The sequence below is a fragment of the Bufo bufo genome, chromosome 5 (genome assembly GCF_905171765.1).
Source record: "Bufo bufo chromosome 5, aBufBuf1.1, whole genome shotgun sequence".
In the NCBI taxonomy this organism is placed as follows: Eukaryota; Metazoa; Chordata; class Amphibia; order Anura; family Bufonidae; genus Bufo; species Bufo bufo.
In genome coordinates, this window is record NC_053393.1 from 96,568,399 (window position 1) to 96,690,294 (window position 121,896).

The 121,896-nt window shown below is 45.2% G+C and overlaps 1 protein-coding gene across 3 annotated transcripts; it reads left to right on the forward strand.

The window, feature by feature from the left end:
- The first annotated feature begins 21,746 nt into the window (after positions 1–21,746).
- Positions 21,747–114,035, forward strand: TPD52 (tumor protein D52). 3 transcript variants are annotated; one of them, XM_040432186.1, is made up of 7 exons: positions 41,134–41,156; positions 53,158–53,159; positions 94,898–95,004; positions 100,023–100,171; positions 103,656–103,757; positions 111,639–111,687; positions 113,506–114,035. In XM_040432186.1, exons 1-7 carry the CDS (start codon positions 41,149–41,151, stop codon positions 113,617–113,619), a joined length of 531 nt encoding a protein of 176 aa, XP_040288120.1. In that variant the 5' UTR covers positions 41,134–41,148; the 3' UTR covers positions 113,620–114,035. The 3 variants fall into 3 exon arrangements, with proteins under 3 accessions (XP_040288119.1, XP_040288120.1, XP_040288118.1); XM_040432185.1 differs by lacking the exons at positions 41,134–41,156; positions 53,158–53,159 and adding an exon at positions 21,747–21,854; XM_040432184.1 differs by lacking the exons at positions 41,134–41,156; positions 53,158–53,159 and adding an exon at positions 89,259–89,530.
- Positions 114,036–121,896: the final 7,861 nt, after the last annotated feature.

The window sequence follows — 121,896 nt, forward strand, 5'->3', positions numbered from 1 at the left end:
TGCGGACATCTGAATGGAGCTTTACAGGGGGTTGATCAATGACAGGGGGGTAATCAATGACAGGGGGGTGATCAGGGAGTCTATATGGGGTGATCACCACAGTCATTGATCATGCCCCTGTAAGGCTTCATTCAGACGTCCGGATGCGTTTTGCGGATCCGATCCATCTATCAGTGCATCCGTAAAAATCATGCGGACATCTGAATGGAGCTTTACAGGGGGTTGATCAATGACAGGGGTGTAATCAATGACAGGGGGGTGATCAGGGAGTCTATATGGGGTGATCAGGGGCTAATAAGGGGTTAATAAGTGACGGGGGGGGGGTGTAGTGTAGTGTAGTGGTGCTTGGTGCTACATATTACTGAGCTGCCTGTGTCCTCTGGTGGTCGATCCAAACAAAGGGGACCACCAGAGGACCAGGTAGCAGGTATATTAGACGCTGTTATCAAAACAGCGTCTAATATACCTGTTAGGGGTTAAAAAAAACACATCTCCAGCCTGCCAGCGAACGATCGCCGCTGGCAGGCTGGAGATCAACTCTCTTACCTTCCGTTCCTGTGAGCGCGCGCGCCTGTGTGCGCGCGTTCACAGGAAATCCCGGCTCACGCGAGATGACGCGTATATGCGTCGCTGAGCGCAGGGCTGCCACCTCCGGAACGCGAATCTGCGTACAGCGGTCCGGAGGTGGTTAATGGAGATACAGGATTCTCCCCTTGATAACTCATTTGTCAAGTGGAGAAGGGATGTTGAAAATCTAGAAGATACGCATATTAAAGAATTTAGTCATACATGGAGATCCACAGTAGTAAGTGCAAGAGATCAATTGATTCAAGCTAAGTGGCTCCATAGGATATACTATACCCCTGAGAGATTATTCAAAATGGGTAAACTACCAGGCCCTCAGTGTACACGGTGTGGATGTGAGAAGGGCTCCCTAATACATATGATTTGGCAGTGTCCGGTCATTTATGGTTTCTGGGAAGAGGCTCATGCTTACATTAATGAGAAATTGGGATTCCCCAATGTCTGCACTGCACTGACGAGTCTGCTGGGGATAGCCAACGAGGTTGTTCCCACCAAGTTCGGTAGGAAATTATATAGAATACTCTTGTTCTATGCTAGGAAAACCATCCTCCTGAATTGGAAACCCCCTAAGAGTCCTACTGTGCAACAATGGATACAATTGGTTAATACTGACCTTGAGTTATATAAGTTTAAAATTATTTGTTTTTTATTTACCTTTTTTAAGTGAATTAACCCCTTTCTGCGGGCTGACATTTCATTTTAAAGCCAGCAGGTGGCGCTCTTACATAAGAAAAAGCGCTCCCTGCCGGCTTATAACTTCCTCAATGTAATACACACTTGTAGCAGAGTGCTACAAGAGTGTATTACTGCCTGACCGCTCCAGTTGGTCAAGGCACACCTGCCTGTGACAGCAGATGTCTAATGACAGAGCGGTCATGGCCCGTGCCGCCGGCAGATCGCGATGTAACCCGATGCCTTTATACGTCGGGTTACAGATAAGAGCCTACCTGTCACCGCCGGCCCTGGGAGAGATCTTAGAAGTTCAAATAGATGGAAGACTCAGGAGTCTATCTGACAGATCTCTCTTGTTTTCATTGTTGCTGACAGGTTTCCTCCCCTTCGCAGATGCTGCTCATTATCAGTCAGGTGGCTCTTTATATGTTCCGCCTCTCACTTGCTTCCTTGAGGCTGATAGTTCTTCTGTGGAGTGCTCTGCTTGTGTGGTGATTCTCCTGTTCCAGTTACATCTCAGGCTAAGTCCTTTCCCTTTTTTTGTTGTGTATGCCCTGATTAGGCCTCAGGGAGACACTGGCTCCTTCAGTTTGGAAGGAGCCGTTTGCCTCTTTCCCTGTTCCCTAAGCTGAGGGTTTGGTGCAGTGTTTCAGCAGTCTCAGGTTCCTGTGCATTTCTACCATTGAGATTTGCACATGTTAGCAGCTTAGGGTGAGTATCAGGGAATGCTAGGAGGTGAAGTCTGTTGTTGTTTTGTTGTGGTTCCCTTTGGTTGTCTTTCCTTCCCGGTAATTCCCGTGACACTACCACTGCGACGTATAAAGTCATGCAGCGGTAGGAAAGTGGTTGTGCAGCCAATACATATTGATGACCTTTCCGCAGCATAGGTCATAAATATCTGAACAGTGGGGTTCCGACTCCCGACACCCCTGTCAATCAGCTGTTTCAAGAGGAGGTGGCGTTCCTCTTCAAGATTACACTGCACATTGTCTCAGAAGTCTCGGCGGCACATTCTAATTACACAAGATTGTTCCATTCAGTTGAATGGAACAAGCATTTTTAATTACACTGCACCAACACTGCTAGCGAGACGACACGCAGTGTAATGAAGAGGAAGCAGTGCTCGTACGGGTTTTAAAAGTGGTTAGCTATGTTAATGAATTTGACTAAAATTAATCACTGGGACTTTAAAAAACCCATAGCATTTCTAGACAAAATGAGGTTTAAAGATACCCCAAATGTAACAAACAACATTTCATACATTTGTTGCAAAGTACTCCAGCGCAGACTCAAGCAAAACTGGCTTCAAATATTCTCCTCATGATAAAGTTTGTTGTGACATGATTATAACAGAACAGAGAAGATACAACACAGATTATAAATGAGGCCACAGGACAGTATGACATCATCACAACAGAGCACAGTCAATACAACACAGCTCAAAAATGAGGACACAGGATAGTAGGACATCATCACAATAGAACATAGCCATTGCAACACAGCTTGTAAATGAGGGCACAGGACAGTATGACATTATCACAACCAAACAGTCAATACAAGACATTTTATAAATGAGGACATGGGGCAGTATGACATCATCACAATAGAACATATCCAATACAACACAGCTTGTAAATGAGGGCACAGGATAGAATGACGTTATCACAACAGAACACAGCCAATATAACAGTTATAAATTAGGAGGAGGCAGCTCAGAAGCACAAAAAGAAATGGCACGCTGCACTAAAAATTATTTTATTAGAAATAAATAAAATATATCATTCAGCTACACGTTGCATCAGCCTGAAAAAATGACATACAGGTCGATCAATAAATATGATACTTGACACCAGAAATATATAAAGCAATTAAAGATATACATAATAATCAGAACAAACTAAGATATTCTAATTAGACACAGCAGTAACCACTGTACGGGTGGGTATAGGAATCAGTGTAGGTATTACTAGAAGTACCGGCTACTTGATGCTGCACAGGAGGGGGAGTATTAGGGTTCTTAGGCCCCTGATGATGGCGTCTATTAGAATTAATAATCATTATAGCGCCCCCTGTTCAATTCATGGTGGCTTTTCCCACAGTTTTCCTCCAGTTTCCTTTAGTGAAACTATTTGTTAGTTGTGATTAATTCCACTTTTCAGTGATACTTTGTATCGTGCCCGCTTGACGTCAACTACGTCGAGCTCACGAGACGCGGTATTGTCCCTGGTTACCAGAGGAGCGGGTAAGGCCAGGTTGGTACAGTTTACACACACACCTCCTGTCCACGCGGGCACAGAGAGGCAACAAGCTGAGAGAGCCTTTTCACTGCCGCAGTGAAAACAGCGCTGTCTCAGCCCGGGAAATCTGCCATCAGCTTCTCGTTTGATATAAGCCCGGTCCGCTAACGGGATTATATAGGGTGAGAAAACAACCCGCGGTAGCTTATAACTAGGCCAAAACACGGACGTGGGGATTCGTGATCGAGATACAAGATAATACAAGATAAAATTATATATTTAATCGCCATAAGGGCATACTAGATTTAACACAATATACACAGAGAATATATACAGTGGTCTGAGGTTACAGATACAGATTATATGGGTACAACAGGGTTAAGCAGTGTAAAAGTCAGTTACCGGGTAGATGAAAGTTCCTTTTGGTAGTGAGGTGTTCTCTGCTGCAGTTCACATGAAGGGCCGTGATCTCAGCTAGTTCCTGGGTCCCTCTAAACACATTACACAATGTGACCCTTCTTCAGAGAAAGACACGCCCACTTGCTGGCACAAGCCTTTTAACCTGTAGCCAGCCCCTCCCCTCCCGGTCTCAGGGAGGGGTCCACTCCCCCTATTCTGGTCTGGCAGCAAATGACCCACAAAACCCTTTAGGGTTCATAGCTCCCAGACCAGAGGGTCACAGGGAGATGGTTCTGGGACCAACGGACCTGCCTGGGTTCCGGCTACAAGTAGAGTCCAAACCTGGTACCGTTATGTGGTTTCTATGGGGAGATATGGATATCCCCCTTCCCTGACCTCGCCCCATTAAACAAAGACCATGGGCACATACATCGTGGCCACCGGGACACAAATATGTATCCGGTTTGCGCCTGTGATGGCCAGGCGATTCATAATTCCTTATGAAAGGTAGGTGCCAACATGTCTGGGAGGTATCATTGATCCTGGGCAAGGGCTGATACCTCCTGCTTGGGGATTTCCTGCAGGATTTAGCTTGGCTCCAAACTGGTTGACCGAGGTGTGACCTTCTCCACCTGGGGCCTCCTTGAACCCTGGGGCTTTCTTCCTTGCCAGCTGACACTCAGATGGCTGGGGGGTGGGAACTTATTTTGCATGTACACTGATAAACATGCCAAGAGGTGAATCAAATGACAATCAGGGCTGGGGCTTTGAAGCAGTGCCCTCCTGTGGAGTTCACTACCTCTGCTATCTGTCAGCAAATGGGGGTGTGAGGACATGGCTGACAGTAAATATTAATCCATATTCCTCACAATGCCTTTTTTATTCATTACTCTCCACAGTTATCCTGTGATCTTTTGATGTTTTTACTTCTGGTTGCCCTGATGTTTAGGTGACAGCACTGTAGCACTTGTGTTCCATTGCTACTGTATTATATCACTTTGTCTAATCTTATTGGCTTGTACATTTATCCAGCCCTTTTCTATCATTACCTGGTCGTCCAATCCTTTGATGTTCCAGTTTTCTAGGTAACTTCACTATGTCACTTTAGTTTCTGTTTACTTGTCTCTTAGCATCCCAACTACGTCACTTTCTCTCTCCTCCATGCCTTAATAATCTGGTATATCACTTATTCACCTTTACTGCTTTTTATATATTTTTTTCTCTTTTAGGCCCCTTTCACGCTTTTAGGCCCCTATCTTCATACAGCAGGATCTGCGCTGACGTCACCGCGCTCACAACGTGGTGAGCGCGATGACATCAGCGAAGGTCTTTTTGCAGGTCCTTCAAGAAGAACAAAGAAGAGGAACCCAGCTGCGCGATCAAGTGGATGAGGTGAGTGATGTTTTTATTATTTTTTAACCCTCAATTGACATTATACTTAGCATTCTGTATTAAGAATGCTATTATTTTCTCTTATAACCATGTTATAAGGGAAAATAATAAAATCTACAGTCTACAGAACACCTAACCCAAACCCGAACTTCAGTGAAGAAGTCCGGGTTCGGGTCTGGGTACCACATTCAGTTTTTTCTCACGCGCGTGCAAAACGCATTGCACTTGCGTGGAAAAAAACTGAACAACGAAACGCAATCGCAGTCAAAACTGACTGAAATTGCGTGCCTACTCGCACGATTTTCCCTGAACACACCTGCATCGCATCTGGCCCTCACCCGCGACGCCCGTGTGAAGGGGGCCTTAATGTCTGATAAACCTTTATGCTTTATTATATTCTTGTTATGGAGTATCTTAGTTTATCATTATTATGTAGATCTTTAATTGTTTTATATATTTTGCGGTGTCACGTATCTTACAACACAGCTTGATTAATGTGGCGGACCACGACCGAAATGCGTAGCTGATTGATATATGCATCCACTGAAATGTGGTATTTCTCCTGTCCGGAAGTGACATTGCTTTCTACTAGTGTTGTGCCTAGCCTGCAAAACAATATTTGGCAATCACCTGTGGGTTATCTGGTGACCATCTGGGATATTACACTAGGGTGCGTGTCCCTTTTCTATTTTGTAAATTACAACAATTGACAGTATGACATCATCGCAACAGAACACGAACAATATGACACATTTTATAAATGAGGACATGAGACAGTATGATATCTTCACAAGAGAACACGGCCAATACAATACAGCTTATAAATGAGGACAGAGGACAATATGACATCATTACAATATAACATAGCCAATACAACACAGCTTATAAATGAAGACGCATGGAACTATGACATCATCACAACAGAACACAGCCAGTATGACACATTTAATAAATGAGGACACAGGATAGTATGACATCATCACAATAGAACATATCTAATACAACACAGCTTATAAATGAGGACACAGGATAGTATGACATCATCACAATTAAACACAGCCAATACTTCACAGCTTATAAGTGTGGACACAAAATAGTATGACATCATCACAATAGAAAAGTCCCAAAGCCACTCCAGTAGGGGGTGGTGTAAAAAACTGGAGTAGCATTTTCAGACAAAAGTGTTTAAAGATGCTCTAAATTTAACAAGCAACGTGATTCCCCCTGCGCCACCAGAAGATGCGCTTAATCTATGATAAAGCGCATGTGTCATCATACATTAGGCGCATCCTTCAGCAGTCCATGTGCCTAAAGGTGCATTCACACGACCGTATAAATGGATCTGCATGGGCGAGGACCCATTCATTTCAATCCGTTCCGCGGCCCCGCAAAAAATATGGAGCTTGTCCTATTCTTGTCCACGGTTGCGGACAAGAATAGGCATTCTCTACATAGCGCAGGCCATGTGCGGTTCGTAAAATGCGGAACGCACACGGCCGGTATCCGTGTTTTGTGGATTTGCAATTTGCGGACCGCAAAACACTTACGGTCGTGTGAATGCACCCTTATCGAAATCTACGCCAGTTCATAGCTGCCATAGATCGCATTCATCATTTATGCCACAAAACTGACATAAATGATAATTAATGTGCCAGGTCTGATGGCCCCAACCACACTCCTCCCCACCGCACACCCTTTTTTATAAAGTTGTAGAGTGGCATAGAAACGTCACTTGTACCTGGATTTAGGTGCAATGGCTTTTAAAAAGGGCAAAACTAGGGTTTGCTACATTTTACGCCATGGGGCATGATAAATTCTCCCTAATTACCGTACTTCAAATATTACCCTCATGATAACTCCTCCCCTTTTTTCTTTATATTGTAAGGGATCGTCTTTTTAATCGAGGTCATTCTCACAGACTTCTTCCAGACAAAGGCTTTAGTGTCCATACAGTGCATTTATTTGGCAGCAGTGATGGCCTGTTCGCATTGTTCGCCCGCGAACATATGCGGGCTGCCATCTTTTTTCACAAGTCCGGCGAGGCACAGGTAAGCCCTTACCTGTGCCTGTGCGCGAGTCGGTCTGAAAACAAGTGTGGTCAGCGGGAGCAGGCAGTTCCGAGAACAGCCACCGGGGGCCTTCATCGGGCTGTTCTCGGAACTGCCTGCTCCCGCTGACCGCATTTGTTTTCAGACCGGCATCACGCACAGGCAAAGGTAAGGGCTTACCTGTGCCTCGCCGGACTTGTGAAAAAAAAAGATGGCAGCCCGCATGTGTTCGCGGGCGAACAATGCGAACTGGCCATCGCTATTTGGCAGTCTTCATGCACAAACAGCAACCAAAACATAAATCAAAACAAATCCTCAGCCGTCTGGGCACTGACTAAACTGTATAGTCCCTCTCTAGCAGGATCCAGGTCTACCACCCAGCTCCCCAAAACACTGCAGTGCTTACCCCACACAGGGTCAGAGGGTCCCAGCTCCCACAGGCTGAGAGCCCCACCCAAGTCCAGCAACAGGATTAAATAGCATCCCTGGACATTGCCTGTTCCCAGTGAAAGCCCGCCCTGGACTAGCTGGAGCCAGCTAAGCTAAGTAGCTTGGTGTCCACCAACTAGCTTAGTGGCCACCTATATCTAGGGCCTTTACTCCACCAAGGCCAAACAACACCCCCTTTCCATGCTTTGCCAGGACTTTTCTGTTCTCACCCAGGCTCCTCTGGGATTGCATGTCATTATACAAACCCAGTGAGCTGCTGGAGAATCCATTAATGGTTCTGTATGGCAGTCACCTGGCTCTGGACATATCATTAGTTGAACTAAAAAGGGCCACATTCCAATTCTACACAGGGGCCCTTTTCTGTGACTATGTGCCACTTCAAACCACCACTGTAGGGTGGCCAGACGTCTGGTTTTTGCAGCGACCGGGTCCGCAGGGGCAACACGTGAGGCACGTTGGGCCGATGGGGGGTAGTAGTTGATTTACTCACGGTTACCGAAGCCTCCCTGGACCGGCGTGCAGTAATGGGAAGGACAGCACCAGTTCCTTCGGGGCACACTCTGTTTGTCCAGGGAATCCCGCCAAATGGTGGTCGAGGTGCCCTGGTGGTATGGCTTTAAGGTGCCTTGGAGGCAGGGTCCCTGGTGTTCGTGACGCCAGCACCGTTAGGTGCAAAAGAAAAGTAATAAACTGATTCCAGACCTTGTATGAAGTTCAAAAGCAGGTTTACCTTCATTAAACATTTCTCCAAACGATTTACAGACTTTATCTTGGTTCCAGCAGGCGTTAGCATAAACTCTGGCAGGCAAACACATTTGGCTCTGCTACATCTGTTGCTCTCTCGCTCTGCTGTGTTGACAGGATAGCTGTATAGTTTAGCTTTCTCTGGATGCTGCATCTTATCCTGGTGTGGTCGGTCTCTAGATTAGGCCAGCAGAGCTTAGCATGCTCTAGGTGACTTAGGCGAACCCGTCCAACAGGGACGTGCACCTGCTTCCTCCCTTGGCAGGGGGGAACTCTCAACTCCTTCGTCTCCTCCTCTCCTTAGAGAGGGAATTTAGAATGGAAACCAGGTACCACCTCTGGTGAACCAGGTACATTACAGTATTACAGTTTCAAGAAATACATATGAACATTGTGACGGACTTGGAACAAATGCATAGGTTGACTTTATATTAGACCATAGGAGACAGTAGCGGGTTGCGGAAGTGGTAATGGCACTGCGGGTCATTACATTATAGGCCAGACAGTCCAGTTTTCTTGCTCCCTGTCCTCTGTCCGGCATAACATGGTTGATAAAAAAATAATGGCTGCACACACATATAAACAATAGAGCTGAGAAATGGGGATCATTCTAAATTCAAGTGGTATTATACCTACTATAAATGGATCAATGGAAGCTCTTAGCGCACATTTTAATCAAACTTGTGTCGGGCCCATCTACCAGGCGTCAAGGTGGCTTCTGCAGATGGGTCCCTAACACTAATATACCGCCCCTCTTAGACTTACCTAAGTCTATATTTTCAGGGCAGTGTAGGAACCAACTACATTTGTACTTTGCTCAGAAGCCCCAGGCTTTTTTTTGTAGTACTCTGTCCGGCATAAGGCCTGGATGGATGCAGGGATGTCCTCCTTTTCAGTAGCTCACACTCACCTGATGGTCTTCCCGTACTTTTTTTGTTCAATTTTTTTGCGGTGCGGACGGATCACGGACCCATTCAAGTTGAATGTGTCCCGATCCGTCCCGGTCGCCGCACGGACATTACACGTGCATTGGGGACAGCAATTTGCAGTCCCAAATGCATGGAACGGACGCACAACGGCCTTAAGCTAGGTTCATATCACATTTTCCCCATCCGTTTAACGCATACAAAACACATGTACGTTAAACGGATGCCTCAGACTGATGCCATACAGTGGCATCCATTCTGCATAGAGTTCCATTGTAAAAAAATAAAATAAAATACATACTTTTTTACCATTGAAAAAAAACAACTTATACTTCTTTTTTACCAGATTCTCCAGGATACAAGAACGTGGTGTGTTGCGTTTTTATTTTTTAACGTATACATCAAACGGAGGCATAAAACATGATGTGAACCCTCCCTGCTTCCTGGAGCCGGCTCCCCGCTCCCTCTCCTGCAGGCCTGCCATGCTCTGCTGAGCTCCAACAATGTCAACATCCAATTTGACATTGCGGCCGCAAATCACTGGTCACGGCGGTGTCCAGCTCTTTGTATGTCATGACAAATGATACAGCAGTGAACACTGGAAAAAAAAAGTGCCAAAATTGCTGCTATTTGTTATCAAATCAAAAAGTGTTATATACCCCAAAATGATACCAATGAAAACTATAAGGTGTCCCGCACACATTGAGCCCTCACACAGCTCCATAGAACGAAAAAGAAAAAACAGTAATGGGTCTTGGGATGCGGCAATGCAAAAACATTTTCTTCTTTTTATAAAAAGTTTTATTGTGCAAAGTAGTAAAACATAAAAAAACATATCTAATTAGTATCGCTGTAATCATACTGATTTATTTATGCAGAAAAATGAACATTATAAAATTTATAACATAAAAATTCTGTGGCAGTATCGCTGTTTTTTCCTATCCCCCTCCCAGAAAGAATTAATAAAAGTTAATCAGAAAGTTCTGTGTACCCCAAAGTGACACCATTAAAAACGACAACTCGTCCCACAAAAAACAAGCCTCATACGGCTACATCGACGCAAATAAAATAAAAATAAAAGTTATATTCTTTGGAAGGCGACAATGAAAGGGGTGGAAGCTTGGGAGGGAATTCGGGGGGTAAGGCTAAGAAATGGAAATAATAATTTGGATGTTTTTACTTTGTATGGTAATACCATTGTTTAAAAATTACAAATAAAATGTATGTACATCGGCTGAAGCCACTGCTTTCATTGAGGCTGGGTTACCACCTAAGGGCTCATGCACACGACCATATGTATTTTGCGGTCCGCAAAAAACATCTGCAAAAAATACACATGACATCCGTGTGCATTCCGTATTTTGCGGAACGGAACAGCTGGCCACTAATAGAACAGGACTATCCTTGTCCGTAATGCGGACAATAATAGGACATGTTCTATTTTTTTGCGGAACGGAAATACAGACATACGGAAACAGAATGCACACAGAGTAACTTCCATTTTTTTTGCGGACCCATTGAAGTGAATGGTTCCGCATACGGTCCTCAAAAAAACGGAACGGAGACGGAAAGAAAATACGTTTGTGTACATGAGCCCTAATATGTATGGGGTCCTCCCGGCTCTCTCCAGACATCAAATGTCGGAGAAGATAAGGATTGGACTATTGGATTTCAACATGCCGATCCTTTTGTTCTCAGGGAGGTAAGCCGTCAGAGGTGCCTGGCAGCGGCTGCTCCCCTCTCTGGCCCTTGTATTGTCTAGTAGATTGCATTTAAAGGATTGAGCAACTGAATTTCATAGCTCACAATTACTGGTGAATTATGGGGGATACACTATAATAAGGAGGATGTGCAGTACCGCAGAACAGGGGATATCTGCAAATGGTTTGTTATTTAATGTTATGTATCATATTGTTATGTCCTGTATTATACCCAGCATAGCTGTGTATAGATGTCACAGCCAGGGTTTGTAAGAGGAAGGAAGCAGTAACCTACGCTCCTTCTCCTTAGGCCTCTTGCACACGAATGTTTTTCTTTTCCGTTTCCGTTCCGTTTTTTGCGTTCCGTATACGGACCGTATACGGAATCATTAATTTTAATGGATCCGCAAAAAAATGGAAGGTACTCCGTATGCCTTCCGTTTCCGTATTTCCGTTCAAAGATAAAACATGTCCTATTATAGTCCGCATAACGGACAAGGATAGTACTGTTCTATCAGGGGCCAGCTGTTCCGTAAAAAACGGAATGCACACGGATGTCATCCGTATTTTTCGCGGATCCATTTTTTGCGGACCGCAAAATACTGAAAAAGCCATACGGTCGTGTGCAAGAGGCTTCTCTGTGAGAGCTACAGAAAGAGAGAAAGATAAAGGAGAACATGGAATCTGCATGGCCAAGCATAGGAGTCAGCAAGGTAACCTGCTACCACCGCCATTTAGACTATGCTGTTGTGGGGGGACATAGTTAACACCCCCATCACACTTGGACACGTCCTGGCTAGACGTGCCTACAAAGCGCTGTATCCAGCACTGGATACTACGGTCATTATTGCCCACCATAGATTCTACTGACAGAGACTGTAGAAAGATAGTGTATAGAGGAGGCCATGACTTCCATCCTTGCCTCAATTCATAAATCAGTATCTGAGAAGTACTGTACTGGTGTCGTACAACTGTGTTTTTGCAATTGTTGGATGTACTACAACTCCCATTTTGCACTACAGTAAAAAGAGACTTTTATTCTGTTAAAGGGGTTGTCTCATCTTGCCGATACTAAGGCGAAATGGGAGACATTAGCGACACCGGCACCGCCACCCCTCGCAGGGAAACAGCAGAGCACTCCGGCGCTCGCTGTTTTAGTAGCCTCCATTGTGTGGCATGAGAGCTACATAAACAGCACAGCACCGAGGTAAGGAAACCGTGGAGCTTGCTGTGCCGGTTCAGTAGTTCTCATGCTATGGGAGCACCAGAGCGCTCCACTGTTTCCCGGCCGGGACTGTGTCTTATCTCGCCTTAATAACGGTAAAATGTGGCCTGGTTACTGCCTCCTACACTGTATGTTTCCCATTACACATTATATGCCCTTTCTTGCATCTGTCCCAATACCTACCATCAAGGGCAACCCAGCTACCATGAGGCGGGAGCTCCAGAACTAGGCTGTGCCCTGGGGAGAGAAAGGGTGTGCCCAGGGGTCAAATCCTGGGAAAAAAAAGTGTGGGAACTCACCCAAGATCCACTGCAAAATCCCCCCCCCCCCAAAAGAAAAATATATATTTAGCTGAAAATTCAGTGCAACATTTTTGTAAAGTGCCAGTTTACACAAACAACTGCAAAATTAACATGAAATAAACAAATATATATAGGGACCCGCACCTATCAGACAATGGGGGCATATCCTAGCGATATGCCCCCATTGTCTGAAATGGGAAAACCCCTTTAAAACACAATACATGTCGAATTGCACTTAGCGAAAAAAAAAAAAAAGCACAGAAAATCTAGCATGCTGTAATTTGTGTCGCTGCGGACTGAGCCAAATGTACACATTGTGATCAAAACAAAACAAAAACTCCCCTTATATATAATTTACTTACAGTTCTGAAGACTCAGGGGTGCTGGCTGGTTTTGCCTCAGGGGTGCTGGCTGGTTTTGCCTCAGGGGTGCTGGTTGGCTTAGCCTCAGGGGTGCTGACAGGCTTGGCCTCAGGGGTGCCCACAGGCTTGGCCTCAGGGGTGCCGACAGGCTTGGCCTCAGAGGTGCTGACAGGCTTGGCCTCAGGGGTGCTGACAGGCTTGGCCTCAGGGGTGCTGACAGGCTTGGCCGAGCAGAAGGAGTGTGGGACTGTGAGGCCTTTTTTCTCCAAGCTGCTCCGGATCAGTGCTCTAGGCAGCTGGACTCAGGGCTGGAAGTGGGCACCACACAATAAGAAAAAAATATTTTTCATTACACCTCAGGTCAGACCACCAATCAGACTCCCAATGTTAATAAGACCCCAATAAGACCTCAGATCAGAACCCAATATGAATGACCCCCAATCAGACCTCAGATAAGAGCCCCATGCCTCATAGCAGCCCCCAAGTGCCTCTACATTAGCCCCTAGTGCCTCTACATTAGCCCCCAGTGCCTCATATCAGCCCCCCAGTGCCTCATATCAGCCCCTAGTGCCTCTTATCAGCCCCCAGTACCTCTCATCAGCCCCCCCAGTACCTCTCATCAGCCCCCAAGTACCTCTCATCACCCCCAGTACCTCTCATCAGCCCCCAGTACCTCTCATCAGCCCCCAGTACCTCTCATCAGCCCCCAGTACCTCTCATCAGCCCCCCAGTGCCTCTATATCAGCCCCCAGCAGATCTCATCAGCCCCAGTGCCTCTATATTAGCCCCCAGTGCCTCTCATCAGTCCCCAGTACCTCTCATCAGCCCCCCAGTGCCTCTCAGCCCCCAGTGCCTCTCATCAGCCCCCCAGTGCCTCTATATCAGCCCCCAGCAGATCTCATCAGCCCCCAGTGCCTCTATATTAGCCCCTAGTGCCTCTCATCAGTCCCCAGTACCTCTCATCAGCCCCCCAGTGCCTCTATATCAGCCCCCAGTGCCTCTACATTAGCCCCCAGTGCCTCTCACTCATCAGCCCCCAGTACCTCTGATCAGCCCCCCAGTGCCTCTATATCAGCCCCCAGCAGATCTCATCAGCCCCAGGGCCTCTAATCAGCCCCCAGTGCCTCTAATCTGCTCCTAGTGCATCTAATCAGCCCCCAGTCCTCTATATCAGCCCCCAGAGCCTCTCCATTAGCCGCCCAGTGCCTCTTACCAGCCCCCAGGGCACTATTCACTAGCGCCCAGTGCTGCCCCATCCACCAGCCCCTAGTGCCCCCTCCACCAGCCTCCAGTCAGTGCCTCTTCATTCAGCCTATAGTATAAAATATGAAAAAAAAAAACACTTACACTTACCTCTCCTGCTCCTGGACGCAGACGCTCCTCTTCTACTGCTGTAGGCTGCGCACGGAGTGACGTCACAGAGCGACTCACTCGGCTCCTGTGCGCAGCCCTCACAGCCGACAGCCGAGGACCAGGAAGGCGGCGGTGAGTACAAAGCCTTCACCGCTTCCTCCTGGTCCTTTTGCCCTGAAAGGGAACGGCGTTCCTGCCATGAAAAAAGTGCAGGAACTCCGTTCCCACGCGTTCCCCCTCGACTCGACCCCTGGGTGTGCCCTCCTTTACTGCATGGCCCTTGGAAGCAATGGTTCCAGGAAAGCCACAATGCTTAATTATAACAGCCAGAGTCACTACCACTCCCATCTTCTGCTCCAGTTCCTCCTGGTCTCACTGCAGATTCTCTAAAATTGGAGATCCAGGGGCCCATATACTGTCCTTGCATGGGAGCCCTGTGTCCATCCTTGTAATCCGACATTTTTTCACATGGTCTTTCGCACAGATACACAGAAACTGAACAGGGCTATAGACCACGAGACCAGATGGATGGCAAAACAGTGTTCTTTTGGTATCTGCCAGGCTGATATGGGTTGGTATACCTATAAGAGATGTTCTATATAGGATACTGAGCCATATGCGTCAAGCATTGTGCAGTACCCCAGTCCCAGGGGTATCTGCAATGGTTCATTGCAATGTTTGTCATGTTATTTAATGTTTGCACTGTGCACCAGCAGGTAAGATATGGTTGGCTTCAGGGATGGGGCTAACCACCCCATTTCTCCTTTGGTAAGAGTTGGCTGGTCCTACTTGCTACCAGGAGAGGGGACTCTTAGCTAGGACTGTGAGGTGTGAGGAATCACGTCCAATTGCTCCTGCTCCAAGGGCCTGAGAGACCAGGGAACCTACTCATCAGTGAGACCACTACTCTATAGAGACTGTGAAGGCAAAACTACAGATATTCTGAAAAGCAACAGAGTTACAGTCAGCAGAGTGACCAGCTACTACACCTATACAGACCCTGCAGCAGGTGAGGGGCTACAGCTCAGATACCCATCACCTTAGATCACATCCTGGCCAAGCACACTCATAAAAGCCTGCATTTAGAGATGAGCGAATCGAAGCTGACGAAGTGGAATTCGATCTGAATTTCAGGAAAAATTTCATTTGCACCGAATCCGAATTTACTCACGCTTCGTGGTAACGAATCGCATTTTTTCCAAAAAGTGCTGCTGCCCGTGTGAGGACATGGAGCAAGGAACTCTGGGAAGGCGGGATCACCCAAAATGGCATGCATGCAGCCAAACAGCAGCCAGTCAGCCCTGTGATGTCACAACTGTATAAATATGGCAGCCATCTTGGATTCTGCCATTTTCCAGTGTACTTCGTGCAGGGAGAGACGTCAGCAGGCGCTAGGTACAGTGCTAGAAAAAACTTAATTGTGCTAAAAAACGATTTAGGCTACTTTCACACTAGCGTCGGGGCTCCGCTTGTGAGCTCCGTTTGAAGGGTCTCACAAGCGGCCACGAACGCATCCGTCCAGCCCTAATGCATTCTGAGTGGACGCGGATCCGCTCAGAATGCCTCAGTCTGGCTCCGCTTGGCCTCCGCTCCGCTCAGCAGGCGGACACCCGAACGCAGCTTGCAGCGTTCGGGTGTCCGCCTGGCCGTGCGGAAGCAAACGGATCCGTCCAGACTTACAATGTAAGTCAATGGGGACGGATCCGTTTGAATTTGACACTATATGGCTCAATTTTCAAACGGATCCGTCCCCCATTGACTTTCAATGTAAATTCTGGATGGATCCGTCTGAAGCTACTTTCACACTTAGAATTTTTTCTACAATATAATGCAGATGGATCCGTTCTGAACGGATCCCAAGTCTGCATTATATGAGCGGATCCGTCTGGGCAGACATCAGACGGACCCGCTCTGAACGGTAGTGTGAAAGTAGCCTTACAAGTGCAGGGAAAGATTATTCAAGGTTTAGGGAAAGGATAGGGAGGAATCATTCCACAGCATTTCTGTTGAACAGGGTTCAGTACGGGAGGCTATAGCCTGAGTAATAGGAACAATCCTATTACACCTTGCTGCACTGACTGCAGATCCAAATTGCCATTATACAGCTCTGTAATTCCAGCAAACCGTTCTTGTTATCGGGTGTTACAGCCATTAACAGGGTTTATTACAAGGAAATATTTATATGTCTCATTTGCCCCTGTGCGGTGCAGTTATATACAGTATGTTCTAAAAGGGCTTATTAGTCGTGTGGTGAAGAGAGCGAAAATTACAGCCCTTTTTGGCGTGTATTAGTGGCAAATGTAAAATATATTTGCCGTTCAGCGGTGCAGTTATATGTTCTAAAGGCGGATGCTCAACAGACAGGATCCGTTTTTTGTGGGTTATTGTTCTGACGGATCAGAGGAAGGGCAAAATAGTCAGTGACGTCAACACAAACTTACTGCTGACACCCTCTCCACTCTGTCAGGGGGCTCTACTTGTATAAGCGTTTAATAGAACAGGTTCTGTAGACATCTATGTGGAGTCAGCTGACGACGGTGTAAAAGGAGTGCGCTTCTTCTTGACGATAACATCGACCTGTAAGGCTGAGTTCATACTCGAGTTATTTGGTCAGTTTTGGCGCCATAACTGCCCAAATAAGTGAAGTATGCAGTGATTCTAATAGTGACGCCTGTCATCTGCATGTCATACGGACTCACAGTATTATTTCACTACCACAGCAGACTCCCTATGCGTGTTACTGCAAGGCACATTGTTTTACCCTACTATAAAGGCTCTCTGCATTTTTTTACCCGATTCACCGCGAATAAATTTGGATCAAACCAAATTTTTTCAGAAAATTCTGCAAACCGGCCGAATCGAATTTTTGAAAAATTCGCTCATCTCTAACTGCATTGCACAGTGGACACCTACAGCCACAAGTGCCATCTTACAGCTGCTAGCCAGAAGTTCAGGAGAAAGACATCAGCAAGACAGCATACCACAGGTGCCATCATCTGCTCATTTGCCACCCATCATACCTTATCATCTGGGGAGAGAGCTTGCACTGTGTACAAACTACTGCTGGACAGGGGCGGACTGACACCTCTTGGGGCCCCCGGGCAATAGGAGATTATGGGGCCCCTGTGTCTCCGCCCAGCTTCAAGCCACGCCCACACACAGCCCCAACCACATATTTGGCCGCGTCGGCTCCAGGCTCATGTGGGCCCTTGGGCGATAAAGTCTCAGTGGGCCCCCCTATACAGTGCTAACTCTCTGAGTACAGATAATATAGTAGATATCACCTGCAGTCCTATGTAACAACACAGATAACACACTGATGGCTGAGTACAGATAATATAGTAGATGTCCCCTGCAGTCCTATGTAACAGCACAGATAACACACTGATGGCTGAGTACAGAAAATATAGTAGTGTTACCTGCAGTCCTATGTAACAGCACAGATAACACACTGATGGCTGAGTACAGAAAATGTAGTAGTGTTACCTGCAGTCCTATGTAACAGCACAGATAACACACTGATGGCTGAGTACAGAAAATGTAGTAGTGTTACCTGCAGTCCTATTTTAAACCACAAATAACACAAGTTCTTTTTTTTTCTTGGCGCTATACAGATACATTTCATTGAATAACTCAGGGGCTATGCTAAATTTTTATTACATGCAATTACAAAAGTATTCAGATCCAGGTGCTGGTTTGAAAACTGTAGACTATTTTTTGTGGGACAACGCCTTTAAGTATGAAAACATGACAGCTAACATTCGGCTATACCCTAAGGGTACTTTCACACTAGCGGTTTTCTTTTCCGGTGTTAAGCACAGGAGCTCAATTCCAGAAAAAAACTGATCAGTTTTATTCCAATGCATTCTGAATGGAGAGCAGTCCGTTCAGGGTGCACGAGTTCAGTCCCTTTTACATTTTTTGGACGGAGAAAACACCGCAGCATGCTGCAGTTTTATCTCCGGCCAAAAATACTGAACACTTGCCGGAACGCCCAGTCCGGCATTAATTTACATTGAAGTGTATTAGGCCTCTTTCACACGGGCGTTGCGGGAAAAGGTCCGGGTGCGTTGCGGGAACATGCGCGATTTTTCTGCGCGAGTGCAAAACATTGTAATGCATTTTGCACTCGCGTGAGAAAAATTGCGCATTTTTGGTACCCAAACCCGAACTTCTTCACAGAAGTTCGGGCTTGGGATCGGTGTTCTGTAGATTGTATTATTTTCCCTTATAACATCGTTATAAGGGAAAATAATAGCATTCTGAATACAGAATGCATAGTACAATAGCGCTGGAGGGGTTAAAAAAATATAAAAAATAATTAAACTCACCTTAGTCCACTTGATCACGCAGCCCGGCATCTCCTTCTGTCTCCTTTGCTGAACAGGACCTGTGGTAACGTCACTCCGGTCATCACATGGTCCATCACATGATCCATCACCATGGTAAAAGATCATGTGATGACCGGAGTGACGTCATCAAAGGTCCTTTTCCTGCACACAGCTAAGATGAAGACAGAAGAGATGCCGGGCTGCGCGAGCAAGTGGATTAAGTGTTTCCCAACCAGTGTGCCTCCAGCTGTTGCAAAACTACAACTCCCAGCATGCCCGGACAGCCTTTGGCTGTGTGGGCATGCTGGGAGTTGTAGTTTTGCAACAGCTGGAGGCACACTGGATGAGAAACATTTTTTTTTAACCCCTCCAGTGCTATTGTACTATGCATTCTGTATTCAGAATGCTATTATTTTCCCTTATAACCATGTTATAAGGGAAAATAATAATGATCGGGTCTCCATCCCGATCGTCTCCTAGCAACCATGCGTGAAAATCGCACCGCATCCGCACTTGCTTGCGGATGCTTGAGATTTTCATGCAGCCCCATTCACTTCTATTGGGCCTGCGTTGCGTGAAAAATGCACAAAATAGAGCTTGCTGCGATTTTCACGCAACGCACAAGTGATGCGTGAAAATCACCGCTCATGTGAACAGCCCCATAGAAATGAATGGGTCGGTATTCAGTGCGGGTGCAATGCATTCAACTCACGCATCGCATCCGCGCGGAATACTCGCCCGTGTGAAAGGGGCCTTAGAGCCGGCTTTTCGGTCTGCGCATGCGCAGACCTTTAAAAAGGCACAATTTTTTTTTTTAAATTAAAATAACACTAGTTCTGTTAATGTAGTAGTGTTACCTGCAGTCCTATGAAGTGATGGCCAGTTCGCATTGTTCGCCTACGAATACATGCGGGCCGCCATCTTTTTTCACAAGTCCGGCGATGCACAGGTAAGCCCTTACCTGTGCCTGTGCGCGAGCCGGTCTGAAATCAAATGCGGTCACCGGGAGCAGGCAGTTCCGAGAACAGCCGCCGGGGGCCTTCATTGGACTGTTCTCGGAACTGCCTGCTCCCGCTGACCGCATTTGTTTCAGACCGGTTCGCGGCACAGGTAAAGGCTTACCTGTGCCTCGCCGGACTTGTGAGAAAAGATGGCAGCCCGCATGTGTTCGCGGGCGAACAATGCGAACTGGCCATCACTGGTCCTATGTAAAAACACAGATAACACTAGTGTAGATCATGTGGTAGTGTTACCTACGTCCTTAGTGTGCCTCCCTGTGTCTCTCCCACGGACTTCATGCTGGCGGCGCTGCCTCCTCTTCCATCTTCTTCTTCTTGCCCCGCACAGAATGTCCTGATGCAGCTGCGTCAAGACATAGGAACACTGTGGGCATGGTGATGGTGACAGACACAGAGAGAGACACACAGGGACAGACACACAGCTAAGCCTCACCACACTCCAGCCAGGCTCCTCTCAGTGCAGGAACACACAGGGTCACTAGTGTTGTTGTGGGGGGAAGGGGGGGGGGCAGAGTTACTAGTGGGGTGACAGGAGGAGGGGGGAGCAGAGTCACCAGTGGGGTGACAGGAGGAGTGGAAAGCAGGGTCACTAGTGGGGTGACAGCAGGAGGGGGAGCAGGGTCACTAGTGGGGTGACAGGAGGAGGGGGGAGCAGGGTCACTAGTGGGGTGACAGGAGGAGGGGGGAGCAGGGTCACTAGTGGGGTGACAGGAGGAGTGGAAAGCAGGGTCACTAGTGGGGTGACAGGAGGAGGGGGGAGCAGGGTTACTAGTGGGGTGACAGCAGGAGGGGGAGCAGGGTCACTAGTGGGGTGACAGGAGGAGGGGGGAGCAGGGTCACTAGTGGGGTGACAGGAGGAGGGGGGAGCAGAGTCACCAGTGGGGTGACAGGAGGAGTGGAAAGCAGGGTCACTAGTGGGGTGACAGCAGGAGGGGGAGCAGGGTCACTAGTGGGGTGACAGGAGGAGGGGGGAGCAGGGTCACTAGTGGGGTGACAGGAGGAGTGGAAAGCAGGGTCACTAGTGGGGTGGCAGCAGGAGGGGGAGCAGGGTCACTAGTGGGGTGACAGGAGGAGGGGGGAGCAGGGTCACTAGTGGGGTGACAGGAGGAGGGGGGAGCAGGGTCACTAGTGGGAGGGCAGGGTCACTAGTGGGGTGACAGGAGGAGGGGGGAGCAGGGTCACTAGTGGGGTGACAGGAGGAGGGGGGAGCAGGGTCACTAGTGGGAGGGCAGGGTTACTAGTGGGGTGACAGGAGGAGGGGGAGCAGGGTCACTAGGCACTGGGCATCGCTGCGGCAGCCATAGCAAGTGAAGTGGCGAGGTGATCAAGTCATCTCGCCACTTGGCGCCTGCACTAATCATTAACTGTCCATGCTTGAGTGCCCGAATGGTCAGTCCGCCCCTGCTGCTGGATGTACTACAACTCCTATTTTGCACTTAGTAAAGAGAGACTTGTATTCTTCTATTTCTGGCCTGATTCCTTAGGCTACTTTCACACTAGCGGCAGGACGGATCCGCACGGCGAAAGGCTGCCGGACTAAAAAGTACTGCATGTCTGACTTTTTAGTCCGGGGGCCTCTCGCCGTGCACTGCCGTGCTGCGCCGGAGCTCCGCCCCATCCCCATTATGGTCAATAGGGACGGAGCGGCGGTCCAACGAGATAGCGGCAGGACGGATACGGCAGGACTGCCGCTAGAGCGAAAGTACCCTTACACCACCGATCCCCAGGGAGCAATGGCCTGAGGGAGTACAACACAGGACACATTGTCTCATCAGGGGCCACGACCACTCCCATCCTCTGCACTGGCTCCTCAGCGTCTGTAATATATGAATGCAGCCATTTCCATGACCATGTTGTGGAGGAGCGGCACCACCGGGGGCACAGCTGGGAGGCTTCTGTCGCTTCAGCTGTTTTAGTAAAGTTGACAAAAAAAAAAATGGAAGTGAGCGAGGGAGGCCGTCATCATGGCTGAGCTGCCCGGGACGGGGGCGGGGAGGAGGTGGGGATGTCAGGCCGGCAGTGGGCGGCAGAGCAGTCAGAGCCGGGCTGTGTGGGGTTGTTGCTGCTGTAGTACCAGTCAGCCAGCAGTCATGGAGCGTGCGGAGCAAGGTAAGTGCTCGGGGAAGGAAAGGGTTAAAAGGACAATACGGGACGTCCACTGTCCGTACAGTCTGCTGGCTTCTGAGGTCTGGTACCTACCTGCAGCTCTGCACTGGTTACCGACATATAATAACAGTGCCTCATCTGCCCACCCTGGGGGTGTTAACTACTTATATGCTGTAATGCAGATGCCGCTGGTAGATGATGGCACAATGTACACAAGTGTCTACGTGTAACTTGCCGCACTAGTCTGTCCAGATTTGTGGTTTTTCATTTTTTTTTTTGCTTGTGTGTTGAAGCAAAGTTAGTTTCTCCCTGACAAACCCTGAGCATTCTCTGCTGCAGACATACGGATCGGTGCCTGCGTGTTTCCTCCCCCTTTATTTTTTAACCCTTTAACCCATTGCACCTGTCTCCTCCTCCTCTCCCCCTTCCCTTGTGATGTGGCTCCCCTTCTCTGCTGACAGCTGTGGGCACAGACAGGGCTGCCTCTGGGGGAATGCAGTGCCTGGCCTAGAGCCATGGAGGGCGCCGCCTGCAGGATTTTAGGGGTTATGGGATTTTTCAGATCCAGGACGTTTTAGGGATTGCGCGTTTGTAGAGAACCTGTCAGATGTGGAGTGCGGTGATAGATATTGGAAGGTTTGGTCCTCTGGATTTATTATCTTGCACTTTGGCGTTCAGTTCCTAAAAGACACTTAGGGTACGTATGATATTGCCAGGGGTCTGACGCAGTTTCAGTTTTTGCAGGTGAATCACAATAAGGGTCCATTCACATGTCCGCAAGTGTTTTGCAGTCCGCAAATCTGGGACACTGGCCATTTTGCGGAACGCACATGGTCGGCGCTGTGATGGAAATGCCTATTCTTGTCCGTGGCTGCGGACAAGAATAGGACATGCTTTATCTTTTTTGCCGGGCCGCGGAACGGAACTACGGATGCGGACCGCACACGCGGAACGGGTGCGGACTCACTCATGTGGACGTGTGAATGGAGCCTAAAGGGATTGTCCCGTTTCGGGAGGAAAGCAGACAACATATAGGGCATCCAGCTACAATAAAGAAGTGATCATTACTTACCTGGCCGTGGCTCCGGTTCTGCCGGCCAAGCTCTGCTCACCTGGCTGCAGGAGTGATGTCGCGTCAACAACACATGACCGCTACAGCCAATCACTAGCCTCGTTGGGTGCTCTGAAAAGGGCAGAGATTGGCTGCACTGGTCATGTATTTTTGATGTGACGTCAGTGCTGTCGTCAGGTTAGCCTGCGTTCACATCACCATTAGGCCTCATGCACACGACCGTTGTTCTGGTCCGCATCCGAGCCGCAGTTTTTGCAGCTCGGGTGAGGACCCATTCAATTCAATGGGGCCGCAAAAGATGCGGACACTACTCCGTGGCCCTGCAAAAAAATAAAAAAAATAGCATGTCCTATTGTTGTCAGTTTTGCGGACAAGAATAGGCATTTCTACAATGGGCTGCCTGTTCCGTTCAGCAAATTGCGGAAGGAACACGGGCGGCTTCCGTTTTTTACGGATCCGCAATTTACCGACTGCAAAAAAACGGAACGGTTGTGTGCATGAGGCCTTAGAGATGATCCGGCCGGACAAAAACCTTTTGCGTGCAGTGATATTTGTCTGACTGAAACCCGGCATTTATGGAGGAAAGTGGCTGGATCACCGCTGGATCCCATTACAGTCAATAGGGACCCGGCGGTGATCTGTTGAATCTGGCAATGCTGAAAACGGTCAGGTGCTGGAAACGTTCACCAGAGACGTGAACATAGCCCTAGCAGAGCTTGGCCGAGAGAAACGGAGCAACGGTGTGGGATCCGCCCATTCAGCTGGTAGCTCAGGAGAGCCTGACCCTTTTTCTATGTGTGAACCTACCCCTACCGACTATCACAGCAGCGTTAGCAAATCAGGAGGATCATGCTGCCATTCTCTCTTGCTTAAGATAGGAAGAAAAGAAGGAACGGCATCAGGCATCGGCGTGATGGTTTCAGTGACAAGAACCAGCAACAGCCACTCAGCCAGGGACCCTGATGATGGTTCTCTATATCTGTCCTTAGCAGCAATAGATCATTGTAAGGCTAGTCAGACGAGTGTATTAGTTCCGGTAAACGTGCTCCATGTGTGAGCGGTATTTCCAGGCCTGAACGCTGCTCCTGTGAAGTGAACCCACCACATCATAATGATTTATTCCAGTCTCGCTGCCGATCTACTGAATTGTTATCGCCTAATGCAGTGATTACAGTTCAGTAGATCGGCGGTATTTTGGATCCATGTCCGATCTGCATTTTTTTCAGGGCATTATTGTGGACATGAATACCCATTTCTATTAATGGGGAGAAAAAAAAATGTGGAGTGCACATGGAAGGTATCCATATTTTGCGGATCCGTGGTTTGCGAACTGAAATACGGATAAGGTCGTGTGCCTGAGTCTTAAGGGTTCACACATAATGAAAATGCAGATTTAGGCCGCATGCACAAATTGCGGTCCCCAATGCACGGGCAACATCCGTGCAGCCGGCTGGACCCATTCAACTTGAATGGGTCGGTGGTCTGTCCGCACCGTAAAAAATATGACCTGTCATATTTATTTGCGGTGCGGAACAACGGAAAGAAACACCACGGAAGCACTCCGTAGTGCTTCCGATGTTCCGTTCCGTGACTCCGTTCCGCATCTCCGGAATTGCGGACTCATTTAAGTGAATGGGTCCGCATCCGTGATGTGTGTGATGCACACGGCCGGCGGCCGTGGATTGCCGACACGCCTTTGCGGGCCGTAATACGGCCACGACCGCCCAACGGCCGTGTGCATGAGGCCTTAAGCACAGAAAATCCACAGCAGATTACAGTACAAGTCTCATCCGGATACTGTGGATTGTTTTCCGCAAGAAAAATTGATCTGCGGCGTTTCTGTGGCGGATTTTCACCAAGGACTTAACCCCTTCCAATATTTGATTTCTGTTTTCTCCTTTACCTCTAGAATTAGTGGAAATAATCAGTCGGCGCTCTGGAGGAAGGTGGTGATCGTACCCTGGGTTGCAGGCCGTACATCCAAGTAGAAGAAGTGGATCAGCAGCACGCACTTTGGATGCTAATAAATCTTCAATTTATCGCCATAAACAGAATTCACGCGTTTCAGAAAGGCTGTTTAGCCGAAACGCGTCGCAACTGTCTGTATTCTGTTAATGGTGATAAAGTGAAGATTTATTGGTGTCAAAAGGTGAGTGCTGATCCCCTTCTTCTCTCTAGACTGAGTGAAATTCATGTCATATAGTAGATGGCCTTGGCTGAGCCAGTCATCAGGAAATGATGAAACATGGATGACTGCTCCGCCGGGAATTTTCCTTTATCTTATAATGGCTAATCTTTTGACGGCGGCCTCCTGCTGAGATATTATCTGTGGTGTTGTCAGCCATGTATCATGTCAGGGGTGGTAGGACTTGTTGCCTGCATCCCATGACGCTATTAGGTGCTGCCCCCATTGAAATGCCTATATGTAGATGCCCATATGTAGTAGACAGATGAGGAGTGGCACACACTCGGGAGCAGAGGAAGAGTATTAAGGGTCTTCTCTGGGTCCACGTATGTCAGGAGAATGGGATCCCTGGACCTGCAGAAATTCTGCAACTGAAAATCGCTTTCAATCCTCTGAATCAGCGGCAAGCACATGGATTTCTGCGAGCCTCATGCACACGACCGTTTTTGTGGTCCACATCCGAGCCGCATTTTTTGCGGCTCGGGTGCGGACCCATTCACTTCAATGGGGCCGCAAAAGATGCGGACAGCACTCCGTGAATCTGTTCCGTGGCCCCACAGAAAAAATATAGCATGTCCTATTCTTGTCTGTTTTGCGGACAAGAATAGGTATTTCTACAATGGGCCGCCCGTTCCATTCTGCAAATTGCAGAAGGTACACGGGCGGCTTCCGTTTTTGTGCGGATCCGCGGTTTGCGGACCGTAAAAAACAGAACGGTCGTGTGCATGAGGCCTTAGGTAAAAGGAACTGATTTTCAGTCACAGACATTTCTGCAACAACATCTCCCTCATGTGAAGGCGCTGGCCGTCTATGGATGTGGTTCTGGAACGATGCTTGGTTAAGGCTAGTTTCCCAAACACGGCAAGAGATCCAGCAAGCTGTTCCAGCATAGAAGATCCTGACAGAACTCTGGATCCGGTTTGTCGGACGGTACCGGAATGCTTGCCAGCCTCATAACTCTAATGGGGTCCAGCAGAGATCCGGCTGCTACCCAGCAAATATGCTGAGAATCAGCTGCGCACACCATACCATCCGCCAATGCCGGATCCAGAGATCTCCTGCAGGTTGTTCTCTTGCCGCATATGTGAAACTAGCTTACAGGGATTATCCCATGAATAATGTAAAAATGAAAATCATACATCATATAGTACGTGACAATCTCTTTCTAACAAAGCTAGAACCAGCCCTGTACCTCACATGGATCCAGAGATCTCGTCGTTCATTGCTCAGCTAGATTTATATCAAGCTGGTAACTAAGGGGAGTGTCCTTTCTGCTGGAGCTAAGGGGGCGTGTCCATGCTTTCCCTATCACAGCTCAGGAGGCAGTTGAAAGATGAAACTGAGCATGTGCGGCCTTCTTCAGTGAGACGGTCAAAGAAATAAGAAATGAAGTGACACTATACAGATATATTTTATTGAATAACTCAGTAGCTATACAAAATATTTAATTACATCCAATTACAAAAGAATTCAGATCCAGGTGCTGGTTTGAAAACTGTAGAATATTTTTCGGGGGACAACCCCCCCTTTAACCACCTCAGCCCCCAGTGCTTAAACACCCTGAAAGACCAGGCCACTTTTTACACTTCTGACCTACACTACTTTCACCGTTTATTGCTCGGTCATGCAACTTACCACCCAAATGAATTTTACCTCCTTTTCTTCTCACTAATAGAGCTTTCATTTGGTGGTATTTCATTGCTGCTGACATTTTTACTTTTTTTGTTATTAATCGAAATTTAACGATTTTTTTGCAAAAAAATGACATTTTTCACTTTCAGTTGTAAAATTTTGCAAAAAAAAACGACATCCATATATAAATTTTGCTCTAAATTTATTGTTCTACATGTCTTTGATTAAAAAAAAATGTTTGGGTAAAAAAAAAATGGTTTGGGTAAAAGTTATAGCGTTTACAAACTATGGTACAAAAATGTGAATTTCCGCTTTTTGAAGCAGCTCTGACTTTCTGAGCACCTGTCATGTTTCCTGAGGTTCTACAATGGCAGACAGTACAAACACCCCACAAATGACCCCATTTCGGAAATACACACCCTAAGGTATTCGCTGATGGGCATAGTGAGTTCATAGAACTTTTTATTTTTTGTCACAAGTTAGCGGAAAATGCTGATTTTTTTTCTTTTTTTTTTTTTTTCTTACAAAGTCTCATATTCCACTAACTTGTGACAAAAAATAAAAACTTCCATGAACTCACTATGCCCATCACGAAATACCTTGGGGTCTCTTCTTTCCAAAATGGGGTCACTTGTGGGGTAGTTATACTGCCCTGGCATTCTAGGGGCCCAAATGTGTGGTAAGGAGTTTGAAATCAAATTCTGTAAAAATGACGAGTGAAATCCGAAAGGTGCTCTTTGGAATATGGGCCCCTTTGCCCACCTAGGCTGCAAAAAAGTGTCACACATCTGGTATCTCCGTATTCAGTAGAAGTTGGGGAATGTGTTTTGGGGTGTCTTTTTACATATACCCATGCTGGGTGAGATAAATATCTTGGTCAAATGCCAACTTTGTATAAAAAAATGGGAAAAAGTTGTCTTTTGCCAAGATATTTCTCTCACCCAGCATGGGTATATGTAAAATGACACCCCAAAACACATTCCCCACCTTCTCCTGAGTACGGAGATACCAGATGTGTGACACTTTTTGCAGCCTAGGTGGGCAAAGGGGCCCCATATTCCAAAGAGCACCTTTCGGATTTCACTCGTCATTTTTTACAGAATTTGATTTCAAACTCCTTACCACACATTTGGGCCCCTAGAATGCCAGGGCAGTATAACTACCCCACAAGTGACCCCATTTTGGAAAGAAGAGACCCCAGGGTATTCGCTGATGGGCATAGTGAGTTCATGGAAGTTTTTATTTTTTGTCACAAGTTAGTGGAATATGAGACTTTGTATGAAAAAAAAAAAAAAAAAAAAAAATCATCATTTTCCACTAACTTGTGACAAAAAATAAAAAATTCTAGGAACTCGCCATGCCCCTCACGGAATACCTTGGGGTGTCTTCTTTCCAAAATGGGGTCACTTGTGGGGTAGTTATACTGCCCTGGCATTTTCCAGGGGCCCTAATGTGTGGTAAGTAGGTAAATGACTAGTGAAATCCGAAAGGTGCTCTTTGGAATGTGGGCCCCTTTGCCCACCTAGGCTGCAAAAAAGTGTCACACATCTGGTATCGCCGTATTCAGGAGACGTTGGGGAATGTGTTTTGGGGTGTCATTTTACATATACCCATGCTGGGTGAGATAAATATCTTGGTCAAATGCCAACTTTGTATAAAAAAATGGGAAAAGTTGTCTTTTGCCAAGATATTTCTCTCACCCAGCATGGGTATATGTAAAATGACACCCCAAAACACATTCCCCACCTTCTCCTGAGTACGGAGATACCAGATGTGTGACACTTTTTTGCAGCCTAGGTGGGCAAAGGGGCCCATATTCCAAAGAGCACCTTTCGGATTTCACTCGTCATTTTTTTACAGAATTGATTTCAAACTCCTTACCACACATTTGGGCCCCTAGAATGCCAGGGCAGTATAACTACCCCACAAGTGACCCCATTTTGGAAAGAAGAGACCCCAGGGTATTCGCTGATGGGCATAGTGAGTTCATGGAAGTTTTTATTTTTTGTCACAAGTTAGTGGAATATGAGACTTTGTATGAAAAAAAAAAAAAAAAAAAAAAAATCATCATTTTCCACTAACTTGTGACAAAAAATAAAAAATTCTAGGAACTCGCCATGCCCCTCACGGAATACCTTGGGGTGTCTTCTTTCCAAAATGGGGTCACTTGTGGGGTAGTTATACTGCCCTGGCATTTTCCAGGGGCCCTAATGTGTGGTAAGTAGGTAAATGACCAGTGAAATCCGAAAGGTGCTCTTTGGAATGTGGGCCCCTTTGCCCACCTAGGCTGCAAAAAAGTGTCACACATCTGTATCGCCGTATTCAGGAGACGTTGGGGAATGTGTTTTGGGGGGTCTTTTTACATATACCCATGCTGGGTGAGAAAAATATCTTGGCAAAAGACAACTTTTTCCATTTTTTTATACAAAGTTGGCATTTGATCAAGATATTTATCTCACCCAGCATGGGTATATGTAAAATGACACCCCAAAACACATTGCCCAACTTCTCCTGAGTACGGCGATACCAGATGTGTGACACTTTTTTGCAGCCTAGATGCGCAAAGGGGCCCAAATTCCTTTTAGGAGGGCATTTTTAGACATTTGGATACCAGACTTCTTCTCACGCTTTGGGGCCCCTAGAATGCCAGGGCAGTATAAATACCCCACATGTGACCCCATTTTGGAAAGAAGACACCCAAGGTATTCAATGAGGGGCATGGCGAATTCATAGAAATTTTTTTTTTTTGGCACAAGTTAGCGGAATTTTTTTTTTTTTTTCTCACAAAGTCTCCCGTTCCGCTAACTTGGGACAAAAAATTTCAATCTTTCATGGACTCAATATGCCCCTCACGGAATACCTGGGGGTGTCTTCTTTCCGAAATGGGGTCACATGTGGGGTATTTATACTGCCCTGGCATTCTAGGGGCCCTAAAGCGTGAGAAGAAGTCTGGAATATAAATGTCTAAAAAATTTTACGCATTTGGATTCCGTGAGGGGTATGGTGAGTTCATGTGAGATTTTATTTTTTGTCACAAGTTAGTGGAATATGAGACTTTGTAAGAAAAAAAAAAAAATTCCGCTAACTTGGGCCAAAAAAAGACTGAATGCAGCCTTACAGAGGGGGGGGGGATCAATGACAGGGGGGTGATCAATGACAGGGGGGGTGATCATTGACAGGGGGGTGATCAGGGAGTCTATATGGGGTGATCACCCAACTGTCATTGATCACCCCCCTGTAAGGCTGCATTCAGACGTCCGTATGATTTTTACGGATCCGATCAGTCTATCAGTGGAACCGTAAAAATCATGCGGACATCTGAATGGAGCTTTACAGGGGGGTGATCAATGACAGGGGTGTAATCAATGACAGGGGGGTGATCAGGGAGTCTATATGGGGTGATCACCACAGTCATTGATCACTCCCCTGTAAGGCTGCATTCAGACGTCCGTATGATTTTTACGGATCCGATCAGTCTATCAGTGGATCCGTAAAAATCATGCGGACATCTGAATGGAGCCTTACAGGGGGGTTGATCAATGACAGGGGGGTAATCAAAGACAGGGGGGTGATCAGGGAGTCTATATGGGGTGATCAGGGGTGATCAAGGGCTAATAAGGGGTTAATAAGTGACGGGGGGGGGGGTGTAGTGTAGTGGTGCTTGGTGCAACATATTACTGAGCTGCCTGTGTCCTCTGGTGGTCGATCCAAACAAAGGGGACACCAGAGGACCAGGTAGCAGGTATATTAGCCGCTGTTATCAAAACAGCGTCTAATATACCTGTTAGGGGTTAAAAAAATCACATCTCCAGCCTGCCAGCGAACGATCGCCGCTGGCAGGCTGGAGATCCACTCGCTTACCTTCCGATCCTGTGAACGCGCGCGCCTGTGTGCGCGCGTTCACAGGAAATCTCGCGTCTCGCGAGAGGACGCACCGGCGCGTCCACCCAGAACAACAGGACCGCCGCAAAGATGCAATCCTGCGTACGGCGGGTCCTGAGGAGGTTAAGATGGTATTGGTTGAAAGAAGAACCTTTACCTATCAGACATTCATGTCATATACTATTTATAAGTCATAAATGTCTCAGATGATGATACCCCTCACAGTTTTATTACAGCCTTTGGGACTGTGCCCTTTAGATCCGAAAAGGTTGTACACAGCAGGATGAGTCAGGCCACTTTTCCACTGCATGGTACCAGCTTTCCCTTAGGCCCCTTTCACACGGGCGAGTATTCCGCGCGGATGCGATGCGTGAGTTGAACGCATTGCACCCGCACTGAATCTGGACCCATTCATTTCTATGGGGCTGTGATTTTTACGCATCACTTATGCGTTGCATGAAAATCGCAGCATGCTCTATATTGTGCGTTTTCCACGCAACGCAGGCCCCATAGAAGTGAATGAGGCTGCGTGAAAATCGCAAGCAAGTGCGGATGCGGTGCGATTTTCACGCACGGTTGCTAGGAGACGATCGGGATGGAGACCCGATCATTATTATTTTCCCTTATAACATGGTTATAAGGGAAAATAATAGCATTCTGAATACAGAATGCATAGTACAATAGGGCTGGAGGGTTAAAAAAAATAAAAATAATTTAGCTCACCTTAATCCACTTGCTCGCGCAGCCGGCATCTCTTCTGTCTTCATCTTAGCTGTGTGCAGGAAAAGGACCTCTGGTGACGTCACTCCGGTCATCACATGATCCATCATCATGGTAAAAGATCATGTGACGGACCATGTGATCACCGGAGTGACGTCACCACAGGTCCTTTTCCTGCACACAGCTAAGGTGAAGACAGAAGTGATGCCGGCTGCGCGAAGCAAGTGGATTAAGGTGAGCTAAATTATTTTAAAAAAATGTTTTAACCCCTCCAGCGCTATTTTACTATGCAATTCTGTATTCAGTTTGTATTATTTTCCCTTATAACATGGTTATAAGGGAAATAATACAATCTACAGAACACCGATCCCAAGCCCGAACTTCTGTGAAGAAGTTCGGGTTTGGGTACCAAACATGCGCGATTTTTCTCACGCGAGTGCAAAACGCATTACAATGTTTGCACTCGCGCTGAAAAAATTGCGCATGTTCCCGCAACGCACCCGCATCTTTTCCCGCAACGCCCGTGTGAAACCAGCCTTACTCTTCCTGGTATGGAGCCAGGTAGTTTGAATTCCATTATAGATATGGTGGCACCTCGATGCAGCTGGTAGCTCTGTTTTTTAAAATTTCCTCAGACCCGTCACTTGTCAGCTGTGGGGTTACCTGACCTTCATAGTACTGGCTTGGCTCGCTCAGAACCTCTTCAGTTGTGGTACAAAAAATGTAGCCAGTTCCCATATAGTGGAAAAGGCGTAAAGTGTCAGTGGGTTGCGTTTCACAATGGGACGATGAGAGTAACAGCAGTGGAGAATTGGAGTTACAGTATAGTCAGATCATGAGGTACAGTTCTCTGGAGGCCTCAAAGCAGACTAGGTAACAAGTACAAGCACCTGGTCATTGGGAGTTGGTTCCATTTCTTAATATTGTAGCAATCAGTGAAAGGATAAGTATTATCTGAGATTACTGAAACCTGTCTCTGTCTTTGCTGTCTAACTAGCTATCATTAATATAATATGTACCCGTACCTCACACCAACCTAGGAAGCCATTTTTGGGGTTTTGCTTTGAGGCCTTCAGGAGGGAATGAAGGAAGGCTATACGTATATGGTGTGATATTGTCACCTTTTACTACAATGATTGACGCATTTCAGACCCTGCTTAGTAACATCTACTAAATATGTCTAAGTCAGAGATCAGTTGTGATCTGTGGGAATCCAGTAGCAAGTGTTCAATTTCCCTGCAGCGCCCCCACAGGAGAAACAAAGCGTTACATTGTGCTGTTAGAAATCAATGGGTTGTCCACATAATGCATGGATCGTGGGAGATGCGCTCTTTGCTGTTACTCTGGTTGATAGATGAGGGTTCTGAACACGGGAGTCCCTTCTATTAACTCAGAATTCCCTCATGTTTTACAATGTTTTTTTTTAAATCAGACATCCCTGTTAAAGGGGTTGGCCACTTTAGGTATACTATTTCCAAATGTGTGTGACACATTACACTAGGCAACAAACTGATAAACTCTTTTCAGAATTTCGGAACTGTTTTTCTTACGTGAGAAGCCAGGTCCTCTGATTCCCATCTCCTTGCTTTTACATCTGGCGGTGCATGGGCATGGTCACAATAATCTGCTTCAGCAGTGATGTGCCACATTTGGCCATGTCACCGCTGAAGCCAGTTATTGGCCCCTGCACTGCCCAATGTAAACATTCTGGGGACCCGGATACACTGGAGCCAGTGAGGGGACCCGGGTGGCGGGGAGCAGGTAAGTATGAGTCCTCTATTTACACAGGCAGGCTGCAGGCATGATAGAAAAAGGGGGCAATTTACTAACAGATATACGCCATTTTTTGACTTACGCTAGGTCTAAAAAAGGGAGGCGTGACGTGGAAGGGGGTGGGCCAGCAGGCCCGTTTCATTTATCATTTTCTACGCCTGTTTTAGGTGTGGAAAATGGTCTATCTACGCCAGCAAGGGAGCTGGCAAAGATTTAGACAGGCTGCGGAGACGCCAAAGTTATGTAGAGGCCTGGCACATCTACATAAATTTGGCGCATCCACCGACAGCTAAAGGGGTGTTAAGATCAGCATTTAAAACGCCGGTCTAAATGAACCCCAAAGTCTTTATTCCTGGAGAACCCCTTGAAGTTCAGTTTCTTTGGGCTCGTAGATTCCTCCCACCAATTAGTCATTCTCTTTGCTTCTACATCCTGAAACTGACTAAATATTAGTTACCAACTCTTCCCATAACAATACATTCAGGAAAGTGATGCACGGCGGGCAGTGTATAGCATGCAAATCAAAAGTTTCCCATTCACAGGGACTTCCCCTCAAGACGCATTTATCTTGAAGGACTTTTGGTATGTGAAATCTGGTAGACCATTTGGTCTAATGCAAAAGTGATGTCATATTCAAAAGTGGGAACTTTTTTATTGTATTTTTTTTTTTTTAGAATTTTTCTAGTAGTGGTGGACTCATTCTAGTAAAAGAAAATCCTGCACTGATGAAATTGAAGGTATGCTTACTTGTTGGATGACTCATTGGACAACTATGCCTCTGATGAAACTTTTGGTAGTGAGAAAAATAAGCTACAGATTGCAGTCATGCAACTCTTCGCTCAACACGTACAATCTGCTGCAACCTAGATCTCCAAGCCCAGTTGCTCCGGGTGAACGTACCATGTTTTGGACTCAGCGGATCGGTCCTATATCAATGGTGTATGCGCCATGTTGTGGACTCTATATAGATGGTCCAGTAGACCAGTATTCTTATGAAGATCTTTTATACGGAGGGCTTTATACATGAGGATCTCCAGCTTCCAGAGGACGGAATGAAGTGTGATCTTGATGAAGGATCTTCTGTCAATGCCTCCATGTGACTCAATTACAATTTAGTTTTGGCTATGTTAAAGATAATACAAATGGATCCGTTCTGAATGGATGCAGACGGTTGTATTATCTGAACGGATCTGTCTGTGCAGATCCATGACGGATCCGCACCAAACGCACGCGAGTGTGAAAGTAGCCTAACTCTCACACATAAGCTGTCTTATACTAAGAATGTCCTTCGTTGCCTATAGCAACCAATCAGAGCTCATATTAATGACCTGTGGCAAAATAGAAGCTGAGCTGTGATTGGTTGCTATGTGCAACCTGATGAATATCCAGGCTAACTGCCACAACAGTAGTTTGGCGGTTAGGTTACTAAGTGTATTTTTTGGCAAATAGTTGGAAAGTGCGGGGTGAAAATTTCCACTCAAAACATAGTCTATGCCGTCCCCCGAGTCACAGGAGGCGGCTGTGCAAAATTTGATGATTATAAATGTGACGGTGCGGATCCCTTTAGTGGACATACATACACTCAGCTTCATATATTAGAACTGTGATGTTGCCATCTGCCTTTTGTAACTTTTAAATATTGAGTCACGAATCATTGCATATTTGTGCTGAAATCATCCTGTTGTGTAAGGATACTTTCACACTAGCGTTTTCCGGCATAGAGTTCCGTCCTAGGGGCTCAATACCGGAAAAGAACTGATCAGTTTCATCCCCATGTATTCTGAATGGAGAGCGGTCCGTTCAGGATGTCTTCAGTTCAGTCTTTTTGACTTTTCAGGACGGAGATAATTCCGCAGCATGCTACGGTTTTATCTCTGTCCAAAATTTCGGAACACTTGCCTGAATGCCGGATCCCGCCTCGAGTGTTCCGGCAAAACGGATGCGGCATTGCGGTCTGCGCATGCTCAGAGCGCAAAAAATGTGAAAAAAATAAATGCCGGATCCGTTTTTCCAGATGACACCGGAGAGACGGATCCGGCATTTCAATGCATATGGATCAGGATCCTGATCCGTCTGACAAATGCCATCAGTTTGCATGCGTTTTTTGACGGATCTGGCAGGCAGTTCCGGCGACGGAATCCTCTGCCGCAAGTGTGAAAGTACCCTAACAGATTTTAAGTGATGTCAAACAGTAACATGTAAAATAATAGTAGATAAATAGTAGAACGTATCGCCAATGTGGGGTGTGAGACTGACAAGTACACCCGTATAGAAGAGAAATGCCACGCATTCATCATGTAAGCTTACTTCGAGGATTATTCTCCTTGGAGGGCTGAGGGACTTGGTAGACTGCCGAGGAGAGCAATGTCTGGCGGTCTCCAAGGTCATTAAATAACAATAGAGGTAAAACTGCGTCAGGTTTTGTGATTTTCAGGGAAAGTAATGATCAAAATAAAGAATACCTGATGTAATACGTTGACAGTATTGTTGATATAAAATATCTATATTGCTTTAAAAGGGATTGTCCAGGTTAAAAAAACAAAGCAGGGAAGGTGTGAAAACAATAAAAGAATGTACGCTCACTGGTTCAAATCCCCTCCAGCGATGGCCCCCGACCAGGCTTTGATTACGTGACGGCAGCAGTGACGTACCTGTATATCGTACATGACCACGGCAGCCAATCACTGGCCTCAGCAGTTCTGTGCCATATACCACTGTGGCCAATGGTTGGCTACAGCGGTTGTGTGCAGTAAACAGGCCCGTCACTGCTGCAGCCAAGAACATGACATTATGGCTGCAACAGTGGGGAGGATTGGAGGAGCTGGAGTGGAGAAGGTAGAACTTCTTTTACTGTTTTTACACCTTCCATGCCTTTTCCCCCATTTTTTTCTAAGCCCCTACAAACCCTTTAAATCAGGTTTTTTTCTTAGGAAACAAACTCGCTCTTCATGACACAATGATAACTGTGGAGCAGTTTACGATGCAGCCAAAGACTCGAATAACAAATGCACCCTGCAGGTACCTGGCGAGAAGAAGCCTGGACTTCAAGACCAGGAAATGAAGGAGCCGATTCTTCTTCCGCTCTAATATGACCACTGGGAGAATAACCAACTTGCGTTACTGTATATTCTGCAAGGGATAAGAGTGTTTGTTCATCTGAGCCGCCTCTCATCAGGCAGTCATGTAAGAGCTGTGGGTTTAGTAGACGTGTCTCAGCCCTAGCCGATAACATGCGGTGGGAGGGGTTGGCGGGAGCTTTTCCCTTGCTGCCAGTTGTAGTCTTGACTTTATTTGACTCTCTTGCATGAGTGGTCAAGTGCATCATTCTAGTTTTAGTTCTCCCTTTTGCTGTTCGGTTCTTATTATTTCGTGTTGGTCCAACCATCTTGCAAGAGTCAAATATTGTATGGTCGCTGTCTAGGCTCCCTTAAATCACCTTCTTTTTCTCATGGCTAATTCTGTTGATATAGCGTTATGCTGAGGTATCATCAGCATGGGTTACCCTCCATTCCCCAAGGAATATTAATGTTTGGCTCAGAGGAGCATGTGGTGAGCAGCTGTCAGACCCTTCTGCTCATCTCCTAAGGGATGGCCACTCTATGATGTCAATGTCTGGATCTTTAAACAGGCCCTGGAGCAATGCCTTCGGGATATAAGCCAGAACCGAAAAGACACCTATCTGCAGACTGCTGTTTTTGTCATCAAGGCAGAGCAAGGCACTGTTTTGACTGGGTGAGAGGCTTGCGACACGGGTCTTGGGGAAATGAGTTTCTCCTTGTGGAGGCTGCCAAGTTAACACAGGGAGATAGGCCAATGCAAGGGAATGCAAATAAGCCCTCATCCAGGAAGACAAAAGCTAAAGAGAGACTTTATTTGTGCTAACCAGGCGGGCCTTATCTCTGCTTCCACCATCCGCACAAAAAGTGGTGTCACAGTACAAGGATAATACAGAAAGTGACATCACTATACAGGTATAATGCATGCAGTGATGTCACAGTAAAGGGATAATGCACACAGTAATGTCACAGTACAAGGATAATGCATATAGATATAGTGAACACTCCAGAGTAACACTTTAAATATTTTCATCATACATAGTTATCACTAATGTCACCTTACTTTTGTGTGGAGACGAGCTACCTTAGTTGTTGGGCCACGTGGCAGCTGCTTTGCCTGCTACTCCAATAGTTATGGCCATGCATATACATTAGACTCTTGGATATGCTGCAGGAGATTTGTAGCTGTACTGTAACCAGCGAGAAACACACGTATTTTATATAATCACCCAGTTGCCACAAAATGTATGCCTATTTTCCTAGCAGTTGTGGCAATGTGAATAGTGATGTGTACGGTGAAGCCCTGGAGAGAGTGTATATCTCACCTAGGTGAGATAAGTAAAGTCCAGGAAGATGGCGCTGGCTTCAGCAAACCTTGTTGCTGAAGCTATTTTCTTTATTTATTGAGGGCTGGATTTTATCGGATTGGGATGGTAGGTTTGGCAGTGGGACCTCCCAATCCACCCCCTCATTCCAGGGCATGTTTTCCTTTCACCTGAGGTGATCGCAGGTGAGGCCTGCTGTAATCAGGCCGACATAAAGCACCTCCCAGTGTGTCAGTCTGAGGAGGGAGAGTGAGACTGTTGTGAAGCAGAGGCTCTGTGTGTGGTCTCAGCCGGGCAAGGCTGAGGGGCCACGAGGCTGGGTGTAGCCTGGAGTTGGGGGATGCAGCGACGCCTGGGAGGGTCACAGGGCCATAGGCAGGTGGACTACTGAGCCTTAATCCCCCACAAGAGACATTGGACTGGAGACAGTGGGTGTACTGTGCTCTGTACAGCCAGGAGGCTGTGGGACATTAGCTGGGAAAGCCGCATCAGTTCACAGGGTGTGAACTGTACCTAATAGTTGAGTCAGGGACGTTAATGTATTAGTTAGAGCCTGGACGGGCGAGTGTTTATTGTTTTGTTGTTCTGCTTTTGCTGGTGTGCCACAATAAATGCACTGTTTGGACCTTTAAACCTGGTGTCCTAAAGCCGTATCTGTGAGGATGATCCCCTGAAAGAAAGCTACCCCTCACACAGTGTACAACAATGTATGAAAGGTGGCCATAATAATCAAGAGATGGCTATGCTACCTATTCTCGATAAGAGCGGAGGGTCATGTATTAGCTAAAGCTAGCCACCCACACAAGACCTTGATTGGCTGCATTGTGGCCGATGAGTTGTCCATGGGATCATTTTTGCAAACGAACCATCAACATGCCAGACTAAACTGGCCGACCATGGAGTCAGATTTAGAAAAAACAGACAGCCTAGTCCTCAAGTACAATGGCAAATGATCCTCCAAATCAGCCATCGCTAGTTTCAAAGGATGGTCGGATGAAATGGCCAAAATTGGCCAATTTAGCCAACTTTAGTCTCATTGTATGCCAGCTTTAGTAGACGCAAACTTAGGCTACTTTCACACCTGTGTTCAGGTGTCCGCTCGTGAGCTCCGTTTGAAGGGGCTCACGAGCGGTCCTGAACGCAGCCGTCCGGCCCCAATGCATTCTCTATGGAGGCGGATCCACTGAGAATGCATCCGCCTGCCAGCGCTCAGCCTCCGCTCCGCTCAGTGAGCGGACACCTGAACGCTGCAAGCAGCGTTCGGGTGTCCGCCTGGCCGTGCGGAGGCGAGCGGATCCGTCCAGACTTATAATGGAAGTCAATGGGAACGGATCCGCTTGAAGATGACACCATATGGCTCAATCTTCAAGCGGATCCGTTCCCCATTGACTTTCAATGTAAAGTCTGAACGGATCCGCTCAGGCTACTTTCAGACTTAGAAAATTTTCTAAGTTATAATGCAGACGGATCCGTTCTGAACGGATGCGAACGTCTGCATTATAGGAGCGGATCCGTCTGATGAAACATCAGACGGATCCGCTCCGAACGCTAGTGTGAAAGTAGCCTTAGACTCAGGTTTATCACAGTTGCTCAGGCGGGATGATAAATTTGGTGCACGATTAGACACTTTTGTCTAACTTTATACCAACTCTTGGTTGTCTTACCTTGCGTTGGAATTTCATGCCAGAATTGCCCTGCAGTTTTGGTAAAAATATAGCATCGTAGACCATGCCCTTTCTATCTAAGCCATGCCCCTTTACATGAATGTACAGTGGAGTCTTCTCAAAGCAGATGCGCCAAAAAATTGCAGCAAATAATTTGAGACACGGTCTAGGTGCACTCACAGTGAGCCAATGTCTAATACAACAAACCTCAGTTTAAGGGCTCTTTCACACCTGCGTTCTTTTCTTCCGGCATAGAGTTCCGTCGTCGGGGCTCTATGCCGGAAGAATCCTGATCAGGATTATCCCCATGCATTCTGAATGGAGAGAAATCCGTTCAGGATGCATCAGGATGTCTTCAGTTCCGGAACGGAACGTTTTTTGGCCGGAGAAAATACCGCAGCATGCTGCGCTTTTTGCTCCGGCCAAAAATCCGGAACACTTGCCGCAAGGCCGGATCCGGAATTAATGCCCATTGAAAAGCATTGATCCGGATCCGGCCTTAAGCTAAACGTCGTTTCGGCGCATTGCCAGAGCCGACATTTAGCTTTTTCTGGATGGTTACCATGGCTGCCGGGACGCTAAAGTCCTGGCAGCCATGGTAAAGTGTAGCGGGGAGCGGGGGAGCAGTGTACTTACCTTCCGTGCGGCTCCCCAGGCGCTCCAGAGTGACGTCAGGGCGCCCCAAGCGCATGGATCATGTGATCGCATGGATCACGTCATCCATGCGCATGGGGCGCTCTGACGTCATTCTGGAGCGCCCCGGGAGCCGCACGGACTTTAAGTATACTGCTCCCCCGATCCCCGCTCCTACTATGGCAACCAGGACTTTAATAGCGTCCTGGGTGCCATAGTAACACTGAAAGCATTTGGAAGACGGATCCGTCTTCAAATGCTTTCAGTACACTTGCGTTTTTCCGGATCCGGCGTGTAATTCCGGCAAGTGGAGTACACGCCGGATCCGGACAACGCAAGTGTGAAAGAGGCCTTAGTTAGTTCTCCGTAAAAAAAAACAAAAACAAAAAAAAATCACCTTAGCAAAAAATACTTTTTAAAAATATAAAATCTAAAATCTCATCAACAGGACCTCACCTGCGGGGGACAGTCCTTAGAGGTGAAGAAGCGCCCACCTGCCGCAAGATTGACAGGGCCGGACATTTAAAAGGGTTGTCCGGGCTTTTATTATTGATGAGCTATTCTCAGGATAGGTCATCAATATCAGATCGGCGGGGGTCCGACACCTCCACTGATCAGCTGTTTGAGGAGATGGCGCACGCAGTGTGCATGAGCCGTCTCTCTTCCTGCTCGCTCCTGCTTTGCCGTAGACAGCAGCAGGAAGAGAGAAGGGAGACGGCATGTGCACTCAGCTGATCGGCCGAGGTGATGGGTGTTGGACCCCCCACCGATCTTATATTGATGACCTATCCTGAGGATAGCTCATCAATATTAAAAGCACAGAGAACCCTGTTAAGGTGCTATTACACTGCACAGTTTTGGGCCAATTGTCAGGAATACGAACACTCGAATCGAGCAGCCGATGAATGAGCAAGCACTTATTCATTGCCTGAATGGCATCTTTCAACAGGAGGCAGCACATCTCTGTGTAATCTGGGATGTGCTGCCAATAATGTATAGAACAGAATGAGGGAGGAACGACTGTCGTAAAAATCGTTCCCTCAATCACCGGTGGATGTGTTATCTTCCATCTGCTCCTGCAGAGACTCGGCTTCGGAGCAGCAACTGCGCAAGTGCTGCTACCCTGAAGTATAGTGGCACTTGCGCAGTCGCTGAACCGAAGCATAGCCACTGCCCTGCTAATTAGAGCAACAGCACAGGCAGAAAATAGTCAGGGCTGGGGTGAATGTCTGGCTCTGTCAATCTAGTGGCTGTCCCCACAGGTGAAGAAGTCCTGCTGATGAGAGAAATTGATATTATTAAAAAATATTCATATTTAAAATTGTTAAACCTGACAGCTGCTATTCAGTGGAGAAATGATTGCGTTCTGTCATGGAGACAGTTTTATTATCAGCTATCCTCTGCCTGCGTTTGTTTTGGACCATTGCTATCGGTCGCTACTTGGCCTTTCTCTGGGGCTTCATTTACTTGTTGTTTCACTGTAGACAGGAAGTCTGGTATCTGCAAGATATTAAACCCGTGAAAACTGTTCCTAGATGTGCATTACTCATATACAAAGGCTTTTCTGTGTTTGGTTTACACTTTTTAAAATTGACAAACCTGTTAATCAAGTTTTGTTAACTCCTAAAACACCATGGGGCAGATTCATCATGAGGGGAAGGTTTTGTCAGTTTTGCTGGGATCTGTGTTGCCATAATGAAGACTTTTTTGAATCTAGATACTGTAGACCTGTGGCTGGTGAAGTAGCGGAGGAGGAGTACTTACTCCTACACACAGATCCTGACATTAGTGACATGGAAAATGAAACCAAAAAAATTACCAACAATTTTAAAAACTTAAATGTTTAACCGGAAAAACTGATTTAAACCATAGGTGATTTCAGATGTCACTTTCCTTTTTAAATAGACAACCCCTAGATAGAATGAAGCCATGTAGTGATCAGCTAATTAGGAAGTTTGGGGCCGTGATGTATTTCCCCCGCAGTGGGTGCTGCAGGGGATACATGGTATTACCAGGCGCCCATTCAAATGAATGAAAGAGTTCAGTATGCCAGATGATGAACCCCACTGTATAATGTCCATATGCTCTAGGACAGTGATGGCAAACCTTTTAGAGACAGAGTGCCCAAACCGCAACCCCAAAACATCCTTATTTATCGCAAAGTGCCAACGCGGCAAGTTAACCTGAATCCTACAGTCCAATATAGTATATCTTTCATGTACTTTATCATGTAGTAGCTATAATAGCCTGTCTACATTCAGTGCGCTGCCTGTGGTGTTCATGGTGCGTCCTGCGCTGATGAATGGCAGGAAATGTCTAAGGCATATTGGTACACTCAGACTTTTTCCAGGGAGAGGGCTCTGAGTGCCGCCTCTGGCACCCGTGCCATAGGTTCGCCACCACTGCTCTAGGATCTCAACCTAGGGTACACACCATGGGGGGAATATGTCAGTCTTAGGCCTCATGCACACAGCCGTTGCCCGGCCATGGACGTATTGCGGCCCGCAAACAGTGCTTGATTGGGTCCACAATCCGGAGCTGCGGTGCGGAACGGAGGCACAGAACCCCACGGGAGCACTACGGAGCGCTTCCGTGGTGTTTCTGTCCATGCTTCCGCACCGCAAAAAAAATAGAACATGTTCTAATTTTTTACGGTGCGGACGGATCACAGACCCATTCAAGTTGAATGGGTCTCGATCAGTCCCGGCCGCCGCACGTATGTTGCCCGTGCATTGGGGACTGCAAATTGCAATACGCATGTCTCTTAATAAATGTGGAAAATGTGGGGTAGCTCATGTTCCAGAAATGAAATGTTTGCCAGTCAGGAGCTGGTGTAGATTCCAAGTGCAATTTATGCCAGTTTTCTGGTATAAAATATAATAAATGTACGAGGCTGCCTTGACCCCATGTTGCCCACTCTTTTGAAAAGTGGCAAACCCTCAAAAAAGGTCACAAAATTTTGCGCAAGTGTAGCTTTTAACTCCAGAAAACTGGCATACAAGGTTTAATAAATTCCCCCATGTTTATAGGGGCTATCTGCACTCTCTTGAATCTGTGCATGTAATAAAAGTGTGACCATAGCCATGAGGGTATTGTGATATCATGTTTTTTTTTTTTTTTTTTTTTTTACTAGTACTTGTATTTGGCTTAAGAACGTAGAGAAATTTCCCTAGTGATTATGGAAAGACACAGTGATAATACAACTTCATGAAATGTTATTCTCAGGACTGGTACATTGGGACCAGTAAATGAGATCGCTTTCCTCTCACTGTATCTTCACTATCACAGAAAAGGGAACATAAGGTTTGCAATTAGAAACCGAGTAGTAGAGCTCACCACAATAGGAAATGTGTCAAGTGATTACTTCAGTGATATTCTGTGCTATGTATAAGAAAAGAAAAATATCACCATGAATAGTATGTGTGTATAATAATAATAATAATAATGGACATGTTTGTGCTTCCCGTCCCGTATTCAGGACCTTGACTGGTTGGTTTCTATTAAATAGAAAAATATGAATGGCCATTTTTATATTTTGGGGAAAAAACTGTGAAGTCACATAGTCTTGACATTTATTAACGGGGTTATGCAAGTGGTATATATTGATGACCTATAGGTGATCAGTGGGGATCTGAGGCCCGGCACCGCCACAATCAGCTGTTTGAAGCGGAAGCGGAGCTCCATGCGAGTGCTGCTTCCTGTTCATTACATTACGTTTTGGCAGTGCAGTGATTGGCTGAGGCGAGGCATCTCTACAGCCAGTGATTGGCTGAGGCGAGGCATCTCTACAGCCAGTGATTGGCTGAGGCGAGGCATCTCTACAGCCAGTGATTGGCTGAGGCGAGGCATCTCTACAGCCAGTGATTGGCTGAGGCGAGGCATCTCTACAGCCAGTGATTGGCTGAGGCGAGGCATCTCTACAGCCAGTGATTGGCTGAGGCGAGGCATCTCTACAGCCAGTGATTGGCTGAGGCGGGTCATCTCTACAGCCAGTGATTGGCTGAGGCGGGTCATCTCTACAGCCAGTGATTGGCTGAGGCGGGTCATCTCTACAGCCAGTGATTGGCTGAGGCGAGGCATCTCTACAGCCAGTGATTGGCTGAGGCGAGGCATCTCTACAGCCAGTGATTGGCTGAGGCGAGGCATCTCTACAGCCAGTGATTGGCTGAGGCGAGGCATCTCTACAGCCAGTGATTGGCTGAGGCGAGGCATCTCTACAGCCAGTGATTGGCTGAGGCGAGGCATCTCTACAGCCAGTGATTGGCTGAGGCGAGGCATCTCTACAGCCAGTGATTGGCTGAGGCGAGGCATCTCTACAGCCAGTGATTGGCTGAGGCGAGGCATCTCTACAGCCAGTGATTGGCTGAGGCGGGTCATCTCTACAGCCAGTGATTGGCTGAGGCGGGTCATCTCTACAGCCAGTGATTGGCTGAGGCGAGGCACCTCTACAGCCAGTGATTGGCTGAGGCGAGGCACCTCTACAGCCAGTGATTGGCTGAGGCGAGGCACCTCTACAGCCAGTGATTGGCTGAGGCGAGGCACCTCTACAGCCAGTGATTGGCTGAGGCGAGGCACCTCTACAGCCAGTGATTGGCTGAGGCGAGGCACCTCTACAGCCAGTGATTGGCTGAGGCGAGGCACCTCTACAGCCAGTGATTGGCTGAGGCGAGGCACCTCTACAGCCAGTGATTGGCTGAGGCGAGGCACCTCTACAGCCAGTGATTGGCTGAGGCGAGGCACCTCTACAGCCAGTGATTGGCTGAGGCGAGGCACCTCTACAGCCAGTGATTGGCTGAGGCGAGGCACCTCTACAGCCAGTGATTGGCTGAGGCGAGGCACCTCTACAGCCAGTGATTGGCTGAGGCGAGGCACCTCTACAGCCAGTGATTGGCTGAGGCGAGGCACCTCTACAGCCAGTGATTGGCTGAGGCGAGGCACCTCTACAGCCAGTGATTGGCTGAGGCGAGGCACCTCTACAGCCAGTGATTGGCTGAGGCGAGGCACCTCTACAGCCAGTGATTGGCTGAGCTGTATTCCTAGCCATCTCCTGTCATGTCGAGGTCAGGAGCAGGAAGTGGAGGCGAGCAGGGACCTGGGTGCCATTGGAAAAGCAGCAGGAAGGTATGACCTTTTTTTTTTTTTTTTTTTAACCATTCCCAGACCAAGGTACATTGTTTGATTTTTGACAAAATATCCCTTTTAATTACCAAGTGTTTGGTTTGCTCTTGTGAAAAGTTGGCAGAACTTCTGGAATCTAAACACACGCTTGTTTCTATCCCTTCTCATAAACCTGGCAGAAAGCTCAATTTCCTTCCATGTTCCCCGTCTTTGATGCATCTCTTCTGCCTGCTCTTTCTATTGCTGAAATAATAATTCTATTTCTAAAATCAATGGGGGGGATTTATTAAACTGGTGTAACGAGAACTGGCATAGTTGCCCATAGCAACCAATAAGATTCCACCTTGTTTTCCAAAGAAGCTGTCAAAAATGAAAGGTGGAATCTGATTGGTTGCTATGGCACCATCAGATCCACCGCCAGTTATAGGGGTTATTAAGACCAGCGTCTAAAATAGCATTTTTAATAAATGACCCCCATAGTGCTTTTTTGTGTTACCCTCTACGGTCCAGTTACATGGTGAAATCAGATTCATCACTGGGGGTTATCCCATGACTAATGTAAAAACTGAAAATCAGACATCATATAATACAGGACAATCTCTTTCTAACAAAGCTAGAACCAGCCCTGTACCTCACATGGATCCAGAGATCTCCCCATACATTGCTTCAATTGCTCAGCAAGATTTATATCAAACTGGCAGCTCAGGAGGTGTGTCCTTTCTGCTGCAGCTCTCTCCCTATCACAGCTCAGGAGGCAGTTGAATGATGAAACTGAGCATGTGCGACCTCCTCAGCCGGAGAAAGAAATAGGGGGGGAAAAAACACAAACAGCAGGTGGCGCTATACAGATACATTTTATTAAATAACTCAGTGGTTAAGCTAAAAAAAAAAATTTTTCTTTTTTTTGGCTAATTTTTATTGAAAGTTCCAAAAATTACAATCATCATATCCAGTAAAATTATTATTATTATTATTATTATTATCTTTTTCTCCCTAATACCCCTTAACCCCATAAATCTCCCCTCAAAACAACTTCCCCCTTCCCTTGCGATGCGTCTCCCCTCCCTGCCCGTCACAAGACGGAGGGGATGGAGGGCTGAAAGAGCCCTAAGAAGTCCATTCTCCCCAGAGTCTAGTCCATTTCGTCTCAGGTTTTGCTTATGCAAGATTTGTTCATATCTCCTGTTCAGGAGATTTTTTTTTTGTATATCTGACAGCCCACCTTTATAAGATCACTCAGTGAATGGAATCTGCACTTTCAATTTACATGTAATGAATTTATGAATTGCAACCCAGTATTGTTTCAGTTCTACACAGGAACAAAACATATGCAATTAGTCTGCCTCGGGTGCATCACACCTTGGACAATTGGAAGTGTTTCTTAAACCACATCTATTAAGCCAAACAGGTGTAATATAGACTCTGTGTAGAAGATTAAACTGAACTAAAACGTCATTAAAATGATAAGAAACCAATTTTAAATCCAGGATTACATTCTCCCGGTCATCAAGATAATTCATTGGGCAATCCTTTTGCCAGGCCTTCTGACTGGGAGAACGTATATCTCCAAATCGTGTTACAAGTAAAGCTTAAAGAGGACCTTTCATCTGAATCAAGTAAGTAAACTGAATATACATACATGGAGAGCGGCGCCCAGGGATCCCCCTGCACTTACTATTATCCCCGGGCGCCGCTCCGTTCTCCTGTTATAGGCTCCGGTAAAGTCATAGTTAGGCTCCACCCAGTTGAGCCTGCCGCGGTCTCCTTCTCCTATGCTGTAGCGCTGGCCAATCGCAGCGCTAAGCTCTTAGCCATGCTATGAGCTGAGCGCTGCGATTGGCCAGCGCTACAACATAGGAGAAAGAGACGCCGGCAGGCTCAAATGGGTGGAGCCTAACTATGACTTTACCGGAGCCTATAACAGGAGAACGGAGCGGCGCCCGGGGATAATAGTAAGTGCAGGGGGATCCCTGGGCGCCGCTCTCCATGTATGTATATTCAGTTTACTTACTTGATTCAGATGAAAGGTCCTCTTTAATAAAGTTGAGAAATCCTTAACTTTTTGCCCCAAATTCCGTATCAATTCATAAAATTATGTAGACCAAACTTTTTTTTTTTTTTTTTAACACTCAAAAGTGCTGATCTTAACTGGAAATACCTAAACCAAGATACATTCCGTAACTTTTCTCTTTGTACTAACTCTGTGAATGAAAATATATCCCCATTCCCCACTACCTGTGCCAGATAAGAAATATACACTGCTCAAAAAAATAAAGGGAACACTTAAACAACACAATGTAACTCCAAGTCAATCACACTTCTGTGAAATCAAACTGTCCACTTAGGAAGCAACACTGAGTGACAATCAATTTCACATACTGTTGTGCAAATGGGATAGACAACAGGTGGAAATTATAGGCAATTAGCAAGACACCCCCAATAAAGGAGTGGTTCTGCAGGTGGTGACCACAGACCACTTCTCAGTTCCTATGCTTCCTGGCTGATGTTTTGGTCACTTTTGAATGCTGGCGGTGCTTTCACTCTAGTGGTAGCATGAGACGGCGTCTACAACTCACACAAGTGGCTCAGGTAGTGCAGCTTATCCAGGATGGCACATCAATGCGAGCTGTGGCAAGAAGGTTTGCTGCGTCTGTCAGTGTAGTGTCCAGAGCATGGAGGCGCTACCAGGAGACAGGCCAGTACATCAGGAGACGTGGAGGAGGCCGTAGGAGGGCAACAACCCAACAGCAGGACCGCTGCCTCCGCCTTTGTGCAAGGAGGAACAGGAGGAGCACTGCCAGAGCCCTGCAAAATGACCTCCAGCAGGCCACAAATGTGCATGTGTCTGCTCAAACGGTCAGAAACAGACTCCATGAGGGTGATATGAGGGCCCGACGTCCACAGGTGGGGGTTGTGCTTACAGCCCAACACCGTGCAGGACGTTTGGCCTTTGCCAGAGAACACCAAGATTGGCAAATTCGCCACTGGCGCCCTGTGCTCTTCACAGATGAAAGCAGGTTCACACTGAGCACATGTGACAAACGTGACAGAGTCTGGAGACGCCGTGGAGAACGTTCTGCTGCCTGCAACATCCTCCAGCATGACCGGTTTGGCATTGGGTCAGTAATGGTGTGGGGTGGCATTTCTTTGGAGGGCCGCACAGCCCTCCATGTGCTCGCCAGAGGTAGCCTGACTGCCATTAGGTACCGAGATGAGATCCTCAGACCCCTTGTGAGATCATATGCTGGTGCGGTTGGCCCTGGGTTCCTCCTAATGCAAGACAATGCTAGACCTCATGTGGCTGGAGTGTGTCAGCAGTTCCTGCAAGACGAAGGCATTGATGCTATGGACTGGCCCGCCCGTTCCCCAGACCTGAATCCAATTGAGCACATCTGGGACATCATGTCTCGCTCTATCCACCAACGTCACGTTGCACCACAGACTGTCCAGGAGTTGGCAGATGCTTTAGTCCAGGTCTGGGAGGAGATCCCTCAGGAGACCATCCGCCACCTCATCAGGAGCATGCACAGGCGTTGTAGGGAGGTCATACAGGCACGTGGAGGCCACACACACTACTGAGCCTCATTTTGACTTGTTTTAAGGACATTACATCAAAGTTGGATCAGCCTGTAGTGTGTTTTTCCACTTTAATTTTGAGTGTGACTCCAAATCCAGACCTCCATGGGTTGAAAATTTGATTTCCATTTTTTTATTTTTGTGTGATTTTGTTGTCAGCACATTCAACTATGTAAAGAACAAAGTATTTCAGAAGAATATTTAATTAATTCATATCTAGGATGTGTTATTTTTGTGTTCCCTTTATTTTTTTGAGCAGTGTATATTTTTTTTGCCAATACTGATCTGACGTCCTTGCCCAGTTCATCTAAAACTTGTAAATGATGATTATACCATAAAGGGGTACACCCAGGTGAACCCTTTACTCCAAACCAGTGTCTAATAGAAAACCACGACTTCATAAATAAGTTCCTAGCGGATTTAAAATCCTTGTGAGAATTGAACAATTGACCGGATTCCAATAAAGTAAAAAAATTATCATATTAATTTTTAATTACATGCAATTACAAAAGTATTTAGATCCAGGTGCTGGTTTGAAACTCTAATAATTTTCATGGGACAACCCCTTTAATGAATTAAAGGGGTGCTGTAGTTTAGATTTTTTTTTTAATAACTATATGGTTAATGTCACAGAGAATATGGCCTGAATGCTTGACATACAAATTATTATTGTAAAATGCTACAAATTAAACTATTCATAAGGGTACTTTCACACTAGCGTTTTTCTTTTCCAGCATGGAGTTCCGTCCTAGGGGCTCAATACCGGAAAATAACTGATCAGTTTTATCCCCATGTATTCTGAATGGAGAGCAGTCCGTTCAGGATGCATCAGGATGTCTTCAGTTCAGTCTTTTTGACTGATCAGGCAAAAGATGAAACCGCAGCATGCTACGGTTTTATCTCCGGCCAAAAAAACTGAAGACTTGCCTGAATGCCAGATCTGGTATTCTTTTCCATAGGAACGTATTAGTGCCGGATCTGGCATTTAAAATACGGGAATGCCGCCGAAAAAAAGGTGAAAAAAATAAATGCCGGATCTGTTTTTCCGGATGACACCGGAAAGATGGATCTGGCATTTGAATGCATTTTTCTGACTGATCAGGCATTCTTTAGACTGATCAGAATCCCGATCAGTCTTACAAATGCCATCAGTTGGCATACGTTTTGCCGGCGACGGAACTGCTTGCCAGATCACGCTGCCGCAAGTGTGAAAGTAGCCTTAGATAGACCAAACGTATACATAAGGCTCCATTCACCTGAGAGACGCCAAAAAAGTATCCTTCTTACAAGTCCATCTGTCTACATTTGCTGCCTGGGTCAGACTCTGGCCAGCTCTCCTACACCGCGGTACCGAGATGCCAAGGCAACTGGCGGTTGATGATGTCATGTTTTGGCAGATTTAAAACCACATCCTGGTGCAGACTTTGCCTGATTATAGGTTTGGGGCTAGTCTTTTTCTCTGTTGAGCTGGGTTGCTAACCATCCAGAAATGTTTGGACAGTCCGTAAAATGAGGGGGCTTTATTCCTGTGTCCATGAAAAAAAAATAGATGTGTTTTTTTTGAGGCTGGTGACTAGATTATTTTGGCGGTAATCACTTTACAGCTCATGTTAAATGCTGTAATGAGTTCTTATCAGTATATTGAGCTATAGGCCTGTATTACTGATAATATTTTTATGGTTTTCCAATTTGCCCATAAGACACATTGGCTGTCCATGATTTTGGGATAAGTTGTCCAGAAAGAAGAAAAATTCTTGTTGGCAACTCTGATGTTGAGTCCAGCTGCTTTCTGATTGCCTACTGTCAGGGTACGGCCGCAAATTCCGTTTTTTTTATGCAGTTTTTGAAGCTAAAACCATGGATGGATAAAAAAAAACAGTAGTCGTATCTGTCCTTTTATACTTTCTCTATATTTACGATTTACTCCTGATTTTGGCTTCCAAAACTGCATAAAGAAACCTGATTGTGTGGCCATACTCTTACTGACCCTTAGGGCTCATTCAGGCGGCCGTATGCTGTCCGCAAAAACGCGGAACCGTTTTTTTTGCGGACAGTTAAGCATATCCGTAAAAAAACTGATTGCATTATGAATTTTGCGGACCCATACACTTCAATGGGGCCACATCCTGATTTTCATTGACAAGTACAAGACATGTATTATTTGTTTAGTGGAGCCATAGAACTGAAGAAAAGGAAGTGAATGGGTCTGCATCTATTCCGCAAGATAACGGATCTACATTTTTGTGGACAGTATACGGCCATCTGAACGAGCCCTTAGGTGTCTCTGACCTGCTTACTGTTATGCTCCTTGGATTGCTGATACCTGTGGTTCCTTGGCTTTGACCTGGCTGCTCAGGACTTTGGAACTCTCTTGTTCCTGGTACTTCTCCTAATCTTTTCCTATTACTGGACTATGTGTGCTTCTAGTTTGGCGCCAGCCTGTAATTTCTTTCGGGATTCCCTACAGGAAAGTCCGCACCCCTTGCGGGGGACATATAGGCAATAAGATATGATCCCTTGGGCTTAGGCTCTACCCAGCAGTCTGTCATTGAAGATCCATACAGGTTGCCATTTTTTTTTATAATTGTGATCAAGTGTCAGTCAGCACTAGATGTAAAAATTATGGGGGTCAATTATTAAGTCTGGCATTTTGGAGGCAGGTCTTAATAACCCCCATATCTGGTGGTGGATCAGCCGAAGTTATGTAGAGGAGCCGACATAACTTCGGCAGATCCACCACTGGTCTAAATGTAAGCCAGCTTCATTGCTGACTTAATTTAGACCATTTTCTATGCCTAAAACGAACGCCTTCCCTGCCCACAATTTTAGACCTGGTCTGAATGGGGAAAAGTTGCAGATTGAGGCACAAATAACCTTTGCGCCGCAATCCGCACCAGAAATACATCTAATATTGATGTATTTCTGATGTATTTCGTATGTGGTGCTGTACATAATAAACTGCTCCTACTCTTATGACTTTTGGGCTTATAACTGCTAGATATGAATTGCACATATTTCCTTTTATATGACAGCTAAAATTCTTACTGAATTCGGGCCAAACGTGTTGCTGCCTGCTGGTGGTATTTTCTATCAGAACTCTTTCTCAGATGGAATGTTTTGCGTGTGCCAGCTCGCTCAGGTATCTAGAAGTCAAACTACTAAAACTATTAAAAAATGAAAAAGAATCGACATTATAAGTAATTTTACACCCAATATTGTCCAACAATTCATGTACAGTCCAGTTCATCTAGGTCTAGTTTCCGCACCAGTACCTGATTCTAAACCAGAACCCCAATGGCTTTAATTCTCACCGAAAAGTTGCAGTCTTCGCTCATGGCTCCCCATGCTCAAACAATGTCATTTATATATAAAATTTTGGGTTTAAAATTTGTATGTTCCTAGTTTTAACTAGAACTATAAATCTCCCCTTTAAAAAAAACACACTTGACATTTTCCTTAGGCTTAAATCACACAAAAGTAATTTACATCCGTGTGCTGTCTGTATGTACAATGATCTGCCCATAGAACCAAATGGCGCTAGTCACTGAGGGTCTGCGTTGAGAAACTCAGGCCATGCGCTACTTTGTTCCTTGTCCTACAGAACAGGGACCTGAAGACCACGGGAGACCAGGGCCTCGTCCTACACGGACCTACAGCCATCCGTGTGTTGCAGCCGCACCCCTGCTGGTCAGCTGTTTGAAGAGGCCGCGTCTAGCCGGAGCGATCCAGTCTCTTCCTGGACCAGTGATGTCATGTTCATCGATCAGATGCCCTATGTGAAGCTCAGTCCCATTCAAGTCAACGAGCCTGGGCTGCAATACCAAGCACAGCACTTACAGCACTATGCTTGGTAAGCTGCGAGGAGACTGCAGCACTTATCAGAGCACCACGGCCACTTCAAACAGCTCATCGGTGGGGTTGACACCCTCACCGATCAAATATTGGTGACCTATGTTGAGGATAGATCACCAGTATTCTACTCCAGAAAACCTCTTAAAAGAGGACCTTTCTTGGGTCCAGACTTTATAAGATAAGTAACACGTTAGGTAGGGCATAAAACAGGGATCCTATAGTGCTTAATATTATTACTGGGCGCCGCTCCGTTCACCCACTGTGCCCTCCGGTATTTTCCCCGCTCAGTATGCTAATTACTAGCATCGGTACAGGGAGGAGGAGACGGCAGGGTTTCTCAATGGGCGTCCCCTTCTCCCTGACTGTAGCGCTGTCCAATCGCAGCGCAGAGCGTCACAGCCAGGGAGAAAAAACCTCCATAGCTGTGATGCTCTCCGCTGCGATTGGACAGCGCTACAGTCAGGGAGAAGGAGACGCCCACGGAGAAAGACTCAGTCTCCTCCTCATTGTTCCAATACTCCTCATTATAATACAAGGCGCCAAAATCAACAGGGGTCCACAGCGGACGAACGGGGGGTCATTTGAAAAAAAACAACCCAAGCCATCAGTGGGTGCCGCCCTATAAGGTAACACCCTAATTAGACTTTTGCAAAACTGATGAAAGGTCCTCTTTAAAGGTGTATACCAACCTGAAGCGGCTATCCTTTCTGGGTAGGTGATAAATGCTAGATGAATGGTTTGACCCTCACTGATGGTTAGAACAGCAGACCACTATCGCCTTTTGGCACCTGCTGCAAGACTATGGCTAGGAGAAGTAGCGGTTGAGCATGCACCCTTCTGCTCCATTCAAAGGCTGAGGCACTGGCAGCCTGTCTCCTCTGAAATATATGGGTGCAGGATTGTAAGCTCATGAGTTCAGAGGCTGATCATTTGATAGCTTTCCGCGATGTCCGTGCTCTTGTGTATGACTTGTCGCCTGTAGAAAGTGAGATGATGAAATAAGTGCTCCATTCTTTTCTGGAAACACCAGGCTATTTGTCTCGTGTTTGCCCATCCGGCTCTCTAATGCCGTACAACTTGCCACAATATGGATCTTTTCTTTGGCACTGGAGCGGACTATGTTTACAGTGACATCAACGCCTGTCCCCTCTGTCCCGCTATTGGAATGTCGCCTGCATACCAGGATACTCCTCTACGTCTCCCACTTCTAGCTCTGGCTGTCTGCTACTTTACAAACCAAGGACACGTTTCATTTTGTTCTGAAGTTTATAGTTGATTTTACTATGCGGTTTGCCTTTTATGTTCCAGCAGGGCTAAGCCTAGGTCTGTGGAGACCTATGGGCACAATATTGTAGAGGAGCCCCCTCTCCTTTTTTGTAGGGGAAGAAAAGGTGGAAACTAGTTAAAGTTCTCCTATAGTGCTATACGCCATGATACTTGGGTGAAGGTGGAGTAGCATAGGCACCAGGCAATAGACCCATGTGTCCCTCCCGTAATCTGGCCTGGTGTTGCAGTGTACAATAGAGTTTGTGTGTTATCCTAGTACAAATCAAGAGGTTCTGTCATGGGGACAAGATTCGATTTGTAGTTGGCATCAACCCAACCACCCACCATGGATCTTCCAATCGTCTTCTCTGCCCTATAAACAATATCTAATGTCGTAACCTAGGTGTCATTTGCTGTAGTTTCCAGGCACAGAACTGAGGCTACTTTCACACTGGCGTTCGGTGCAGATCCATCTTGTATCTGCACAGACGGATCCGCCCCGATAATGCAAACGCTTGTATCCGTTCATAACGGATCCGTTTGCATTATTTATTTAAAAAAAATTCTAAGTCAAAACGGATCCGCCTTGACTTACGTTGAAAGTCAATGGGGGACGGATCAGTTTTCAATTGCACCATATTGTGTCAGTGAAAAACGGATCCGTCCCCATTGACTTACATTGTAAGTCAGGACGGATCCGTTTGGCTCTGCATCGTCAGGCGGACACCAAAACGCTGCAAGCTGCGTTTTAGCGTCCGCCTCAAAAGCGCAACGGAGACCAAACGCAGCCAAATTGATGCATTCTGAACGGATCCTTATCCATTCAGAATGCATTGGGGCTGAACTGATCCGTTTTGGACCGCTTGTGAGAGCCCTGAAACAGATCTCATAAACGGAATTCAAAACGCCAGTGTGAAAGTAGCCTAATACCTTAGGACTGTCGAAAGAAATCTGCCACAATACATAAATGTGGAACCTAGAGACCTCAATCTCCAAACCAAGGCCACAGCTCTAGAAGATGCAGAGGTAGCAGCTACTTGGGCTTGGTGTTTGCAGAGCCCCAATAGGTGGAGGGGGTTGGTTATAAAGTGGTCTCCATTTGTGTATGGATTGCTGCAGTACATAAATCTCATTTGCATTGCTGTAGGCTGTGCAGTAGTTATTGCATGGAAACTAATTACAGAACCTCCATGCTGGATGTCTCATTTTCTCATTTACATGTACAATCTGCTCACCCTAGGGTAACAGGACTTTATTGCTGTCCTGTAATAGAAAACTCACATTATGATTGGTGGGTGTCCCAGTGGTTTCATAAATTATGTAATATTTTTTTTATGTTTATTCAACACTATTAGAAAAACGGTCTTGCTTATTCCCAGCTACGTTCTTCCATAGCAGCTCAGCCCTTCTTTCAAGGACAGCAGTTTTGTCCCTATGACACTGGCTGACCTGTTACATGTGAACTTGGCAGCTGAAGGCATCTGTGTTGGTCCCATGTTCACATGTGCCCGCATTGCTGAGAAAAATGATGTTTTAATATATGCAAATTAGCCTCTAGGAGCAACGGGGGCGTTGTCATTACACCTAGAGGCTCTGCCCTCTGTGCAACTGCTGCGTCCTCTGCACTTTTGATTGACAGGGCTAGGCAGTGAAAACATCCTCACTTCTGGTCCTGTCCATCAAAATGTAGAGGGCACGGTAGTTGAGGAGTGAGCAGAGCCTCTAGGTGTAATGGCAACGCCCCCGTTGCTCCTAGAGGCTCATTTGCATATAATAAAACATCATTTTTCTCAGCAATGCGGGCACATATGAACATGGCACCAACACAGATGTCTTCAGCTGCCAAGTGCACATGTAACAGGTCAGCCAGTGTCATAGGGACAAATCTGCTGACGGGTGCCCTTTTTAGGTTCTTATTATGGAATACTCTTGGGACATTAACTTGACGATATCCATTTAATGTGTCAACCAGTACATTGACTTCAATGAGAAATGTCTTTTATTTTTTTATTATCAATTACGGTGCTGTGGGCACAAGAATCCAGATTTTAGGTCCAAGATGATATGAGGCACATGGGTGCAAAACAACCACGTACAGAAGTATTAAGCCTGGTAAATCTAGTAGTAAACAGGGGCAGGGTATGAACATTGTGGCAATGAATAGTTTTTCTTGCTTTGGCGTATCATGCACTTTGTGTGCTGTGAACATATGACATCCGTGCCCACATTTCTATTCTAAGGCTTAGTACAGCAAGGAGGACATAAATTGTCACCGCTGCTTGTCCCCTGACACAGATGTCTCCTGTGACATATACAGTTGTAATAGTAGCATGCTACAAAAGTGGAACGTACAAAGAAAAAACGTAACTGTTATGTGCTGTATCTGTACTAAACGGAAGGCCGATTTACCAAAGGCAGATTTTCTCCATGGTTTGTGATGTGAAAGTGCGGATGTGACGGACACTCATTTAATGGCCGCATTCTGCAGTAGTAATAATAATAACGAAGCTCTTTGTATTCCTCGGCAAAGGCAAAAAGCATTGGACAGAATAACGAAATTATAAATGATGAGAGTCATCACTACTATTTATTCATCCTGTGACACTGCAGCAAAGCGGAAAAAACAAGAGCCACGAGGGCTGTGGTCGGCTGTTCTAATGGTTGTAGCCGTGGATACACAGGCAGGAAATGAGAGCAATTGAATTTAGTGGGGAAATTAGGTCAGGCAATGTTCTCTGGCACAGGGAGGCACAAGAACTTGTGTTTCCGTCTTGTATGCTCTATGTTGACTCTATGCAGTACAAGAACATTTGTTTTCTAGGGAGATTTTTCATTAGAAGCCATTTACACTACATTGTTTTAGGGGTGGGCGATATGGCCCAAAATCTATATTGCGATATAATTTTAAGCATGAGCGATATATTCTATATTTCGTGGGGGTTAAACTTTTTTTTTTATTTAATAACTATTAGCCTCCTTAGGGGCTAGAACCCTCGTCCTATTACCCCTGATAGAGCTCTATTAGGGTGAATAAGACTTCACACTCTCCTTGCTGCCCTGTGCATAGTACAAACAGCAGCAGGGAGCCGACTATGAGTAGCGTCCTGGCTGCCATGGTAACCGATCGGAGCCCCGCGATTACACTGCTGGGGCTCCGATCAGAAGCTGCCACTGCCACCAATGAATATAATTAATATGCCTGAATACAAACATAGCTTGCATGTGCCGGCCATATCCCATACCCGGCCTCTATTACTGCGCGCCGTGATCCGCCGCAATTAACCCCTCAGTTCAGTCAGTTTAGTCTGCGACTGCGTTCAGTGTTTCAGTTTTTGATCCGTTTGAAATACGTGTGAAAAAAAACTGAAGGATAACAAACTACATCTCCTAGCAACGATCAGTGAAAAATGCATTGCATCCGGACTGCCTCCAGGTTACATCCGATTCATTTTTAATTGGGGCCCCAATCACTTCTACGGGTCCAGGGCTGCATGAAAAACGCAGAATATAGAACATGCTGCGCAGATGCGTGAAAAACAACGCTCATGTGCATAGACTCATTGAAGTGAATGGGTCAGGATGCAGTCCGGATGCTATGTGTTTGCTTTACGCATCACAGCTGGACGGAAAACTTGCTTGTCTTGTATGAAAGAAACCTTAAAGGGGTTGTCCGGGTTCAGAGCTGAACCCGGACATACCAATAATCTCACCTAGGCAGCCCCCCCGCAGTTCATGCTCCGATGCTCTCCCTTGCCCTTTGCAGGATCGCGCAGGGCAAGGGCTCTTTTATTTACTATAACACACTGCCGGGCGGAGGCTTCCGCTCAGCAGCGTGTTCGGTGACCTCACCGGCTCTGATGGGCGGGCTTTTATTGCTGCCCAAGCCTCCGCCCAGCAGTCTGAATCAGAGCCCGGTTCGTCACCAGAACTCCACAAAATGCCTTTGCCCTGATTCAGTGCAAGGCAAAGGAGAGCATCGAAGCATGAACTTGTCAGGGGGGCTTCCTGGGTGAAATTCTGGGTATGTCCGTATTCAGCTCTGAACCCGGACAACCCCTTTAAAGTTCTTATAGTTCAAAATAGTTTTCTCATTCATCTGAGATTTTCCAGGTTAAACTTTTGCAGGGAAAAAACTTGTGGTGGACATCTGAGGGAAGTCATAACCTTGATACGCTTTATAACGTCACTTATTGATTGAAGAATAGAAACATCAAAGAGTCTGGAAAGTCCATTAGCCGATGTGTCGCCAGTCCCAGCCCCGTCAGATTAGCAGGCTTCTACTGCATAGAACGTCTTGTTATCTATGTTGGACAGATATTTTATTTGGGCAATTATATCATTGTTTCTTGTGCATTGTCCTCATTCATCAGGTCCTTTGAATATACATTAATATGCAATGTCTGGCCAGGAACATCAATGGGTTTTCTCTGCAATGGCTAAAGTTATCGGCAGCTCCTCCTTGATTGCTGTCTCTTAAAGGAACACTAAACACAGAAAATGCACAAAAAATAAAACCACTTCTTGTATTTCCTTCTTACCCTTAGTCCTATTTTGTCTCCTATTACAATTTATACTGAGAAATATATAACAAAATCTTCTCAGTCTTGTCCGACCTCCTCCTTCTCGCAATTCTATGACTGGCTGTATGACAAGTGGCTGGAGCAGGAGCCTCCCTGCTGTGCCCTGTCTGCAGTAGGGCAAAACATCATTAAGCCCTGATCCTCGGAAATCCCCACTAATCAGCAGGAGATTAACGCTAGGGCTACACAACGACATTTGTCACAGTAATGTCAGGCTGCATATTTTTATAATGCTAGTCTACGGCGCCGCACTGAGACATGCAACAACAGTCGCAAAAACTCCATCTAGGATAGATTTTTGTCCAACTGTCGTGTCACAGTCGCAGCATGTCATAGTGCGACACCATAGACTAGCATTATAAAATATGTTGAGCGACATTACTGCGACACATGGTGCAGTGTAGTTCTGCCCTATATGTCACGCGACACATGCAATAGAAAATATGGCACTTAGGGCTCATGCACACATGCGTATTTTTGGTCTACATCCAATCTGAATTTTCTGTGGTCAGATGCGGACCCATTCACTTCAATGGGGCTGCACCCTGTGCTGTCCGCATCCGTATGTCTGACCGCGGCCCTGCCAAAAAATAGAGCATGTCCTATTGTTGTTCATTTTACAGACAAGGATAGGACAGTTTTATAGATGTCAGGACGTTCCGTTCCACAAAATGCGGGACACGTACAGCCAGTATCCATATTTTGCGAATTCGCAGAGCAGAATGCAGGGCTGTGGAGTCGGAGTCGGGGGAAATTTTGGGTACCTGGAGTCGGAGTCGGCAAACAATGCACCGACTCAGACTCCTACTAAATTTAGATTGGAATTAAAAAAAAAAAGCAAGTTTAAATGTCCCAATTCACAAAAAGTTATAATTAATGACTTCTCTACTGTAAGAATAAAGACCAACGCATGCAGTGCCTCACGTAACCGCAAAACGAACACGTTAAGTGACCGTAAAGAAGCATGCTTTTCATGTGCTTCACTATATGGCACGCAACGCACAATTAGGAGCTGCAATACTTATACAGGTCCTTTTCAAAAAATTTGCATATTGTGATAAAGTTCATTATTTTCTGTAATGTACTGATAAACATTAGACTTTCATATATTTTAGATTCATTACACACAACTGAAGTAGTTCAAGCCTTTTCTTGTTTTAATATTGATGATTTTGGCATACAGCTCATAAAAACCCCAAATTCCTATCTCAAAAAATTAGCATATCATGAAAAGGTTCTCTAAACGAGCTATTAACCTAATCATCTGAATCAACTAATTAACTCTAAACACCTGCAAAAGATTCCTGAGGCTTTTAAAAACTCCCAGCCTGGTTCATTACTCAAAACCACAATCATGGGTACGACTGCCGACCTGACTGCTGTCCAGAAGGCCATCATTGACACCCTCAAGCAAGAGGGTAAGACACAGAAAGAAATTTCTGAACGAATAGGCTGTTCCCAGAGTGCTGTATCAAGGCACCTCAGTGGGAAGTCTGTGGGAAGGAAAAAGTGTGGCAGAAAACGCTGCACAACGAGAAGAGGTGACCGGACCCTGAGGAAGATTGTGGAGAAGGACCGATTCCAGACCTTGGGGGACTTGCGGAAGCAGTGGACTGAGTCTGGAGTAGAAACATCCAGAGCCACCGTGTACAGGCGTGTGCAGGAAATGGGCTACAGGTGCCGCATTCCCCAGGTCAAGTCACTTTTGAACCAGAAACAGCGGCAGAAGCACCTGACCTAGGCTACAGAGAAGCAGCACTGGACTGTTGCTCGTCATTCGGAAATCAAGGTGCCAGAGTCTGGAGGAAGACTGGGAGAGGGAAATCCCAAAATGCCTGAAGTCCAGTGTCAAGTACCCACAGTCAGTGATGGTCTGGGGTGCCATGTCAGCTGCTGGTGTTGGTCCACTGTGTTTTATCAAGGGCAGGGTCAATGCAGCTAGCTATCAGGAGATTTTGGAGCACTTCATGCTTCCATCTGCTGAAAAGCTTTATGGAGATGAAGATTTCATTTTTCAGCACGACCTGGCACCTGCTCACAGTGCCAAAACCACTGGTAAATGGTTTACTGACCATGGTATTACTGTGCTCAATTGGCCTGCCAACTCTCCTGACCTGAACCCCATAGAGAATCTGTGGGATATTGGGAAGAGAAAGTTGAGAGACGCAAGACCCAACACTCTGGATGAGCTTAAGGCCGCTATCGAAGCATCCTGGGCCTCCATAACACCTCAGCAGTGCCACAGGCTGATTGCCTCCATGCCACGCCGCATTGAAGCAGTCATTTCTGCAAAAGGATTCCCGACCAAGTATTGAGTGCATAACTGAACTTAATTATTTGAAGGTTTGACTTTTTTTGTATTAAAAACACTTTTCTTTTATTGGTCGGATGAAATATGCTAATTTTTTTAGATAGGAATTTTGGGTTTTCATTAGCTGTATGCCAAAATCATCAATATTAAAACAAGAAAAGGCTTGAACTACTTCAGTTGTGTGTAATGAATCTAAAAAATATGAAAGTCTAATGTTTATCAGTACATTACAGAAAATAATGAACTTTATCACAATATGATAATTTTTTGAAAAGGACCTGTACTTTCCATAGTGTTGTGTTCTGCTTTTACAGGGAACGCAGCGTCCATGTGTAACCTAGCCTCTCACTGATAAGGGATTAAATAAATATGTTTTTTGCAGGACTAGAGAGTGAGACACTTGTATAAGTGAAGGGAATGGAGGGCCAATAGTTCAAGACTGAAGCTGTAAACCATTGGAAAAACTGCTGTCATTTAGCTAAGGCTATAAAAACTTGTAAACTCCGATTGTTAGCTTAAACTTTAAACATGACTATGGGATTCTCCTAGGAAAATCATGTTTTAGAATAAATGCCCCTTCCTGGATCCTCCCACTGCCCTATCTTCAGCAGCAGATAAATTCCTGTAAAGATCCTGTTCCTGATGTTTATGCCTGCTGCTACTATCCAGCCACTTGATTGATTAATAAAAAAAAAATTAATAAAACTTTGTTTTCATTGTGTTTGTCTTTTGCTTAAACTGTGCAATACAGTAGACTGTTGGCTTCCCAGCCAGTAGTCCTGTGGTAGGTTGCGTTTCTTTCCCTCAAGGAATGTATAAAATACATTCGCATATTAATACAGAGGAGTCGGAGTCGGAAGTACATAAAACTGAGGAGTCGGAGTCGGAACATTTATCTACCGACTCCACAGCCCTGGCAGAATGGCAACGGCCGTGTGCATGAGCCCTTACACTGACATTGCATGTTTTTTTCACATGTATTATTTTGGATCTGAATATCATGCTTTCTATTGAATTTTATTCTATCTGAAAATGATTGGTGCATTTTTGTTTTTCTCTACATGGGCCCCATATAGAAACAAGGGGGTTTTCTTATCAGCGACTAACAGCTCTCATACACTTATACAGGGAAGGCTGTCAATCACTGATATGACGGCCCACTGCTTATCAGTGATTGACAATCAATCTGCTCCTCTCCTGCTCTATAGCATGCTAAGGGCTCATGCACATAACCGTATGTATTTTGAAGTCCACAAAACGCGCATCCGCAAAAAATTCGGATGATATCCATGTGCATTCCGTATTTTGTGGAACGAAACAGCTGGCCCCTAATAGAACAGTCCTATCCTTGTCCGTTATGTGGACAATAATAGGACACGTTCTATTTTTTGCAGACATACGGAAACGGAATGCACACAGAGTAACCTCTGTTTTTTTGCGGACCTATTGAAATGAATGGTTCCGCATGCGGTCTGGAAAAAAACTGACACGGAAAGAAAATATGTTTGTGTGCATGAGCTCTAAGACTGCACTGCATTTTGTAGTGACAGGGTTTCTTTAAAAAAGTGACAGCCAGCACTATGGTCTGGTAAAGAATTTCCATTAGTCTCGGAATTGTGTAAAATCCATCCCTTTTTATTAAAGGGTCACTTCCATCAGAAAGTTTTTTTTTTTTTTTAACTGAATATTCACAGTTAATTTTTTATTTTTTTATTTAGGCAGTACTACTATTGAATACTAAATACAAAATATTGTCCTCCTGTTGCAATCAGCATAGATATATATTAGGGTGTTTCATTTTTCCAAAGATGTGATTTTCATATGACTTTGCTTACGCCCCAAGTCTCAGTGATGTAAAAGATATATATATATGCCAAATTTCAAGAAGATTGGATAATATTTAGGGTTTGCACACATTGATCACTTTTATTACTACTCTCACTCCTGTACCTAGGAGGTTGGTCTAAAAACAACTTCAATTTCAGGATCCCAGGGGCTCTGCATCAAGCAAGGTGGATGGCAAGGGCAATACATGCACTTAAAATTGTCCTCTTCACTAAACAGTTGAATATTCCTCAACGAGAATTGAAAGGAATGAAACAGGTTGCACATTTTGTCAGCCTCATATCTGTTTGCTTTTTGCACGAGGCAATTGTAAGTCGATGGGTTCCAAAGAATGATTTGGATATGCTACAGCTTCTGAGCACTTACCCAGATGCAGACGTAAAAAAAAGTGCTCTCACAGTTGCTAAGAGAGACACCTTTGGTATCTGTCAGAAACAAATGTAGGATTGGCTTTTTTGGACGAACGTATTACTCAGGCTGTTAAAGGGTTTCTATCACTTGGTATGACATAATTAGCTGTCAGACACTAGCGATCTGCTAGTGTCTGCTCTGGCCAACCATCCTACTATAATCACTTGTGGGGCAGCGGTTTTGCTAAAAAACTAACTTTTATAAATATGCTAATGAGCCTCTAGGTGCTATGTGGGCGTCATTAGCACCTAGAGGCTCCGTCTACCTTCATACACAGCCGCCGCCCAGCGCGTCCCTCCAGCCCGCCCATGTCCTCCTCCGTGTGACTCAGCGGACGAGTTCTCGTGCATGCGCCGTGCGCGAGAACTCGTCCGCTGAGTCACACGGAGGAGGACATGGGCGGGCTGGAGGGACGCGCTGGGCGGCGGCTGTGTATGAAGGTAGACGGAGCCTCTAGGTGCTAATGACGCCCACATAGCACCTAGAGGCTCATTAGCATATTTATAAAAGTTAGTTTTTTAGCAAAACCGCTGCCCCACAAGTGATTATAGTAGGATGGTTGGCCAGAGCAGACACTAGCAGATCGCTAGTGTCTGACAGCTAATTATGTCATACCAAGTGATAGAATCCCTTTAAGGAAAATAGGACTAAAAATTTAGAAACCAAACCTGCAAAGAAAAAGGAAATGAAACGATTAGAGGGTAAAAACCTAGTTTTTAAAGGAAAAGACCTGAGCCATTTCGTTACTAATAAAACAAAGACATTCTTTGAATTGTTTGGGATCCACGACGTGAGAGAATACTGCAGTGATTCTCTGAGAAGCCATGTGGTGGATCGCACCACAGACTGATACCGCAGAAAGAGGAATTGCTCTGTTAAAAAAGTTTAACGAATCGGTCAGGGACGAACAACAACAACGATTCTTGTTGAGGGTAGTCGAGCATCACAAAAAAAGTCGTCACCAATCTAACAAAAGAAGGGATTGCATCAAAGTTGATTAATAGAACACAGGTTTTGCCTTTCATACTGTCTATTATTCTTAGTGTCTAGTTTTAATATTATTTTAAGTTTGTGATTTCTAGTTTTCCCAGTAAAAGTAATTAACATTGAAAAATCTTATTTTTTGCTTACTTTTACAAAACTGATCTAAATATTATCCAATCTTCTTTAAATTTGGCATATATATATCTTTTACATCACTGAGACTTGGGGCGTAAGCAAAGTCTGCAATATATATATATATATTACAGATCAGCAATCTGTTGTGCTGTGTGAGGGGAAGATAATAGCTGCAGGTTAATCCTCGTGATCATAGTAGGTGTAGAATTGATGATGGTATGATGGCTGTATTGTTCTTTTGAGAGGTCTAGAAAAATATGCTCACAAAAGAGCATAACATTGATTAGGCCTTATGCATGCAACTGTAGTTTTGGTCCGTGTGCGATCCTCATTTTTTTTTCGGATTGCAGGCAGACCCATTCAGTTCTGCAAAGAAATTGAGCCAATATGCTGATGTCATATGTGTGCTGTCCGCAAGTGTGTAGCCGTACCACAAATTATAGGACCTCTCCTATTCTGGTCTGTTTTGCGGATGAAAATAGCTGGTTCTAGCAGAATAATGCAGCATACACACAACTGGTATCTGGATTTTGCTTATTTGCGGACCGCAAAATGGATATGTCATGTGCATGAGGCCTTAGTGTAATGTGTGACGCCTAATTGAGTCACTGCAGGGGACTATCTCTGTTCGCCTGAGTAAGGAGGTTAAGCGAGGCTGTTTGTGTGCTGAAAGTCCAAAAAAGAGAAAGTGAAAGAAGCTGGAATGGAATCGTAAAAAAAAAAATTATATCCAAAAACCAACCACCTGTTTTTTTTATATAAAAACAAAACAAAAACAAAGAATATTCACATATAAGCTGTTAATATATTATATTTTTTTATTGGATGGAAATGTCCCTTTAAATGCTTTAGGCTTCATTCACTCGTCCGTGGAACACAGTCCATGAGATACCGGACTGGCATCCTGCTTAGTGCAGGAGCGCACGGCGTCATTGGTTGCTATGAAGCCATGCACTTTGTGCCGCCCCCGCCCCAGTACAGTAATACACTCATATGATCTATACGAGTGTATTACTGTACTGCGGCGGCACAAAGCGCACTGCGTCATAGCAACCAATGACGCCGTGCGCTCCTGCACTAAGCAAGATGCCAGTCCGGTATCTCACAGACCGTGTTCCACGGACGAGTGAATGAAGCCTTACTGTGGGTTTCAGAGGCAGGTGCGGCTGTAGAGCTAGAGTTACACTTTACCTCGCTGTCCACTGGATTTATATGATTGTTGTGGTAATGTGGATAGTGCGGGAAGGTGTGTGTATACCTCCCGGATACCTCAGTTGGGTGAGATAACTAAAATCCAGAAAACTGCAGTGGTCTCAGCAAAGTATAGTTTGCTGAGACATGTTTGTATGTTTTTTTCAGGGCTGGATTTTACTTGGATTGGCAGATAGGTTTGGTAGTGGGATCTGCCAGTCCACACCCTTCCGGCACAGGTATTCCCTTTCACCTGAGGTGATCGCAGGTGAGGCCTGCTCTAATCGAGGAGGCATAAAACCAGCCCTCTGTGTGTAAGTCTGGAGAGAGAGGGGTTTTGGAACAGAGGCCTGTAGAGGCTCTGTGTAGCTCCAGCCAGGAGGGCTGGAGCCGTAAGGCTGAGGAAGCCTGAGTTTGGGGGGACGCCCGCGACGCCTAAGGAAGAGAGGTGTCGTAAGGTCAGAGTCAGAAGGACTGCTGGACCCAAGCCCCCCAAGGTATTTCACTGCTTCCACCACGAGGACTGGTGGTTTGCATTGGTTGACAACAGGGAGGCTGTCGGACCGAAGTGAATACCGTACAATGTGAATTATGCCTTAGAGGTGAGTTAGGGAAACCGCTGTTTAGTGAGTGCCCAGCCGGGCGAGTGTTTATTGTGTTGTGTTGATGTAACACAGTGTGAGTTGAAGCTGTGACTTCAAAGTGCCGAGTGATGTCAAAACTCGGACATATGATGTGAAGAGTGCCAAATAAAAGCAATGTTTGGACATGGAATCTGTTGTCTGAGATGAATTTTGTGATGACGACCCCCTGAGAGAGAGCGATCCCTTACATTGTGTAGATTGTTACACTAAAAGTAATGCACTGAATTCCTGAATGAACGTGTAACATGTACTCAATATTGCTGTTGTGTCCTCTGTAATAAAGTGTTCTAAATGCACGATGTCTGATTTTCTGACAGCTGTGCCCTTCCATCGGAGAAACTGCGTCCTGAGATTTAGATGTATTATTTATGAGGCCCTCTAAATCAAATCCCCTCTCTTGGCCACATCTCCCCCTTATAATGCATTGTATCCTACGCCTAGGGTCTTTACGTTTTAATGAGCGGCAGACAATACGTCTTATATTCTGTGTTTTTTTTTCCTGCTGTGACTTTTTACAAATTTATAATAGGGGGTCCCTTCAAGAATGCTGCGGTCCCTGCTGACCAGCTGTAGTTGGAGCACATATTTAGATTGCTGCTTGGTAAAATAGTGCCGCCAGGGGCCTAACTACATGGGAAGCGGGCATAGCAGTTGCAGCCAGGCACTGGGGTCTGATGGGGGCCAGAGACCCCCTGCCATATAAGAAGACACCACCAGTGTAATAAATAGCCCCTGGTAAGTGAGAGGCTGCGTTATAGATTTTGCATCGAGGCCCAGAAGCTTTAAGGTACACTGTACTTCTGAATTCACCCAATAAATTATTTATCGAGTAGTGGAAGAGCCCATAATGAATAATTACACTGGATTTCATGGGCGGCTATCAGCTAAAAGGCTTCCATGTAATACTGCGGGGGAAATATCTGTGGCTACCCCTTCCACAATCGCCAGTACAGGCAATCTAGGACTTCGGTTTCGGATGGGACACCTCCTATAAAAAACCACTAAATTATCAGTATTTTCCATTGCTACCATATTGTTTCATGTTACAATTAATAATGAGAAATATATAAAGAAATGGCCGTCTCCTCCTACTGTAAGTGGCCGTATGACAGCTGGCTGCAGAAGGCGCCTCCCCTGCTTCCTTGTGCACTAGGACTACGACACCTTGGGTAAACCCCACCCTCTCAGCCATTTATTATCCTAAAATGTAGATCAGGGGTCAAACCCCCCCCCCCCCGGCACTCCAGATGTTGTGAAACTAAAACTACCAGCATGCTCTATTTACGTCTTTGGGAGTTCTGAGAGCAGCCAAGCAAGTGTACATGCTGAGAGTTGTAGTTTCATCACAGCTGGCGGGTGCCCAAGGTGGCTAATCCCTGATGTAGATGATCAACAGTATATTAACCCTTGTGTATTCTGCAGGTTTCAGGAACGTGCAGAAAATCCAGCAGACAGATGAACACAGTTGGCACGATGGTCTTCCGTTTAGGGCTCTTGCACACGACCGTGTGTATTTTGAGAGCCACAAAACACTGATCCGCAAACAATGACGTCCGTGTGCATTCTGTATTTTGCGGAACAGAACAGTCCTCTCCTTGTCCGTAATGCGGACAATAATAGGACATGTTCTATTTTTTTGCGGAACGGACATACAGATATACGGAAACGGAATGCACAAGGAGTAACTTCCGTTTTTTTTTTTTGTGGACCCATTCGAATGAACGGTTTCCGTATACGGAACGGACACTGAAAGAAAATACGTTTGTGTGCACGAGCCTTACGTGTTCCTTTAAGACCAAAAACCTACATGGAGCAAATTGCTCAATCACAAAAGGTTGCGCAGCTTGTAGTTAGATACATTAGACGTAGGCCCCATTTCTGGTGCCCATACTCCTTCATTAGCTGACGGCTGTATGCTCGTTTGGGCTGGACAAGGGTGGAGCCACTAATAAATATTCACCTGTAGATATCATTTAGAACAGCTGCAGTGTAAATCACAGTCACATAGTGCAGAATGTATTCATCATATGAATTCAAAGCTAAGTAACGCCCCCAGTTGTGTACAAGACCACAGAACCTGACATTTAGAGCACTTGCATTTCCGATGTCCTAAGTAAACTTGAGCGAATCAAAGTATCCGAAGTGGACTTTGATCCTAATTTCAGGGAATATGTGATTCTCCGCAAGGCCAAATTTCCTGAAATGGCGTATAAAAAACGCCCCCAAAACATACTCGCCTCATCCGTTTGAGCACGAAGAGGCTGCCGTGGCCAACTTGATCGAAGATGACGTCATCACACACTGCGCAAGATTTTGCATGGGATCTGCAATCAAGATGACCGTAGTGGCCTCTTCGCGCTCAAACGGATAAGGTGAGTATTATTATCTTTTTACCCCTGAAAGCCCTCACATTTCATCTCCGATGCCGCAATCCGAGATGAACGTGGCATCTGAGCGGTTCATTGACGGGAAGGGGAGGGGGGCCGTTCCATGTCATTGTGCCCACTACTTACAAAGAAATGGGCTTCGTGACTAATAGATTTACTTGATGGCAGTGGTCTGCAACCTGTAGCTCCCGACTGTTGTGAAACTACAACTCTCAGCATGCCCTGGTGCTGATTGCGCAGACCTCTTCTCATCAGGGTGGATGTAGCTGATAGACTCTGCATTATGTAACTGCTCTCTTTTTCTGTAATGGTTTGACATGAAATGTATTATCTGGGGTATTGTCAGGGTGTGGAGAAACAGCGCAAAGATAAAAGTAGTTAATTTTTCATCCGAATTGTTCTAAACTCTTATATAAGAAGGGTCTTTGGAATCCAGATGTCAGAATTGGTCTTTAGAAACATATGGGATGGTGCAATGTGACAAGCGGGCTACAATATGGAAATACCCGGCCTAACGGAGAGTGACATTGTGCCATTGTATGTCCTACTCGCACTCACCAGTTGTAGCTTTCGGGTGTGTCAGGACCCCGTTCTGCTCGCTAAAGCTAAAAATCAGGAGCATGCCACTTTTGTAGGCATCCATTGGAGGCAATGGACATGGGGGCTTTAATTACACAGGCCTGGTTTTGCCTGGGGTTAGGCAACAACGTATAAACTTATATAACAATGTCACATCACGAAAGCCTTTGGATAACCTGGTGGTATCCTGGGGCACCCTGTTTATTGCAGGCAATGTTTTGCATGTCTGGCATAGCAAAACTGTATCTGCAGTTAACATGATGAAATGAAAGCAATAATTGATTTATCACCATGAAGTTCTGTCCTTGGGGTCGCTGATCCTCTAGTCCCTTTAATTGGTTTTACAGGGTGCATCAACATCCTTTAAAATAATCATTTAGGAAGGGAGATGTAATTGTGTAAAGTATTCCTTTTACCTTTGTTGCTCCTATCTTCTCTTCTGGGCTGTGGTCACATGACCATGTCCATGCTGATCCTTCCTGTTTCCTGTGATGTCATGTCCATACAGGGGCTCTGATAGGGGAGTGTCTATGTAACTAGCTGGGTGGGAGGAGGTATATACTAGTTGGGCGTTGTTAGGTGAAGTGGTGGAGGAGAAGAACTGCATCATGGGTTTGGTTGGATACAGGAACAGGAAGTGCTACATACAGGTAATGAAACCAGAGGGATTTGTCTACAGGGTGAAACCGGGTCAGGAGAGTCCAAATTGAAAAAAAAAAAAAGCACGGGGAAGATGTATATGAGGTAAGAAACTACATGAGCTTATCATACTTACCAATGTTTTAGTTGGTAAAATTGGGACATCTAATCCCCACCCATGGGAATACCCTGTCCCATCTGGGAACGTCCACTTGGGAGGGGGTTACATTCTCCAGACCCATTTTTGTCCCGGGACAGTCCGAATTTGCTGGGACTGTCAGGGACAGTCCTGCCAAATTTGGGACAGTTGGCAACTATGGTATATCTGTTAAAACCCATTCTGAGAAACCCCTGTTGAATGGGTTGGCCCATCTGGGACATTAATGGCATATTGCTGGAATATGACATCAATGTCAGATAGGTGCAGGTCCCACCACTAGGACATGCCCGTCTCTAAAGAACGGGGCCCCCAAAGTGTAGGTGAGCATACAGCGCATGCGCAGCGAGCTCTCCATTCATCCCTATGGGAGTTATGAAAAAGTAAGCGCACTGTGCTATTCTTGAAAGCCCCATAGTGCAGCATGCGAGCACAGCCACAGCTCCATTTGCCGCTATGGGTCTGCCAGAAAAAGCCAAGCCAGCGCTAGTGGTGAATGGAGGGTGGCCGCGCATGCGCAGCTGCTGTTTGTTCACTTTGAGGATCTCATTCTAGAGATAGGAGTGAGTCAGAGAGGTGGGACCTGCACCTATCTAAAATTGGTGGCATAGCCTACCGATGTGCCATCAATGTCCTAGACGGGTATACGCCTTTAAGAGTAAAGAGACACATTTAAAACAAAAAAAATGCGCAGAAAACTAGTACAAAATGGTACAAACATCATTTATGTAGTGTCTGGCAATTCATTTGTGCTTTACATACAGACATTACAAAATTACAGCTACCTTCATAAATAATCATTTTAAAAAGATGTTGTTGCAATCCGGAAACCTTCTAGGGCTCATTCAGACGTCCATAAGAGTTTTGCAGTCCACGAACTGTGGATTTGCAAAACACGGATACCGACCGCGTGCGTTCCGCATTTTCCAGACCACCCTGTGATAGAAATGCCTATTATTGTCCGTGACTGTGGACAAGAACAGGACAGGCTCTATCTTTTTTTGTGGGGCCACGGAACAGAACTACGGATGCGGACAGCCCACGGTGAGCTGTCCGCATCTTTTGCGGACCCATTCATAGGGTCGTCTGAATGAGCCCTAAGGGCATTGCTAGCCTTCTTGTACATAAGTCCATGACATAGCACTGTATAGCATTCCCTGGCTGAAGTAAGTATAGCGGTATTCGTGATGAAGCCTGCAGTGTATGAGAGCGCCTCCGGCTATCTGGATCTGTTTAACCATGGCCCCTATCCGGAGTCCACACCTTCAAGCACCTTTAACCTTGGATCCCTCTTCCAGCAAGAAGTCTATTCAAGGCTTGCCAGCTCTTTCTTGGTAGAAGGAATTTCCCATCCCCCTCGAGTGCCCAGGGCTGGCCCGGCCTCAGGTGACTGCTCCGCTCCGTCAAGCACCTGGCCATCTTTCAGCGCTGCTTTTATTTAGGATCATATTAGTATCCTCGACCCCGTCACATACGTGACCCCTCTACATACAGACACATCCAGCCATTTCCCTGACAATCGCCAAACAATGACTCCTTTTTGGAAATGCTCTACCCCCTTTCTACAAGGCTGTGATTTCAGTTCCATATGCCCCACATTAGCAGATGCTCAGTGCATTTACACGACCATATGTATTTTGTGGTCCCCAAAACGCATATCCTTAAAATACAGATCCACAAAATACGGATGTGGTCTGCTTGGCATCCACATTTTGGTGCGAACCCATTGACTTTAGTGGGTCCACTCATATGCCGCACTGGTTTGTTTCATCACCAGAACTAGTTCCACACGGCCACATTTAGCAGCTGCAATATCCAGACCTTCATGCATCAGATTATGTCATACTTTAAACCTATGCTGTAACATTATAAGATGGGAATACCCCTTTAAAGGGATCCTGTTACATTAAACATGTGGTCCGATGGGCCAGCAAAAAGAGCTGAGCAGATTAATATATTCTGCTTGTAACTTATTGATTGAAATCCCTGCTCTTTTCTTTGCTTAGGAGTCCAGTGGGCGGTCCTATCGGTGATTGACAGCTATCTCACTAGGCATGCTCATACAGGGAAGCTGGCAGTCACTGAGCGAGACCGCCTACTGGACACATAAGCGCGAGGATATCAGTCTATAGGTTACAAGTTTTACTGAATCTTTTCCCATAAAACTGTCTATTAATTTGCTCAGCTCCTTTTGCTCTATAACATGATTCTGATTGATTACATAGCATTTTCAGTGATAGGTTTCCTTTAAAAGGGTTATCCCTTTAAGACAACCTATAAGTGTCCGTTTGGCGGGGGTCTGACTACCGATCGTGAGAACGGGGACCCATGTTCCTCATTTGAATGGAGCAACAGACATACATTCGCTTCCGCCGATCCATTGAACTTGATGGGACTGCTGGAGAGAGATGAGTACAAGCGGTTGGCGATCTCCACCATCACTGCAGAGCTGAGTGAAACCACAGCGCAAATGTGTGACCGTCACCCCATTCCAACTGGTCAGCATGGGATGAGAGCGGCTTAATCCTGTATTCACATCTAAGGCCTTAATGCACACGGCCATTGCCTGGCTGTGCCCATGTTGCAGCCCGCAAACAGTGGGTCCGCAATATACTGGCACCGGCCGTTTGTACACCGCATCATGGATGTGAACCCATTCACTTGAACGTGCTCTTTTTTGCGGTGCGGACGGATCACAAACCTATTCAAGTTGAATGGGTCTGCATCCGTCTAGGAATCTGCATAGATGTTGCCCGTGCATTAGGGAGCGCAAACTGCAGTCCCCAATGCACGGAACGGCCAAGCAACAGCCATGTACATAAGGCATACATCTGATTTATTAAAGGGGTTTTCTGAGATTTTTATACTGATGACATGTCCTCAGAATAGGTTATCTGTATCGGTGGGGGTCCGACACCCGGGACCTCCGCCGATCAGCTATTAGAGAAAGTACCAGCGCTCCTGTGAGCACCGCAGCTTTCTCTCTGCTTCTCCTAGGCCGGGTGACGACACGTTCATCGGTCACGTGGCCTAGGAGCAGCTCAGCCCCAATCAAGTAAATGGGGCTGAGTGCAATACCTGGTGCCTGGTAAACTGCGCAAAGGTTGGGGCGCCCAGAGGAGCGCCGATGCCTTCTCAAAACAGCTGATCGGCGGGGGTCCCGGGTGTTGGACCCTCACAGATCAGATACTGATGACCTATACCGAGGTTATCATTAAAAAAAACAACTTTGTAACTTAGTGGAATTAGTCTTTAAGATAACATTTCCAGTATATTGGTAATTTAGTCTACTGTCTATGTAAATAATCTCTTATCCGGTTTTATCTCCATGTACTATTTGATGGCAGATTGACAGCGGGGGCAGGACAGGTGTAGTGCGACTTCACTGCTGGGAGCTAAGTAAACAGGTATCTATTAGGAACAAATGAGACATTGATTTAGTGCTTAGCCAAACACGGCGCTGGAGCTGCCCAGATCCTGCTGCGCTCCCAGACACGTCCTGTCATTTTCCAGCCTTATTTACAGACGCTCAAGTCATTTTCAGCCAATGAGGCCGATTTACATAATGACATAATAGCAATGGATCCGTCTTAGCTGTTCTTTTCCTATAAATCATTGGGATCATTCACTTGGTTTTTGGGATCTTTATTTATATATTTTTTAATATATTGGCGCACATTTACTAGGATCAGCTTTTTACTCCGGTCTTGTTTTCCTCTTTGTGCTGCAGTAAGATTCGTCTTATTTATCATGAGGCGTGCTCCTCGACATAAATTAGATTCATCTATGGCAGACCTTGCGCCTGGCGAAAAAACTACTCCAGACCCTGGTATCGTTTTTTTGCCAACAGTTACACCTGTTTCCATGTGTAAATGGTAGTAAATTTGGCCCCTGACATGCTCCCGCACTGCCCCCATCCTGCCCAACTGCTGAACACTGCGTAAAACCGGCCGTGCGACTAAATATTGTTGCATGGTTGGTTAAAAAACATATTTTTTTTTACGAAAATAGTTGCATATCTCTTAATAAATGACCCCCATTATCTTCTATTTATTATTGGGAGCTATTATACTGTTGTAAGGCCATGTTCACATCTCCAGTGCACGTATCCAGCAGGCTGTTTCGGCAGAGAACAGCCTGCCGGAGTTCACTGGATCTGGCATTGCTGGATTGAACAGATCCCCGCCAGATCCCTATTGACTGTAAAGGGATCTGGGGGTGATCTGGCCACTTTCCGGCATAAATGTCAGACTTCGGCCAAAGACCGTTGCATGCAGCGTTTTTGATCCAGCCAACAGCCGCTGTTTGTGCCGGAACGTCTTAATGGAGATGTCAACGCATCCTCACTCTTCTTCTCTAAATTTGTAAAAATAATCTGCCAAGTATGAATGTGTTCCCAGGACGCATGCCATATTTGGGAGATTAATATTGATGGCCTATATTCAGGATAGGTCATCAGTATCTGTTTGAAGAGGTGGTGGCACTCCGGTGAGCACGGCAGCCTCTTCCTTGGCCAGTGACGTCAACATTCATCGGTCACGTGGCCTATGTGCAGCTCATTCCTATTCAATGTGTGAATAAACCTATTACAATCAATGGGTACATGTGCCGTCCTTGCAGAACACAGACAGATGTGTGAATAAGGCCTTATGGTTGATGTCTAATTCGGTTTGGTCTTTATTCCTATTGTATTGGCTGTGTTCCATAGTGATTATTTCTCAGTAGTTACTGTATTGTTTCCCAGGTTGCAGTATTGTGATAAATGTGCCTTCCATTATTAAATGGGTTCTGCCAGCTTTTAATATTGATGACCAATCCTCAGTTAACAGCCAAACAAAACTCAATATTTATGGCCCTGATTCTGTCGTTTACAGAAACACCCCATATGTGGTCGTAAACTGCTGTACGGGCACACTGCAGGGCGCAAAAGGAAAGGAACACCGTATTGTTTTTGGAGGGCAAATTTCACTGGGATAATTTTAACTTGCCATGTCACATTTGAAGACCCCCTGATGCACCCCTAGAGTAGAAACTCCAAAAAAGTGACCCCATTTTGGAAACTCCTGGATAAGGTGGCAGTTTTTTTGGTACTATTTTACGGTTTTGGCACTGCTTTTATTTTTTGTTTTTTACAATGTTCATCTGACAGGTTAGATCATGTGCTATTTTTATACAGCAGGTTGTTACGGACACGACAATACCAAATATGACTTGTTTGTTGTTTGTTTCAGTTTTACATAATAAAGCATTTTTGAAAAAAAATTTTTTTTTTGTGTCTCCATATTATGAAAGCCATAGTTTATTTTTATTTTTTGGGCAACTGTCTTATGTAGGGGCTCACTTTTTTTGGGATGAGATGATGATTTGATTGGTACTTTTTTAGGGGGGCTTATGACTTTTTAATACTTGGTATTACACTTTATGTGATGTAAGGTGACAAAAAAATGGTTGTTTTAGCACAGTTTTTATTTTATTTTTTCTATAGTGTTCAGGTGAGGGGGTGGATCATGTGATATTTTTATAGAGCCAGTCGTTATGGACGCGGCAATACCCAATATGTTTTTTTTTTTTTTTCAATTCAGTCCACTCTGGGACTTTGACTTCTGTGGTCTGACTCCCTCTGCAATGCATTACAATACGTCCTGTATTGTTATGCATTGACTGTCAGCTTTTATGCTGACAGCCTGCCTGTGAGACCCAGCCTAAGGGCTGGATCTCACAGGCTTCTGTAGAAGGCAAGCCCCAATGCCTATAGAAGGGACCGATGGAGATGCGGAGGGCACGCGTACCCTCTGCAAACCCACTGCATGCCGCTGTGAGCTTTGACTGCGACATACAAGGGGTTAATACACCGGCATCAGTGTTTTCACCGATGCCGGCGTATGCAGCAGGGGCCCGGCTTTCAGTGACTGCCTGGTCCGTGCCGCTGTTAGGGAGGCTGTACGGCGCTGGTCCGTAAGTCATGTCCACCAGCTCGGTACATGTACAGCGGGGGTCCTCAACGGGTTAACAAAATAATTTCATTTATTTGTAGTTCTGGTGCGGACTTCTCATGCAGCTCATCGGGGCCGGTGCGAGGTGTTGGATGTTGATGGCCTATCCTCAGGAGAGACCATCAATATTAAAATTCTGCAATACCCCTTTTAAATGTATCCCATTAATAAAAAAACACAACTTATCATCATGGTAAACTGAATTTAAATGAACATGTTTTGTGTAACGCTCACTGCAGACAGATTGTTACAACTCCCATTGTACTCCAAAAGAGCTTTCCCTTGTGGCAGCTATAAAGATTGTGTATATTAAGAAATGCATTGGGCCAGAATCTTGATTAAATAAAATGAAATGATTTTAACACTTAAAGGGGTTCTCCCATAACTGATGTAAAACATGAAAATCACACACCATATAGTATGTGACAATCAGAACCAGCCCTGTACCTCACATGGATCTAGATCCCATTCATTGGTCCAGCTGTTCTGCTAGATCAAGGGGTCAGCAACCTTCGGCACTCCAGGTGAGGTGAAACTACAACTCCCAGCATGCACACTTGCTTGGCTGTTCTCAGAACTCCCATAGAAGTGAATGGAGCATGCTGGGAGTTGTAGTTTCACAACAGCTGGTGTTCCGGAGGTTGCTGACCCCTGTGCTAGATTAATATCAAGCTGGCAGTTCAGAGGATGTGTCCTTTCTGCCGCAGCTTGTGGGTGTGTCCTATCTGCTGCTGCTCTCTCCCTATCACAGCTCAGATGGCAGTTGAAGGATGGAACTGAGCATGTGTGTCCATCTCGGCAAGGTGGACAGAGAAATAAGGAAAAGAAAAAACAGCAGGTGGCGCTATACAGATAAATTTTATTTAATAATTCGGCACGCGGGTATTTAGAGCGACGCTAATTGCATGCTGACATGGACAGAGACCAGACTTTCCATCAAGCTGGCCACTACTGCACCACCAATGCTCCTTTGCTCACCCAGACTGATCCCTTATCATACCCTCTCCAGGCTTGGCATCTCTTCTAGGATTTGAGGAAGTATAATCATATCCTTCTTTTTCTGTCATATTGATTGGCCTATCCTGATGCAATTTCGATTTTATTGAAAGCCATACTTTGATTATCAATATTTAAATGGTGTTTGGTAGAATTTTAAAAGGCACAAAAAATTGGCTGGCTGGCTTACAGAAATTTGCGTATAACTTTACTAATTCATATATATAATACAACACACTAAAAAACTGTGCATAAGTATAAACAAAAACCCCAGAATTCACACACCCATCATATGATCACGGTCCCTTTGAATGCGGAGCTCTTTCACTTTGGCGTGCAGTTGGTAGTGTCAGTTAAAGGGGTTGTCCTGGTTCCGAGTTGAACCCGGACATACCCATAATTTCACCGAGGCAGCCCCCCCTGAGGCTAGCATCGGAGCATCTCATGCTCCGATGCGCTCCCTTTCCCTGCGCTAGATTGCGCAGGGCACAGGCTCTTTTGTTTACAATAACACACTGCCGGGTGGAAGCTTCCTCCCGGCAGTGTGTTCGGTGATGGCACCAGCTCTGATGGGCGAGCTTTAACGCTGCCCTAGACGTTTTACAGGCTAGGACAGCGCTAAAGCCCGCCCATCAGTGCAGGTGATGTCACCAGGCTTCCTGGCAGCCCCATGGAAAGCCCCGCTATGTCACCGGAACTCCGGAAAATGCCTTTGTGATTTAGTGCAGGGCAAAGGAGAGCATCGGAGCATGAACTGCTCCGATGCTCAAGTCAGGGGGGCTGTCTGGGTGAAAATGGAGGTATGTCCGGGTTCAGCTCTGAACCCAGACAAGCCCTTTAATATTTAGCAATTGTATCTTTCTTCAGTGTCAACTAAATTGCAAGGTTCTCTTGATTGATAGCAAACTCATAGAACATCCTAACAGTCCGCTCCAATGTTCCCTTGTGATGAGTGGCTTACTGTATTGTTTACCAGTCACCTCGTAGGTAATGCGCATATATTATACAGTCCTGATCAAAAGTTTAAGACCACTTGAAAAATTGCAAAAAATCATATTTTACATTGTTGGATCTTAACAAGGTTCCAAGTAGAGCTTTAACATGCAGCAAGAAGAAATGAGAGCGAGACAAAACATTTTTTGAGCATTCAATTAATTGAAAATAACGATTAAACTGAAACAGGCTGTTTTTCAGCTGATCCAAATTTTAGGATTATATGCCTTTAAAAGGCCAAATCTGTGCAAAGATGTGGATTCATTGTCATTTTCTGTCAGGTAGTCACACGTTGTGATGGCAAAGGCAAAAAAACTCTCCCTTTTTGAACATGGTTGGGTTTTGAACTGCATAAGCAGGGTCTCTCACTGCGCGCCATCACTGCTGAGGTGGGACGCAGTAAGACAGTCATTTGGAATTTCTTGAGGGTTATGGAACAAAAAAGTCAAGTGGAAGACCCCAAAAAATTTCATCAGCACTGAGCCAGAGGATCCAATTGGCTGTCCGTCAAGAAACTGGACGATCCTCGACCCAAATTAAGGCCCTTACTAGTGCTGACTGCAGCCCCATAACCATCAGACGGCATCTGAGACTGAAGGGCTTCAAAAACAAAAAGCGTCTTCAAAGACCTCGTCTCCTTGAACGCCACAGAACTGCTCGTTTGGACTTTGCAAGAGAGCACCAAACCTGGGACATTCAAAGGTGGAAGAAAGTTTTATTCTCTGATGAGAAAAAATTTAACCTTGATGGTCCTGATGGTTTCCAACGTTACTGGCATGACAAGCAGATCCCACCTGAGATGTTTGCTTTTTTCTTCAGTGGAACAAAGGAGCTTCGGGAAGTGCAGGGGCGTCAAACGGCCGCTGGCTATGTCCAGATGTTGCAGAGAGCATTCCTCATGACCGAGGGCCCTCGTCTGTGTGGTAACGACTGGGTTTTTCAACAGGACAACGTTACAGTACACAATGCCCGCAGGACAAGGGACTTCTTCCAGGAGAATAACATCACTCTTTTGGCCCATCCTGCGTGTTCCCCTGATCTAAATCCAATTGAGAACCTTTGGGGATGGATGGCAAGGGAAGTTTACAAAAATGGACAACAGTTCCAGACAGTAGATGGCCTTCGTGCGGCCGTCTTCACCACTTGGAGAAATGTTCCCACTCACCTCATGGAAACGCTTACATCAAGCATGCCGAAACGAATTTTGGAAGTGATAAACAATAACGGCGGAGCTACTCATTACTGAGTTCATGTTTGGAAGTTGGTTTTCTGTTTTGGGTGGGTTTAGTTTTTTTTTTGGAGGTGTGGTCCTAAACTTTTGATCAGCTGAAAAACAGCCTGTTTCAGTTTATTCGTTGTTTTCATTAAATTGAATACTGAAAAAATGTTTTGTCTCACTCCCATTTCTTCTTGTTGCATGTTGAAGCTCTACTTGGAACCTTGTTAAGATCCAGCCATGCTAAATAGGATTTTCTGCCATTTTTCAAGTGGTCTTAAACTTTTGATCAGCACTGTATTAGTAAAGTGCTTTCTTTGATCCATAGTTGTTTTCAGTAATGCTTCATAGATTTGTTACTCACAGATCCTGATACAATGAGCGCTCGTCTCCCACAGACAGACCTCGTTACATGTCCGCTTGAATATGCAGCGTCTCCTCTCGCGCTTCCCCGTGCATGCGTACTGGGATCATCAAGGCACCAAGAGCCGGCCGGGGCTCTGCTGTACCGCAATATTGTTAGATATCAATGCACACCGTCAACTTGGAAAGCACCACCAGACGCGTTTCGAAACTTACTGTTCCTTCCTCAGTGATAAAAGAATAATGACTAATTACTGGGACCTAACACATGTTTTAAAGCCTCTTAGGTAGGTTCAAATCAGTGGACCGGATCGTCAAAAGCAATCGCTTACACATTTGTATTGGGTGTAACTGTTGCCAGCGGCTAATTGGCAGTTGATGTGAACTCAGTTCATGCTGTGCCTTTATCTACCCTACTTAATTGTATTAATATCCCCTTAACATAGTTGTATCATCTTCTCCTAACATATATTATACCATTAAAAACTCAAAATCAAATATAAATTATATATATATATATATATATATATATATATATATATATACTAAAATATAAAAAAATATATGAGCGGGGAAGCACGAGAGGAGACGCTGCATATTCAAGCCGGCATGTAACAAAGGTCGGTCTGTGGGAGACGGGCGCTCATTGTATCAGGATCCGTGAGTAACAAATCTATGAAGCATTACTGAAAACAACTACGTTTTAAAGAAAGCACTTTACTAATATAATATATGCGCATTACCTACGAGGTGACTGGCAAACAATACAGTAAGCCACTCATCACAAGGGAACATTGGAGCGGACTGTTAGGATGTTCTATGAGTTTGCTATCAATCAAGAGAACCTTGCAATTTAGTTGACGTTGAAGAGAGATATAATTGGCGTGCAGTTGGTAGTGTCAGTTAATATTTGCCAAAGTGAGGAACTAGAAGACAAGGAAAGATTTTTCTTGACATATGAATTTTCTATATGAACATTATATATGAAAGAGCTCCGTATTCTCCGTATTCATATGATGGATGGATGAATTCTGTTTTTTTTTTTTTTATACTCATGCACTGTTTTTTAGTGTGTTGTATTATAGATATGAATTAGTAGAGTTATATGCAAATTACTGTGAGCCAGCCATCTTTCGGAATTGTTTGGTGGTCAGTGGGCTCAGTAGCAGCAGCGCTGTGGACATTTGGTATGTGATGCAGATGCATTATATTTGGTCCCAAATATGTGGGAATTGTCTTTTCTTTATGGCGATGAGATTTACCATTATCATTTGGGTATTACTACAAGAATATAATCTGATTTGCACACACAATATTGCCTCCATTTCTGTATTGTTAGTTTTTTGGGGGTCTTTTTGTTATATGTGGTCCCCCCCTGATGAACTGACCCCAGAGAACGGTTCAGAGAAACGCGTCGGGACAAAGTTTGCATTCCTGGGACATATGGTATGTGCTCCTTTTTTTTTTTTTCCCACTGGTGATCAAAACCTGGACGCCACTGGTTTACTTGGGAGCATATACAGTACAGACCAAAAGTTTGGACACACCTTCTCATTCAAAGAGTTTTCTCTATTTTCATGACTATGAAGGCATCAAAACTATGAATTAACACATGTGGAATTATATACATAACAAACAAGTGTGAAACAACTGAAAATATGTCATATTCTAGGTTCTTCAAAGTAGCCACCTTTTGCTTTGATTACTGCTTTGCACACTCTTGGCATTCTCTTGATGAGCTTCAAGAGGTAGTCCCCTGAAATGGTTTTCACTTCACAGGTGTGCCCTGTCAGGTTTAATAAGTGGGATTTCTTGCCTTATAAACGGGGTTGGGACCATTAGTGGTGTTGAGGAGAAGTCAGGTGGATACACAGCTGATAATACAAATTCTAACAGTCTATTCAGTAGGACTATCAGCTGTGTATCCACCTGACTTCTCCTCAACACCACTAATGGATCCGTCCTGGCACATAATGTAAGTCAATTGGCTCAGTTTCATCAGACGGTCACCAAAACGCTGCCAGCGGCCTTTTGGTTTCCATCTCCAAAAGCGGAATGGAGACTGAACGGAGGCAAACTGATGCATTCTGAGCAGATCCTTTTCCATTCAGAATGCATTAGGGCAAAACGGATCCGTTTTGGACCCTGAACGGATCTCCCAAACGGAAACCAAACCGCGAGTGTGAAAGTAGCCTTACACTGGTGAAAGTACTCTGTGATTACATTATAATTAGGTTACACTGGTGACTACCTGACATCTGATGTCTACATCTATCAGAACTGTGAAAAATACAGGCAATTACAAAAGTTTTTAGATCCAGATGCTGGTTTGAAAACTGCAGAATACTTTTCTTAAAGGCGGTAGTGGGCCGCCTTGTGCGGTTGCACATTTGTGATGTTTGCCCTGGCTTGTACAGAACATAGAAGGTGGGAGTATAGATGTCGGCGTTCACGGAGTGCTTGGTCTCTTCAGAGGTGGCACTACAGCTCCTTTAGTAACATGACTCTGTCCAGCATGGCCTTTCATTTCGTCACTTTTTCTGTTTTGTGTCCAAAGTAAACACGCCAGTCCCCCCTGCACAGGCAGGGCTGTATGTACATAGGCAATGTAACACGTCTTTATTGACATTCCCTTTGCAGGCAAGAACAGAACAGAAGGACGTTGCTAAGATTGACTCTGAGTATGAATCTTTAGTGCTACATGCTTTTCATGCTTTGATACGTTTGAATCCAGTAGGACTCTAATGTGATGCTGACGTGGTACTATCCATTGCACTTGGTAGTCTTACCACTCCATAGAAGACATGTGCCCCTCCAAATATGGCCTCTCTTCCTCAATAGTTTAAATTGTTGGGAAGTAGAGATGAGCGAAACGATTTCTACAAAGAGTTCTTCACCTGCGAGGGGCTGTCCCCACTGGTGAAGAAGCTCCCCCTGCTGATTGACTGATAGGCCTGGACATTTCACGCGGCCCTGACAATCCCGCATCTGCATTGATGCTCAAAGTAATGCCGTATTCACACATCAGTGTTTGGTCAGTAATTTCTATCAGTTATTTTGAGCCAATACCAGGTGCAGCTGTAAACACAGAACAGCTGCAGATCTTTCCCATATACCTTATGTCTGTGGAGGCTCCAATCCTGGTTTTGGCTCACAATCACTGATGGAAATCACTGACCAAACACTGACATGTGAATAAGGCATAACGGCGCAAGCACAAAAGCTCTGCTTCCACTAACAGAGTAGCGACTGTGCATGCGCTGCAACACTTCCTGCTTGTGGTGCATGAACAGTCACTGCATCTTGTGCCGGCACTTGTCAGGGTCAGGTGAGATGTCCAACTGTGTTAATCAAGCGGCAGGGGAGCTTCTCCACCAGTGGGGAAGAACTCTTGTTGATGGGACAAATTAATTCACTCATCTCGTTTGAGGAATGAAAACCTTAAATATCTTAGAAGGCCGATTGTCACTGTGTAAAACCCAGTTTTTCTAAAGCCTTACTTTACATATTTAAAAGGGTTATCCGAGATAACTAACTATCTCGGACAAGATATGCTCACCCATTACTCCAGCGCCGTTCTCTGTGGCGCTCCTCTGGCACACCCGCAGTGACCTGCCTGGATACGTGACCGCTGCAGCCAGTCACTGTCCTCATCTGTCTATAGTGGAACACACTGAGTGGGTGCAGAAGTGAGGGGCCGAATCCAGGCACGTCACTGTTCATGTTATTGGCGGATTGGCCCATTACCCACATGTCACACTTCTGGCCAGACAGGGACCAGAAGTGGTGAGGATGGAGACATGCTACAGCAGGGTTCAGCAACCTCTGGCACTCCAGCTGTGGTGAAACTACAACTCCCAACATGATCCCTTCACTTCTATAGGAGTTCTGACAAAAGCCAATCAAGTGAGCATGCTGGGAGTTGTAGTTTTACCACAGCTGGAGTCATAGGCGTGTGTAGCCTATTGCATTAGGGCACCCTAAAGCACAAACGCACACCGCGCGCACGCATATGTGTGTGTGTGTGTGTATATATAATATATATACATACACCTCTGGGGGAGTGGGGGGGTTTGGTAAAGAATTTGGCATGGGGGGGGGGGGGAGGGTGCCGTTTCAATTTTTGCCTCAGGCAGCACGAAGGCTATTGTCATCCCTGTCCCTGGCCACAAAGCCCTGAGGGATGGGGGCCCAAGCTGAACTCTTGCACCAGGGCCCATCAGCCTTTAGCTATGCCCCTGTTTCCAGCCATCCCAATTTTTTCTAGGGCCCCTACTACAACCCCTTTAATGAATTAATTTCCATTTATACTGACTCTTTTCTCACATAACATGAGATGGCACTGCATATTCATGGAGACATTTCCCTTTTAAACTCTTAGAAGGAGAGAGGACCCTGCCCGCGAGGGCTTACAATCTACAAGGGATGGGGACGGATATACAGTAGGTGAGGTAAGTTCTCATTACAATCTACAAGGGATGGGGACGGATACAGTCGGTGAGGTGAGTTCTCATTACAATCTAGAGCACAGGCTTACTTCTTTTTTGGCAAATTATGAAATGAATACTCCTCAAGGGAGACAATGCGGCCTCTTATCCTAGCCGTGCATCCACATTGTAACAGTGGCACAATGTTTGGTCTCGGTATCCTTGAAGTTCACAGCTAGCGCTGTTTTACCTTCCTGTTTGGCGGCTTGGGAAGTTGGGGACGTTCTTGAATTCCTAGTGTTTTACAGGGTCAGCAGAAAGTTAAACCACATGATTACAGCTCGGGAGCACTGAAGTGATTGCTTCTTGTGAGGAAAGGTGCATGAAAAATAGACCCAACAAGAAGGAAAGCGCCATTCACACTGTAAAATATTGTATGGCACCGCTGGAAAATGCTTGCATAGTTACATTCTTTCTTTATGTAATTTGCCGCTACAGAATATAATGAAAGAATTGAACAAATAAGTAATGTTTGGAAAGATTAGCTCCGTACAGTATAGCTGGTCATACGGAATTGCCTTAAAGTTTTCTACTGATCGGTGGGGGTCTGACAAGGCACCGGCGCTGAGTGTAGTGCTGCGCCCTTCTCTCAGCTTTTCCTAGGCCATGTGACGAGAGATTAATCGGTCATATGGCCTAGGAGCAGCTAAGCCCCATTGAAGTTAAAGGGGTTATCCCATCTTAGACAATGGGGGCATATCGCTAGGATATGCCCCCCATTGTCTGATAGGTGCGGGTCCCACCTCTGGGACCCGCACCTACAATGAGAACGAAGCGGAGAAACTTGAGGAGGGCGCACTGCGATTGTGCAGCCGCCCTCCATTCATTTCTATGGAGCCGCCGAAAATAGCCGAGTATTTCCGTCGGCCCCATAGAAATTAATGGGAGCGGTGGCAGCGCATGCGCGGTGCGCTCCCATTCACTTCAATAGGAGAGGCGGGGAGCTGTGCCTGGTGGTGGACGGACCCCGGGAATCCCGGGGTCCTCCAGCCACATCTCTCCCCGGCTCTGTTCTCCTTGTAGGTGCGGGTCCCAGAGGTGGGACCCGCACCTATTAGACAATGGGGGCATATCCTAGTGATATGTCCTCATTGTCTAAGATGGGATAATCCCTTTAATGGAGCTGAGCTGCTATACCAAGCACAGCCACTATAAAATGTGTGCACTGTGCCTGCTGCAAGCGCCACTACTTTCTCGAGCAGCTGGTCGGCAGGGGTCTCGGGTATTGATGACCTCTCCAGAGGATAGGTAAAAAAAAAAAAAAAATGTATAACTAATATTTATCGGGTCTCCTTACTTTCTGGTGTTCTGGATTTCAACATACCCCTTTATTCCCATAGGAGATTTTTCAGAAGGGTCTGATTATTCCCGTCTCCCCAGGAACGGTACTTTTGGTTGATGCTATTACATAAATGAGCTTAGGAACATACAATATATGACCATTTATGGACAAAAAGAGCGCATTTACAAACTTATCAGGGTGGGTGATCTTTTAAAAATCTGATAAACCCCAGATTGGGTGTTCGGAACACAAAATTCTGTTTCATACCACAAAAAGCCAACATAGCAGATCTCCGTTTATTACAAAATAAAGACCACATAGTGTCCAAGAACTGTATAAAAAATTGCACATTTTAACTAACAATTATCTCATGTCTATGGGCATTTTAAAGAGGTTAGCCCATGAAATATAAAACTCTTTTTTACTCACTTATCTGCTTTATCTGGAGGACTTTCTTCCCTTTCTGTGGGTGGCAGCAGCTCATCAAAGCACCTGCATCTCCCAGGATGCATTGCAATTAGCTCTTGCTAACCCCTTCCTCCCCTGCATAGAAAATAGTCCATCACATATAGCCCCAGAGATACATATGGTATGTAAAGCCCCCACTGTGTCCTTTTCCACTGTCTAGAAATAGATATTTCTTTATATTTTTATGAATTTAGAAGTAGGGAGGAATGAATGAATGAAAGGCGTCTGGGCCGCTTCACTATAAGATCACCACACCGGCCTGGGAGGGGAAGTGAGCAGGGAAACCACTGAGCATGTCGAATGCAGGAAAAGATGGACCAGAAGGATAATCTGCAGGGGGCGTTACCAGTGAGGAAAATGTACATATTGTACATGTTATACCTTTTATGATATGAATCTATTAGTGGTGCAAAAGGTAGTGACCCTGTAGACACGAATGCCCATCTTCTGTATAAGAACAGACTAGTATCATCAATAGGGTCGACCTGTTACAAATTTAGCATTTGCGCCCATGAGGTTTAAGGGGGTTGTCTCACTTTATACGATTATTTTTATCATGCACGCAAAGTTAGGGTAATCGATTTACTAATATATTCTTGTTTTCTATATTGCCTGCTCTCCAGAATACTTTTTTTTTTTCTGGCCCATTATAGAATGCTCGTTGTCAGGGGTTACGTCCACCACTGCAATCAAGCAACGTTGGCCGCGCTTGCGCACTGCGGAGGAAAGTGCCAGCTATTTAGGTGGCCAGGATCGCGGGACAGCGCATTGCCGCACATGCACAGTAGCTGCCGTCACTGACGGCGACTGCCTCTCCCACCAAAAGAGCAAACTGTAGAACTTTAGAGAGGTCTATCAATAACAAAACGGTTATCGTTAGGTCTCATGCACACGACCATATCCGTTTTGCGGTCTGCATATTGCAGAGCCGCAAAACATGGATCCCGGCTGTGTGGATGCCACCAACTTTTTTCAAACTCCTCAAGAAATGTCCTATGCTTGTGCACAAGACGGACAAGAATAGGACATGTTCTGTCTTTTTCGAAGGGCTGCTGAATGGACAAACGAATGCGAACAACACATGGCGTGCTCTCTGCATCTTTTGCACCCCATTGAAATAAATGGGTCTGCATTTGATCTGCAAAAAAATGTGGACTGAATATACGTTCGTGTGCGTAAGGCCTCTTTCACACGGCTGTAGTGCTCCCGTGGCCATATTGCGGGTCACCAGCCATGTGCATTCCGCATCACGGATGCGGACTCATTCACTTGAATGGGTCCGCAAATCCGGAGATGCGGTGCAGAACGGAAGCACTACGGAGTGCTTCTGTGGTGTTCTGTTCCGTGCTTCCATTCCGCAGAAATATAGAACTTGCTCTATCTTTTTGCGGGATGGACGGATCTTGGACCCAGATTCAAGTGAATGTGTATAAAAAGCCACTCAGTCATTTTTTTTCTATGCTGAGATTTCCTCACTTGTACTTTTGTTGATGAAACAGGCACAAGAAAATTAGACTTAGCGCTGTCTGCCTGAGCATCCAGAATCCTTCCAGCTTGTACGAAGAAGTCATTCAAGTAATAGTTGTTTTTGCTGGATCCGTCATGGATCATAAAAATTGCTTCTGTTAGGCTACTTTCACACTAGCGTTAAAGTTTTCCGGTATTGCGTTCCGTCCTAGTGGCTCAATACCGGAAAAAAGAAAACGCTTCAATTTTGTCCTAATGCATTCTGAATGGAAAGCAATCCGTTCAGGATGTCTTCAGTTCAGTGACTTTTTACGGTATTTGGCCGGAGAAAACACCGCAGCATGCACTTGCCGGAATGCCGGATCTACAGTAGCACATACAGGTGTTTTTGGAAGAAAAAAAAAAGCTATTTTAAAAAACAAATTCTGTTCAACCCCTTTAGGGTACTTTCACACTGCGTTAAAGTTTTCCGGTATTGAGTTCCGTCCTCAGTTTTAGGCTACATGCACATGACCATTCCGTTTTTTGCGGTCCGCAAACCGCGGATCCGCAAAAATCGTAAGCCGCCCGTGTGCCTTTTGCAATTTGCGGAACGGGCGGCCCATTGTAGACATGACTATTATTGTCCGCAAAACGGACAAGAATAGGACATGCCATTTTTTTTTTTTTTTGCGGGGCCTCGGAACGGAGCAACGGATGCGGACAGCACACTCTGTGTGCTGTCCGCATCTTTTGCGGCCCGATTGAAGGGAATGGATCTGCACCCGAGCCGCAAAAAATGTGGCTCGGATGCAGACCCGAAAAAAGGTCGTGTGCATGAGGCCTTATCCTAATGCATTCTAAATGGAGAGCAATCCGTTCAGGATGCATCAGTTCAGTCCCTCTTACGTTTTTTGGCCGGAGAAAATACCGCAGCATGCTGCAGTTTTCTCTCCGGCCCAAAATCCTGAACACTTGCCGGAATGCTGGATCCGGCATTATTTTCTATTGAAGTGTATTAGTGCCGGATCCGGCATTAAGTGTTCCGGAAAAACGGATCCTTTAAAAATGTGAAACAAATAAATACCGGATCCGTTTTTCCGGATGACACCAGAGGGTCGGATCCGGTATTTCAATGCATTTGTCAAACGGATCCGGAAACAAATGGTATCCGTTTGCACACGGATTTCCGTATCCGGCAGGCAGTTCCGGCAGCGCTGGTGTGAAATTACCCTTAGGATAATACAACCAGTTGCATCCATTATGAACGGATCCGGTTGTATTATTTCTAAAATGACCAAAGATGATGGGAGCCAGATCCGTTTTCTTTTGCGTCCGAGAAAACGGATCCTGCACCGTTGACGTACATTGTGTTTCATGCTGGATCCGTCTTGCTCTGTATCCCATGACGCACTCAAAAATTCTGCTTGCATCGCTTTTGTCTGCGTCATGGGAGCGCAATGAAACGGAACGCAATGCATTCTGGTGCACTCCGTTTCGTTCAGTTTTGTTCTCGTTGACAATGAATGGGAACAAAACTGAATAGTTTTTCTCCGGGTTTTGAGATCCTTTGACGGATCTCAGCACCGGAAAGGAAAAACGCTGATGTGAAAGTAGCCAAAGCAATTGCTATACATGCAGTTGTCTAATACGTATACAAAGCTGCGCCCTATGTGCACTTTTGCCTTTTTTTTTCACCTGCTTCTTTTGCTTGCCAGGCAATCGCGGGTGTCTACAGGATTTACCAAGGGATTTGTTTCCAAAGGGTACATTTTATGTTCCAGAAGCAGGTGCTAATGTGATAATCATATTTATTAGCGTGCTGAAAGGTTACCGAATCCGAGTGAAGGTGCAACATACATGCACGTGTCACCACCAGCCTCCATATGTTCTACATTATGGCCTGGGCTGCAGCTCCTCCAAGTGGCCTGGAAAATCAGGTCACGGGCTAATGGCTGTCACCTAACACCACTGAGCATTGTCTGCAGCCGGATCATCCCCAAGGCTCGGAGGTCTGCAGGCCAGGATGCATTAAGTAACGCATTGATTGAGAAGTGCTTTGCTGCAGGGCATCCGGTGTATGTCCTTGCTGCTGGAGATGGCTATTTCTATGAAACGTTCTGGTATCTGAAGCACTCAGAAGGTCCGCACATCTCCGCAGCGAGCGCCTGACTGTCACAGCACAGATGGCGTGCACCAAACAATATTGGCCAGTAATCTGTTTGTGCCCTAGAAGATTAACAAGGCCCTGATGTGAGAGCGGCTGAGATTTTTACTAAATTAAATATCTGTCCTCCTGTTTTCGCTCCAAGTTGGTTGAGGAGCGCGCGGAGAAGACGCCGCCCGGCCTTGCATCTCAGGAGTAAAGAAGAAACTTCTTCTTCCGCTGTGTCAGGAACGTCCAGACAGTTGGGGCAGCTCTTTACCTTTTGACTGACTAAGCCAAGCCCTGTCTAGGCAGGACAGCTCAGGGAAGTAACTGATTAAATAGCTTGGTGCCGCAGTCATGTGAGCGGGGACGGAGCGCCGGATAAATCACAGAATGCATTGTGCCCTTGTTCAATAGACAAAAAGAAGAAATCTCTTTCGGCGGTAGAGAACTGACTTACTGGAGGACTTGGGAAGGAAAGGGTTATTTTCTGCACTCGATGACGATGATCCTCTAGGAGATCAGCTCTAATGGATTCTAAGGATTTTGACCTACAAGATGACTACAAGTCACCTTTTAATTTTGACAGTGGAGTCAATAGGAATTATCTTTTTCTTTCGCCTCGGCTGAGTAACACTCCTCCGGATTCACCAACTCGTTTTGGCACGGGTAACCTATCTTTTTTTTTTTTTTTAAGCCTATAAAGCTGCCGGGAGTTATGTCTGGAGATCCGTGTGGCATCTCACCCATATAGTTAAAAGCGGTGACAAGGATCTTAGACACTGGGTGACAATTTCTCTGAGATTTCCTTCAAGGAGCTCTCTCTGAATGAACTTCATACCTATTTGATATAGGATGGCTTAGGATGTCCTTAAAGGGGTTGTGCCACTATTAATGTTATTTTAATATAATTCAGCATAAAAAAAAAAACTACCGTAGTTACTGTGGTAATTTATTTTCTGTTAGAAAAATGCTCCAGTTGTGAGAGATTCTCTTTTTTTTTCATTTTAATGGCCCCCCCAGTGTTTAATCTGTACAGTGATGCGCACGTCCACCTACAGTCCCATCCTTCAGTTGCCACCAGGTGGCTCTACTGTCAGAGGCTGTGAAAGGGAGAGAGTTGCAGCAAAAAGGACACACCCCTGAGCTGCCAGCCTGAATCAAATCTAGCAGAGCAATCAATGGGGAGATCTCTGGATCCACGTAAGGTGCAGGGCTGGTTCTAGCTTTGTTAGAAAGAGATCGTCATGTACTATATGATGACTGATTTTCATAGATGACATAAATTATGGCACAAGCCCTTTAAATGGGGTGTCATCCAGGAAAATGTCTGTCCCCATAATCGCTACTTGACCTAAAATAGGACTAGTTCTGATAACCTCCAGACATAGTCACATTATCCTGAATGGTATTGAAAGCTCTATTATTACAAGCTCCGTAGGTTTGGGTTTGTGATCCGTTGGACTCCCAGATTTGCAGTGTAAGATATAGGATCCGTAATCTATATACGAAAGATGAAATGACAGATTCCTAAGGTTGACATGGTTGTCATGATTATGTCCGTGAAGGTTCTCATTCATCCAGGTGATAGTGTCTCAGCAGTAATAAGTGAGAGCAACTGGACTTGTTGTATTTCCTTTTGAAGACGTTTCCCTGGTCATCCGACTGGCTTTCTCAATTAGAATGACTTGTACAAGAAATCTTGGCATTAAAAACTGGTGACTCATGTTACAGTCAGCATAATCAATTATAATCAACATCGGGTCAAGGACCTCATGGAGGTAACATGTTGATTGCAATTTGCACAGAAGAGCCAACACCTGCAGTCAAGACTTAGCTGTGTAGCCTAGGGCTCTTTCACACTTGCGTTGTTCTTTTCCGGCATAGAGTTCCGTCGTCGGGGCTCTATGCCGGAAAAATCCTGATCAGGATTATCCCAATGCATTCTGAATGGAGAGAAATCCGTTCAGGATGCATCAGGATGTCTTCAGTTCCGGACCGGAACGTTTTTTGGCCGGAGAAAATACTGCAGCATGCTGCGCTTCTTGCTCCGGCCAAAAATCCTGAACACTTGCCGCAAGGCCGGATCCGGAATTAATGCCCATTTGAAAGGCATTAATCAGGATCCGGCCTTAAGCTAAACGTCGTTTCGGCGCATTACCGGATCCGACGTTTAGCTTTTTCTGAATGGTTATCATGGCTGCCAGGATGCTAAAGTCCTGGTTGCCATGGTAAAGTGTAGTGGGGAGCGGGGGAGCAGTATACTTACCGTCCGTGCGGCTCCCCGGGCGCTTCAGAGTGACGTCAGGGCGCCCCACGCGCATGGATGACGTAATAGCATGGATCACGTCATCCATGCGCATGGGGCGCTCTGACGTCATTCTGGAGCGCCCCGGGAGCCGCATGGACGGTAAGTATACTGCTCCCCCGCTCCCCACTACTACTATGGCAACCAGGACTTTAATAGCGTCCTGGGTGCCATAGTAACACTGAACGCATTTTAAAGACGGATCCGTCTTCAAATGCTTTCAGTTCACTTGCGGTGTTACGGATCCGGCGGGCACCTCCGGCAAATGGAGTACACGACGGATCCGGACAACGCAAGTGTGAAAGAGCCCTAAGGACAAGGGACAGCAGTTTGATGACTGTGAGGTTCGCCTCTTAGGCCTTATGCACACAAATGTGTGGCACCCCAAAGAATGGGCACAGTCCGCGTGGCTGGCGCAGACGGATGCAGAATCATTTAACTTGAATGGGTCCATGATTCACCCGCTGTGCAAAAAAGCAGAGCATGTTCTATTTTTTTGCGGTGTGGAGGCACGGACCGAAATGCCACGTAAGATCCTAGACAGTGGGCCAACACTTAAGAGTATTCTAAAAAAAAAATATTTCATGTTCCCCCATTTGATGTGAAAAACAACTTTTCTATTTATAGTTTTTAAAATGTGCCCACTGGGCCAGCACCGCTCTTCTTGGTCAAATGATGCTCCAGTCACTTCACCTAGAAGTGCAGCGCTGGACTGGTAGGCACATTTTAATAAAGTCTCACCATAGCAGGTCTGTGCCCGTATTGTGGCCCGCAAAGAGCGGGTCCACAATATATACGGGCATCGGGCGTGTGTGCACCTTTTCACGCAATCCGGGAGATATGGTGCAGTGCAGAACATAGGCACATAGTGCTTCCGTGGGTTTTCTGTCCGTGCCTCCACACCACAAAAAAGTTGTGCATGCGCTACTTCTCTGCAGTGCGAACCATCGGATGCAGATCATGGACCTCATTCAAGTGAATGGGTCTGCTTCCGCAGACGGCGGGCACATGGTCGGTGCCCATATATCGCAGACCACAATTTGCAGTCCGCAGCATCGTCGTGTCCATGAGGCCTAACTCTCAATGGAAAAGTGGAGAAACATGAAAATAAATCCTATATATAGTTTTAGGAGATTTATGGAGATTTTTTAGATCTATCATTTCATTACATATTATACTGTATGTTGGAGTCTTCACAGATTAGATTGTTTTAGGCATTTTGTGTTTTGTTTTTTTATTAGATTAGGTATATATTGATAACATGCAGTCAGTGGCGGACTGGGAACTTAAAGTGGCCCTGGAAAAAAACCTAAAAGTGACCGCATGTTGTAGGTGGGTTCAAACTGACAGAAGACAGGTCAAAACAAGTAGGCGGGGACAACAAAAGTAGGCGGGGCCTGCAATACCGTAGTGCAGCGCAGAATACCGCCCCAGCAGAACCAAATACTACAGGACAGCACAACATACTGCCGCCCTCACCACAGTATTCAACTGTATCACCATCATGAGGACAGTAATACCGTTGAGTTCAGGAGGGCACCTGCGGCCGTTAAGCATCAGATCATTATGTACCTGGCCTGCGGCCATCAAGAGGGCTTCAGTGGCCCCCTGGGCATCGGCCCACCATGACATTTCCCTGTAGGGTCTATGGCCAATCCGCCCCTGTATGCAGTTATTCTTTACTCATCTGTGACACTTTGTAAGAGATGCCTGGTACCAGGCATGGGTTAATCCTCCGTTATTTCATGCCAATTCTCGTCTTCCTTACGAATCACCGCGTTTGCATTTCTTCATTATGTTCTCCTCAGTTATAACAATGGTTGATCAATGATTAGCGCAGAAAACCTGTTCCAGAAAGATGTTTGCAGCGATTACTCCGCAAATACAATATGGCAACATTTACAAATTCTGACCCGATGACTTTAGCTCCTTCTCCTTCGAAAGTATGAAAAGTCTGTTTACATACATACAATGTCTAAACTGTATATGACATTTTGGAATGATAAGATATTCTCATAAATCCTTGGAAGTTCACACTACATGGCCTGATCTGTCTGGGGTTTGCCCCAGGAATTCATTATCAGATCGCGGCCTGTGATGATTTCTTTTCTCTGTATAATTCCTGAATGTCTGCGCAGGGCTGTGCGGAGGGTTTATGGTCGGATAGACTGTGTCTGGCATTACAAAATGGTTTAATACCGTCTTCTGCTTATTTATTAGTGCGCCATGACTTCACATCCATGTAGATTGATGCTTTTTGTACTATGTCATTTTTTATTCGTCTGTGCTAATAAAATACAGTCTTGCGTTTGGATTTTGCAGATGATGGGTTGTGAATCATTGGGGATTTTCACACTATATGAACAAATACTGTTATATTATTTTTATGGAAAAAACATATATATATGTCTATAGGTGTAACTAGCAGGGTAGTAAGATTTATTATGGAGCCTCCTGGTTGCTTCTGCCCTTTGCATTATCTCTTCTGTGCGTCAGCACTTTCTGCATTTTTCTTGTGCTGTGACATCACTACGTTATCCCTGTACTGTGTGACATCACTATGTACATTATCCCTGTACTGTGACATCACTACGTTATCCCTGTACTGTGTGACATCCTGTGTGCACTATATTGCATGTAACATCACTGTTTGTATAATTCCAGTCACTGAGTAGATTATCCCTGTACTGTGACATCACTGTGTGCATTATCCCTGTACTGTGACATCACTGTGTGCATTATCCCTGTACTGTGACATCACTATGTTCCTTATCCCTGTACTGTGACATCACTGTGTGCATTATCCCTGTACTGTGACATCACTGTGTGCATTATCCCTGTACTGTGACATCACTATGTTCCTTATCCCTGTACTGTGACATCACTGTGTGCATTATCCCTGTACTGTGACATCACTGTGTGCATTATCCCTGTACTGTGACATCACTATGTTCCTTATCCCTGTACTGTGACATCACTGTGTGCATTATCCCTGTACTGTGACATCACTATGTACATTATCCTTGTACTGTGACATCACTATGTACATTATCCTTGTACTGTGACATCACTATGTGCATTATCCCTGTACTGTGACATCACTATGTACATTATCCTTGTACTGTGACATCACTATGTACATTATCCTTGTACTGTGACATCACTATGTGCATTATCCTTGTACTGTGACATCACTATGTGCATTATCCCTGTACTGTGACGTCACTATGTGCATTATCCCTGTACTGTGACGTCACTATGTGCATTATCCCTGTACTGTGACGTCACTATGTGCATTATCCCTGTACTGTGACGTCACTATGTGCATTATCCCTGTACTGTGACGTCACTATGTGCATTATCCCTGTACTGTGATATCAATGTGCTTTAGCCCAGTGCATTAGGGAGACCAATCATAAGTTTTTTTGAGCATGTTGACAGTAGTCATGATGTAATATGGCTACATTCCAAGTTTAGCTAGTAGGCCCCATGGTTACTTGTTACGGCCTTGTATAATTATTTTTTGGTATTTTTGCTTTGGGTGTATGAAATGGTCTCTTAGTAGTGCGAAATGCTAGGAATAATATATATATAGATTATTTTCCAGATACTATTATAACAAATCTCCAATAAGCACCCTATAACAGTATAATGACTACATAGCACACTACACTTTCTACCATGTTATTTCAGTCATACTAATAATTTTTCAAAATTTATGTTATTAGATCACCTAAAACCTGAACCTATCCTGGAGGGAGAAGATGCAGCTGCTACAGTAACAGACACCTTATCAGAGGAGGAACAGGAACACTTACGAAAAGAGCTTGAGAAGGTAACGTATCTACCCGCGAGGGGGTTATTTACTGACAGAAGTATGTCTATATTAGGTGTATTTATGGCACAGATGCAGAGCAAAGGTTCTTAGCGCCGCAGTCTAAGACTTTTCCCTGCTCACGGCAGGTCTACAAAAGTGGGCGTGTCGTGGGCGGGGAAAGGGGAGGGTCCAGCAGGCCCATCTCATTCATTTCTACACCTGTTTTAGGGCTCTTTCACACTTGCGTTTTCCGGATCCGGCGTGTACTCCATTTGCCGGAGGTGCCTGCCGGATCCGTAACACCGCAAGTGAACTAACTGAAAGCATTTGAAGACGGATCCGTCTTCAAAATGCGTTCAGTGTTGCTATGGCACCCAGGACGCTATTAAAGTCCTGGTTGCCATAGTAGTAGTGGGGAGCGGGGGAGCAGTAAACTTACCGTCCGTGCGGCTCCTGGGACGCTCCAGAATGACGTCAGAGCGCCCCATGCGCATGCGATCACGTCATCCATGCGCGTGGGGCGCCCTGACGTCACTCTGAAGCGCCCCGGGAGCCGCACGGACGGTAAGTATACTGCTCCCCCGCTCCCTACTAGACTTTAGCGTCCTGGCAGCCATGGTAACCATTCAGAAAAAGCTAAACGTCGGATCCGGTAATGCGCCGAAACGACGTTTAGCTTAAGGCCGGATCCGGATTAATGCCTTTCAATGGGCATTAATTCCGGATCCGGCCTTGCGGCAAGTGTTCAGGATTTTTGACCGGAGCAAAAAGCGCAGCATGCTGCAGTATTTTCTCCGGCCAAAAAACGTTCCGGTCCGGAACTGAAGACATCCTGATGCATCCTGAACGGATTTCTCTCCATTCAGAATGCATGGGGATAAAACTGATCAGGATTCTTCCGGCATAGAGCCCCGACGACGGAACTCTATGCCGGAACACAACAACGCAAGTGTGAAAGAGCCCTTAGGCGTAGAAAATGGCCTCTACATAACTTTGGCGGATCCACCACCAGCAGATGGCCCTATTAAGACCGGCGTCTAAAACTCCGGTCTTAATAAATGACCGCCTTGCTGTTCTACAACTTATGTGTCACAGCAGAATATGTACAGACACAAGCAGAAACGACGTGATTATTGAGGGTTTGACATCTTGCATCCCGCCGATCTGTTATTCTGCAGTAGCTCCAGCACCAGGACTACACAGCTCCGTCCAGTTCTGTAATGGATAGGACTGGGTACCATTCACTTCAATGGAAACAGTGCTGCAGTAGCCAGCTCTACACAACAGACAGAACTGAGTAGTTCTGGCACCCGAACTGCAAGGTGGATATGCTGGGTGTCAGACCCCCGCATATTGGATATTGATGGCCTACCCATAAGAATACTCCTTTAAAAAACATTGCTTGACCTCACTTTTTTGCTATCCCCGACTGTTTTTTTGTCTGTACATAGCATGTCCTGCTCTGATGCACATACCAAGTAGTAGTATAGTACTACATAAGACAAACCCTCCTCTAATGGCTCTGTGGTAACACCCCCGGTGGCCTTGTAAAACCCCTTTACTGTACCTTTGGATTAACTGCAGTGTATATCATGATTAAAGTTTTTTTTTCGAGACTTAAATACTAATGACCTATATCCTTTGGATAGGTCATCAATATCTGATCGGTGGGGGTCCGACACCTGGGACCTCTGCCAATCAGCTGTTTGGGAAGGCAGCAGCACTTGCAGGAGCGCCCTTTCCCTAGACCGAGTGAAGACACGTTCATTGGTGACATGACCTAGGCACAGTTCATTAAGTGAATCAGTAAAGAAACTGTGCAGTAATGCTCCATGTCTGTACTGAGAGACTCGGTACCTGTTACCTTACACGGGAGCCGCTGGTGGGAGAGTCTGCAACACACCCTGGTCCTCGGCAAAAGAAGAGGGAGGCAGAGTGAGGCCCCGACAGTCTGAAGGAGAGGACTGTGTGTCTGTGCACCCTGTGTGGCTAGGGTTGCCACCTGGCCGGTATTTTAGTGGCTGCTGGTGCCAGTAATTTTTTTCTACCGCCAATATTAATGGCCGGTATTTTCCTACAAGGACTGCTACTGATGAGCGTGTCTATTGCGGAGCGCTCATTAGTGCAGCCTTTACCTCCCCACACTTGTGTTTAATAAAAAAAAATAAAAGCACTCGCCTCCTCCATTTGCTCGCGCTGCTGACGCTGGAGCGCAGGTCCTGTCCTGAACTTCCAGTCAGCAGCGCGAGCAAATGGAGGAGGCGAGTGCTTTTTTTGGGGGGCAGAAGCAGAGAAGAGGGCACTAATGGGGGGCGTTATTCCTATGGGGGGCACTATTGAGTGCATTATTCTTACTGGGGCGCAGTAATGGGGGCATTATTCTTACTGGGGGACTAATGGGGGGGCATTATTTTTACTGGGGCGCACTAATGGGGGCATTTTTCTTACTGGGGGGCATTATTCCTACTGGGGGGCACTAATGGGGGCATTATTTGTACTGGGACGCACGAATGGGGCCATTATTCTTACTGAGGGGCACTAATGGGGGGCATTAATTCTGAGGGGTGCTAATAGGGGCATTAATATTTTTTGGGGGCATTATTAATTCTGGGCGGCACTAGTGTGGGCATTAATATTACTGGGGGGCATTAATATTATTGGGAGCCACAGTATGACAGCGACTTATCGCCCTGTGTTAAGCCCCACCCCCACACCCTATGGGGTGTGGCTTAACTTGGCCGGTATATTTTGTTGGGAAAGGTGGCAACCCTTTGCGTGGCCAGGAGAGGAAATGTAAGAAAATCAATTCTACAAAGGGCCCTGTAGCTGACTCTCTAGCTACTTCCGAGGTACTTATGCCCCTCTAGGGCGTCCCACATTAGTTTCTAGTTACAGCTGCCTATAACTCCTTGTGCTGGAACTGAGCATGCTCGGCCAGCAATCTGAAGCCGGACCAAAGGTGGGAACACTAGGCAGCAGGGTATAAGCATTGCATTTTGGCCAGTAAATGGTAAATGATTATGCGGTAAACTAGTGAAAAGATTTAACCACTATATATTGAGATTTTTACTTTGAATGGCATGTTTTAAATAGGAGTCGAGTTATGTACACCGTTTTAACCCATTAACGACCGCTGACTGTCTTTAGATGGCAGGCAGGGCAGATCATCAGTCTGCAGTGACGTATTTTGTGGTCACTACCATTGAGGGGGGTTAAAGGCTGCCGGAGCGCTCCAGCACTAAGAACCGGTTGTTAGTAACAGCCTTCTTAGCACAGGCTCCACTACACAGCCAAGGTCGGAGGAAGCTCCAATCCCGGACATTAATCCTTTGAAGTCCATACCGCATCATAATCAAAAATGAGGTCACCAGGTTTCCCAGTGATCTGATCGGAGACCGGGGGAGCAATCCCGTCAGCCCTGTCCTTCATAGGGCTGTCTGTTAAATAAGCCTGCTATTAGGGAACACTAGTGCTGCCCTGACAGCAGCCTGTGTCATAGACACACAGGGCCAGATTTATCATTCGCTCAAGTCAGAACAATGGAGTGAAAAAGTCGCAAATTTTAGCGCAATTGTTAAAACTGCGCAAAAATTTGCGACTTTTTTCTGCTCTGCACTATGCTCGCCAGTTTTCTAAAAGTGGGCGTGTTTTCTTATGTAAATGAATCTCTAGACAGATTTACTATTGCGACTATTTAAAAAGTCTCAAAAAAATGCGCAATTTCACTCCAGTGAGGACCATGCTTATCTTATGAGACTTTTTAATAGAACATGCAACTTTTTCGCGAAGACGTGCGACTTTTATAAAACTGCTTACTGACGGATAAACTGCTACCGTCAAACCACATTTATTACAGTCTTAAAGGACCGATCATAAATCTGACTTTCGCCATATGTGAAAGTGAAGTGAGCTGTCAGAGTAATGATAAATCTGGCCCACAGAGTATAAATTATTAGCATACAGGAGTATGCTAATACATTGTAAGTGTGAAAATATAGTGTAAAATAAAAGCAAAAAATATACATGAGAAATCCACACAACCCTAATAACCTTAAAGAGGACCTTTACGTCTGTAGATACTTTCTTCTGGTGAAAGGTCCTCTTTAAGAATTTAGTTAATAGGTTATTTTGCATGAAACATGAATGGCATAAGAAATACATTTAAAAAGTGTCAAAATCGCTTTTTTCTATATTTACACAGCAATAAATGTATTTAAATTACACCGTTATTTCTAGTCCCAAACAACACACAAAAAAAAGTTTTCTCCTACATAAAATAAGGTCTTGAACAGCCACGTGGGTGAAAAAAAGAAATGAAAAAAAAAAAAAAAAAAAAGATGGCTGCTGAAATGCAGAGAGGAAAAAAATAAAATAAATAAAACTGTTGTTGGTCATTAAGGCCTTTTCAGGTCGGATCTCTGTATGATGAAAAGTTCCACAACTTTCTAGTTTACTTTGTGGTTCATTTCCTCATCATTTTCAAGATCTGCTTTCCGTTAACTAATCTTTTTGATCTTTCTATTTGCTATGTCCAGATACTAAAAACCTTTAAAGACCCAGGGGGTCATTTATAAATAGATATACACAAATTTTTGTTGTATACCTGTTGCGGATTTGGTCGCAAAGGAGATTTGCGGATGAATCTGCCATATATGCCAGTTGTAAAATAGGGGGCGTGGTGTGGGCAAGGAAGAGGGCGGGCCGGCGTTGAAAATTATCTAAAACTACGCCAGCGCCTCTACATAACTTAGGCGCATTAAGCGCCTGTGCAGAGTTATTAAGATCGACATCTAAAACACCGGTCTTAATAAATGACCCCACTAATGTCTATCACCGCTCTGGGCAGAGACTGATGAGGAGGGTGAATCAGTCCTACGTCCCTCTTGGCCACCAGGAGTCATTAATATGGCCCATGTAGCCTAATCTACATGAAGTCCATGAAGTTTTCCATTAATCTTTAATAGAGTACATTTAATAATATGTATCGTCTATAATAGTCTATTTTATACCGCATTGTACATTTTTTCTTGTTTTAGGTAGAAGAAGAGATACAAACACTCAGTCAAGTGCTAGCTGCAAAGGAACGGCATCTAGCAGAAATCAAAAGGAAACTTGGAGTAACTCCACTGGCGGAGCTGAAGCAAAACATTTCTAAAGGACTGCAGGATGTGGCCGCCACCAATGTGTATGTTCACTCTTAATAATGTCAGTGTTTGTCAGAGGGGTGTGTCCTTAGACAGTCTGGTAATGGCCAGCGTGTGCACCCTAATGCACACCAGCCTATCACTAGCTACTTTGGGGTACTTTAGGTACGTTCCCCTATGGGGGGGGGGGGGGGCTGCCTGAGCAATAGGGTCTTCGTTTTCTAGTGTCCTGACATACATTGTTTGCCGTTGTACCGACTTCTGCCTGTTTTCTGGATTTGACCTTTTGTTGCCTGTCCTGACCCCTGCCTGATCTCCATACCGACCCTGAGCTGCCTGACTTAAAACTGCTTCTCGGATTACACATACTTTTACTCCCCTGACTTCGGCCTGTACCTGATTATGGTTTTGCCTGATCCCTTGTTGCTCCACTCCAGGGTCTCTTGGGCCCCGTGGGTCAGCTGTCAACCAGAAACTACTCCAGGAGGTAGCAGCCTGGTGGTTCCCCTACAGCAAAATCCAGATCCCTGTACAGGGGTTAAAGGATGAATACCAAGGGACTGCCAGGATAATGTTCTTGGGAGTAGCCCCAAATGAAATTTGTTTGGCTGGCACAGTAGTTTTACACTCTCTGCGTAACTAGAATCTAGAACAGTGTGGATGAAGAACCACGGCATTAGTCTACATTCAGTTTTCAATGCTGCAATTCAAGTAGGCAATACTTTTTTTGGCTGACTGAGCCTGGACTGCCCTGTATACTCCCAGTTTTAAACAGAAATAAGTAACATACAGTACAGACCAAAAGTTTGGACACACCTTCTCATTCAAAGAGTTTTCTTTATTTTCATGACTATGAAGGCATAAAAACTATGAATTAACACATGTGGAATTATATACATAACAAACAAGTGTGAAACAACTGAAAATATGTCATATTCTAGGTTCTTCAAAGTAGCCACCTTTTGCTTTGATTACTGCTTTGCACACTCTTGGCATTCTCTTGATGAGCTTCAAGAGGTAGTCCCCTGAAATGGTTTTCACTTCACAGGTGTGCCCTGTCAGGTTTAATAAGTGGGATTTCTTGCCTTATAAATGGGGTTGGGACCATCAGTTGCGTTGAGGAGAAGTCAGGTGGATACACAGCTGATAGTCCTACTGAATAGACTGTTAGAATTTGTATTATGGCAAGAAAAAAGCAGCGAAGTAAAGAAAAACGAGTGGCCATCATTACTTTAAGAAATGAAGGTCAGTCAGTCAGCCGAAAAATTGGGAAAACTTTGAAAGTAAGGGCTATTTGACCATGAAGGAGAGTGATGGGGTGCTGCGCCAGATGACCTGGCCTCCACAGTCACCGGACCTGAACCCAATCGAGATGGTTTGGGGTGAGCTGGACCGCAGAGTGAAGGCAAAAGGGCCAACAAGTGCTAAGCATCTCTGGGAACTCCTTCAAGACTGTTGGAAGACCATTTCAGATGACTACCTCTTGAAGCTCATCAAGAGAATGCCAAGAGTGTGCAAAGCAGTAATCAAAGCAAAAGGTGGCTACTTTGAAGAACCTAGAATATGACATATTTTCAGTTGTTTCACACTTGTTTGTTATGTATATAATTCCACATGTGTTAATTCATAGTTTTGATGCCTTCATAGTCATGAAAATAAAGAAAACTCTTTGAATGAGAAGGTGTGTCCAAACTTTTGGTCTGTAATGTATATCAGCAGTAACTAGCCTGCTTGTTGATGGTTTCTAGACACTGGCATGGTATAAACTTAACACAGCATTGCATTAAAGTAATGCTAGAGACCTTAAAGTATGCTGTTTGTGTTGTTCCGAAGTGTCCATGCAATGCAGGTGATTTAGTATGAGTTAAAGGGGTTCTCTGGGATTTACATATTGATGACCTTCTCGGGTTAGGACATCATTATGAGATTGGTGGGGGTCCAACTCTCTGCACCCTGTGTGTTCTGTGACCTCCGCACAGCTTATCAAGCACAGCGCCATACGTTGTATAGTGGCTGTGCTTGTTATTGCAGTTCAGATTCATTCACTTCTATAGGGCTGAGCTGCTCCTAGGCCACGTGACTGATGAATGTGACGTCACATGCCCTAGGAAGAGGCCTACGTGCTCACAGACCGCCCAGCCTCTTTATACAGCTGATCAGCAGGGGTCCTGGGAGAAAGACCCCCTCCGATCAGATATTGATGGCCTATCCCAAGGATTGGCCATTAATATTTAAATCCTAGAGAACCCCTTTCTTTAATGGTTTGCTTCACCAGATCATTGCTCTCTGATCAGCACTGTGTGACTGGTTAACAAGCCTGGGTTCATACAGCGTCACATAAGCGGAGGTTATTACTCTCATGAGCCTAGAGCTGGAAAACCTCACTGTTCATCTCTGTGTCATGGCCCCTGCAGTTATATGTCTAGAGGCACATGGGATTTAACTCTTGCAAAACTACTCCGAATGGGATGAGAGTATCTTCACGTCAAAAATTTTCAAAATACATTATTGCACGATACAACTTCTAAATTTACAAATATGATGCAAAATATTTACGGTATTACTGAGAAATTACAAGTGAATGCAGAACTGCTTCTCATCTTCCCAACATACTATAGATTCACTCAGGGGTGCACCAACAATGAGGCCAGGTGAGGCGGCACCAGGTAGGGGCAAGTGGGGGCAGCGGAAGGGCCATGGGCAATGAGCACTTTCATTGTGGCAAAGGGGTTAGGTCAAGATATTGGCATTGGAGAAAGGCTAGCTGCACCCCTGGATTCACTGCATCTTCTGGCAACCTCCCACTAGGGGAGCTCAGTGCAACTACATTTACAGCTTCCATTGGTATCAATGCTAATTGTATAAATTCCTATGCAGCGACCTCCCCTAGTTTTATAATGCATTGTGTGAAGGGAATCGTAGAATTTAGATCTGTATGGGGAATTTTATCAGAGTATTTATGCCATTTGCCTGGTGTCACCTACGATCTTCCTATCCAAATCTTTGCATAGACACATAGCTGCGGTTCACCTGATTAAAATGCTGTTTTTCTTCTGTTGCTCCGAGGTTATGTTCCCAAGTTATGATACTTTATCTTAATATACAAATTAGGCCTTTGGTGCAATGAAGGTGTCATCATTGCTCACGTGGCACCCAAGCTCCACCCATTTCTGTTGCCAGCCCCTCCCTGGCTGCTTTGCCATTGCCTGGCCCTGCCAATCAAAGCAGCCAGGAGGGGGCTGGTCATAGAAAAGAGTGGAGCTTGGGTGCAACAAGAGCAACGGTGACAACCTCATTGCACTACGGCTATGTGTCTATGCAATCAGTTTGATAGGTAGGTCGCCAGTCAGAAATCCGGAGAGTCGTACTTTGTGTTTCACAGTGCTTGGGAGTGTATGATGCATGCGTACTGGGAAACTGGGTGGGGGAGGGGGGACCATTACTAAGTTTTGTTATGGGGCCCTATGAGATCTCTGTATCACTGTGGTTTTGAATGATGCATTCTGATTATTTCCTGCCTGCTAGGTACAAGAAGACTTCAGAAACCCTGTCCCAGGCTGGGCAGAAGGCCTCAGCTGCCATATCCACAGTTGGATCAGTCCTCACAAGAAAGTTTGAAGATGTAAAGTAAGTCACACTGTAGCTGTAATGTCCCGTAATAATGTATAAGTACTATTTGTCATTCTAGAAGTTCAATGTTTTGTCAATCTGTCTTTTTATGGTATTGAAAAGTGGAATTATAGAGGGGATGTCAGTAAGTCTGGCCAACCGTGGCTGAGCAGCCTGACAGGAACACTCACCAATGTGCAGCGTATGCAAGTGCCAGAGCATAATGTATCCAGACAGCTCTGCAGGTGGAGGCAACCAGTCCCGCTCACATTCTAGGACAGGTTGCTGGCGGCCATTTTAAATCATTGTCGGAGAACCCCTTTAACCTGTGTTGAGGCTGGGAATTTCAGCTGTATTACAGATATCTGAATGAGTACGACATTTTCTGTATGGACAGGGCACAAAAACATGGTAGGAAATGGACAGCTGTTCATGTTATACATATTCTCTCTTTGCTAGTTATAGCATCAGGGTTTTTTTTATGATAAATGCATTTTTAAAGATTTTTGTTATTTTGTTTTTTAATTTCCAGTGTCCCGATTCTGACAGGATACCTTTTCTGTCCATATGCCCATACATCATACCTGTGATACCCTGTATTAGCCATGAGAACACAATGCATAAGACAGTATTTATATGGACACTATATACATTGTCAGCTTTTATGAATTGCTTTGTTGAAGGTTAGGGTTCTTCCATTCTCATGCCCTTGGTGGTGCTCCCCGCCCCGCGAGGCATATGCTATGTACTCTTCACAATACTGAAACCGCGCTGCCGTCCAATAGCTCCACTCAGACCACTTCAGCATGTGCCGACATTCATCAATACGCCAATTAGTGTTTTCTTGCACACTCATTGCGGTGCTTCACTATCTTTGCCTATCTGGTCTTGACCAATATAGGAGATAGATGTGTGGCAAGAAAACCGTAATTGGCGTATTGATGAATGTCGGCACATGCTGAAGTGGAGCTATTGGAGAGCAGCGCGGTTTCAGTATTGTGAAGAGTTGAACTAGGTGTGAACAGGACCCACCACACCCGTAACCTAATTTAAATTTCTACTATTTCTGATTCGCTGTTCACGGGGGCCATCGGTAAGTGAGTGATAACTATGTCTGTATACTGTACATGCTTACATCGTAAATGCTATCAATCATTGATAATGGCTTGAGCTGTGAAAGAGCAAGGCTATGGACACCTTTTTTTATGATTGCATTTTACTCTTTTTGGGCTAAAAGTATTTTTTTTCAATTGGTCTTTATTTTTAAGGGGTTACAAATCAGTCAGTTTGCAAATATCACGTCTCAGTCCTGTCAGCTGATGGCTAATGCAAAGACTTATCTCGGATCTTCTGACCCCATAAGCACTCATCTAAGCCATATTTATATCAGTTTGATACAAGTTTAGCTATAATGAGTTTTTATGAAGTCAGGAGATCAGAGATACAGCTTTACATGAGCTGTCAGCTGACAGGACTGAGAAATGATATTCTGCAAACAGACTAATTTTTAACCCCTGTATCTCTAAAACAGCTGAAATTTCTAATAAAGAACAATAAAAAAAAAAAAAAAAAAATTGCCCGAAATGAGTTAAATGCAATCATAAAACAATTGCCCCTAAGGTGTACCTAGTCTTTAAATGCATTTTGTTGCAAGTTTTTTTGCAAAAAGTACATATCAATCTGTTCATATAACATGCTTCCAGCATACTGCACTGCATTTCGTGGTGAAAAGTTCCCTTTAAAGGGAAGACGTCAACTATATATTTTTTTGGCCGGTTAACACCAGTGAAATGTATACTTTTTTCAAATCAGTTTTTATTTTCTGATTGTAGATTTTTTTAAATTCTATTTCGGATTCACTTCCCATCAGAGAAGTTCCTGACAGCTCATAAACACTTATAGCTACTCAATTCTTATCAGTTCTCTGATGGGATTCAGTATAAACAGAAAACCTGCCAGTCTGCAAATATATTTAAAGTGAAACATGTACAGGAAAACCTGTTGGAATTTTTTTTTAATAAAGACCAATTGAGAAATATTTTTTCCCAAAATGAGTAAAATGCAATAAGAAAAAATTTACCTCCAAAAGTGTCCATAGCCTTTAACCCTTAGGCTCCCAACGCCGTACACAGGGCTTTAAATATGTTGCTTGCTCGGCAGTGCAGCGTGCGCCATAGCCAGTTTTTTTTTCAAACAGCATAGGCCTGGGGCTAGTGTCGGTCGCAGGCACTTAACCCTTTAGATGCCATGGTCAAGCATAACCACAGCATCTAAATGGTAAAAAACTTGAAACCTAGGACCCGCTTCCCTGTGCAGTGATTGAGGGAGCTGTTCCATTGTTCTAATGCACTGAGTCTCTGTGAAGAGACCCAGCATATCAGAGCTGCAGTTCCTATAGAGGCCTGCAGGTCTCCATAGGATAAACACAAATAGAGCTTACACCGTAGTTCTATGGAACTACACTCTAAGTAAAAATAAATCTGCATACTGTACTGCATATTATAGCCTCCCAGAGAGGTTAATAAAAAAGTGAAAGTTTTAAAAACAAAAAAAATAAATATATATATATATATATATATATATATATATATATATATATAAAAATGCAAACCATCCCATTTCCCCTAGAATCAAAAATAAATATATGAACAATAAAAAAAATTAATATCATGGGCATCACCTGTACTTTTAAAAAATAAAAATGTTTATCCCATATGGCGAATGGCGTAACAGAAAAAAAAACAAAAAAACAAAATGGGCGATTTCGCTATTTTTCTATCACTTCACTTTCCCCTAAAAAAATGAATAAAATGTGATGAAAAATTCAAACACACTCTAGAATGCTTTGAATAAAAACTAAGGATGGTCCCTCATACGGCTATGTGAACAGAAAAATAAAAAAGTTATGGCTCTGTGAAGACAGGGAAGAAAAATGAAACCGCAAAAATGAAAAAAAACTCTGGTATTCAAGGGGTTAACTTTCAGAAGATGACAACAGTACAGACCTACCATAATACTAAATATCTGTTATAAATTGTATCCACTCTCTGTGACTCCAGACTCCAGGCGTCTGACCTGACTTTATTTTAAACCCGCTCCATTTTCAACATGGCGTCTGTCCTGCACTAGGAAGAGAACTTGTGCACCGTTCAAAACGGATCAGTTTAGCCCCAATGCATTCTCACGGGTTAAGGATCCATTCAGAATGCATCAGTTTGGCTCCGTTCAGCCTCCATTTCGCTCTGGATGCGGACACCAAAACGCTGCTTGCAGCGTTTTGGTGTCCGCCTGGTGAACCGGATCCATCCTGACTTACATCCATCCTGACTTGATTCGTTTTCACTGACACAATATGGTGCAGCTAAAAAAGGTACCGTCCCCCATTGACGTTTAATGTAAGTCAGGACGGATCCGTTTTGACTTAGACTTTTTTTTAAAAGAATAATGCAAACGGATACGTTCTGAACGGATACCAGCGTTTGCATTATAGGTGCGGATACCAGACGGATCCGCACCTAACGCAGGTGTGAAAGTAGCCTAAAAGGCTTACAACGTGGCTGAGGTGAAGGTCATGGCTATGGACAGAGGAGTCCCATAATACCGGCTCACTTATGTCTGTTACTTTTACACATGTTTATTTTTTTTTTGTATGTGACATGTGTGGATGGATCATTCTCCTCTGCTGCCAGACACTTTATTATTTGGACATGTTACACTGAACAGGTGGACTTGAAGCTTCATAGATGAACCTCTTGCCAAGAATTTGTTTGCTGAGGCAGTCTAATATCTTGTGCTTGTAATCTTTTATAAGCCTGCGCTTCAGTTTGCAGAAATAATGAATGTTCTGTTCCAACCCAGGTCAGGACGAAGTGAACTGCAAAGTCTAAATATCAATCAAATGTAATTGTTGAATTGTTATGCCAAAAACATACTTCCCATCAGAGGTGGTAGAATCCATTTGCCAGGTTTGAGATTTGGAATGGAGAATGTAATATCTACTTATTATAAGTCATGGCAAAAGACCCGTGAATGTGCAACCAGCCACTGAGGAGCTGGTGCAGAGGATGGGAGTGGTAGTGGCCCTGATGGGATAATGTGTCACTATGTACACCCTCAAGCCTTTTCTCCCTTGGGATTGGTGTAAGGAATCAGGCCAGAAGTAGAAGAATAAAGTCTTTCTATACTATGTGCAAAATAGGAGTTGTAGTACATCCAGTAGAAGTTTGTACACAGTGCAATTTCTCATCCTAGATGATGATGTATGGTAGCTGACAAACTAGCTGATAATGGCACCTCTGGTATACTACCTTGCCGATGTCTTTCTCTTAAACTTCTGGTGAATAGCTGGCACTTGTGGCTGTAGATGTCCACTGTCTAATGCAGGTGTCTAAGATGATGAGTTTCTGAGCTGTAGTCCCTCACCTGCAGCATGGTCTGTATAGGTGTAGTAGCTGGTCTCTCTGCTGACTGTAACGCTGTTACTTTCAGAATATCTATAGTTTTGCCTTCACAATCTCTATAGATTAGTGGTCTCACTGATGAGTAGGTTCCCTGGTCCCTCAGGCCCTTGGAGCAGGAGCAATAGGACGTGCTTCCTCACTTCTAGTTAATACTTCCCTCTCCTAACAGAAAGTTGGACCATCCCATTGCTACAAAGAGGGGAGGAATGGGGTGGTTAGCCCCATCCCTGATGCCTGGTGTACAGTGCAAACATTAAATAACGTTACAAACCAAACATTTACAGACACCCCCATCCACTGGGGTACGGCACAGATGTGATGCAATTAAAAAGTTGCATTTTATTACGGCGTAAATTCCAAATTCAAAGCACAAGGAGATATCAGGTAACAAAAGTAGTGTGACTACATTCTGACGTTTCGGTCCTCTTGTGGAGCTCACAGGGAGAAGATGGTGAGAAGATGAGGAGTCCCTGTGGAACAGCAGAGACCATTTCAGGGAGATGGCGCATATAGCGCTGGGCAGGGGCGTAGCTAAATGCTCATGGGCCCTGGTCCAAGGGTTCAGCTTGGGCCCCCCCTTTCCTCAGTGTTTTGTGGCTAGGGAAGCACATGCTGCCTGCGGCAAAAAAATTGAGACAGCAGACCCCCCTCCCATGCTCCCATGCCAAATTCTTGACCTAACCTCTTCCCTCCAGCCAGAGCTATAACTTGACCAGTATGCACTTTCTATAATACTGGTGTCTTCTTATGCGGCACAAGGGTCTTTGGGCCCCCTCAGGCTCCTGGGCCCCCTCAGGCTCCTGCACCACCGATAGCTACGCCCCTGGCGCTGGGGTGCACTACCTGTGACACTGTGACCAGGGTCCACAAGAGGACCAGAACATCAAAATCTAGTCGCACTACTTGTAGTTAGAATTCAACTTTATAATTGCACTATCTTTGAGAGTGCAGTGGTAATTCTGTCCACTCCTCACCCTCTGATCGGACACTGACGACCTATCAGTACGTTCTCACCTAGTCCTGCTCGTTCTCACCTAGTCCTGCTCGCGCCACTGCAGCCCGTTGCGAGACAAGAGACACAAAAGTTGCATTGTATTAGTCATTATTATTATTATTATTATAATACTCCGTGTGAGTACATATGAGTCATGATTACTACGTTCCCGCGTGCCCCATGTTTTTGTCAAGTGTTTTTTCTTATTTACAGTAATCTCTATAGGAAAGAAGCCGGTGTGGATTTTATATTGTACTTCATCCGTTTCCTTATTTGCTCTTTTACAGAGACCTCCTAAAATGCTACATTGCCTGTAACCTTCTTCTCTCCTCCTTACACATTGTGATCTGTACCTTTTGTATTTAGTGATTAACCCATGCTGTCTCTTTTTTCTTTAATGCTGCCACTTAGTATACGTTCTATACAGCATTCAATTAGTATGCCTGCTATGAGGTAAAGTATTAAGTGGCCTAGTTAATTAGATATGCATGTCTTATGTGTCTGAGTAATCGTTAAAGGGTATTTGTCTTCAGACAGGCCCTCCTTTGAGATGCCACACACCAAATGGCCTTCCAATTTGGGAGCTGTTAGAATTGTTGTGGGGTATGCTAATTAAGCAGACCTGGGCCTCTACAGGAATCTGATTGGCCGATTGGGCCAGTTTTGTTTAATTGGCATATCACAAGGCCATTAAGTGACAGCCCCGATTGCTAACAACTACTTTAAATGGGCTGGCAAGTCAATTTACAGCTTTATAAAAAGGACTCAGAATGGTATAAAATAAGTCATAGTCCCCGCTGCTCCAGTTCTAACACTTCCCGGTGCCCGTAGAGGACCGCTCACTTGTGGAGACAGGTCACCTCTGCGAGCGATGATTAAGGCTACTTTTACAATTGCATTGTTAATTTCGGTATTGAGATCCGGCAGAGGATCTCAATATCGGAATTAAACAGATCCGTTTTGATTTTACACAACAGGATGCATCAGTTCCGTTAGTGTTAAATCAAAATAAAAAAAACTGATCCGGGACTAAATACTGTGGGGTTTCGCTCTGGTAGACAGGATTAGCGGACGCAGTATGGAGGCAACAACAAGTTCTTTGGATCAAACAGTTCAGTGTTTTATTCACACTTTAGGCAAGTGGCAAAACAGTCATATTCAAACAAAAAAGTCACCTTGCGGTGTTGGTGGTAATTCACACCATGCAGCAATTCTGCCTCAGAGTCCTTGCTGATAGCAGCACCAACCTGTTTTCATGCCAAACGGGTAGCAAGCCTTCATCCAGACACAAGGCTCCCAGATCCCAAAGCACAGACATGGCTTCTGAGCCCAGCTGCCTATTTAAGGACAGCCAGATGTTGGCAAAACCCAGATCGGCACTTAAAATCCAGTCCGGTATTTGACCTCACCTGGCTGTAAATCAGCCCAGCAGCACATGCTGGGAGGAAAATACCTGTTTTCCCAGACTAAACCTCTCACTGTGTCACAATACATTGAAAGTCAATGGATGACAGATCAAGTTTTTTAAGCTCCTAAAAAAAAAACTGATCCGTCACCATTTACTTACATTGTTTTCAGTGCCGGATCATTTTTTTTTTTCTTTTTTATGACCGGACACAAAACTGCAGCTTGCAGCGGTTTTGTGTCCGGTCACAAAATGGAATATCTGCCAGAACGGAAGACATCCTTATGTATCCTGAACGGATCTCTTTCCATTCAGAATGCATAAGGACTAAATGGAATTTTTATTTTTAATTTTTTCCTGTATTGAGATGCAGGATTTCAATATCGGAAAACAACGACGCAAGTGTAAAAGTAGCCTGAGTGGTCACTTGCTGGGTATCAAGAAAGTAGAGACTGGTGGGGGATCGGTGAGACGAGTATGACTTATTTTATTTAATGCAGTTCTGAGCCCATTTTTAAAAATTCGAATCCGCTGGACAACCTCTAAAAAACTTCAACTCTGGAGTCACACTAAAAAATATCTTGGTGAAATACCTAAATGGCATCCATGGAATAAATCCCATTAGTTGTGGAAACATTTTTATAATAAATTTCTGAAGGATGAAAAATTGTTCAAGAAGGTTCTCGTTATCTAGACAGTGATTTGCCCTGCTGTTTGTATTTGGCAGTGACATCATCGCAAATGTTGGTGATGTTATCGCTATGACATGGTGAAAAGCAGCCAGCAAAGCTAGAGAGTAGCGGGCAGTGAAGCAGAGAGCGATCCACGTCTTCATTAGCTATGAAGGGGCACTGAAGACACAGCAAAAGTGAAAGATTAGAGCTTTGGAACCCTTACCACTCTTCTAGGCATTGTGTGATCTTGGTGGGTCCGGCCCTAATTGTAATCAGTGGTCTTGGGTTTTCCATGTGTCAGCAGTGGAAATGCTCATTACACTAGATAATATGACATGTAACATTTGTGCATTTTTGTTCCTCTAGGAATTCACCCACCTATAAGTCATTTGAAGAAAAGGTGGAAAACCTGAAGGTCTGTGATATTGTTTTTGTGTACATGTAGTGAGTGTGTATATATATTTACTCTATATAGATAGATATGTATATTTGTAAATGGGATATGCCATACATGTGCCATAAGTGTCCAATAGATGGGACCCAAATCTATCTTGAGAACGGGGCCCCGTCTCACATCGCCATGTGGCACTTGACATTCACTTCTGTAGAACTTCCAAAAGTAGGGCAGTAAGCTCGCTCGGTTATTTTTGGAAGTCCCATAGTAGCATGCACGGCCACCTCTCCACTCACGGCGGCCCAAAATGGGGGCATGTTCTCAGAACTTTATGGCGTACGTGGATATGCCATAAATCCCCAGATGGGACAACTGCTTTAACCCTCCTACTGATTATCCCAAGCTACGATCAGCCAAGAGGAAAAGTACAATACTGATTTGCCCAGCAGAACGTGAGTACAGAGAGAGCCACAATCGGCAGCAGTTTCTCACTGCACAGGAAAAGTTCAGGTTAATGTTTATTGACGCCTTTTTAAATAGCCTCTGTCAGCAGTTATACACATGTTAAATTGCTAACAGCACTAGGTAGGGGCTGGGGAGAGTATTAAAAGCATACATTTTGTGGAGCTTTTATTATAAGGGGTGGTGTGAATATGGAATTTTATTCTGCCAGATTCTGCTCCTGCGACTGCCCAGATTGAAGCTTCACTGTGTAGTGCTTTCTGAATAAGGGCACATTCAGACGACCATATGAATGGGTCCGCATCCGTTCCACAATTTTTTGGAACAGGTGCGGACCCATTCATTTCAATGGCGCTGCAAAAGATGAGGACAGCATACCGTGTGCTGTCTGCATCCGCAGTTCCATTCCGCAGCCCGCAAAAAAAGATAGAGCATGTCCTATTCTTGTCCGCAACCGCTGACAAGAATAGGCATTTCTATCATAGTGCCGGCCATGTGCAGTCAACAAAATACGGAACACACACGGGCCGGTATCCGTAAAACACTACGGCCGTCTGAATGAATCCTTAAGCTGATTCACAACCCCTCCCTCCTGGTCAGAGTGACAGCTGTGGCATCCAATCAGGAGATCACTACAGCTGTCACTCAGAGCAGAGGGGAGGGGCTGTAGAGCAGCTCAATACAGAGAGCACTTCACAGTGAAGCCCCACCCTGGGCACTTTCAGGAGCAGAATCTGGCAGAATAAAAATTCATATTCTCACTACACCTGATGAGAAAAGCTCCACAAAAAGTATGTTTGTCCTGCTCTCCTCAGCCCCTCCTTAGCACTGTCAGAAGTTTAGCATGATCAACACTGCTGACAGACCTCCCTTAAAAAAAAAAAAAATGGGGAAAAAAATTACTGTTATTTTAAAAATATATATATTTTTTTTTTTACTTTTCTCCTTTATGACCGCCATAAAAATGGTTCCTAAAAGATCTAGAGCTGCAAAAAAAATAACCTATAGCTATACTGATGGAAAAAAAACTATGTCCAACCAATTGGGGAGGAGCAAACAATTTTACTGTCAATATCAACAAAATCATGAAGGGGGTTAAAGGGGTATTTCAGCACATGAAAAGGACATCCCATGGGCTGTGAAAAAGAATAATTAAGGGGAAGAAATATCAAAAACTGGTGTTTAATGTAAATTGGCCTTGTTGCCGATAGCAACCCATATTTTTTTAAAATTCCTTTGGAATGATTGCTACAGGCAACTAAGGCAGTTTTCCTTTACACCAGTGATAAATCTCCCCCTATGTCTGTTACAATGACCTCCGCCCTTGTTTCCGAGAATCTATACATCACAGCCAAAATGTTTTGTCTTTTGTTGCAGTCAAAAGTTGGCGGCACCAAGCAACCAGGCGGAGATTTTGGGGAGGTGTTGACCTCTGCAGCCAATGCCAGTGCCACAGAAGACCTCACAGAAAAGGAACTCGAGAACCAGTGAGCTCACCAGTGTATTCAGCCAAATCTGAAAGATGCTGCAGGATCATTGAAAGCACACCTAGAGCGCCCCCTTGTGTTCTCCAAAAACATGTCCTGTCCTTCTAGAACCCTTTGCTTTTTTTTTTTTTGCCTTCTGTTTGTTGTACCTACCACTTGTTCGCAGTGCAGGCTGCTAAATCCAGTGACTTCACTGCAGCAAGTGACCGGCACGCTCTTCCATTAGTCACCTATGTGCATATGTTTGTGGTAGAAAACGTATCCAAGTGTTTGGTGGGCCGGGAAGAGAAAGGGATTTTTATGCAGAATGTTCCATTGCTCCTTTACTACTGCCAACATTTTTGTTACACTGGATTCTTCATTTACTGTGTAGACACTAATGATACCTGAAATAAATGTGCGTGAGAACAATTGCACATATTCTGCCTCGCTTCAGCCTTATTACAACTCGCATCCACAATTAAAGGTCTGAACCCGGACATATCCTCATTTTCACCCAGGCAGCCCCCCTAATATGAGCATCGGAGCATTTCATGCTTCAATGTTCTCCTTTGTCCTGTGTTGAATCGCGCAGTGCGAAGTCTTGTTTCTGGAGATCCGGTGACGTACCGGGCTCTCCGTAGGGTAAGCTTCCACCTAGCGCTGAGCCCGATGATGTCACCAGCACTGATGGGCGGGCTTTAGTGCTGCCGTAGCCTGTTAAATGGTTATGGCAGCGCTAAACTCGGCCCATCGGTGCCGGTGATGTCACCGGGAATAGTGCTAGGGGGGGAAGCCTCCGCCTAGCAGTGTGAAAAATATAAACAAACAGCCCTTGCCCTGTGCGATCCAGCGCAGGGCAAGGGCGAGCATCGATGCTCATGTCAGAGGGGCCGGAGGGGTGAAGATTAGAGATATGTCCAGGCGCTGAACCCGGACAACCCCTTTAACTGTTTCTACTATTGATGAATAGAAAGAAGACAAAGACGTTTTTGATTAAACATTTTCCTTGTTAGACCTGATTCACGTGACCGTGCTCGGTTCGGGGAACACATCCCGTGTGACGTCTGCATCTCCTGGACCGACCGTGGCCACCCTGACCTGAACTGACTGCTTCAAAGTCATTTATCATAGTCCGTAACTATCAGATTGTGGATCTATTGTACTGTGCTCACATCATCATCTGAGTACAGTACAATAGACCTGTGATCAGAAAAGAACTGACTGTAACATAAATAACTATGATGCGGTCAGTTCAGGTTGGTCTAGGAGATTCACCCAACACATGAGACGTGTTCCTCAGACCAAGGACGGTCTGGTAAATCAGCCCCTACTGAAAGTCTGTCTGGTCCTGCTTCTTTTCACTGCAAACGTCTGATCAAATTCATCAATCCTCACTCTACTGTAGACCTCTGTTAGCTGTCAGTGGATGAAAATATCCTAGAAAAGGCCTAAAAAAAGTGACATTCTGGACTCCAAACTTTTATACATTTTAAAATCTGTTGCAAACTGTGAGGTATAGGAGAGAGCTATGTAATAGATGTCATAGAGCAGGGATCAGCAACCTTCGGCACTCCAACCTTGGTGAAACTACAACTCCCTGCATGTACATTTGCTTGGCTGTTCTTGTAACTATCCTAGAAGTAAATGCAGCATGCTGGGAGTTGTAGTTTCACCACAGCTAGAGTGCTGAAGGTGGCTGATCCCTGTCATAGAGGATGGGGTATCTAGCTCGGCTTCTACCCCTGTTCCCCCAAGAGCCAAAGAGCAGCTAACTTTAAAAAAAAAAAAAAACCTGTATGGCCACCATATAATACTACATATCCTCTGCTACAGCAGTGTGACAGCTGCAGTGTTGCCTGGTGACACATGGGGGATCTGAAGCTCCCCCTAACTTCAGTTGAAAAGGTTATGTGAATTCTGTGCTGCTTGCAGTGGTGTGCCTACCATGGAGGCAGACTACGGGACTGCTATAGAGCCCAGGGAGGAGGTGGGGTGCTAAACTAAACCGCTTCTCTTGTTCCTAACAATTTCCTGCAGCTGCCATTAGGGGGAGATCAATGCATTTATTGAGAGCAATGGTAACTTTATACATTTCTATGTACAGAGCTCCCCTTAGTGGTGGCTACTAGGGTTGCAGCTATCAACTATTTTTGTAATCAAGTATTCTATCGATTAATTCAACGATTAATCAAGTACTCTAATCACAAAAAACTAATTAAAAGAACATTTTTCTTTATAAAAACTAATCAGCTTCCCCCCATGCCATCAGCTTTCCCCCCAAGTGCCCTCAGCTGCCCCTCTAGTGCCCTCAGCTGCCCCTCTAGTGCCATCAGCTGCCCTCCCAGTGCCCTCAGCTGCCCCTCTAGTGCCCTCAGCTGCCCCTCTAGTGCCCTCAGCTGCCCCTCTAGTGCCCTCAGCTGCCCTCCCAGTGCCATCAGCTCCCCCCTAGTGCCATCAGGTTCCCCCCCAGTGCCACCATCTCCCCCTCCTAGCGATGTCCCCAGCACCAGTGGAAAAAAAATACTTATCTCTTCTGTAGGGGCGTCGCTCCACAGCTCGTCCATCTTCTTCTCTACGCGCTGCACTGTCGTCTTGATGTCACACAGAGTCAGGTCATAGTGCACATAAGCGCGCACTATGTCCTGACGATGTGTCAGCAGGACAGTGCAGCGTGGTGTGGGCCGGCGGCGGTCCACGGAGTGTGAGTAATAGCAAGTACTTCACTCGCGCTCCAGGGCCACGTGATTTTTTTTTGTGCCGAATTACTTGATTCAATTGAGTAATCGTTTCAGCCCTAGTGGCTACAGTTAATAAGTTTATTTAATGTGTGAACACATTAGGAAATATGGTGTTCAGAATGAGTGCTATATTTATGAAGTACTTGTTCCACTTTACTAACATAGAATACATAGACCAATTGGACCTAATATAGGAGTTCTCGCCCCCTGGATACCAACTGATCCCATCTTTTGAACAATTGTTAATTTGCACCCCTGAGAATTATGTGTATGTGTCCTTCTTTCGATCATGTGGTTTGGTCACATGACCGGAATCTCGGTCATGTGAGCATCCACGTGATTATGATGATACTGAAGGCCCCGCAGACTGTGTGCCTGGGCAGATACTTTACTCGCAGTGCGATCCAAATGGATCCAATATAGGATACCCCACCCCCTGGACACCGATTGATGGTCAGTTGATTACACAGGTGGGGCGATTATCTTTAGCTGGGTGGGGGGTATATAGGATGTAAACTTTTAGAGACATATGTATTTACAAATGCCTAAACAGGCAATGAGACCTATCTTGACCCAGGTGAAATCAATACTTCACTTTTATTATTGTATATATTAAAATCGGAATATTATAAATGGGTGCACATTTTAATTATCTTTATTAATTATTTTACAAACCAAAAATCCTATATTAAAAATACAGTCACCACTCCACTAGTGGATTTGAAGACTGAACAGTGAGAAGGGCGCGGAGTGGTGCACTAGCTCCCACCCTCTCACTATAGATACAAGGTGCTGCCGTATCACCGTTTAGAGGGCTATTGCTCACTGAGTACTGTTGTCAGTATAGCAGTGTAAAGCAGTGGGGACCAGAGTGTTTCACCCCACTGTCAAAAGAGCTATTGCTCACTGAGCACTGTTGTGAGCACAGCAATATAAAGCAGTGGGAACCAAAGTGTTTCACCCCACTGTCAAAAGGATGCAATTGGCACCCATATAAGCATCAGGCCAGCTCGATGCCTATTGGCAATTAGCCCTACAAACTTTGATACCGTGTCTATCATAGGTGCTTGAATGGTCACACTATTGAAATGTAGTCCTGCCGGACTAACCACAGCTTATTCACTGTGGAGTGGAAGGCTGCGTTTTTAAATCTAAAACTGCCCCCCGACATGTTTCACCAGTATTCTGGCTTCTTCAGGGGAAATGGGCAGCAATCATGCTTATATGGGTGCCAATTGCATCCTTTTGACAGTGGGGTAAAACACTTTGGTTCCCACTGCTTTATATTGCTGTGCTCACAACAGTACTCAGTGAGCAATAGCTCTTTTGACAGTGGGGTGAAACACTCTGGTCCCCACTGCTTTACACTGTTATACTGACAACAGTACTCAGTGAGCAATAGCCCTCTAAACGGTGATACGGCAGCACCTTGTATCTATAGTGAGAGGGTGGGAGCTAGTGCACCACTCCGCGCCCTTCTCACTGTTCAGTCTTCAAATCCACTAGTGGAGTGGTGACTGTATTTTTAATATAGGATTTTTGGTTTGTAAAATAATTAATAAAGATAATTAAAATGTGCACCCATTTATAATATTCCGATTTTAATATATACAATAATAAAAGTGAAGTATTAATTTCACCTGGGTCAAGAAAGGCCTGTTTAGGCATTTGTAAATACACTTGTTAAAATACCTCACCCAGGTTAGGTCCAAAGTATAACTTTTAGAGACATGCATCCCTTTGAAAAAACTTGGCGAGGTGAAACGTATGTCAGGGAAACTGCCTCCCCCCCCCCCCCCCCCCCCCGGGTTAGTATGGCACATCAATTTGTCTATTTTTGTATTTATGCATTGATTATGGCTGCACCAGTAGACTGTATTGATCACTATTTGAATTTTGATACCCATATGGACCAACTAATGTGGGTTCAACCTTTTACTCAGTTGGTAGTCTGAGTTGTTTTCCCTACAGTAATTCCTGGTAGTGATGGACGAAACATGGGCCAGGGCGATTCGCGAACGCGTGTTCGCGAACAGCACGTTCGCATTGCGCCCATTGACTTTAATAGCAGGCGAACCTGAAAAACCTTCAGGTCATATTTGCAGCCACCAAATACAAACTATGAGTGCACAAATAGTCCCACAACATGGACAGTGATATCCCAGAGGGGGATCATTGGCAAAAATTCCCACAAAAAATATGTATTTAAATCAGGGGCCATTTTTATGCGTCTTAAAGGGATACTCAAAAATGTGCCCTGCTGGAGCCTAGAAATATTTTATTTCCTATCGGTTTGATGTATACAAATGTGCAGCACTCCACGTTTTTGTATCCTGCAGAGTCCATAAAAAAATGCATACGTTAACGTACATTTTTTTTTCTACCATGGAACGGTATGGTGAACGGACGCCACTGTACGGCATCAGTCTGAGGCATCTGTTAACGCATATATTTTTGGTATGCATTAAATGGATGGCAAAATTAGGATGTGTACCCAGCCCAGTCTCAGAATAAGCACCAGTATACAGCGGAGCAGTGTGGCGGAGAGGGGAGGCCGCCATGTACTGACAGAGCGCTAACTGGTCCTGGTGGTCAGGGATGAGGACTGTTTCCCAAGGATCATTTTCTACTGGGAAATACAGGGCACAGTATAATACACTAGAATCTATATAATATAAAGATATTAGCCCTACCCCTGAATAATACAATTAGATGGTCATTTATGTAGAAATATGTCTATGTTAGGCGTATTTCTGACACAGACTGTGGCGCGAAAAGGTCCTTAGCACTGCAATCTGCATATTTTTCCCGCTCATGCCAGGTTTAAAAAAGGATGGCGTGGGCAGGGAAAGGGATTATGTTATGGCCATCCAGTTATTGGATACCACCTCTGTACATTGACCGGATAACACCTCTGTACAGTGACCGGATAATACCGCCATACTGTGACCAGATAAAAGGGTATAAGAGGGCGCAGTACAGGGAATGACTAGGGGCACTGCACAGGGTGTGGTAAGAGGGCACAATGCAGGGTATAAGGGGGCACAGTCACATGACCCTGTTACATTCGAAGGTCCTTATCGTGAATGCGGTTCATACGCCACCATAATGAGAGGCAGAGGAGTGAGACAGGTGTGATTATGTGGCTAGAGATAAAAAAAAATGAAATGTCAGCCAGTACAGGCCCCAAAAATTAGGCAATAGGAATTCACCTGACAGCAAAGAACTTTGGATTCTGTGGCTGGAGGTATATTAGGCGGTCACAGAATAAATATGTAACTGTCGGCCAGTACAGGCCCCATAAATGAGGCATTCACCTGACATAAAAAGCCTTTTATGCAGCTGTATATACATAAGGCAAGGACCATTCTTTGTTCTGGGTGGTGGCGGATATGTGTGGGCTAGCATGAGGAAATTCAATTACATGTGGTCATCACAGGTGTTGAATTCCTCCGAGATCCATGCCTCATTCATTTTTAAAAATGTGAGGTAGTCCACACTGTCGTGAGCTAGGCGAGTTAGCTTATCGGTCACGATCCCCCCTTCTGCGCTGAACGTCCTTTCGGACAGGACACTCGACGAGGGGCAAGCCAAGAGTTCCATGGCAAATTGTGCCAGCTCTTGCCACAGGTCAAGCCTGCACACCCAGTAGTCAAGGGTTTCCTCGCTTCTCAGGGCGTCCACATCGGCCGTTAACCCGATGTAGTCGCTGTTGATGAGTCTCTCATTGCTTTCAAGGGGAGACTCATTTTCTGCCAGTATGTTCCCTCTAAGCGGGCGATGTATGGCGTGAATCTGTACAAACTTTGTGAGAGTACCTCAGGGTACACTTACAAGTTTCGTGTGTACGAGGGGCGAGATTCCCGTATTCAACCCCCAGAATGTCCCCCCACTCTGGGTGTTAGTGGGAAACTTGTGTGGGACCTTATGCACCCACTGCTAGATAAGGGTTACCACCTGTACGTGGATAACTTTTATACTAGTATCCCCTTGTTCCAGTCCCTTGCCGCCAGATCCACGTCCGCTTGTGGGACCGTGCGGAAAAATCAACGCGGCCTCCCTACCCACCCCCTCTAGGTACCTTTCCCAAGGGGTGAGACCCGTGCCCTTACCAGTGTAAACCTGTTGCTGGTCAGATATAAAGACAAGAGGGATGTCCTTGTACTGTCCACAATTCACGGTAACGGCATCACCCCTGTCCCTGTGCGAGGTACCGCGGCAACGGTCCTCAAGCCCATCAAGTCTTCAAGCCATATAACGCCATGCGCAAAACCCGGGCATGGTACAAAAAAGTTGCGGTCTACTTGGTACAGGTTGCCTTGTACAACTCTTTTGTGCTGTCCCAGAGCGCTGGCAACACAGGGAAATTCCTTCAGTTCTATGAGGCAGTCCTCAAGGCCCTGATCTTTTCTGACAGGGAAAGAGCAGGCCGGAGTACCTCGGGAACTGGGGGCGCCCGGATCGTCCCTGGCCAACACTTTCCAGGTGTGGTCCCCCATACTGGAAAGAAGGGACGGTCCCAAAAAAAGTGCAGTGTGTGTAACAGGAGGGGAATACGGAAGGACACCACCACTCAGTGTGACACGTGCTCCAATCATACAGGCCTCTGCATTGACGGTTGCTTCAGAGAGTACCACACTTCTATGGAGTACTAAATTTATAATCCCCTTACCCAATTTAAATTCTATTTGGCCACAGACAATCACCCAGAAAAAAAAAAAAATAATAAATATGGCTAACTAAAAATATTCTTTTGTAAAACTAAAATAAATTAAAAAAAGTATACATATTAGGTATCGCCGCGTCCGTAAGAACCTGAACTATAAAAATACCACATGACCTAACTCCTCAGATGAACACAGTCAAAAAAATAAAATAAAAACGGTGTAAAAAAAGCAATTTTTTTGTCACCTTACATCACAAAAAGTGTAATAGCAATCGATCAAAAAGTCATATGCACCCCAAAATAGTGCCAATAAAACCGTCCTCTGATCCTGCAAAAAATTAGCCCCTACCTAAGACAATCGGCTAAAAAAAATTACTCAAACTATGGAGATACTAAAATGTTTTTTTTGTTTAAAAAAGGATATTACAGTGTAAAACCTAAATAAATGTAAAAAAGTAGACATATCGGGTATTGCCGCATCCGTAAGAATCTGCTCTATAAAAATAACACATGACCTAACCCCTCAAATGAACGCAGTAAAAAAATGAAAATAAAAAAAATTCCATTAACAAAGCAAGGGTTAACAGTCAAACAAAACTCTATATTTATTGCCCTGATTCTGTAGTTTACATAAGCACCCCATATGTGGTCGTAAAAAATACTGTATGGCCAAAGGGCGCACAAGGAAAGGAACGCCATACGGTTTTTGGAAGGCAGATTTTGATGGATTGATTTTTTGACACCATGTCCCATTTGAAGCCCCCCCCTGATGCACCCCTAGAGTAGAAACTCCATAAAAGTGACCCCATCTAAGAAACTACACCCCTCAAGGTATTCAAAACTGATTTTACAAACTTTGTTAACCCTTTAGGTGTTCCACAAGAGTTATTGACAA

Bases quoted from the DNA above. Each gene is read 5' to 3' on its own strand.
- TPD52 (XM_040432184.1), top strand. From the start codon at position 89,392: ATGGATTCTAAGGATTTTGACCTACAAGATGACTACAAGTCACCTTTT. The intron at 89,531-94,897 runs GTAACCTATCTT...TTATGTTATTAG, and splicing joins ACCAACTCGTTTTGGCACGG to ATCACCTAAAACCTGAACCT. The intron at 100,172-103,655 runs GTATGTTCACTC...CCTGCCTGCTAG, and splicing joins GATGTGGCCGCCACCAATGT to GTACAAGAAGACTTCAGAAA.